This window comes from Hydractinia symbiolongicarpus, chromosome 4 (assembly GCF_029227915.1).
Source record: "Hydractinia symbiolongicarpus strain clone_291-10 chromosome 4, HSymV2.1, whole genome shotgun sequence".
NCBI classification, from domain to species: Eukaryota; Metazoa; Cnidaria; class Hydrozoa; order Anthoathecata; family Hydractiniidae; genus Hydractinia; species Hydractinia symbiolongicarpus.
In genome coordinates this window covers 22,935,200-23,049,685 of record NC_079878.1, presented here as the reverse complement: position 1 = coordinate 23,049,685, position 114,486 = coordinate 22,935,200, and the positions used below count along the sequence as shown (strand labels likewise).

Here is a 114,486-nt window from a genome sequence, read left to right as displayed (position 1 = left end):
TGATATCTTTTCCTTATATAACCTATATTGCTATTGTTTATCCATTTCATTGTTGCTTCCTGCTTGCGATGACGTTTTTTTGTTTGTTGGTTTTTTCTTTTTTTCTTTCTCTTATTAAAAAGTTTTTTCTAAACACTGTTTTGACAAAGTTTCTTTTCTTAGGCCAGATTTCCCTAGCTCGATCCTGCCTCTTATAATATTTCATTTTGCATACAGTTAATATAGCGAACATGATTAACAGTGGACTACAGGTTTTTTATGAAAAGTTTGTTTTGGTGTAAACCTTAGTTCCCTTTTTTTGCTATTATTTCTGTATCAAAGTTCCTGAAATCAATTTATTATATTTTCTTTCCAGAGCATGTTTAAACTTTGGGAGAATTACAAAAATGGTTGTATTTGTGGAGCGATTGATGACACGCTTTTTCATTCAGAAGATTAGTGTTGATTTTTTCGTTTTAACATGAATATTTTACACTTCTAAGCAAAAGTCATCCAGTTAAATTCCAGCATATTTTTAGCACAATTAGGATTAAAAGATCTGAAAATTCAAACTGATGAAAAAATCACCCTAAGTGCTGTTGTTTAAGCTGCCTATTTTAACTTACAGACAGACAACTAGGTGGGGAAAATACTTTAATTGAAAACCGAGAAAAGAAACTTTACAACAATGATAGGATACAATTTTATGCTGTTCTTTGCTTATATTCCATTTATTTTGCGAGAAAAATTTCCAAGATGGTTATATTCGTATGATTTTCTTTTTATCTAATTTTATCTGGAATATTCTTATAGGGTATATTCTTATAAAAAAGCGTGTACATTAACAACATACACAAGTATAAGACTAGTTATAAATAGTAAGAATGATGTTGACTCATTATTTTGTTCTATAGGTAGTCATCATTTTCGGCTTAACGTCCGTTTTCCATGCTAGCTTGGATTGAATGGGGTATATTAAATCTTCCAATCCAATCTGATCTAAAATTATCTTTATTTTGACTTTGTTCTCAGCCTCGACAGTTTCTTAACAGTTTTTTATTTCAGGCAAATTTTAGCTTTAATCTCCTTATAAAGGTGTTCTTTGTAAAAAAGTGTATCGTAGAAGCATTTCTTAAGTACCAAAATAAAGGTTCAACTCTCCGTTATGACTGACATATTTTTAGAAAGACAAAAAAACGGTCAAAAGTAAACATTTTTCATTTACATATATTTTGTATCCACAATCCAAGACAAATATGATGAAATCCGAATGCTTCAGTTAAATCTAAATTGTGGTAACAGGGAATTGAGTAAACCGTATTTTAGAGCTGGCCTACAAATAGGTTAAGCGCATACGTTTTCCCCCATCGTTGTTTCTATGATAACTCATTGCTTGTTTGGGCTAACCGCTGAAAAAAACTCCGCTTTCCAATATCTAAATGACCTTTGCTATCGTGCACACATTACAAAAGAAATTCAAAACAAATGAACATAAAAAACACCGATTCGTAATAATTAATTTTGAATAAAAATTTACCTTTTCAAGTTTTTTTTTTGAAAAAATAAAAAATACATGCACCAGATAAAATTTCAGCTATTATTAACAAAAGGAAAACATGGAAACGAAATATAAAAGAAAATTCCTAAACAAGTCTATTTAGGTAGATTAAAGCAAATCCGAATTTCTTTTTTCTTTGTTCATTCATTTCGCGCTAAAAAATATATATAAACAACCATATTTTTATTTTACAGCATAACAAAAGGGCTCCTTTCGCATGAGCAGACAAATAATGGTGGAACTTGTACGATTAAGTTCGTCTTAATTACTGATTAGACACTCTTAATTTGTTTGGAAATTCTTCTTGTAAATTCTCAAACCCGATCAACTACTTTTCATCTATGTTAAAATAAACTTATTAATTTGATATCAATATTCTCTAAGTAGATATAAGCTCTATCCCTTCCGAAATTATCAATGTTATGCATATACGGAGACAAATCAAACAGGGGGTTGGAACCTAGCATTTTTTTCATTTGGAAATTTATTGTGAATGTTGTAGATTTCATGTTAAGGCGTGTTGTTGCAATGAAATAAAGTAGCGTGATTGGCTGGATTAGGATTATGTGATTCGCTTCGTCGCGTCTATTTATAAAATTCTAACAAAGTATTAATCCAATCAGCGAATCTAAATTTTTTTTCTCGACACGCTAAACTACTTCATGTATTTGGGTAGCCTTTAACGCTTTAATTAAATTACTTTGTTAGCAGGAAATTCTTGATCCTAGAACAGCAAAAGTAAGCAAATGTTTTGCAGTTTTTTAAGAACTTTCAAATTCAAATACGCTTTCCTTGACTCCCATAATAATTTAATTCTGCTTCTAAAAAATTTGCAGAGAATGCCTTGTTTCGTAGATTATTCAACTCTTAAAATATTGCCGAGAGGCGCAATACTTATCATAGCTTCGTATGGGAATCGACATTTTGAATTTTTACACTGGTAAACGAAAGATTTTTTTTTAATTTTATTCTTTATATTTTATTTTTTATTTTTTTGTCAGACAGAAAACAAAAAAATAATCCAAAAACTCGTAGTTATTTTGTATGAAAACATTTAACTGGAAGGAACACCTTTCAGAATCAATAAAACTATCTATTATATACTTCGTCTAGTACAGAAGGTTTTTTATGCATTCTAAAGCATGCAAGTGTCAGAAAGGTTTGTTGGAGTTTGAAATAAGTTTGAAAGCGCGTTTCTAGATAGGAAGAAGTTCTAGAGGAGAGGGTTTTCGTGATAGACAGAGTTAATGACACATATATAAATTATTTTATTTTTTTTTTAAATACTTTGGGGAAACTTTGCATTTGTTAAACCTAAAAGATTTGTTAGGGCCTTCTAAGCAACCCGCTTTTACAAGAAAGTACAAACTGGCGAAGTGAACTTCCCCTGGAATCCTTAAGAAAGAGTATGAATGACGTCATTTGACACAGCCAAAGGTTGCTCTCCATCAGGCGTTCATGGTTGCAGCTCCCAGATCTTACCACCTTGGTATGCTATGCTCAATAAAAATTTTGGTAGCTTTAGAAGTTGCACACAGACATATCTTTCAACAACCCATGAAATTTCGAAAACATTCCAGTGTAATGAAGATGAAATATACTAAGCGCGTCGCCCAAACATACACTTTGCAGTGTTTGCTGACAAATTGTCTTTTATTCAGCATAAATACGACATAAGGAAATCAAAACTAACTTCGTTCTACCTAGAAAACTCTACAACTGAGTGGCTATTTTAAAATAGTTGTGGAACAGGATTTTAGACTAAAAATTTAAGATGAATATTAATATAGGGCATTTTAAAAGAGTTGTAAAGAACCTTAAAACTGACAATGACGTAACTCAATTATTTTAAACATGTCTTAGTTTGATTTTATATTTTTACGTTTTTAACAAATTATGCAATCTGTAAAGAGCTCAACTAATGACGTGGTTTAACGACGGGACGATTTGCGTCTTCTACTTGGTCTAGCCAATGTATTTTTAACCTATATTCTTATTTTAACGGCGATATATAGTTCTATTCATGATAATAATATACATCTAGGTCAACTATTTTCCCTTTGACAAAATATTTTAGAGTCCTAAATAATCAAAGGCAGAATTTCAGAATGAATCTTAAAAATAATTTCAAATAAAATGGTTAAATTCATTCATTGTAACCTCATGTATAGACAAAATGGAATCACACATTGATTTTTGTGATGACAACACAAAGAAATGACCATATGAATACTGGTAAAAATTTGGAAAGATTACTTCCAGAAAAATGCAAGGATCTAGTATATTTTTGCAGATTTAATACTTTACCGAAACAAAAAATCTTTCCAAATCTTTTATTGCATCTACATAGTCAAAAATTGATTATGACTTCTTAATGTTAGATTGTTAATTTAGTGGCTAGGTTGGTTCAACACTACTTTTTTTAGTTCTACTTGGCTAAAATCTGTCGCAGAATAGATTTGTTCATCGTTTTATTTGCAAGACAATCACTAAGTTAGATTATCTCAAATTGCTTTATAAATCCAATGATGGAAATATGCAAAAAAAATCCTTGCTAACATTTTTAGCAGTAACATTAGGAAAGTTGTACTTCTGAGAGAAGGATACCTGTCTGTTTTATCTCCTGTTTGTGTGGTTGATGTGAGCCTTTGTGGTAGCTTGGTCTACCATATTTGTTGTTGTTTGTATATTTTATATTGGTATGTTATATCCAAGAGAAAAATACGCGTGAGATTCTAACACGCGGACGACTGTAACGAAGATAAAACAAAATTTGTAGCCACCAAGACTTTATTGTTCGCCCTGTTCACAGTGATATAACGGCTGAAATCATTAAACCAAAATTAAGCAATTGTACTAACCCAGGAATTTGCCAGAACATCCGAAGGTAGTTTTATTTTATTTTTAATTATGAAAACACACACTATAAAAAACAAATGGAAAATGATGAGGATTAACGACACGGTACAATAGAAAACATCCATTTTTTATTGATGTTTGCAATATCAACTGATATCAAAATTGATAATTTTTGATAAACTACTACCGAACGCGAAATGTAGGAAGAATACCATAAGTCCTTTTTAACATCAAGAAATACTCTTGCGTAACGTTATAAAATAACCCTGTTTTACCATTGCGAAAATAGGAAAACAATGGCGATTGGAAACAATAGTGGTTGCAAAAATGGTAACTGGACACAGCAATTTGTAGTCCTGTGCTGTCACTGCAGAAACTTATCTGACCTGGAAATTCAAATTCAGTCTCTTTCAGAAAACACGCTGATTCATCCTTAAAAAGTTGTTTACTCATGCTTTGTCTAGCCTAGATATAAGGTGGGAGGGATTTTTGAACACGTTGCCTCTCCATCATCGTCTATAGTGACTAGACAGTTCTGTACCAATTCTATCCAAATTTCTCGTCGTTTTATTGTGCTTATTGTTAGCGCGACCTGAAAAGAATCTATTGACGAAACATACAAAGAACTAACGTGTGCCATGGACTTGAAATGGAGCAGACCAACCCACTTCCCGTCCAGTAAAGAAATCCAGAAATGATAAATGTATAAACACCAAATGTGAATTTAAATCACATGAATTTAAGAAGCATATTGTAACTATAGTTGTCTGAGCTTTCTCCAGATCCAAGCGCGTGCTTGTTATCTGTTTTCTATCTCCATCTATAAGATGACTGTCTGCAATGCTCTTCCTTATCAAAAGCTGATCTATCACCTATAGCGACAATGCAATCTGACTGGTGCAAGTCTGTATTGACACACCTTGAATATTATATCAACCTGGTAAAACATGTAATCCCGAATAATTCGTTTTAGAAATAGGAATTAAATTTCAGTCTGAATGAGGATAAGGAGGTTTTCTCAAACACGCGTTACTGATAGTGAATGATGAGATGTCAATCAAATAACCTGTCAATCAAAGCATTAATGTTAACTTCTTTAGTACACCCCCGCTGTTACTTTCTTAAGCAAAGATAATGAAGCGCAATGCGGCTTTCTTTAATGCGCTATGGATAATGTCACAAACCTGACAAAAACTGACGAAATTTAATTGCAATTACAGAGGATTTTGATGTGTGTAATGCTATAAAAGTGCTGATTGTCCATCGCTCTCGTTTGGAATCTCATCCCTGTGAAAAAGAAAAAGGTTGTGTCTCTCGAATATTGCTATTTTACCTTCGTGATTACAATCTTGGAAAAAAATTTTTTTTGAGATAACGACAGTTTATTTGGCATTTTTTGAATGTGATCTAAAGCGTCAAATGGTCAATACTTCGCAGCTGGCAGGTTAACAAACGTTGTACACACTTAGAGCAAGTAAACAGCGTGTAAGATATACTTATTTCTAGCACGCCTGCACAACGAAATAATCCATGCTGCGGCCCACGAAGACCTTAAATATCAGGGCGGTAATAATTATGCTGATGTCAGCAACAATTAGCACATGTAAAGAGTTTTGATCTAATCAAAAAAATCTAAGTCCTGAGTATCCTCTTAACGTTGACAAGTAAGCTTTAACATGTCCAAAAGGGGCGAATTTAATAAAGGAACACCTATAGTCTTGTGGGGATAAACTTTGGAATTCACCTTAACACATTTTGACTAGGATTGTAAATGGCAGTTCTCACTAAAATAATTTATGTGGTGTTTTCACTTCGATGTTCGTTATTGTTTTTGTTTCGTGTATTTCGCTAGTGCTGCGTTTTGTATTACGATCAATTATGATTGCGTTGTACATGCCAGCTGAATCAATAATATCGTGTCTAAATGCTTCTCATTGTGAACTTTTGTTGATTGTTATTAATGTGATTAATAAGTTTTCTATTAATCTGTAATCACCAGGAGGTATGATCTCACTTTCAAAACTTAATTAAGAGTACGGAAGTAACTTTTATTTGCGCGATTAAACATTAAGGACCTGTGTATAGCTGTCAGGAAGTTGAAGGCGACAGTATGTTTATCTCTCGTCAATCTCCTATTTTTTTATCGGGACCTTTCATTTGTAAATCTGTTTGCAATAAAAGATCAAAGCTGATCGGTCATACTATTACATAAATTGACATATTAATACATCATGCTATGTGAAACCATAGGTAGCGAAATCTGCAGGGGTGCAGCTCACAGCAGGTTGGATTAGGATGTGAAATTGATAGGAGGCAGATAATAAAGCATTATATTATCTCCCTTTTGCTAGCACTTCTAAAACTAAATGTTCTTAACATTTAACAGTTACAATCATTTGGTAGTGCTGTTCATGTATTTAGATTCTGCATTCCATTAGGAGATGATAGAAGTAAAATTTAGCATGTTGTTGCTGCAAATTTAGTAGTTAAACCATGCAGACGTTTTGGGCTTTTGTACCACATTCATATTAATTGCTTGGGTAATTTGAAACTGAAACTGTAAATATATTTATTTTTAATTAGAAATTCAAAAATTTGATATTCAGAGGCAATACACTCTGTAAATTCTAACTAATAATATTTTCTTAGGGACCCAGAATGGTTCTTATTGTTACGTTGCCTATTAACTTCATTTCGTTCAACTTTCAATATGATCGTATTTGAGTTGACCTGTGAACTGATTGAATTTTGTTTTTAAATTTCGTCATTGCTTAAAATTTAGACCAGCAATAGACTCATGTTATAAGAAAATAAAGTCGTGTTAACTAATTCATGAAAAATGGTCTGCAGCCATGTATTCATAGGTCATGTTGATATTACCCCGGAGGATAGGTATTACATGAAAATTGATGTCGTCGTCAGTGGTGTTTTTGTCGGGATCTTTTATGTGGTCGTCGTTGCTGTTGTTGTCGTCTTTAATGGCGTTGTTTTCGCCGTTGCTGTTGACGTTTTCAGTGATTTTCCTCTCACTTTTATCATTGCCTTTTTTCTCTTTTACATTCTATTAAGCGCCCTGTTTAAGATGTAAAAGGTACATCTTAAAGGAAGAAAGCGGGGGCGCTTTTTTCAGCGGGGCGCACAATCAAAAATTTATGGAAAATTCAACCATCTTATCTGCTGTCAAATTTAAAGCTGCTAGATTTCTTTGCGCATTGGTTTTTATAATTCAACTTTTTTAGATACAAAAGTGCTTTCGGAAATCGGAACACTTCAGAAAAAACCTTTTTTATTTCAATTTCTTTAAATAGGTTTAAAAAAGCTATATACATAAAAAAGGAAACCAGAAAAACTTTTACACGCAATGTGAGTCCAAGTTTGCTGCATTTTGTTGGCACTAAATAAATGTTAACTGGAAACTGCGATATAACTTTTTTATCAGCAGACCGGAATTTGAGTCTAAGCTACCACTAACTACCAAACAGTGAGGCTGAAAATTCCTTAAAAAGTTAGGCAACGGTGGCTTAAACCTGGGTAATCTAATAAGTCAGGTACCGCATGAAACTTTTTTTTAGAGTTCCGCGAGGACAAATCATTGTGAATGAAGGCTCTAGATTTTCATAAAACGTATTAAAATTGAATAACATCAGTGCAATCGAGCAGTTTTTAAGGGAGCGTGTAATGTTGCTTTTAAAGTTTTTCTTTAAAACAAACACCTTTTTAAATAAATCATTAGGAGACTATAGGTGTTGCCGCACTACCAGCAGTCTACAATACATTTGTTTAAAATAATGAATTTTTTTTCTGATAAAAACATAACAGTGCACAAATTTAAATTTCGAGCTGAAATCTTGCAAAAATTGAATAATACGCTTAGTACCTTTAAGGCTGGAATTTTGCCTTCAGCTACTTACGCTGTTTTGAAAGAAATGGAGTTGCTTATATACACTTTTTTTGTAGTGCAGAAAAACTCGTGCAGTATTTTTGTTATATTTTTGAGTTATTGTTATTAGTAAAATCTCACAATTGTGTTATCGGTAAAACAAAGAGACCAAAAAATTGCAAAAAATATATTTCTGTACAGACGAGAAGATAACAACAGGTATAAATTGAGCATGACAAATAATACTTTATAAGCTTTCGTTCTATTCTTTGTGAAAACATAAAACGAATACCGCTTTCACACTCAAAACGATTTTCTTTTCCTCCCAACTTGTACAATTTGTTTCATGTATTTATCTCTATTTTGTTTCCTGAGATCTGTTCTGTTGTTTACACCCAGCAGGAAAACAGAACGCGCATTCAATTATATATCAACTATTCGAATTAATCTATACAAACTTTTCTAAATGGGACAATAGCGTTAATGTAATGAACACTCGACATAATTGGATCAAAGGTTTTTTGTATCGTTACAAATATATATAATTCTTTGACTATTCCACTTGTGCCGACATTTCTAAGAACATCGACAAATCCGGGTGTTCATATAGTCTAGCAGTAAATTCTCCTCAGCAAAAATTCTATTACAATAAGCGACCTGCATAAGAGTTTTATGAGACCAATTTATAAAGTTTCTCAAACTAAAATTTTGAATTTTTGTGTTGATTGTAATGCCTTGCTTATCCAGGTATAGCTATTGCTTGTCTTAGATTCTTCGAGTTAACCTGTGCAGGCTTACAATGTAATTAACTAGCTGGATTTGTAAATCGCAAAATTGCATGCTTTGCAAGTTTAAAATACTCTGGAGATCCCGAATATGTTTAAAAATAAATGGCTAAGGAAATCCAGTTTTTTATTTTGCGTGTTCACACGCAATTTTGATTTTGACTTGCTTTTTTCGCATCGGTCACATATTAGAGAAAGGAAATAAATCCTGGGGACGAGATCACTTCTATTGTTATTTGTTTAATACGCTTGTTGATTTGGAATTGGATGAGCGAGTTTGTGATTTTCTTACATTAGCAGAACTTGAGTGCACATTAGACTTGTGGTTTCCAGCTATAGCTTTTACGACATCACTAATAACATTTGTTTACTTATTTATTTGCAACATGTTGCATATCTTCATCATGCACTGTTGCATTTGCCCTTTCGTGGTTTCCACGACAACAGTTATAGGACCTAAAAGGATCCCAACTTTGTCCCAGGGCTCTTTTTCATCTTAATATCAAAAAGTGAAAAAAGAGACCTGGGGATAAAGTTCAGGAGGATCCTCCTAGGTAGAACAGAATACAAATATGTCTTATGCTGGAGGAATATTTTAGGAATTTAAAGTGCCTGATAGTATTTAGTGCATTCGTTACGTCGGACTTTTACGTGACTACAAAGCTGTTATATTGCAGAAATTTTCTCAAGGGTTAGTGTTTCGTGTCAGCCATAAAAATTTTGGCGCAGTCTTTAAGCTTCGTGTAACAGTCATAAAAAACTGTATGTATTATACATCGTGCTTGTTGAGCCGTATTTTCTGTGTTATATTGCATTCCCTGCACTGAAATTGAATGCCCGTTGTATAGAACTGTGTTTTTGATGTTTGGAGACTTGATGGCTTATAAAAATTTCTAAAACTGAATCGACCACGAGGCAGGGAGGAGGATGCACGTGAAAAATATCTATTAGCAAATTCAAACCTCCAAACTCTGATATATATTTTAAATATTTTTCCTGTTCAATATTATAGGAATGATAGTTGCAGTAAAACGGTCACCTTTCTGTAAAATAGACAGTTTGATTTGACAATTCTTAAAGAAACTCTCTCGGTGCATAAAGATAATTTTTCCAATTCAGTAACTTCTTTCCTAGCATTTTTTTTTAAGCAGGTGTAATTATTTTTAATCCAGTCAATGACCTCTGTACAGAGAACCTGCATAAAACGGCCTATAATAAATACGGGAAATTTTCAGATTAAACCTCTCCAAGCGGACACCTCTCTGAAGTGTCCGCTTTAGTGATATTTCCACTGTAGTTAATAATTTTATACCAGTATAATGAAATTTTAAATTATATATTTATTTAAAAAATAATTAATGAGAAACTTTTAATTTATGATTTACTTTTTTATTTATTATTTTAATGTTTTTTTGATGCTTATCCCAGCTCAAAAAAAATCAAGAAAAAAACTAGAAACGAATTGGATTAATCGAGTTAGTTGTTTCTAAGATGCTAGATACCGTTTCCATGTCAACATAAAATAAACTTTTCAAAATAATAAAAAAACTTAAAAGCCGGTAAGCCGAATAAAATTTGGAGTGCAAACAATCAGTTTTACTTCCAAGAATTTTTTGTGACTATCGTAAAAACGGACAGTTAACTAAAGGTTAAGAAAAGATTCAGGAAAGAAAGAGAGTTGAAAAGCTTGTGTCTTCATTTTTAAACCATAAAAAATCTTTAAATAGTTGCTGAATGCGTAACTGTTTTGCAACCTCGTTCACAGGGGATGTTGCTTTTTTGACTGTTAGTTACCCGTCAATTATACGCTTTGACTCTGGGGACGAGGGTGACTGTTTTGTTGCAGAAGACCTTGTATCCCTTTTAAAATGTGACGAACCTTTTTTTTTCTGAAATTTATGTTGATAAAATTTATAATTAAAATTGAAATAGAATTGAGTAAGTTTATAAGCGTAATTCGGGATGCGCAGTTTTATTGAAATGTCACATCAAAATTTTCGCGAAATTGGGAAACACTCACACAAAAAATTTCAATCAACAATTTCCGATTTTCCAAAAGAATTCTTCCTGTTTTGTATACACATATTTCTGATGTTTTGAATTCAAGGCTAAATCATTAAAAGAAATTCCGTTAAATCTACTTGTCAATTGGTTTGCGGAGAATTTTCTCACAAATCGGGAGAATACATCAAAGGTTTATCTTAACCTCGTTCCTAGCACCTGTCGTCTCGCCGTCCGTCCTGATATAAAAAAGATACAACAAACACTGGGTACGAGGTTGTGTTTATCTCTCACACCTACTGATGGCGATGCAGATCAAAACATTTTTTTTTGATATTTCTGTGTTGGTAGACTTTAACTTCAGCACACAAAAAATTTGGTATTTTTAAATTTTTGTCAAATTACCGAGTCCTTCACCTTTATCTTTAGTTGTTCCTTGTTTTTGGTATATACTTATCTTTATAAGAACATTTTTTTGTAAGGCTAAAATTTTTATTAATTTTTTTCCTTTCTCCAAAATAATATCCATGATGGATAAATTATTTTAAAGCGAAAATTTTTGCGAATTTGCGAGGCTTGTATTTGGTCACAAAATTTGAAACGTGTTGTTATATAAATAAATAAAAAAATGCTCGAAATTGGAGAACAGAAAATAAGAACATATTCAGGCTGAACAAGGGAACAAAATAAAGACATCTCAAACCAAATTTCCTGGTTCTTGTAAAAAAATACAAGTTGCTCAAAATGTATGTGCCGGAACACATTTAAAAAAATAAGTCATTATCTAAAAATAAATCTTACAAATCTCTTGTAGTATCAAATTCTTAAAAACATAACTTCTGAAGAGATTACGGAGTATTGAAAGATTTGTCAAATGACCAAATGTGATCCAGACGGAAATCAACTTCATACGTTGACAGGTTTACTATGATAGCCTCAGTTGGCGCTACGTTTTGACATTGTACGACAACCTACTACCCAGGTTATATGGTCACAAATCCTCGGATTAACACTAAGTGAGAAACACAGTTTAAAGTCGCGTGCGGAGTTTAGATTTTTTCTTTTGACTCATCTTTTTATCTACTATCATGAAACACATTTATGATCATGCCTGTTTTACAAAATATCGAATTTTAAATTCCAATAACACTTTTCCATTTTGTTGCATTAAAATGTTTATAAAATTTTGTGATTGTTAATATAAAAGTGATTTCTTGCGTTGCGGAATATATCAGATAAACCAAAATACTTATGCAGTAGGGGATATGGGGTATGAGGTATCATTCTCTTGACCCTTGCGCGTAATAGTGCTGTTCTGTAACACAGCGACGAAATAAAAAAAAAGAAGCAAGCATTTTAGTGAATGGAAATTTTAACACTTTTGACACCAATTCTTGTCCCTAGGATCACCCTGCGCCGTTACTACAGTGTTAATGAAAAAGACAAAATGCTCTAGGAACGACGTTGCTTTGGAGCTCTTTTATATCTGATTGAAGTTCTAAGCTTTTGTGCACATTACGAATGATGTGTCTACCAAAAGTATTCAAAAAAACGTTTCGGTTATCGTTAAAAATATCATTTCTTTTGTGACGTTTACTGTTCATGTTTTAAAGCGCAGAAAATAGAATGACATTTTGATTGAAATACCATGCTCGTTCCTCTTTTACACCAGGGGGTAAAGTAATAATAAAAGAAGAAGAAAATGATAAAAAAGAACATTTTAAACGACTTTTTTTGTTATAAGGCCAAACAACGCTCTAAAGGCTCTGGCTGGGTATATCTAGAACATCCAAATTTTTGTTTTGTTTTGTTTTGATATCTGTGCTAACCGGTGTGACAGGCAAGGGGTAAGGCCAGCCATCAGGTTGTTGCGCGCCGTCTTTGATATACGATGAAGTATCGGCATACATTCATCTCGGCCCGGGATCTGTTTACATCTCAATGGTGCTATTCTTTATAACTGATAAAAAGTATTTACGTCGAGCTGGAAAACCATCTACAATATTTTGAGTTCTTCCCCCTAGTTCACTACGAGACTACCATCGATTACTTTCTACGGTTAAACCTCTTAAAGCTATCACATTGCCTCGTTTACCCATAACCTGTTTACGCTGTTTTAATTGGATTAAATTCAAACTTTACAAGCTCATGTCCTATTTTGATTGGATAAATGTTTTTGATATATTGTTACATTTCGATGCAATGTTAGCGCGTTTATTTGAAGTAAGTCTGTTATTCAAGTTATATGCGCGACTTTCACAAGTTCCGATATGGGTTATGCCGTTCCAATTTAATTTTATAAATAATTTCCCTTTTTTCTAAAATAATATGAAAAACAAAACAAAACAGACGAAAACATTATATGGCCCGACATTAACAAATTATGCTTTATGGTGTAGATTTGACATCTCCACAATAACGCTATTTAAAAAATTACAATAGAACAAAAGAAAACACTACAGAGGAAGTGTAGAATTCCCGACACGAATTTTCTGGCTATATAAGAACTCATCTCCCTCTTATAAACCAAGCCATATTTACATGGGTAATACTGTATGATAAGTCTCTTGTTACATGGTTAATACTGTATGGTAAGTCTCTTGTTACATTTTGTTTTTTTTATTGATTTTAGTTAAACGATATTAACACAGTAAAACTGGAGGATTTCTAGAAATTTTCAATATTCACTTATTTTTATGTTTTGAAAACAAGATGCTTGATGTTGATCCAAATTTTTTTAATCATTTTTTCTTAACCTTTTGCCAGAATAATTTTTCAGCTAGGTTTGTGCCATGACAGAATTTTTTTATCGTTCGTAAGTAAATTGTGCCAATAAAAATGGATTTTACAATTTTAACTTCTTTTTATCTATATCTTTTTCGTTACCTGCCTAAGCCAACAGCTAGTTTTTAATTATTTTAAATAATTCCTAATTTACTTTTATTATTTTTTTTTTGCGAAGCGACTACGTTATTGCTCTGTACGCTACAAGATCCTTCCCAACACCAATTGATTTCTTCTTAGCGATTCAAAAGCAGAAAGGCATACCCTGGACGTCAAATTGACGGTTTAGTTTTACTTTTTGACTAAAATTCAAGATCGAGGCTAGTAGCTGCCATGCTTGACAAGTCTACAGTAACGGTAATATGAAGCAGGGGGGATGGAGTTTTCTCAACATATTTTGTAGGGGGCTGTAGTTTCAAAAGGCTTATATCCTTGTCTCTTTTTATTATATTTTACTAAAATTTTAAAAGGTTGCTAATAAAATGATTTAAAAATTTTAAATGTTTATCCGGTTAATATATCAATAGGGTAGAAATAATAGCGCAGGAAAAGTTATGAAATGTAATATTCCTCACAATCAATGATCCAAGCTAATTAACGTCGCCCTGAAATTTACCTCAACGGTCAACATAACTTCTTAATATAGCTAAGTTGCAATAGGTAGTTTTATTTTTACATTTTTAACATTCGGAATTGTATTTAAAGGCAATCGACAGTTTTAACCTGTAAAGATTGCCATCTTACCTGCTCATGTGTTGTGTGAATAAACTCCAATAAAAATGTCATCCACCAAAGCGAATTTTTATTTCTTATGAATAATATATGAACATAAATTAACAACATCAAAAAAAAATATTTCCAGAAAAGTTTTTTTTAACTAGTAAAGTTTAGTGGAATTTTTAGCAAGCAGGCAAAACCTAGAACAGAACCATATCGATGTGTGAGGAATCAGGTCAAATTTGAGATAAATTATCTGCGTAGATTTTAAAGTATTTATTCAAGTATGACGAAATGTTTTCACATGACGCATGTGTTCCTCTCTTTTTTTCAAAATCACATCTCATAACCATTTATACACATGAACACAAAATTTCACTTGAGCGCTGGCAAAAGTGTTCAAATAATTAAACCACACTACTGCTTTCATTGAGTCGAGTACCAACATCGATTTTTCGAGTGCAGGTACTAATATTTTCTAAATCAATATTTTGAGTAGCAACAACAGTGTCAAGTTTGTCAACAAATCCACCTCTTGAGCGATGGAACACCACTTGAAATTTTCACTTTGATGTGGTCCCTTTGTTAAACCATACTTGAAGTGCAAACACGACATTCAACTGCTTGATATGTGTCTCACAAAGTCGTTATTGTTATAACTGTTGCAGCCTATTCATACTGAAGTTGTTAGTGAGTACATTGGTTAATCATCTCTTCATCTCCTAATATGCACCGCAGTGATGTTGCTAGAGCATAAACAACTATGTCGATGACACCCTACACAAGCAGCTACATAGCTTGTGTCTATACTAAATGTTACCGCGAATGACTTTTTTGCAATATTTGTTGTTCTTGTTATTGTTGATTTTGAATCTGGTGCGATCCTTCCCCCTTATAAGTCTAATTTTATAGAGAATGTCAATTATGCAGTGTTTTAGTTAAGAATGCTACTTTGACCCACAGCTTGCATGTATGTGTTTGATGCGTCAGTTTTAAGGTCATTCTTGGGTGGCATGGCAGGGTTGTAGGGGAGGCATTTTGAGGTTTTAATCTCCTAGGTGAGGTAAAAAAGAATCTTCTACACAAGTCTCTTCCACATCGACCATTATTTACAAAGTCCATGAAGAGGAAGGGTGCCCTCCCTGGACCCCTAGGTAGCTAGGTCCCACATCCATGTTTTCTTAGAAGCTATCTTCTTCCTATCACCCTAATATGAAACAGTCGAGTAAAAATAAACAAAATTTTTATCAAACAAATTAAGTGTTATGTCTCAAAAAAAAATAATTTCCTCTTTCACAATATCTATACCTCCTTTTAATTTATTTTATTCTTAAAATTATTATAAAGGGCATTCCCTACAAAAAAACATCGGCTTCCATTTCTCTACTGCCTTTAACAAGCATCCCTTCTGGAGATTAGTCCTGCGCTATTACATGTTGAATACCAGACATGCGATTTTAATTAGTTCAAAAATTCATGTTAATTGGATTTTTTATTTATTCTATTCCAACGTCACGTCAATCGCTAATTACGTTATTGACGTCAGCCAATGTGTATTGCTTTCTGCTAATTAACTGTCCTGAGTAAGCTAAGACCGAATCAGCACGCAAATCAGACATGTATCGATGTTCGATGCATGGACATGCTACCATTTTTTTTAATTTTATTGATTTATTTTGTTTATCTGTTGCGTTTTACTTGCATTAAAACTATGTGGTTCTTAGCAAAATAATAACCTTACTCTGCTTAAATCCATTTTTATAGACAATCAAAGCTCGAACGCCCACGCTAAGAAAGCCCATTCCAAAGAACGTCCACTTGCTTAAACTTTTAAGTAAAAACTTAAAAAGAGCTTAGAAACCACCTCCTGTGGTAGGATAAACTCCCTGCCTTTTAAACCTTTTAGAATTTTAATTTTTCAATTTCCTTTACTTCTTTTGCCAATAAAAAAGATGGTGAAAGTGTGCATTTTTTAGTAGTATGGATAAAGGTAGGGTAGGTACATATTCTTAAGGTACACCTTCTTAACGTACATCTTCTTAGAACACGTTTTTTTAATAAGAACCTGTAAGACCTGACTTGAAGCTGTCTGTTCTTATTTCTCGAGTCTTTTGCAGCTTGAGTTGTTCTTATTTTATTCTTAATAGTAAGATTTGAATTCAGGCTTATTCTGTACTTATTTATGGAATTTTTTTTTTCTTCGAACTTCATGTGTTTCTTAGAAAATAGGTATATTTTTATTGCTACGTGAGATGGAAATTGCGTTCATGAGAAATTGAGCGAGAGAAAAGAAGACATCACAATCAATCGTTAGCTTTAGGGAGTGCATCGGAAAAGAATCTAAAATCTGGATTGTTCTTATTTTATGGTAACATTTACACTTAAACATAAAGTACATGAACCACATAAAAGTCCCTTAAAGACTCGGCCACCAGCAAAAGGGGGAAGAGTGGTTAATATGTCTGCGGGTCGATTTATAAAGTTTCTTAACTTGTAGGTTTTATATAGATTTTTTCCAAAAAATATCAGGATGATGACGTATTCATTTTCTTTCATATCAAAATGCTAAAATCAGAATATCTCAGGACAAAAAACATAGCTACATCTTCGTATTGTGTCTACTTTTAGAGAATTTGCATTAACTTTTTTAAAATTATTTAAATTAAGAATACTATTTCTTGGGTCGTCAATTAGTAATTCCCCGTCAAAAAATGTTTCTACTGGCAACAACAAACGTATTCAACCAGTTATGTTAATCATATAATCTTTTGCAAAACAAAATTTCATGACCACACCCCTCGACCCCTCACCTTCTCAGCCCAACACTTAGAACATTACAAATGTCCTGTAAGTTTTCCCACAAGGTGTGTTTTCATGTGAAATTCACATGAATGTCCATGTTAATTTGATGCTAACTACTCAACTATTGTCAGACAAACTAATCCTTTGTAAACAAATAAACAAACAAACACGCCATGAGTAATTCTCATCATTGTGGTCGAAAAATAAGATTAGTGCCCATACCTCCATGATTTTTTTCTTTTACTAAAATTTTTGAAAGTATAGTGACGCTGAATTTTGTCCTTGCTTTAGATTTTGTACTATCCTTCTATAAATATATGTCCATATATATGTCTATTTAAATTTTTGTCAGCTTTTATTTTCCGTATTAGCTTTACATATACACGTCCCAAACTTGCATGTGTAAAAATGCGTCCGAATACACGCCCATGCTCAAATAAACGCCCAGTAAAAAATCATTGATGGTGTACAAGCAACGCTTAGGGCAGATACTTTTTTCAGTGTTTATTAGCTTTGTCTTATAAAGAGACATGAAGACTATGTAAATTTTCTCTATAAACAAATATTTGCACAAGGGAGGCGAACAGAAGTGCTCGTAAAAATGAATTTACTCTGTGTTTTTCCAACATTACCAAAAAAGCGAATTCCAAATTGTATTTGTTTACGTCTTTTGTTTGTTTATTGTTTGTTTCATAAATGAAATGGTTGAATTAAAATTATAATTAGTTTTTCGTCCGTTTCATTAATTAATTAGTTCATTCATTCATTTATTTATTGATCGAACTGAACATATTTGTAAATGCGTGTTTGTTTTTTGATTGACAAAAGCTCTTTGCAATGAAATTCAATTTGCACGATGTAGTTCTTAACTTAGTTCGATGCTCTTGCTAACATAAAATATGAGTGACTAAATAAATGTGTGAACAAGTATAAAATACTGACCAGACTGGAATTTTTTTTTTATAGCAAGCATTTTTGTCGCCAGCCACTTGAGATAGTTTGTGTATATTAACGGTGCTGTAGGATGTGGCTAGATAATGTAACAAACGCTATGTGCCAGTGTTATCAAAACAATACAAAAACATAAATCGACTCATTGTAAATAAACTTTATATTATTTTCTCATGTTGTGAAAGCAGCAGCAAGACGAGGAAGGTAAAAAATTTAACTCGTTCTAATCCGCTTTGGTGAAAGATGTCTTTTTTGAAAATTAAGCTGTATGCATAACGTTTTTTCTTTTTTTAAGACTTTCCTTCAATACAGATTATTTTTTTCAACTTCCTACAGTTCTATTTTTTTTTGCCATGTTGTAATTTGCGAGTGTGGTGTGCTAGTTTTTTTTTTTGTTAGTATGGGTAGGGTTTATGGAATGATGCTAAACTGCACGTGTATAGAGAGCCTTGCTAATTCTTTGGTGCTAATATGCAGCATGTATTTGTAAAGCTCCTAAGATATTAAGTTGAATAGTTAAAGGTATTGTAGTGATTCAGGACCGGCGAAATCGGCGACCAAGAGGATAGGTATCCTTCCTTCTTTGCCTAAAACGATTTTTGAACGACAAAAACAACGACGATAATCGAAGATCTGGGACCTTTTTTTGAACTTCTTACACCAACTTCAAGAATGGTTCGCTGTGATTTCCAGATTTTTATATTGGGAGAGTGAATTGTGTATATTTAGCCTATGACCAATAGTCGTTTTGTATGTCTTTTATGACTGTTTTAATACTTGGAAAGGTGCATATTAGATAAGTTTTTAAGCCATTTTGCAACATCAGATTATGCTGCGAAAAACGTGGGAACTATAAATCGAATGGGTGGAAACCTTAGGGATAAATTATTTCGTCTTTTTTTTTCATTCTTTTCAACAAAAATAGAAAAAAACTAATTGGACTGATTGGACGGAGATAAAGTTTATGTTTGAAATTTCGTAATACTTTTCAGTGTTCGGTTTATTAACGTTTTATGATATTTCGAGCTTTGGAGACGTTCATTCAAGCGTTAAAGAAAAGACATAGAAAAGGCCAGACATTTTGAATTAAGCTAAATATAAATATAAAGGAAGCTTTAGGAATGTTAGCAGAAAAGACTTTAATTATGCCTAAAAAATAGTTTATTTTCTAGTTGAATGTGATTATTTATTATGGATAATAATAAACTGAATAATTTACAAGCTTATAGAAATTTGCTTTCTTTGACTTCTTTTCATTCTCATTTTCAGATATTTTCTTCAAATCAATCGACACGTGTAAAGTTTATCATTTAAGAAGCTACCCACACAGAGGTCAACAAATTAAATCAAAATGGCGAGAAATTACTCCACTGAGTTTTCCAACATGGGTTGGCCTTCACCTTATAATGGAATGTCACCCTACTCACCGATGCCTGCTAACTCTGTTGGCTTTCCTTATCATCCCAGCGTGAATCTTCATTATCCATTAGCACCAAGCTGCGGTAAGAAAAAAATTAATTTTTAAAAATATTTCTCTCTGACGAGATTATATATTTTTGTATAGTTTTTTTTATATATATACATAAACTAATTTAAATATCCCCACGAAATGTTTTTTTTTTAAGTAAAATGAAAGTGTTATCGATTTATAATTAGTCAGGTAACGCACGATAGGATAAAACGTAATAGCTGGCTATACAGATACTCAGCCTAATGGAAGGCCATGGTACTTTAAAAAATTATTTTTAGAAAAGCTTTCTTTTTACGCAGATGAACATTTCTTTTTGTGAAACAATTTTGTAAAAAATATAAACTGAAAGTTGCAAACACATAAGAACAACTTTAAAACAATTTACACTTTGGTATATATTTTTAAGACCCTTACAAATGTGATACAGGCTGAAAGAAAAAATTGTTCTGTTGGAAAACATGATAAAAATATAAGAACAGAATGTTTTGAGCAGTTGGAAAAATTAACAGCATTTAAGGGTCAAGTTACAGTTTTTGGATCTTGTAATAGAGTGCAATCGACTGCCAAAAAAATTAGTGATATCCTTTTACAAATAAATAAATTAATTATTTTCTCTGCATAAGCCTCAGCCAGGGATTAGGGATCATGCAGCAACCAAAGTAAATAAGTAAATAAGTAAATCAGCTTAAAGTTAAGACCGTTATACTTTTTCTTCAAACTTTTTTTCTATAACAATACACGGATATAACTTCAACAAGAGGAAGATACTTTGTTTTCTCTCGGATTTTGATTCAGTCAGTCTGACACTTTATGAGTTCCGTGTGCCGTAATATTTTACTCTTTGTTATTGTTGTTGTTATTGTTGTTGTTTTTTGATGCTGCTATCGCAAGATTTAGTTTTTAAAGTATTTTGCTGGTAAAATCAAACATTATATTAAACAAATCGTGACCTTTTTTGTCAAGATTTTTAAATACAAAATTACGTACCAAAAGTATACTCTTATCCTTCTCTGTTCCTACTACAGAATTTCGAGATGTTTTCAAGAGGTTAACTGTACTTCACAACCGACACGACCACAAATATAAACAAACAATTTTTTCCCATTTCATGTTTTTGCATGCGTAACCAAATATGGTAGCCGAGACGTTCTAAATGGAATATATTACTGACTTCAGCGATAAAAATTCTCTTCCGCTACTATACTTTGAGAAAAAATTTTCTTTCATAAAATGCATAATTTAACTTCAACGGTTTCACTTGAGAAAAAAGTAGAGGAAAAGTAGATAACCATCATATAACTATTTTGATCAAAAAATAATTTAGGGAACCGAAATTTTAAAATTTTTATATGGGTGTTATGGTAATAAATTTCAGGATTTCCTCCCTGCCTCCCTATCAACCTAGGCAGGAGGGAATGAGTGGGTGGAGTAGGGGGAGGGGGTTGTCAAAGACGGTTAATATGAGGGAGACTTGTGGAGAAAATGCCTTTTTACTTAATCCATAAGACTAAGATTTTTTCCCTTTTTTACTTTTCAGTACTGTTCTATTTCTCAATTTATTGTGTGTAGGATTTCCACGTAAACAAAGACGTGAAAGAACAACATTCACAAAATCTCAGTTAGAAATATTGGAAGATTTATTCTCTAAGACGCACTACCCCGATATATTTATGAGAGAAGAAGCTGCTAGGAAGATAAATTTGCCGGAATCGAGAGTGCAGGTAAGGAAAGAAAATTTAATATATGTTAATTCTCGAAAAAATTATCATAACATCGATTTAAAGCTCAAAAGATTAATCCGAACGACAAAGAAACAGGTCTAATTTGATTGGTTACTCGCTAAATATTTCTTTGTTTTGATCAATTTTTCTTGAACTTGAAAAGGTGAAAAATAAAGTTTCCTAAATTAAATTTCCAGTGAAAAAATTGTTGAAGTGGTAATTAATCCAACTTCATGTTTAAAGATAAACCGTCAAGCATTGTTAATTATGCTAATTATATTGATAATGTTAATTATGCATAAAATGACACGTTTGTGAACTTAGTCATTATAACTCACTGTTTGATTTTTTTGTTGTTTTAAAGAAGTTATGGAATGCTGTGGCTTGGAGAAAATAAACAAATAAATAAACAAATACAGTCATGAAATTACATGACACGAAGTACTGGGTTTGCCCTATCGTAAAAATCCGCCTAATAACACTACTGAAAAAAAATCATCTTTATAAATAGATGGTAGCCATAAGTAATTGCGATTTTTATGACAGAATTTTTCCCTGTTCTTTTGCAGTCATAAACTGTATTTTTTTCTCTCTAGGTATGGTTTAAAAATAGACGGGCAAAACACAGACAAAAGGCCAAGCAAGATAAAGACAAAACAATAAAAAAAGTTCCCACGAATTCAACGTCTAGCGAAAGCGAGATAAAAGCAGACACTGCATCTCCGACGCCATCATTAAGTCCAAAACCAAAAACAGTTCCTTCACCGAGAAGTCCGACTTATAGATCTAACATATCTCCTGTAACAACATCATCGAATATTAACTCCATATGGAGTCCTGCAAAAAACCCGGCTTGTCAGCAGCAAAGGAACTATAATACGTCGCCTATACTGAGTCCGTGCGCTGGTGGAGGTAGTATGTCCTACAACACCCCAAGTTATTTATCTCCACAATCCAATTACATTCGATCGAATCATGAATATCCCGCATATATGAACATGGGTGGTATAACATCCGTGGGCGGTCATGCTACGCACTCATCAGGCGAGATTATCGAATTTCCAACAGAATACCATTCTCCATCTAATACCGGGCCGTGGGGATATGCGACCATGTAGTAAGGGCCGTTTATATATATAACGCGGGCCGTCTACGCCCAATATTTGAATAACACATATCAGATTGGATTGACTGTGATAACGTTTTGATCAGGCCTGTCAGTTTCGAATTTATTAGAGGATAGAAATGTTCTTGTTCTATGCGTGGAAAAAGATTTGCTTTGAATGAAAGTTTTTGAGAAACAAACAAGCGAAGTGTTGCTCAAAACATCACAATCTAACGTGTCAACTATATATGAAGTTTTGTTGATGTATATATATATAGATTAGCGCGTTTTGTTTAAAATTGTATATTTTCCCCTTGTATTTTTATTTACCAGAATTACAAACATATTCATAACTTCCAGACTTATTTTCAAAATGTTATTCACCTCGTGACAGGAAAGATCGATTGGTTTTCTAAAATCTCTTTTTGCACCAAATTACTTTTAGAATTCGTGAAGTTTAAATACAGTTAGCAAAATGAAACAAACCGACCTCGTTCCCAGGGATTTTTGTCTCTCATCAGCGCTGCGCTTTTTCGTCTGATATGCACAACGAAACAAGGTCCTGTGATCGAAGTTGGAACTAATCTTCTTTATTCAACTACTCATTTTTTTCGCTTGTGGTCGTTTCTTTTATCGCTTACAATAACTACCAAACATCATATGGTCATATTGGTGCGATCGTTGATGAACAAAATAAACGCATTCCACAAAACTTTTTTGACAAAAAAAATTATAAATAAGGAAAAAATAAGTCTAAATTTTAAATTTAAACAATTTAAAAACAAATCAGACCGAAAAGCCTCAAAAAATAAGAACAGCGAGATTTTAATAATTCTTAAAGACCTGCATTTTAATTACCTTTAATAAAACTAAACCAACCATTATTTTTTAGGCTACTATTTTACCAAAGTAAACGCCCCAACATGATGTAACATCTATTTATACATATATTACGCAACAGTAAAAAATCTTCTAAAAAATTACATTAGCTGTATTTTTTTTCCTCGCAGATTTTTTTTACCTAAAATTAACAGCACAGTGCTTAATTATGTTTCTTAAATCTTTATTCTGATGGGTTTAGAAGTTATTATTCCCGCTGAGAGCAAAAAATTACAAAACTACAATTTGGCGGGCGGGTAATGGAAAGCTGGCTTAGTTGTTATCCTTTTTTATTAGTAAACCAATGTGCTCAAATTGCATTAACTCATTTTCACTAAGTAATACTCCTGTAAACAAAAGTACATATTGATTTGAGAAAAATTATGGTTTCAAGTTTGTATTATTTTTTCGTAAAAAATTGAAGAACGTCAATTCCTAAAATCCCCTAATTAACCTAAAAGTTTGACCTAAAATATTGATTCCTTTGAAAATCCTTCTTTTCATAAAAATAGTTAGTTTTGTTATTCCGTTTTATAACAAAAAATTGAGCATGTGATCATCTCCAACAGGAATGATAAATTATATTCACATAGTTACTACAATGAAAAAAATTAACAGCCTCTCTGGAATTATTTTTTTATTTCTTTCTAAAATTTTGACCAAACCTCCTAAAAATATGAAATAGTTTTCATATGTTTTTATATGAAATTTGACCCCAAAACCTTCTAACTTTTTCTAAACTTTGATGTTTAAAATCTAAGGCTTCCCTGTAAATGACCACATCAAATTTTTTTCTACGTATATACACCATGATTCACTCCAATTGATATAGCGTTGTGAAATATTTGTACGATGGAAAGGGCGTTGGCTGCACTCATGTTCGTCAACATGATTGTTATCATGGCTCAAAAATGTCAACGAAAATTTTTTTCCTATTTGTTCATTTGATGACACCAACTTTTTTGTTTCGTGATTTGTTTGATATCATAAAAAACATATTACTTGCGAACTCACTTGTCTCCAGACCTCTTTAAGACACAGAGATTTGGGGCGAGAATTTCTAATATACTTTTCAACGTAACGTACAGTTGGCTATCATACGGTGAATTGGCCGCATTTTCAGTCCTGATATCAAAATCCATGTGAATATACATAAATTGTCCAACCGAGCAACTTTTTGAAACACCGAATACCTGGGCTTATATCCCGGGAAAGTTCTTCTTGGGTGGACTTAAAGCGGAATGGATATTGTATTAGAACCAAAATGTAGCTATTTTCTTAGCTTTTTCTTAAACCTAAAAACAATAAAATATAATCAAGTTAAAGTTAAAACTCCTAATATATTTCCTTTGCAAATGGCATTTCATAGTCTTTCAGCCCTTCAATATCCAGACCTTAATTTTTACTCTCATCTAAATGTACGAGTAATTCCACTTATCAGTTTTCCTTGAACATCATGCTAGGCGAGCTTAAAACCAGGATGGATTTTGCATTCTATCCAAAGTGGGCCTATATATCGCCGGGCCTTTTTATTTAAATCAGACTTAACAAAAAGGAGTGCTTGAGAACGGAAGAACTTGGAATTTATTTATTTTATTAACATTGGCAATTATATCAGATTTCAATCAAGGAGCACTTGTGGTATGTTCGGTACAGTCAAACAACGATACATCATTACCAATCTAGCTTCTATCTTTAAAAATTTTCATTGTACAATCATTAAAATTTTTTGTTATTATAAAACTTATTCTCCCGGTCGAATTGTCACGTGGTACATTATTCGAGTGAGGAGAAAACACGTTCTTTCCACGGTCAGACTCGTACAAGAAGCTTCAATTAAACAAGAACGATAAATATCTTAATTAAAAACAACAAATTAATTGAAAAATTCCCCAAATCTGATTTATGAAGAGCTGGCCACTTGAACGACGTGTTTTCCCTGAAGCCATAATGGCTACTCTAAACAATACTGACCTGTGATTGGTTAAAAAGTATCACGTGATATTTGCCGACCAGGAGAATATCACAACGAATCTTCTAAAAACAACCACAACACAGGCTCATGCCGGTGTTGTTATGGAAACAATGTTATTGCTAAATAATTTTAGTCCTTGACAATTTTTTCTTATATAAAAACACTCAATCAATAACAATATCTTCTTGGCGTTTAGCTAGTATCTAAATATTTTAAACCAAAATAAATAAACCAATCAAACCATATGTGCAAATATATACAAAAAAATTTACAAATATTCTACTGTACATACTTGTCTAAAAAAATAAGAAAAAAAATGAAAGTCAAAAATAAAGATCTTGAAACAAATAAATAAAATACACATAATTTCTCTTCAATCATATTAGTCTGTTAATCAATGTACCATTCCACTCACTTGATTTTGCCTCCTTCACCTTGTTGGGGAATGGGGCATAGTTAAATCAAGTATCCACGACGACGAGTTGTCAAGTACCTGGAAAAAAACAGCGATCAATATTTCAGTGACTAATATTATGAGAATCGCCACACAACAAAAGAAAAATCTCAAACGAACAAAAAAACAACAACCAGTAGAACTAACCTGTTGGTAACGGTCATTTAATTCTTCTACAATGCCTTGTCTCATTACACCAGTCGGCGATGTCTGTTGGTAGACAGTATTTAAAGATTCCAACAAGTCAAAATTTTGTTTGATTTCACTATTTAGTTCTTTGAGAAGTGCGACTTGTCGTTCAATAGTTTCTTCGCAAGCGTACGGTTGCAATGAGATCATTTTCACTTCCACATCTGTTAGCCAATTCTCAACTGTACTTTCAATTTCTTCGAATGACAATCTTGGTTTTTCGTCTAATATTTTTGAATTATGATACGCACGAGTGATTGCATTAAAGCGCGCTTTAATGTCTTCTGTATTTTGTGATATGCTACATGAGTCCACACATGATTTAGATTTGGTAAGATGGCTGGCCGATTTTAAGATTCTTTCCAATGCTTTCGTGGCAGTTTCCAATTCTTCATCGAAATTCTGGAAAAGATAAAGCATAACATTAACGATCTAATACCAGACGCGGTTCTTTATATGACTTCAGGATTCATGGTCCAAATTATTTATTTTAGATGGATATAATTGAATGTCTATTTGGTTTCGTGTTACAAAAATATTGACGGCCTATCAGACAAGAAGTTGCCTGTCCACATTCTCCAGTTGTCTGGTTACATTGATGCTAATTTAACTCAGTAAAGCGTAAAAAACAAACAAATATGGCTGTTACCTATTTTTTTTTATATATTTCATATCTCAACTACCGTTTTTCTGTCACCTTCTGGTTTACTTTCTTAGTGTTCAAACGCTGATACAAAAACGCGTGTCATAAATTTTCAAATATTCATAAAATCCACAACAGACATAATTATTATTTTAACACTTCAAAGTAACATCGGAGGGCGTTCCACCTCCCCTAGCAAACATTCTTTTTTCTTTTCTTTTTAATCTCAGATAATCTTTGAATGCGACTCAAAATAAAGTGGGAACCAAAACAAACAAATAAACAAACGTTACCCTGGTAACTGCAGAAAAGAATGTTTTATTAGAGTTGCAAATTTTCTCATTCATCTCAAGCCACGTATCTAGAAGTCGTAGGTCGTTCTTCCACTCCTTATAGATGGCGATTCTATTCTCAATGTAGGCTTTAAACATGCGACTTTTGTTTTGTGTCTCGGTCCATCTCGTTTTAAAAGCTTCACTGGAGTCCAAGAGTTTTGTTAGATCGTCTACAAACGGACAAGCATCGGGAGATTGTTGTACAATACTGCAAAGTTCCGACACAGACACGAAGTCTTGGTCTCGATTATTAAACTCAATGATCAATACCTGAATAATTCAAATAAAAAAGGATATAATAATGAAAAAAAAAATTATCCAGCTATACTTATGGAAATGCGTTAAGGTTTATTTTTTCATCGAACAAAGCATAAACGCTTGCCGACATTAAAAGAGACACTTATCTCCACCATACTTATGATGCAAATTCACACACAGGAAATTTTTTTCGCACTTAACGTGACGTAAAGGACGTTACTTTCGCGTTCGTGAATCGAGTGTTAATTGTTTCTCTCCCAATTAACATCTTACGTGAACCGCTTTGCGTCTACTTTAAGTGCCCGATGATGCGTGAAGTATTTCTTAAAACGTCGACACGTGGGATATGTCATAATAAAGTTCACTGAGAACACTCCAGTTTTTTTATTCACATTAACTTTCATAAACAAATCATCAATTATGTCAACAAAACTAACACATCAAGCTTCACTAATCCTCGCATATCGGGCTGCACAAACCCATGAACCTTGGGCATCACATGTCCTCAACTCTCGGTCTTCACGAATCCTTAACCCTCAGGGGTTACAAATCCTCAACCTTGGCCGTCATTAGATCCACAACCCTTGAATTAACGTGGTTATGGGGTCAAACTTTCGGAGAAAACAATAATGTAAGTTTAAAACCCATTCAATATTTTAGGAGCCGTTGACAAAATTTTAGGAAATGAACAGTTGATAAAAATCAAGCTCTTCCAAACATGAACACACCGAATAATTTTTTTGTTTTCAAAACGTGATAATAAAAAATAATACTAAGAGAAAAATTAGGACAAAGAATTTTAAGAAATTTTAGTGTGATTCGCGCAAGTGAGGGTTTGTTTTCGAATAGACTCTGGGTGAGCAAACTTAGAACATGTATCCATAATAGCGCACCACTAAAGAGAAATGTAAGAAAAATTCTTGTGTTGCCACGAGAAGTACTCGCAACAGCCAACTTTAAATATCGTCTCCTATGTTGTTTGCAGCAAGATCAATTTGTTCTTTCGTAATAGCGCAGTGCATTGATCAAACGCCCTCTTCGAATCTCCCCTTACTATTCATACAAGCGTTCGTGTTAGCTAAAAAAATCAATAAAGCTACACCCCTAAACTAAGCACCCAGGGTAAAATCTTAAAAATATAACAAGCGCCAGGGCGTCTTATCGATTTACCACGGTAATAACGTTAAATTTCTAGTTAGAAGCCAATTTAATAGCATAAGATTCATGAATAAATGAATTCATACTAAATCCCATTAAAATGCGAAACAGCATCAATTTTCTTACCTCAAGGTTTTGTACAGCCAACACCATCTCATTTACACTACATGATTCTAATCTCACTTGCTTAAGTCTTTCACTTGCATTGTTTAACCAAGAAGTAAGCTGCTTTAACATTTCTTCTAACAATTTCAACAAGAAAAGCGTCTCCTCAGCTTTTTTGTAAGTCATTCCAAGTTTGTCACATAATATTCTCCAGCGGTAATTCACAGCTTTCAATTCTTCGCGTACATGATCACCATACGTAGCGGATGTGCCGTGACTAAGTATCTCCACAGCCATACTTTTTAATTCGTTTCTTATCGTGTCGTAACGCTTCATATCGTTTCCGTAAATCTATCATTAAAACACGTCATAAAAGAGATATGGTCCATTAAACACAAAACAAAAAAATGAAACCGACAACCATTGGACAATACGTGTAGAAATTATAAAATGCTTCATTAAACACAAAGACAAAAGGAATAATACAAGGCGGGAAAGTTAACTAAAATGAAATGGACAGTCTATTCATGGACAGATATCATTCAAATTGGGGGTATTTCTAGTGAGGCAATTAGATTTCAAGTAACGCGCGTACGAATTTGTGACATGCCCGAAACGTATGTCACCAGCGAATAAGAAAACAAGTCTTTTCGTCTTGTCTTAAGAATGCTGTAAAAAACGAACTTTGACATTACCTGTCGAATTCTTTCCTTTTGTTTTTCTGGACTTGATATCATTTTGTCTGAAAACAGCGAGGTTTCAATACCACTTAACCACGTGGTCAAAATGTTCATCTTATGTGAAAACCTTTGTATTAATTCCATTAATTGAGACAACGCTTGCGTTCTGTCTTTTAATTCATCGTTCACACCACTCCATAATTGGGACAACGCTAATAACTGATGTTGCAACAACATTTGCTCGTCATGTGCACTCACACGAGATAAATATGCAACATGTGATTTCACATTCTGAAGTGTGGTACGGCGAGCGTCAAATTCAAGAAAGATGTTCTAAGAGACAACAGGAGGGAAGTGAATACATGTAGATACGACAAAAAGGGACACCTAAGTGCTACATTTAACGTTACTTTAAGGAAAGAAAGGGCATAAAAAATCTTGAAAAGCAAAACGTTTTTCTGCTGAACATTTTATTTACGATGCACGAGAGTTCAATCGCGCAAAATGTTCCAATTTAAAATAGTCGCTAAAAAATTTGCTGCTGTAACACAAAACCATAAAATTTAATGAAACTAAATCAAAAATTTTGTAGAATTTTTTAAGTTTTTCCGCAAATTGCAATTATTTTGCGGTAAAGTTAAACCGCAGAAGTTAATCTCGCGAAAAGTTTCTTCCCTTAAAGTAAGAAGCTCTTGGCTGTTTTTTATTGACAATGTAAATTTTAGATAAGCCCTGAAAATAATTGTTATGATAAAAAAAACTAACCTGAAACTGAAGCAATTTCTTCTCCAGTCCTCCTTCAGAGGATTGGTACAAAGGTTGTTTTACTTGCACTTCAACATCTCGTAGCCACGACATCATATCCTTCATGGCGTCTGTATAATCCGCCCAACGATATAAAATGTTTTTTAAGTGATCCAAGTTCTTTACAGCCATGACTTCTATTTCTGTCCAAGATACTTCGACGTCAATCACAACCTTCTGAATCTTGTCCGAAGAAGAATGTCTGCCCTTTATTAATGTGTTTGAAAACCTTTGCAAAAATTAAATCATGTTAATACTGACAATAACGGAAAAAAAACTACAATGAAACGAAATAGCAAATCAACTTCTAGCGTTATATTACAAGCTTTGAATTTACAGAGGTCCAATTAACAGCAAACATTTAAATACCCACCTACCTAAAAATACCTAACTATCTTAAATCAACATACCTTACCATCAAGAAACAACTATTTTACATCAATAATAGTTCAAAACAGGGTTATTAATTTCGTCGCATGATTTAAAAAAGTTAGGTTAAAATATGATTTAAGGCTGAATATAATAAACAAACAAAACGAAGAAGAATACCATAATTTGAGTGAAGCATCGTTTTAGCGTCTCCACACTAGAGTATTTGATCTTTTCGTCCAGATTTTTTAGTTTTCTTTCCATATCTTTAATCCAGTCAACCAGTTTTGTCGAGAGCTTATCAAATTTATCCAAGTCAGTTCTGTTGATGTTTTGCTGTTGTTTAAACAAGGTCATAACTCGAGACCATCCTGTTTCCAGTTTTGACATATTACTTTCCACTTGCGTAGCAACATCATTTGTTACGTGTTTATCACGAATTATCTTTTCGGACAACAATTTCAATTCGTCAAGTCCATTTCTGATTTGATCTTCCTCATCCTAAAAGATGGCAAACATGACTATTTAGAGGTGTACTTTATGGTACAAATTTCGTGAGTCTAACCAAACTGAAATTTAGCGGGTACTAATTTTTGCGGATGATAGTTTGTAAAATATTTCGTGGGTATTAATTTTCGCGAAATGGTAAATTTTTTTATTTAGTAGAAAGAACAAAATTAAATTGATCTGCAGAAACACGTTTTAAATAAGCAAACGAGATGCTTTAGGCTTAAGGCTTAGAGCAATCACTAAGCCACTGGGCAGGCTACAAATTTTGAAAGTTAAGCAACTGAGGTTTAAATCTGGGTAATCTAACCAGTAACCTTATAAAAGAGTTCTTTAAAAGAATTTTTGATGTCTTGTTCTGATAAATAATAACATCAAAGTGCAAAGCTAAAACCTTGCAAAATTGAAATATGACTCATAGCAACTTCTTATCAACTTGGAGGCTGGAATTAAAGGGGCATTTATTGGTATAATTTGCTCTTTTTAAAAAGTACGCTACTTTACCGAGCCACCTTTTACCCTAGTTCTCTCGTCAAAAAGGGTAATCTACTTTTAGAGAGGAGAGGATACATAATTTTGTATAAGATTAATAAATTGTATATATATTAACGCAGAAGAAAAGAACAAGACGAAGTTAAGAGCAGAATTTTAAACTTAGTAAGAAACTCACAACCCTAAACATAATATTTCTAGAAATAGCTAAACAACATTAGTTAGCCAATACTTTGTGAAAGTTTTACTTTGGTACGGGTGTAGGCCAAGTACGCAACGTCCACACCCTTCTTTCCACTAATATATATTCGGGGTTGTAGCTTAATGTTTATCAAGAGAAGTAGGTAGGTACCTGCTTTAAAACATTGTTTGCATCTCCATATGTCTCTTCTTTTAAAATCTCGCAAGATACACGAATCTTATTGTTCAAATCCAGTGCAGAATCATTAAAAATATCGACATCCTTTATCAACAAATCGACTTCTCTTATATTTTGGTGTGACATTGAAACTAAAACTTCCAGTTGATTCATCAAACCACTCAGCATAGTAAATTCTGCTTCGTTAGAGTTGGAAATTATATCATTGAAGCGAACTTGAAGACTTTCAGTTTTCTCTAAGGTATCCTATGGAAGAAGAAATTGAAGGATACTATTAAAAAAGACTTTTTGTTAGCACGTAGAAAAATTCACAAGAATTTGCCCGTTTTACATATTTCCTGCATCGATATTTAGTCTATTCTTGTTTAACTGTCACCATAAGTGAATGAAAAGCTGGACGAGGGAGGGGGAGGGTGGTTCAAAATAAAGCTGTGCGCAATCATTTTGAACCAAAAAAATATTCTATATTTATAATCTGCTGCGCCAGATGATTTATAATCGTGGTCTACACGAAATGTCGCACGACCTCGTAATTTTCGCAATTCTCAAATGTCGCAGAATTGTTTTTTTCGTGATTGCAACATATGAGATAATGTTGTACGTTTAAATTATAAACATAAATGAAATAAAAAAGTAAAAAATAAAAAAAACATTATATGACGAGAATATGAATGGAAGAAACTCCCACCTTGAGGTAATCTCGCTTGTCCTGTATTGATGTAAACTGACTTGTTTCTTCTTCATCTGCCACCTTTTTTAACCACATCTCTGTGGTTTCAAACAATGATTTATAACTTGCTTTCTTGCCTTTTGATGCAATAAGCCTGAAAGAGAAAAAATACATCAATCGAATTCGTCCAACCTACACAAAATAAGAAAGAAACGCAACCTAGACGCACCACGGAAATAAATAAACGTACCTATCGTAGAGATGATTAATTTGCTCTTTTAATGATTCATATCTCTCCTTTAATTCTTCAAGTTTCACCCTTACTAAGGTGTCCTTGTAAAATAATAATCTGCTCTTGCTCGAAAGAAGTGAAGCCATGCTATCAGAAAACGTCACGAACACAGGCAAATCGTCTCTCAGTTTCTACGATAAAAGAATGATAAGGTCAAATACTAAAACTTACGAAACTAACAAATACTTAGGAATTGACCTTAAAATGGATTAACAACAGCTGTCTTAAAAGATTTTTTCTGTTTAGCCGTGTTTTTCTCTGTTTACCTAAAGGCATGTTAGTGCAAATTACAAAGAAGGCCTTTACCGCATAGTTCTAATTTCCCAAAAAGTGCTTGATAAAGTTGAATAAGGTTAAAATAGTCATTACAAACCTTGCATTTGTTGATCAGATTAAGAGAATCCTCCGAACAAGCATCTTTAACTTGTAGTGCTAACTGACTGTACTCCATTTCTTTGCCATGTAACCAGGCCTTTAACTCGTTATAGTCCTCGTCAAACTGCGCCACTGATGTAGAAAGTGTTTCCACTTCTTCTTGTTTCTTCGTTACTGTTAACGTTAGTTTGGAAAACTTTTTACTTAAATCATGCGTGATTTCAAGCCATGGTAAAGCTACAGAGACCAAGCACTCGTCTCCTGTCAATGTATTGATTAGCTCGTATAGCTTTTCCAGATGTTCGGTCTTGTACGGTATTTCTTTTTGGTAAGCCTAAAAAAGAAAAACTCAGCATAATTCATTTTGGATAATCTATTGTTAATTAATACTAAGAAAACCAGAATATTTTCTTGTATAGTTTTCGCGAAAATAAGCAGAATTTAGTTATGCAGTATGTGTAAGAACAGGTCAACAACTTAAACTATATAGAAAACAAGCAGTTTGTAAAAAGACTGTTGATGAAAATTTCGAATTCCCTTAAATAAGCACGCCTTATATTTACAGACATGGAGGTAAATAAAAATTTGGGCAGAAACAATGTTAGAACAAAACCTAGTGAAAAATAAGTTTCGAAATGAAGAATAATAAACTTCCTGTGAATAATGCGACATTTCCACCACTAAGGAAAAAGGCATCGTCAAATTGATTAAATTTTTTGTATGAATGAGAACAAAAAGAAGATAATTTAGCCAATCAGGTTTTAATATTATTACGCTTTCGTTAGGACAATTCAACGCAACTTACTTTCATGGTATTGTTAATATGTACCAGGTTTTCACGTGTCAAAGAAACATCCAAACATTCATTTACAGTCTCCTGACATGTGAGCGCATAATCCTGTAAATAGTCCAATTCATTCTCAATATCCCTGTACGCATCATAACCTCGCAGTCTACTTTCCAAGCTGGAGAGATTCTTCTTCGTTCGATCCATGTGAGTTCGCAAAGATTTTGATTGTTCGATAACATTGATGTTTGAAGTGATGGTATCTAGTGATAAAGCTTCAGTTCCCTGCTTGATATTTTTGACCACTTCATCAAGACTTGACAACGCATTGGATGAAATCTACAAAAAAAATATGAGCATGTGTCCTGCGTTGACATGACAATTTTTTTCGTAGACATTCGCAACCACTTTTGTGACTCTTAATTTAATTACATTTATTTTCTTTGATCCACACTAACTGTTTTTTCTCAAAATATTTTTAGAATGAAAAAAAAACACATGAAGAGAACTTTTCTTGAAATTTATATAATTACTGGTCACTTTACTATAGGCACAGGTCACTTTACTGGAAACAAAAAATACTAATTTGCGGAATAAAATTTTATGGTTGGAGAAACAAACTAAATTGACTTTTATGCAAAGTTAAACCTTCCTAGTGTCATGACAAAATGTAACGGTGTTAAAAATAAGGCAAATTCACTAAATTAAATTTAGCAAAAAAAAATATCGCGAAACTTTAAAATGCATTTCCCGCAAAAGTTTATATTATCTTTGAAGGGTGACCCACCTTTATTTTGTTTTGACAACTCTCAACATCCTCCAAACTGTTCAACTTCACACATCTACTCAAAGCAGTATCTATTTCATTGAGTTGATCTTCACTGTCTTCAATCATCAGTTCCATCTCCTTCACTTTTAATTCCACTGCTTGCAACACACGTACTCTCTCTGGTAGATTCTTCACAAGCCAGCTAAAACTGCTGTACAGCATGGCTAAGCTACGTTGAAATTCATGATTATTGTACCATTTGACATCATCAGCATGTTGTAGTAAGACTTGCAAAGTTGACTGGTGCTTGCCCAGCTTGTTTAACATTGTCTAAAAAAATCAAATTCACATTTGAATCCATGTTTTAATTTAAGTTTACATTGCTTTAAATATCATGTCATTCCCCGACTGCCAGCACCTTATACTATCAGGAATTCAATTTTTGCACACATTTAAAAGCTTAGAGATAAGTTACTGAGAACATATTTTAAGTAACTTATTTCTGAAAATTTTCTTCAAAGAGACAACACACTGCAATGTACATATTCACTTATATAAAATCCAAATCTGTGCGCACACAGTAGTGTATAAACAAAACACAACAAACTTACTAGCAGAGACTCGATTTGTTTAGCTAGCTCATCAACATTAAAAATTGTTGTGTTTGTACATTCTTCCAACAATACTTCACCACCACTCACAACCACAGAAATAACATTCATCATATCACATATATTACTCCATTCAACCTGCGTGTTTAAATTGCTCAAATGCTTCTTACGATCATAAACCGCACTTTTTAGCTCTTGCCATAAATTCTTAATGTTGGTCATTTGCAGTTCGATACTTTTACATGGACTGTTATTGACAAGTTGTAAAATAGTTTCCCTGATGGCTTCTAATCTCTCCTTTTGATGGTGTTTCTGTGACAACTGCTCCTCAATAGTTTCAATAAAATGCTGTTCCATTTTAACTGAATCGATGTTGCAATGTTCTAAGTTAGCATGGATAGATATTAAAGTCATCGACAACCATTGCTCTAATTTTTCAGAAGCGATTCTAAATTCCTTCCATACTGAAGAAATTTCCTCGAGATGACATCGAGATGTTTTCAACTTTTTCTGCAGTTGTAACCAAGAGTTTTCAAGAAGCTCCACGAAAGCTTGTACATCTGCATTGCTAGCAATGAGCAACAGTTTACGCGCATCAGTTAAGATGTCATTTCTGTACTTAGTTTTATCTGAGAACCGTTTCTCCGCATCAGCTAATTTCATTTGCTTCAAGAGTATTTTTTCTAGTTCGTCTTCCTCTTTCTCCATCACGGAGGGTAAAATCCGATTGTTCATTTTGTCCAACCAGCTAAGTATGTGCACCTTTCTGCTTTGCAAAGAAACAAGAAGCAAGTGTACACGTGTTAGAGACTGTAGTTGAGACATGATGTTATTGTAGAGTGTTTCGCTAGCCTCCATCACTGTGTTGAATTCCTCGCTAACATCGTTTGATTGGACGTTTAGGCGCTGGTAAAGAAATTTGATTGGCAGCTGTCCAGCTTTGATATTTTGACCAACGCTCTGAATCAGAAAATAAAACAATTTTAAAACCTACGAGAGAAGTTGTTGCATGTATTGAATTCGACTTATCAACATATTTCAAAACACTTTTTCAAAATACAGTACCGCAATGCTTAGAATAAACGCGCTTATTACTTTTTTTTCATTTTTAGATCTATTGGTCCAGGGAGTTGTAATTTTCTTTTTTCAATGGAAAACACATCTTTTCAAATAATATCTACTTCAGCATCGTCAATATCAATATCGTCGTCGTCAATTGTATCAAAAGTTGTTGCAACATCATTATCTTTCTTATTGCGAATGTGTTTTTATATGAAAATTCTTATTAAGCATTTGCGCTAAATTTGGGTGAAAATTTAACAATTGCATTGTTTTAAATAACGCCCTTCTCAAGGAGAGGGGCGCTTATTACAGAAGGCGTTTACCGAAAATGGGGCGTTTGTGTTTTGCTGTGAATACGACAAGAAAGTATTTAAAATTAACTAACCTGCAAAATTGAAAGATGTTTGTTTACTACATCACCTGATGTTGGTATTCCACCTGCTGATCGCTCGTTAAAATCATTTTCCTCCTCATTGACATACGTACAAAATTTTTGAAGTTCTTCACGGAAAAAGCTTTGTTTATTCAAAGGTAATTTGTAGGCTACTTTGGTTGGTTTCACTTTCTTTAATATGCGCGGAGTGACAGGTGAAGTATTCATTTCGTCTTCATTATCATCACTACTATCCGAGCTAGAAAAGCTTTCTTCTGTCAGTGAATCAAATTTAGTAGCGGCTTCTCTTTGAAGATCATACAACGCCCGCCATACTTCTTCTATGTCATTCCTGTCTTCATCAACAGTGAGTAACGAGAGAAGTTTCACCGTTTTGTAATTTATACACAATCCCTGTGAAAAAAAATACAAAAAAATATTGCGAGAGGTAAAACAATGTTTTTTATAAGCAATTGAAATTCCAAAATGAGACTTAAGGAAGCTTATAAAAATACTTTTTTCAGGCTCAAAGTAAGCTTAGGTTATGCTTAAGGGCAACAAGATTTATTGGAATATGCTAATGAAATACATGATCAGGCTCAAAATATGCTTATTTGAAAAATAATATTGCATTTAAATTTTGAACATCAGTAATAGCAACTGAAATGTCACTACATACTGGTTAATTAATACATTAAGAATAAAAAGAAAAACTGCTCACGAAACAAAACCAAAAACATCACAACGTTCTCTTAGGCTTCAGATAACATTTAGTTATACTTAAAAAATGACAAAAACCAAGGAAGTTTAAAGAGACCTCCTTAATTTAACAAACCCTGATCATGTTATTACAAGTATTATAAAATCCTTATTTATTTGACAGATTTTTGTGAACTAAAGCAAACAACTACAAAAACTAAAGAATTTCAAATCTTTACCCGAAGATGGGCTATTACAGCTTGTTCGCTCTGCTCATTTCGCCTTTCAACCAGCGATACCAGTTGCGAAGCTTTAACAATTTCTTTCTTTAGACTTTCCAGCCACGCTGATATCTCATGTGTTGCAACACCGTCGTTCTCCGGCATCTCAGCAAACACCTTCGCTACTTTGCACCATTTTTTACTAACATGAACCACCTTGTCAGTTATATACTTCCATAGAAGCATGATACCGTCCTGCTGTTCTATGAGAGAGGAATTAACATCAGCCAGGTTTGACCACGCGTCTTCTAGAGACTTTAGTTGAGTGAGATGTAAACATACTTCGACAGCGATATCCTGAAAAAGAAGAAGTTAAATGATGAATATAAGATATGAACTGAACATAGGTACAGCAGATGCATGAAACATTTCAACAAGAAAGAAAAAAGATTCCATATAGCAATGACATACAGGGACATCAAAATACGTGGATGCTGAAAAGAGGACACCTGTGCACACTTTTCTATGGTAGTTTGATGTTTACGTTTGTACATACCTTGTTTGCGCAAATTTTCACGCGTATTTATTTTCGCGCAATACCAAAATAAACGTATTTCGCGCGCATTAATTTTCGTAGAAGTTAAAATTTTCCTATAAAATACAGATACGTCTGTTCCCCAATCATCTTTATTTCTTGAAAAAGTAGATTTTTGCGTGTAGTAATTTTCGGGCAAAAAATTTGCGACAATTTCGCAAAAATGCGGAAAAATTAGTACGAACAAGTTATATAATAAAAAACGGAAGGATCACTAAAGCAAATTCCTCAGATATCTACATGTCAATATACCTCTGTAGCAAACAATCTTGTTTTGATGATATCCAAACTAATGCAAGACGGGATTGGTCGTGACAAACTGGTATCACATGACGACAGCCAATCAAACAAGTCTGAAAACAATATCTGATACTTAAGATGGGATTGTTGCTGAGAGTTTCTCAACGTCATCTGTTCCTCGTCACTGTCTGGACTGCGTGGTCTTACTGGTGAAAAAACAGGTGAGATTGTTCGTTCGTTCATATCAATGATAAGAGAAGAATCCCAAGCTGGTGTGGTTTCACCAAGTGCTTTTTGTTGAAGATAGTCCCAGTTGGTGTTCATAATACGAAGTTTTTCTTGAACTTTCGATGTGATCTCATCGTTTGCATCCTCTTGTATTTGCTGACCCAGCATATTAAGGGAGTCGATTTGCGATTGTTGTGAGCCAAGTTGGGAGAGAAGGCCCTATAAAGAAGTAAAAAATACGCACAAAGACTAAAAAAAGAACTACATCTTTATTTTCTTCCATGGAAGGTGTCGAATCAAATTAATATGCAAATTCAAACATTTAAAATTACAAGTAATTATTTAATACGTCATAAATATGCAACGCGTCATTAATATGGATAATCACGCATCTTAGGGAAGGTTTTTTACACACAAGAGAAACATACCATCTTGTCAAAAAGCTTTGTATCGTGAACGGTTTCCTTCTGATTGTCTTGTCTAACCAATTCAGTGATTTCTACCATGGACTCCATACAACCTTGAATTTTATCCATAAACTGCTCCAATCCTATATTCATAGAATGGTGATAACTCTCACTTGGAGATGCTTGCGTAGACAATGTTTCGTCCAGTTTCCCAGACATAGGACTTCTCATGTCATTTCCTGTAGAATCAATATCGACTTCTAAAGCATTTATCAATCCCTGCTGTGTTTTTGTCACAGATGTCAACGTACTGTCATCAACATGCTGCTGTTGTTGTGCTGAAGGTTCTTGAGATAAATCTGGTTTAACGAGAACGTAGTCGCTGTATGATGTTGTCGAGTCTCTCTGAAGCAAACATTGATCAATCTCCACCGTTGAAGCATCGTTCTTCTTCTTTGGCTCCTCATTAGGCTCTTTTTGTGATGAAAAATCAATTTTTGTTAAATCGTGAGAAAACGTTACCTTTTCTGGATTTTCAACCCGTTTCGCAACAACAGGTGTCGATGAACGAGGCAGTACAGCATAACTTGCTAAAGCATTACTTTCAAAATTCAATTCAGAGGTATTCATAGAAGAAGAATTAATAAGTCCTTCTTCACAGACTTTATGCGACGAAGATTGGTTTGGCAGGAGTGCAGCATACAACTTGTCTGCTGTTTCTTTAAATGCAATATCCTTGACTCTTTGATCTTCTGCTACAGTTAATTCAGAAAATAAACTAGGTCTTTCGGATCCAGATACACTATTTTCCATCGAGGATTCCGGAGTGCGTAATAAAGGGAAATTATCAACCAGCTTATATCCTGGCGATGACACGGTTTCTGTCACATAGTCTTTTGTAGTTTTTAACAGGCAGTCGCTCTCAGCATTTAGAAGTTTTGGATAGTCACCATCAAGTAGATCTCTTTTTGCCACACTTATATCAAATGAATTTGAAGAAGTATCAAAGTTTTGTTGTAGTGTTTCTGCTTCATGTTGTTGGAAGGCATTCTCTTGTTTTTCTACGCTCTTGTTATTATCCTGCGTCATCTCATTTAGATCGGTAGGTTGTCGAACTTCAGTTTTATTTAAATTAACCTGAGTTGGATACTGCTCCTTGTCTATTTCTGTTGGAAGCTTAGAATTTATTTTTACCTCTTCAACAGAAGCTTGATCGGTTAAGGCGACTGTTTCGTCACTGTTTAATTCTTCAAGGTTAGATAGTGATATATCAAGTTCAAGAGAAGATGTAGACAGTCTTGTTTCAATGTACTCACACTCAGTTACTCTTGATTTATTACTGTAATCGGGATTGTCAAATACAATAGGTGATATCGTTACTTTCAAAGTTTCAAGGGCAAGACGTTGCACAGTCGAATCTCCGTCAACCTGCTCTATTTTTAAAGGTATCTTTTCTGCGAAATTGTGCAACGGATCATTTGCTAGGACGTCATCTGAGAAAGTGGAATCAATCAATTCAGCTGGTATCAGCTCCACATTCAATACGCGTGCTCGGGACACATCTTTAATATCAACCGAAGCCCAATCAGACGCAATAACATCGTCGTCTTTCTGTTCATTAGAAGTATCACCATCTGTTACGTCCACTTTAGATGCAGACAAGTTAGATATCAAAATAACATCACCAGATCTGGAAAGTGGTAAAATAATTTCTTCGTCATCAGGAGTATTCACAACATACCTTTCATCGCCACTGACGATTGCAGACATCCACTTCGAAATCTCATTATCAGATGCTGCCATGACTTGTTCTTGTTTTGGAATATTTTTGTCTATTGGAACGCTGGGCTTAATCTGGTTGACATAAAGCTGTTTTTGCTGATTTTCACCATGTGCTTCCACTATTGTCTTAGCGGCCAGGTGTGAAACACAGTCATCATCTATATCTAAGTGGCCAGTGTGTGTATTATTATGGATTGAAGCAGCCCAGTTTTCGACGAACTGTCTACGACTAAGGTTGGGTGAATTGTATGGGTTTTGTGCTTCAGGTCTGGTGTTATCATTGGTTGGAAACTGCGCTGTAGCATCACTGTCACTGTTTTTCACACCTTGATTGTGAATATCGTCAACAAGGGTGCTGTTTGACTGCTCCTCGTCATCCCGTTCAAATGGAATAACATTTCCTTGGTGAATATCACCCCGAAGATTTAATTTATGATAGCTCTTATCTTCTGCATCTGCCGAATACACTCCACTTGATTCCGAAATGATAGATGCGACAGATGACACACGACCTTCTGATTCGTTATTTTCTGTGTTTAACAACTCCCTAGACAAACTTAAGGCTTTAAGTAAAGGCGTAGGCTTTTTAATTTCTACTTTAGACTCTATAATAGCGTGTTCTACAGGTGCCAAAACAGCAGAGGTTTGATTTACTTCAATGGGGAAACTCTCCTTTCCATCTGGTTTTAAAGAAGTTGATGCTTCTGATTCATCTAAAGTAAACTCTTCTAAATCTATTATTGCAAGGTCACATTCAACTGGTTTCAGTTTAAATTCCCTGATATTATCTTCAGCCACAAGTTCTTTCTGCTCGTTACTTTCATCAATATTGATTCTCTGTTCTGAAGGTATTGTCGTTGTAGGTGAAAACTTCAAAACCTTCTCGATAGCATCTAGTGCTAATGGACGCAACACAGACAAGGTGGTCTGCTGCACATGTGTAGACGGAAAGAGGACATCCTCGGATTCAGATAACAACGGGCTCTCTGTTATTTCTTCATCGTCAACGTTGTTTTTCTCTATACTTTCTGGAATAAAGTTACGTTTAAAAACTTTCATAGCAAAATTATCTAGATTAAGTCTGTTGACAAAAATTGTTTTCTGTACATGATCAGGTAATGTGTGGTAGGAACTAACTCCAACAAGATGGTCCAAGCGTTGTTGTCTTTGCTCAATATCACCAGAAGTTAGCTATAAAGAGAGAAAAATAGTTATTACATATATCTATTGTAGCGTCTTATCATTTTTTTAACCAATACACGACTGATCTAGGAGAATCTCATAGTACCACCACTAAGAGTAACAAACATTAAAAAACAGTGAGTTTTTGAAAGTCTTTGGGGTAGAAATATGAATCCTTTTAAAATGGAACTGAATAATACAAAAATCTTCTAAACTATAAAGCATATATCACAAAGCTTAATTCCTAAAAAGCCTTTCCGTTTTGTATTTTTATTTCTGTTCAAAAAATATGTTTGGAAAGAAAAGAAATCAATTCTAAATAGTTGAATAAGTACGCCACAGCGTAAAAATTATTTTAACTAAAAAACAGCGCCCAGACACTTTCTGCGACCTACACAAAACGTTTTACTCGAAGATTTTAAAATCACACCTTCCCAATAGATTCTAGATTATACAATTCTTGTACATCACTATCAAGTTTCTGCACGGCCTTGATAAACGCTTCTTTAGTCAGTAACAAATTCTCCTCCACATTTTCTAAATCTCTCTTCAACTTTTTATACAAACTCCACACATGACAAGCTTTTGAAGTAACTTCATCATTGCTAACATAATCACTTAAAGCTTCTGCTGTCGTATAACTTTTCTCTGCATCCAAAGTGTACTGTTCAATCACATCTTTTAATTCCTTAAATAACAACAAAGCACATATATGAAGTAAACAAACTGTTCATATGCAAACATCACCAAACAGAACATAGTAACATATGACATTAAAATACCTCGTACGTAACGTTTATACATATAACCTAAAATTTACCTTTATAGAATCTAAATCTTTCTCCTCAACGGTTTTAAGATTTTGATAAACTTTAAAAGCTTTCTGCAACTCTTTGTAAGTTATTTCTGCAAGGGTTGTGCCAGTCAAACAGCTTGCTACAGTCTCTGTGATTCTTTCTGAAAAACGATCAAAAACGTCTAGATAAGTGTCCTGTACTTTATCTAGTTGGTCGAGTATAGCCTGATGTCCGTCCTGTTGCAAGTGCTCCATTAATATTGCTTGTTGCGTATCAATGGTTTCAATGGCTGTTATTATTCTGTCTTTCACCTAAAATAAGAACAGTATGTTAAACCGTAAAACCTTCAAACTAACTCATTTTTACCATTGTTTAATATTAAAAAAATGTAAATGTTAAAAATTAATTGAAACTTTTTTTACGAAAGACCAAGGGAATATTCTACGTAAAATGAAGCCGTTTTGTTCAAAGAAGTCAAGAAATTACACTTTGATTTCCTACATATTAAAAGATACTAGAAAAAATGCCAATGGACCGTTCTGTTCTTCAGAAAAATTGAAAGTGTGGCTAGCTATATGTATATAAAGGCAAGCTTCACAATAATGAAAATAATATAATAGACTACCATGAAAGCGGAGCGTTTTTACTTGTGATAAGATAAATACTTACCTCAATCAGCTCCTTCAACTTGTCCTTATTCTTTACAACGTCAACAAAATCTTCAATCAGCTCATTGAAATGCGCTTTTACTTGAACAAACGTATGAAACTCATTCTGAGCTTGCAAAAGTCTTTGCTTTTTCTCATTCAGTACGCTCTTCACCTTTTGAAGTTGTTTATTATAGTTGTTGTGAAACTTGGTTTTCTTGTCATGCAGAGTTTGATGCATGAATAATAATTGTGATTCTAGATTCTAAAATAAATAAATAGCGAATAAATTATAAGTATTTTATTTCAATCTTCGTAGGTTAGTGGTGTCACATTAGCTAAAACATTTGAAATTTGTACCGCAGGGATTAATTTTTTCACAAATTTGGTACAATTCACAAGGGAACATTTAACTTTAAAAGAAATCTGAGAATACAACAAAAGCTGTTAGGATGGCACAACCTCTTTAAAGAAATCCAAAATATAAACTAAATCTCAAGAATACTAGATTGAACAGAACTCAATTATTAGATTTAATGTTGTTTGTATTTTAAGTAATATTCAACTGAGAGTCATCTTAATTTTAAAATTTGCTTTTGTGTTCCAAATTCTTAAACAATGTCTTACTGCAGTAAATATCTAGCCGTATTAAGGTTAAATTCAAATTTATACATTATTAATTAGAATTTTAACGAATTAAAATTTCTTTACATCCTAAAAATTTGATCCATTAATTTATCTCGTGTTACGTCTTAGTCAGTAAGGGTCTCAACGAAACACTGCTTCTTGATCCAAAAGAAATTTGCTGAAACTCAAACTAACAGAGTTCTTTCGAACTTGTGTAACACTTCTTGTTCTTTGGAAAAGTATTGAATCTACTTAGTTTAAAGAATTAAGGATGTGTAATTTATTTTGTTTAAGAAAAAGTGGAAGTTACGCTTAACATTTTTTCTAATAGAAAATTAGTTTAGTAATTAAAAAAAATATATATATATATATTCTTACTTTAAGCTGTTGTAATTTAGCATTTATATCTTCATCACCGATAACGCTACTATCAATAACACAAACTGATTGATAAATATGATCCATTTCCTCTATGGTTGCATGAAAATTCTGTTCTATGTGTTTGGAAGACGTTTGAGAAGATGCAACAATTGGTTCTTCTTTAACTATTTCTATAGGAAAAACTTTTTCATGATCTTTTTCATCTTCATTACTTGTTTGTTCAGTTTTTACTTTCAATGATTCCTGTTCATTTTGTTGAACAACCTGGTCCCCAGAATGCAGTACCGGCTCAAATTCTAACACTTTTCCGCAGTTAAAATCAGGATCAAACAATGAAGAATCATTTGCATTGACGTTGCGAGAACTTTCAATACTGGCTGGTTGAAACGAGGATTCATCTATTTCGCTATTCTTATCAGATGTGTTAACATTAGATAATTCTTGTTGGGATTCCGCATCTCCTATATCTTTTTTTGTAGCTAATGCAGCGACATGTTCTTGCACTGTGCGTATCATATTTTCCACATCATCTTCAACTTCACGCACTTCCTGCCTGAACTTGCCGTCAGCATCACCAGATAAGATATCCATTGATTCAGCTTTTACAAATCGTAATTTATCTTTCATATCCTGAAACAAATTAATACTAATAAAAATATCTAAGTATTAAAAGAACTTAAGAATCTATACAAGGAGAAGAAGAATCCGACGCTTGATCTTACTCAGTTTTTGGTTGAATATAAGTCATGAAAACATGATACAGTAACGCCGTAGGTAGTTAATAATAAGGGATGGTAGGACAAAGCTTACCTGCAAAGCAACCAGATCTTGCTTGAAATTAATCAAATCACTTTGAATATTCACAGATGAGCAATTCTTCATATCTTTACTGTTAACTTTCTGTTTCATCTCCTCCAACGTTGTTGTTATTTCATTTATTTTACCATAAGACTCGTGCTGTTTGTTTACTGAGTAGAATTCGTGTGTATTTGCTTGTTGCAAGATTGCTGTTATATCGTTGTTGAGATCTTCAATTATTTGAGAATATTGGTCAAAACACATTGACGGGTGTTGATGAAGAGATGATTGTAGTTTTAAAAGCTTTTCGTGCTTTGTCTAAAATAAAAGCATGTTGTAAAATGAAAGATTAAAATTAGAACATTCTGTTAATTAAAAAAAGACAACACATAGAGATTGCAATTGGGCAAAAATTAAAACAATATAGCACTTAGAATTAAAGAATTATTAAGTGGATAATGATCAGTTTTAATGTTGTACTGTGAAATACAACGCCGGAGGTTAAAAGTACAGACCGAGCTTACGAGATTAGTACTGATATGCCAGACGCGCTGAGGGCGGTATAAAAAGGACGGGCGAACACGTGGATTTTTACACGGATTTACCGACTATTTACCGTTATTTAACGGTAGATTTACCGTTTTTTAAAATTGTTATTTCCAAGCGACTAAGGAAGAAAAAGCACATGTTGGATAGTGGTATTTTTAGGAAACAAGTTTATTCGATTCTAAAAGTACAAAAAACTTGTTTATGGTTGGTTTTTGGTGAGCGACTTTTCTATTTTCTTTTGTGCTATGAAAACCTATTATTTATTCGTGTTCGTTTTATGGTACTTTTCCAATAATGGCTTAAATCAGTTAGCACGTTATTAATGGAGCGGAAACCAATTAAATCATCGCATTTTTATACTAGTCTATTTTTTGTAACAGTAAGGTAATAATAGCATATAATGTAGAAAATGTTACATGTTTTTTTATACAAACTTTTGACATTGCTCCATTGTTCATTACCATAAAATACATCGTCTTTCTTAAGTAAGCATTGTGACAATATTATAAAAAATTCAATCAAAAGTTAGCAAGAAGAATACCTTAAGGTTTGTGATGTTATCTTCCAACTGTCCAATACTAGCACATCTGTTTTGTTCTGTCAACGTCATTGCTTCACGAATGCTATCCAAAGCAATACTCCCTTGTTCTATAGACTGCTTCAGCTCTGTTTCATCTTTGATCAGTTCTTCATTCTTAAAATGTAAACTATCAAGGGAAATTTTAGCCTGTCTAAATTCTTCCTTCAGCTTCATCAGTTCAATGTATTCAGAATCTTTCTTTTTTGTGACTGCAGTGTCAACAACTTGATTGTCTTGGTTACTGCTGCTGACATATGGTTCTAGTATCTAAAAAGAAAGGAACATGATATATACAGCACATGCAGTGGACACAAGGTTTAAAAATACTACAACGCATCTATGTAACATTTTGCAGTTGTAAGTTTAGCAAGAACGTTTATGAGAAATATATAAAATTTATTGCATTCTGCCAATTACTAAAATTTCATGTTTGAATAATTTGATCAGCTGCAATGATTTAATTAATATGCAAAACAATTATAACAACTGATAATAAAAATGTAATGTTACCTTCTCTTCGGAGGGGGTATCCACCTGAACTTTCATTGCATCAATCTTTTCAAAGAAAGTGCCCATAAGGTTTTCAATCTCTTGCAATTTTTCTTCTGCGTCGGATTTATCTAATTCATACTGAATATCTGAAGCAGTACTAATGTTAAGGCTATCACTTGAGTCCTCCTCTTCTCTAATGGATATCTTGCTTGGTATTTGTGTTATTGACTCTGAACTGATTGCACCTTTAAACTCCAGCTCTTGTGTTTTGGTAAAGTCAGTTCCAGAATCATCTTTTTGTTTTCCACATTCATCATCAAGATGAACGTCAACGCTTAACTCTTCAACAATCAGTTCGTTACTTAAATGTTCCATATTTCCTTCATCAAACTTCAGTTTTCCTTTTATATCAAACTTTGTTAGATTTACATCAGCATTTTCCAACTGAACGTTCTTCTCTTTATAATTAGTGGCTGGAACAGGATCCCTTTTACCTGCAACATCAAAAAGTTCAAGATCAATCAACGCCAAATCAGTTTCTGGTAATCTTATTTGCTGTGCTTCATTTTCCAAAATATGCAAAATAGTTTTGTCAGATGACAAAAACAAAGTAGACGCTTCTTCTTCTTCTTTTTCTTCTTCTTCTTCTTCGTTAGAGCTCATCTTCCTGTCTTTAAATGAATTAGCATCATCATTATTATCATCTTCCATAGGCTTTATATTCTTCCCAATTTCCTCATCCGTAATAGGATTACTTTCAAGCGTATCTAAGTCAATTAGTTTAACGTCCTTTTCTAGAATTTTATATTCCAACAACACTTCATCAACAACATCGTGTCCAAAATATATTTCGCTAGAATTTTTTTCCAAATTGAGTGAGTTTGAATGATTACTACCTGCGACCGTCATTTCCGGGGATGTAACTTCATTTAATATTGAATTAAATCCACTGTTTCTCTTCTGGCAAGTTTCTGTTTTACTGCCAGGTATTTTTTCTTCAATGAGAGGTACACAAAAAAGATCTTCTAACATTATTACTGGCCTATACAATCCTTTTAACGAAGCCGTATTAGATAAATCACTTCTTTCAAATTCGTTAGGTTGAGTTGAATGTAATTCTTTACCTTGAGATACCTGTGTTGTTTCAAATGTATTAGGTTCTGATGTAGTCTGTATAATATCCCCAAGCAGTTTTAACTGCTCCAAAGCAGCACTGGTCGAGTCCTGTTCATGTTCTAGAGTAACTGAAAGAGTAAATGGTTCGTCCAATTCGTCAAAACTCATTGATCTTGCAGTGGATGGAGAACTAGTCTCAAATGAATCCGTGTAGTCAAGGTCAACAAACTGTTTTTGATCATATAAGATGGTACTGCTATGTTTTTCTCCTGCATGAACGCTAATGGCATCTTTCAATATTTCAGATCCTGCTACAACTTCATCTTTTTCACCTTGGCATGAATCAATGTACTCTTTACTTAAGGGATCTGGCATCTCATTATTTACCTCGTTAATGTCAGAAACATTGACCGGCTGCCACGACTGTTCATTTTCATAAAAGCTTACAGAACTTTTACTAGATGATAAACTATCTTCAAAAGAATCTGTGTAATCAAGATCAATAACACATTTGGCATTAGAAGTTTCTGTCTTTTTCTGAGTAGTCTTCTCCCCCTCCTCTACTAGCTCGAGAGGTGAATATGACTGGCGTCTAATAAGGTCTGGTGTAATAGAATGCAAGTAAAGAGGATTATCATTAGATTTAATTGTGCTATCATTTATATGTTCATATTGTAAGAAAGACGTGTTTTCATTTGCCATCCCTTCCTCATCTTTAAACCATTTTAAACTGAAACTAACAACTTGATCAGGTGGTACTTCCTCTGAAGGCACCTCTTCAAGAGGCTCGCCAAAAGAAAATTGGCTATTTACAGAAATTTCATCTGCAAAGGAATTATGTGGATAATCTGTGGTCTTCGTACTTTCATTTGGGCTAGAAATGCTATTGGATGGCAATGAATCTCCATCAGTAGTCGCTATTTCCATTTGGTCAGCAAGGTCTCCATGTAGCTGACTTCTTGGATGTTGAAGTGGAGAATTATATTGTTTCTTAACTTCTTCAATAACTGGAGAAATGTCAGTAATTTTAACTGGTTGATTAAGTAGGTTGCTCAGATTAATGACATCATATGGCTTTTCATGTATTTTACCATCAGTTTTATTAGGAACATCTTTTATTTCTTCTTCAAGTTCTACACATGTTTCTTTATCTTTATTTGTGTTGATTGCGTTTTTAGCTACTGATAGATCTTCAAGTCTGGGTTCAGTTGAAACAGGGTTATGCTGTTGAAAATCGACAACTGCCTCACATATTACATTATTATTACTTTCTACTAATGATTCATCTTGCTTTCTCTTTAAAAGTTCACACGCTTCATGTAGCTCCTTCTCCAGTTGTATAACAGGATCCTCATTTTTACTCAATTCTTCCTCATAAGAATCTAATGTTCCTATTAAGTTTTCTATGTAACGTTGCGATTCGTTAATCTGTTGGTATAAATTTTTCATATCTGTAACAGCTAATAATTTGTCTTTTTCGATAGGATTGAATACATCCAAAAGGCTGCTCAAAGTGCGTGTGTATTTCCCAATTAAACCCAAGTTATGACTTAACTGTTTTTTAACAAACTTTAACTCTGCAATATCATATGGCGTTAATGGAAGATTCGTTTCTAGTTGCTTAATTTCTAAAGAAACGTCGCTGATATCTCTTTCGTTGAAACTTTTAATGGAATCTTCCAAGGAACTCAACGTTTCTTTCTTCAAGCCATAATTATTTAGATATTCTTCTACTTTGACAGGCAACAAAGCTAAGTCATGTTCTATAGATTTTTGTTGGTGCTCTGTTAAGTTTTCTTTCAACATCTTCATTTCATTCAAAACACATTGTGTTCTTTCAGATAGTTTTTTAATTTCTGCAAAAATGTTGGTAACGTTTTGTAAAATATCATGTAGAGATTGAGCACTGAAACAATCTACAAACTTCTCCTCGATTTCATGCAGGTTAATGTACATTTCTTCTATATCCATTGTAATTTCATCTATGTGCTGCGAGGTTTTCATTTTTTCATCTAACATTTTCAGCAAATGTACTTCACATTCAGTTATTCGTTCTTGAACAGATGTTACATTCACCTCAAGGCTATCATACACATTATGTTCATCTGAATCGTTAACAGCGAGTATTTTATATGAATTATTAATCACTTCAATTGCTCTATTTTTAATTTCTTTGAAGTCCTTTGCAGCTTCTTCAATTAAATTTAATTCTCCATTAATGTTTTCACAAATATTTATGTCTTTTTCTAAATGGGTGAATAGTTCACTTATTTCAGCCTCTATTAAGGAAAGTTGATCTTCAATTATTACAATTTCATTCAGCGTAGAACTTTTATTAGCTTGCATCATGTTTTGTAAGCTCGTATCAAGCATCTTTGCACTTTCACTTAAGTCCAGTAAAATGTTCAACATTCTATCTTTATCTCTTTTAAACATAGCGGCAGCATCAGCATTTGATTCAACAATCTCAATCTGGTGCAACAGCTTTCTTAATTTTCTTTGAGTATCACATATAACATCATTACTGTTCATCGAATCAGCCAATACATTGTAAACATTCTTTAAATTTTTTATGTCCATATCAAAGTTTTCAGCTCTCTTAACTTTTGTTGCTATTTCATCAATTGCACATTTCTGTTGTTTTATCAGATCTTCACATTCCCTTGCTAGAGAAAGCTGGTCTGGTTTGGCAACATCATTCTTGATCTTCAGTAAATTCACATCCCACTGAACAATCTCATGATTTAACTCAATGAGAAGAGGTGATAGACTATCAGGAATTTCTGTGCCATTCAGTATGTCCTCTATAAATTTCATTCTTTCTTTGAGTTGACTTAACGTGGCAGCAAGTGAGAGGTCTATATTCTGTTTCTTCTTATTTTGGCTTTCTATACTTAAAGAGTTTTGTTTTAAAGTTTCCTTTATGTCTTGCAAAACACGTATTTTTTCTTGCATTTTTACTGAGTAAGTGCTCCATTCAACAGGTGGAATACCACTGTGTAACTCCTCTAAACTTTCTGTAAGTTTCTCGAAATCCAATTCTAATTTAAGAAAGGTATCAAAATGTTTATCAATTGGATCAAAATTGCTGCTCACTTCCTTCTGCAGTTCATCAACACATCTGAAGGAAATTTCTAGCATTGAGATATATTCATCTCTTAAAGCAAGTCTTTTTAACAATTCTTCTTTGACGGTCTTAAACATATGAAGTATGTCAGTATAATTTTCATCTAGCTGCATGCAAATCTCATTTGCGTTAGTTTTCTCTTCATATGGTAAGCTAGATTCCATTTTGCTATACAAACTTTTTAATTGTCCAATATAGACTTTTTGTTCAATAAAATCACTTTCCAATGCGTTACTTTCATCCAACCAATTTTCTATTAAAGGTACGTTTTGATTTTTACTAACTACTGCCTTTTGGCAAATGCGCAACCAACTTTTAATGTAATTTTGATTTGTATGAAACATACTCAACTCTTTTGATAACAAATCATACTTATTTTCCTCATTATTCAAAATTTTTTCGCAGTTCTCCAGAGTATCTGCACAAGTATTTGCCACTGCATTTAATGTATGTGAGTCTGTTGTAGGCAGCCTATTTACAAGATCTGCTACCTGTATTTTTTTAGTATCAAATTTCTTTTTAAATTGTTTAATATTCTCTCTGCATGTAGCAAGGTAGTTTTCAGCTTCTTGCATAGAATTAATCTCACCCTTTGATTGTAAAATTTTGCTCACATTGAACTGTAGGTCTTCTATATCATTTTTTACAAACAAAAAGCTGCTTTGTAATATTTCAAGGTCTTTTAAAGATGTTTTTACAACAGCTTGAGTAACATGTAGCTTATTTATGATATCTTGTGCATATTGATCAATAGTATTGTCATTTTCATCTATGAAATAAGTTACTTCATCGCTAAGATGTTGTAGATCAATGTTTTGCTGCTGCAATCCACATTTCGTAATTTCAATTGATTCACCATCTTTCAGTGTGGGAGGTATGGCGTTTTCCAAGTATGTTTCAACCCCTTTAAGTTTTAAGGTGAAGCTATCATCCGTTTGTATTGGATCCTCTGTTTTCATTGTGTTTATCTTTGATGCAGTAACTTCCAGCAATTTTTCCATTTCTTCACAATCCTGGGCAGGTAGTTCATGCTTTATACCACCGTAATTAGTAATTAAAATGGCATATTCATCTGACAATGTGGATATCTCAGAATCAAAGTCCACATTACTTTGCAAACCTTGACAGCTTTCTGACAAGGCATCAACCTTTCCATCCAATTGCAATAACAAAGATTTTGAATTATCTAAAAGATTTTTTAACTCTTTCAAATGATTCATTCTCTCCCTTAGATAAATCCACAACTCTTTAACATTTTCTTGAAATGCTTCTATGCGTAATTTTTCTTTCTTTGCATCTTTAAAATCCTCACTACCTGCACTGGAAAGTTCTTCAATAGATCCCAGTTTCCTAAAGATGTTACCTAATGCAATAACTGCTTGTTCAATTTTAACAAGCAAGTCTTCATTGCATGAAATCTGATCAACCAATTTCTTCATTTCACTTTCTGTTGCTCGATGTTTAATATTGTTAAATTCTTCAAACCAGTTGTCTAATTTTTGATTAATTTCACCAGAGAAATTGTGATGTGTTGAATATTCTTTAAAGTCTTCTACAATATTTTTTAGTAATAACTCAAATTGATCTTTAGATTCCTTTAACTCAATAACATCCTCTTGAGGAAGCGTCATTGCTGCAGTTTTTATCTCAGGCTTTTTAATTTTCCAAGCTTCTGCCAACTTGTGATATTCTTGCATTAACTTCTTCACTTCATCTTCAACATTTATCTTATTTTCTGGTTTGACTTCTTGCAACCGGTCTTGTATATTTTCAATGGAAGCTGTGAACTTTGCAATGAGATGAGAAATTGATTTCTTGCTCTTATTTAGCGAATCTACGTATATTTCTTCCTTTTCTAGCTGACCAATAACCCCGTTTAGTTCTTCATTAAGTTCGATTTCCATTTCTTTAAACTCCTCATTAAGACATGTTGGAAGATCTTCACCAATTGCATCCCTATTACTTTTTAATCTAGCTAAATCCTGTCCATATAAATTCAATTTACTTTTATCACAATTTAACTGCCTTTTTATATCGTATAAGGACGCTTTCATGGTTTGTGCCACGTTACTTTCCCTAAATAAAGTCAACTGTTGTGCTAACTTGCTTAATTCCTCTTCATAATCTGCCAAAAGAATCTTCAGCTTCTGAAAATCAAAACTACGCCTGTTGATGTCCTCACCAGCATCATTTAAGCAGTTCTGTAGTGAATAAATTTCATCGCGTAACTCGTGTCTTTCTTCAACAGATAACTGGTCTTGAAGAGAAAGCACAAGTAATTCACATGTCATTAAATCTTTATGTGCTCTGTTCACTTCAAGTTTTGCAAGAGCATCCATAATACTGTCAATACTGTCATATTCCTTCCAGCTATCTTCTAATTTTTCGAACTCGTTAAGGGTTGATACAGCACCTTCCAATAAACTTATTATAGTATCTCTGGTGTCTTCAACTGTGTTAGTGTACTCATTCGATGTTTCTGTTTTATCAATTTCATCACATCCATTATCTGGTGTTTTAGTTTCCTCTATAACATTCTTTTTAATGCTGTGATCATTCTTAGCCTTAGCAACGGTGATTAATTCTACATTATCTTTAAATACATTAGCTTCAGAATCAACAATACCCTTGATCTTAGCTTTCGGAACATCTAGCTCCACCTCAACATCAGCCTCTTCGCCTTCTTTTACTTTAGCTTTATCTACCATAGATTCCAGAACAACAAGTTCTTCTAAATTAACATCTGCAGCAACAACTTTAGCTTCAGGAGCAACATTTTCCTCGACTTTTGATTTAGTAACTTGTTTTAGTACTTCTACTTTCGATTCAGCTTCTTTTTCTTTAACCTCCCTATCATAAGGTTCTTTTTCTTCAGTTTCTGCAACAACAAGCTCTGTCGCTGCAACTTCAGTAGTACCAGCTCCATCTTTTTTAGCTGCAGGAACAACAATTTCTTCCACTTTAGATTCAGCAACATCAAATTCTTGCACCTCAGCAATATTGGTATCCACATCTTGACATATAGGAACAGCGGTTTCTTCAACCATTGCTTCAGAAATATTAGCTTCAGAAACACTTTCTTGAGCCACAGCTTTAGCTCTATTCATCTTAGCTCCATCCATCATAAGTTCCGCAACACTAGGTACTTCCACATTTCCAGCACTATCTTTTTCTATTTTAGCTTCTAGAATAACTGATTCTTCTACTTTTGATTCAGTAACTTCGTTGCAATAAGGCAATTCTCCTTTGGTTTCTGCAACATCAGCCTCTTCAACCCTACCATGAGACGAACTAACTTCTTTTGTTTTAGATTTAGAATTAACAATTTCTTTTAAATTACCTGCATTAGTTTCCTGTGCAACATTTTCTTCCACTTTAGCCTCAGGTTCACCAACTTCTGTTGCACTAACTTTAAAGACAATAGCTTTTTCTATCTTAGTTTTAGGAATGACAGTTCCAACTATATCAGATCCAGCTTCATCTGCCATTCCTGCTTTACTGTATGCAACATCAGCTTCTGTTTTAGCTTTAACATCACCAGCTTTTCTCACGTTGGCTTTAACATTGTCATCCTCTTCTGCTTCAGGCTCAGCAACATAAGCATCTTGTAACTCAGCTTCATCAAGATTAACTTTTTCTATGTCAACTTTACCATCATCTTGTTCTATTATAACCTGATCAACACGGGCTGTTTCCTCTTTGGCTTCCCCCTCTACAGGCTCATTTCCATGATGTCTAACTTTAACAGCTTCTTCTACCTTACCTCTAGCAACAACAATTTCTTCAAATTTAGATTCAGCAAAATCAGCTTCTTGTACTTTAGCTTCAGCAATATGAATTTCTAAATCTTTAGATTCAGAAATGGCGGAACTTTCTACCTTAACTTCAGGCACATTAGACTTCGAAACAAGAACTTCTTCCACCATAACTTTAGGAACATGAGCTAAATCCATTTTAAGTTTCTCAACTTTAACTTTAGCTATGTCAGTTTCATCCAACTTAGCTTCTGCAACAACAGGATCTGCACCAGCTTTTGCAGCTACGTTTTTTTCTATTTTAGCGTCAGGGAAAACAGTTTCTTCTACTTTTGCTTCATCAACTTCAGCTTCTTTTTCTTTAGCTCTACTATCGTGACGGTATTCTGCTTTAGATTCTGCAACAGTAGTTTCTTCCACAGTACCATTAATGGTACCAGCTTCTTTTGCTTCAGATGTAAAAACAACGTATTCTACGCTATGCTTAGCAACACCAGCTTCGTCTACCTTACCTTTAGCTGCACCAACTTCTGTTTTAGATTCTATCTTAGCTTCAGAAACAATAGCGTTTTCAACATTTTCTCTTGGAACAATAGTTTTTTCCTTATTAGAGTTAGAATCAATGGATTCGTTTATTGTAGCATCAGGAATTTCTTCCTTAGATTCAGCAACATCAGTTTCTTTCAGTTTAGCTTCAACTTTAATATTTTCATCCATTTTAGCTCCTGCTTTATCAACTTTTTCTTCCTTAGATTCAGAAATAACAATTTCTTTCACCTTAGCCGTAGTAACATCACATGTCTCCACATGAGATTCAATTTCATCTGGTTTCACTAACTCAGCTCCTGAAACATTAAGTTCTTCTACTTTAGCTTCAGTATCATTACTTTCTTTTACTTTGGCTTCGGGAACAGCTTTTTCTAACGTTTTATTTTGATAATCATGAGCAACTGTTTCATAAATGGCTGAGTTTTCCACAATATCCGAAACAGCTTTATCCTTCAATTTTTTAGAGAACGTTAGTGTTTCAAACGTTTCCCCCTTGTTCAAATTACTACTAACATTCTTCTGAATTTGTTCAATTAGATCCTTTTCAAGAATTGAATCTTTCAAATCTTCTTCATCAGCGGTTTCTTCATCCTCGTTTTTATCTTCTTTTATTGGAGGTTCTTCAGTATTAGAGTCATTGCTAAAAAGTCCATCACTTAGCAAACTTGCAGAATGTGATTTTCTTATTGGACTTGAAGTTTCAATAGGCTCCTCTGCAATGTCTAAGAGCATGGCTTCTTGGGAAAATGTTAAAGTTTCTTCAGAAATCTCCTGGCTGTTTTGTGAAATGTTGTAACCTTTTCTGTCATAATGCTTCTGCCAGACGCATTCTAAAGTTTTGTACATATTTGAAATGTCTTCAGTTATTTTAACCCGTTCTTTTTCTTGATCTACACTTAAAAACAAGGAAGCTGCTATTTCTAAATCAGCTAGAGAACTTTTGGTTACCTGGATAAGTTGCTTATGTGGTACCTCACCTGATTTACTTGTTTTTACTAAGAAATCAATGCGATTTTGTAGGGCTATGCAATCTACTTCATATGTTTTCTTTAACTGCATTTTATTCTCTAAAAAGGCTAATTGACTTTTGAGAGTACTGGTAAAGTCTACATACTTCTCATGAAACATAGTAAATTGTCTTGATAGCTGGTCCTGATCAATTAATGGCAAAGAAAAAGATATACCACCTTCCTCGAGAATTTTAGCAACCTCATCATCAGCAGAATTTATCTGCTTCAACAAAACATTTACTGATTCAATTCGTTCTTCTAGTCCCATATCACCAGGTTGAAAGTATTTTTCTTCAATAGATGCAATGAGTTCAAAGGCATTTTCCAACTTAGCAACATAGGAGGTCTTTCTTTTGATTTTCTGTTGTAGAAACTCTTCAGTTTGAGGAATAAGAGAATCCAACTTTTGACTGTACTTTAGAGCTTCAACTAAATTTTCTGTTGGCATTTCACATAAAGGATCGTTTTGACAGGACGCAACAATGTTATCCAGTTGCAGTTTATCTTTCTTGATATCTTTAAATTGCCACAACTGTTCATCCAATGGAAACTCGTCAAAATGCGTGAGATCTTTTTCAATGTTAGCATACTCCTGAACACATGCACAAAGTTTGTTTTTAAGTTCTTCAATTAGAACACTATTATGTTGATCAGAATCAGTAGTTTTAATTTCGGAAGGTAATGATTCGTAAACATCTTCAGTGGGTTGTACATTTAAATCAACAATTTCTGGACTTTGAAGATCATCTTCAAAGATTATCTCGATGTTCATATCTTCAACAACAGGTTGCTTGTCACATTTCTTTATATTCACATTGATATCGTTCCCTAATGGCATCATCTTAACAGATGTAGCTTCAACAGGTTCACATATTACAGGTGAAATGATTCTATTTGTTAGTATTGTTTTTCCAAATCTTTTCACACATGGTTTCTTTAACAGTACAACTTCCTTAATAGTTAACATTTCTGAATTTGAACTTTCACATTTATCTGCCAGAATTTCTGGTTCTTCATACATTACTGGTTCTTCAGTTGAAATGAATACCTTTGTTTGCCGATCTTCCCCAACAGCTAAAAGTTCTAGGACATTTTTTTGATCTACATTTTCATATGCTTCATCTAATATTTCATTATCAGTGTTGATATCTGTTGATATTTTTGCCAAATCTTTATCATTGTGTAACACTTGGCTACCATATTGATCAGCTTTGAGATTCTCAATAACAGGAAGACAGTTCTGAGTATCACCGTTATCATCATCATTTGGTGATTCTTCTAGAAGTTCCTCCCCTAAAGTAGAAACGTCTTCATTTATTTGGTATGACAAAAATCCATTGTTTTCTTGGGCATTTTGTTCAAGATCTACTGAACATTTATGACTGTCACCAACAAGATTGTTAGATTGATTAAAATCATTTATCATAGCTTTTAGTTGTTTATATTCATTGCTGCATTTTTCCTTTCTTTCACTGATTTCTTTGAAATCTTCCGCAAGAAGTTTATCACATTGTAAAAGTTCCAAGTTTTGCATTTTTGAAGATGTTTCATTTAAAGCACAGATCAAACCCTCTAACATCTCTTCATATCTAGCACCTTCAAAGTGTTTAAGTCTATAAAACGTTGTTGCTAAAGTTGAAATATCTGTGTCTATATTTTCACAAGCTTCTAATATCTTCTTTTTTTGGTCATCAGCAAGTTCACAATGTTTACATTCTTCTTCAATGCAGTCAATTACATCTCTGATACGATTGTTCGAATTGGCAAGCATTGTTTCCAATTGTGTCTTGTCATGATGTGGAAGATGCTCCATATTTGAAATATTACAAGAATTCAGTTGCGTCAAACAATTACCAATATCTTCAGACAGAGAACTTAAAAGTTCCCTCTTTGCAGTCGCCTGTTGAAACATTAGGATACTCGACATTTCAGATTCCAATTTTGCAACATTATCATTGGTCCTGTTTATAACCTTCTCCAAATCAAATTTCTCATCTTGGACATGATTCAAAACTTCAGCTTTAGCATCAATAGCATTTTTGAGTTCTGCATGAGATTGTTTAACTGTACTGATTAATTCACTGATTTTGAATTTCTGTTTCGGTTCTAAATCTTCATCAAAATGATGAAAGTCATCACATAACAATTTCAATATATTTTCATGTTTTTCCAACATGGTGGAAAAACCATCATTTTCAATGATTGCATCTTCCAGTGATTTTGGTGCAGAAATTACTTGGTCATATAGATCATTGACAACAACATTATGCTTCATCAAACCAGTGTAAATTCTGCCATACCTTTCATCAAGACTTTCTTTTTCACACATCTCTTCAATCACCTTATGGATTTTAACTAATAGTTCGGCACAACATTCTTCATTCTGTTTTTGTTTATTCTTAATATTCCGTAACTCTTCTTTATTCAAACTTATACTTAAAAAAGTACAATCGTAACATGCTGGCATAGATGTATTCACCCCTTCAACAACATCTTTTAAGATAAGTACCTTATCATGACGAATATCTTCATTAATCTGAGTATCTATTTCTGTTAATGAGGAGCTCACAGAGTGAAGGTGCCTTAAAACATCATCATACATTTTTGTTGTTTTTGTGAAAATGTTGTAGTTGTTCATGTTTTCTTGATTTATCTTGTTCGTTCTTGCCTCTGTTGTTGACAGATAGCTCGATAACTCTTCACCCTTCTTACCCAACAAAACTCGTAGTTGCTCTTCCAGCTCAACCAGGTTGGTCACTTTCCTTTTGATATCGTAAAATAAGATTCCAGTTTGTGTAAATAAAGCTTTCTTTTCTTTAGATGTCATCTGATGACTATACTTAAGTAAATAATCTTCAAATGTTTCAATTCTCACATCAATTTCTTTCTGCAAATTGTAAATCTCATCTACGAAATTTAAAGCTTTTTTAAATAAATTCAACTGACCTACAAGACTATCTTGTACAGTGTAAATTAAACTTTTGGTTGACTCTATCTTCATTACCACTTCATTTGTCATTCCAGGATTTTGACTTTCAAGTTGAAATACTTGCCTCAAGTAATCTGACATTTGCTCACAACATTCGGTCATTTGTGAAATAACGTACTCAAAATCTGAACTTGCTTTATCAATATAATTTTCAATTACTAGAGACTTAATGTAAATATTTTCAGCTTCACAAACCTTGTCCGAAATCATAGCAAGGTGAGATAAACTGTTCTTATGTTGTTCCAGTGTTTGATGATTCCTCAAAATAGTGTTCCTCGCTTTTTCAAACCTCTCATATGCATAAATCACTTCAGATGCTTCAAGTTCAGGAAGTTCCTTCTTAAGTATTTCCATCAGATCTTGAAGATGTGATATTTCATCTTTGTCAAACAAATAACTGTTATGGTCACCATCTGAATCATCGTCTTGGATTTGTTCATTGTACTTGTCAAGCTGTGAGTGCAAATCCTTAATCATCTGTAAAATGTCACAATATCTGACATACAAATCACATAGCTCTTTTTGCTTCTGAATAACTTCATTTTCATTGGCTTCCCAAAACAATTCAAATTCAATAACTTCATTCTCTGTAATTTCTTGTAGGTTTCTAAGATAAGGAAAAACAACTTTTCGTTTCTCTTCAATACTAGCACATACTTTATTAACCTCCTTAACTTGCTCTCCCAGCATCAAATTCCTCATTGGTATTGCAAGAACGTCTTTATTTGCAGCCTTTAGAAATTCCACAAATTTATCAATAACAGTAGTAAAGACGTCTTCAGGGTTTTGTATGGATTCTGTTGTTTCCTTGTCAACTTGTATTCTGAATTTGTTTAACTTAGCTTGAAGGTTTGCATGTCCTTTTAATAAATTTGTTAATTCAACACTATGATTTTCATATTCTGTATTATCCATCCGAGAGCTAAACTTGTCAAACATATCAGACAAGGCATTGGCTACTTTTTTTAAATCTCCTAACTTATCAGTTGCCACATTAATAACATCAATGTCTTGTTTAGAAATAAAATTTGTCGAAATTTTACTAATCTCCTTACTAAGCACAGTGGTATTATAAATGCAATCCTGAAGTGTCGTCGTAAAGGTAGCCAAACCTTCCATATTCACTTTACTTTTACATACTTGACCTTCTAAAAGAGAGCTAAGTTTTTCCATAAGATTTGCACCTTCTTTTAGCATTGTAACCAGATTTTCTTTGTCATTGCTGGGTAAAGTGTTAATTATGTGGTTGGATTTAGTTTCTGCTTCCTTTAATTGTTGACGACTTTCTTTAAAGCTTTTTTGGATGTCTACTACATTTAGTTTTGTTTTGTTATTATTCGCTTGCAAAATGGAAATCATATCTTGCACTGAATTATTTATACCCTTGACATTTTGCAAAACATCATTTAGTTTTGTAATAAGATTAGTTATTTTCATATCTTTCTCTATGATGGAATCTTCCAACTTATGTGTTTCATTTATACCACTTTCCAGGCAACCTTGTAATGTTTCCTTCTCTTTGGTCGGTAATCGATCAATATTTTGTTTTGCATGCGCAACTATCTCACCAAGCTTATCACGATGACTTATTAGGGCATTGGATGATGTGCGCAAAACAATTTTTGATGTTTGTAAACAATCTGACAATGCAAATTCTTTACGTAAATATTCCTCTGTGGTGCACAGTTCGATTAGATATTTTTCAATTGAATGTGCACATTCCTTAACAAATAACAAGTCAGAAGAAAACTTTTTCAGAGAGGCTTTCAAAGAAGTAATACGTGGTTGAAGAAGTGGAAGTGTTAACAGCAGTCTGTCTTTTATCGAATTGGTTAAATGTGGATAAAATGATTCATCTAATTCATCTAAACTGGTCAGGGATAATTCCAATTCGGCTTGTAATTTTACCAAACTGTTTATCTTTTCCTCAACCATCTTCAAATGCTCTTCTAAATTGTCCACTTGTTCTTCATTTTTTAATAAAATTTCAACTCCTTGTAGTCGTTTTTCAGTAGCAACAATCAATTTGACATTCTCTAAGTTACTTTTTTGTTCATAGTAAATTGTTTCTATTTCGGTAATACACTCTGTCAACTCATTGTAATCCTCAAGTGGAAGTTCATCTTCAATGAGAGATTTCTCCTGGGCAACCTTAATAATGGCATGATTTAAATCATCCAATGTGTTTTCATTACGACAAAGTATCTTAATGATGTGCTCAGTGTCAGGGTTATCAATCTCAAAAACGTATTCTTCTATACCTATAACTTCATTGCGGTGTTGTTCACATTGCTCTTGTATTTTATTCTTTTTTACTAATGTTGACAAAAGAGCATCTTTTTTCTGTAAGACTGTGTCATGTTTATTTACAATTGTTTCTTTGAGCTCAGCTACATCAGCAACAGTATTTTCATCATTGTTGTTACACTGTCTGTTTAAAATATCATCTGCTGTTGCCTGTAAAGCCTCTAAGTCTTCTATTTGAGAGCATAATATATCCACTTGGTCTTTCAGAGAAACCGATGCAAAACCTTTCATGATTGCATCTTGTTCATTAAACTTGACCCTACATATGTCAATAAAGCTTGGCTTCTGGCACATTACTGTTGTTGTTACTACAGGTAATATTACTGCTACATCTTCTTCCTTGTTTGACATATGTGGTACTGCACTGTCTATGTTATCTTGCAAATTAAAATAAGCTGTTTTTACAATGGATAATTTCTTTGGAGCTAAACCACATTTTTCAGCTATGACTATTTCTTTGTCTTCAGCATGCTTCACCAGTTGCATCCACTCTTCTCCAATTTGGTTAAGTTGCATTTCAAAAGATTTCTTTCTTTCATGTGATGACATATTGCAACTAATGGATTTTCCAACAAGAACAAGATTATCAAAATCTGAGGCCTTTTTCTCAATTGCGTCAATAAGACTGTGGTGTTTTTTATACATTTCTTCTATATCCGTTTGACTTGAAAGATCAGATAATAAATATTCACTGGTTAAATTCATCCAGTTGACAAATTTTTCCACCTCCTCGTAATATTTTTCTTCTTCATCCATGGCCCTTTCAAAATGTTCATCTTGCATCACTGAAGTCTTGCGAACTTGGCCCCAAAGTAGTCTTAAATTAGCCAACTTTGATAAAAAAATTTCCTCACTGAAATCTTTGAGGGTGTTGATTTGTTTCATAATATTTTCTATAATGCTTTCACGTTGCTCTAACTCTTTTTGGTAGCTTTCCTTCACTTTCATTTGTCCAATCATCTCATCTTCATCAGCTATCGACATCATATCAATTGAAAAAACGTCTTGTGCTTTTCCAATCCATTCTATTTGCTCATTCACTGTACGTTCTAAATTTTGTAATTTTTCCTTGTTTACAGTAAGCGTGCTCATATGGTTACTCAATTGGTTCACCACTGAAGAGTAGGTCATTAATGTGTTGTTAATATTTTCTTGATATGTAGTTTTTTCTTTAACTTCCTGTGGGAAGTCGTATAAATTTTTTGAATGTACTTCAAGCTTCTCTTTCACTAAAAACAATTCTTGCAGAAGAGAATTAATATCATCTATTTTTGAATTTAATGGAATGTTAACAGGTACATGAAGCATGTCTGCTGCTTTTTTTAGCAGAACAGAAAACAAGTTCATGTCTTCTTCTATCAGTTGTAGATTCTCTTTCTGGAAATTGACAGTTTGTATTCTTTCACTAAGCAGAACATAAATTTCATCCTTTAACTTCTTTACACAAATTCCAATTTCAGTGTATTGAGCTTCCTGCAAAAGTGTATCGATTGATGTTACCTTTTCACCAAACTCTGTTTTTAAATGCTAAGAAATAAAACAAAGGTATTATAATAAAAATTAAATCAGCTGAAGTCTATTTATGTATCTCTTCAGCATTAACTTTCAAGTTTAACTGTTCAAACTATAAGAAAATTAGTTGTAACGATGTCTGTGACTAGAGGTTATGTGTAAAACAATGGTACATTGAACTTTGTAGCTAGTGATTAAGTACAACAACTATTTCTTTAAAGAATAACTTTATTCAATAACTTTTTAAAATTAGCAAAAATAACAGTTAAAAGTTTTATCTTGATTCATATGCAAATATTTATGGCCCTGCTAAGACAATTTATTTTGTCCGACAAATCAATAAAATAAAACGTAAGATGCACAAAGTCAAAAAATAAATCTGTAGATAGCTAAAAATTATTATTGTTTCATATGGTTACCTGGTAAACTTCACACAATTCATCTAACGTCTTGCAATTCTCATAAATATCAGGAGATTTTACCATATTTAAAAATTCAGTCAGCCAATTCTGTGAGCCTTGTAAATTCTCTGTAATGTCAGCATTTGTAACTATTCTTTTATTGACTTCCATTTTTTTACTGTTAATAACCTTTCTACATCCCTCTTTGTGTTCTTTATGCTGAGCAAGCAAGTTCATTTTTACTTCTGGATTAATGCTTGCTAATTCATCAGCATTTAGAAAGTTAGATGATATCAACTCCAATTCTTTATCTTTTTCCTACGATGACAAGGCACATTTAAAAAAAAGAAACAGTAAACCCATACAATAAACAAACCAAGAAACAAGGCAACAAACAGAACATAATAACATACAAACAAACAAGCAATAAATATTGAGAACATGCATAAAATTCACACCTCAAGTATATCAAGGAGATCTCCAAGTTGGTCCTCATTGTTTACTTTATCAATTTCAATCAATTTCAAAACACCCTCACATTCTTTTTTGCAAGCTTCAAACAATGAAAGTGCTTTATGTAATTCTCTATTCTTTGTAGATTCGTTTGATAAACTTTGAAAAATATACTCGCACTTTTCCTTCACTGTATTCACTTTGGATATAACCTGATATTTTGAAGCCTCACTCAGATAGCTGTACAAATTTACAAGGTTATCTTCCAATTCTGATATATTTACCAACAGTCCTTGCATATTGTCGCTGCTAACCTATTAGGCAATTAGTAAATTCTACTTTATTGTGTGAGGTAAGAGTTAGGTTGTAAAAATAAAATATTGTTACATGACAAAGTAAGTATGGCTTTTATTAGTTTAAAGATAATTAATTCTGATATATATACAAACAAATCTCGGTATTGGTTACGGGAAATAGCAAAGCATGGTTTTCCTTTGTTACGTGGTGTCATTGGTAAAGAGTGACCCAATGACATAAAGTTTTAGAATTTACGTACAGGGCCCTTTCGTTACACTCGTAAGCGCAAGAAATCCACACATAAAATTTGCTACTTATTACAAAAATACCACTGGTTTTGTTTACAAAAGAGAACAGCCTTGATGTTGTTTGATGTTGTTCTTACAGGTAGCTTAGCTACCCTATAGTTAGATTTAGGATTAAACTAGCATTTATTACTTAATACTCAGTAAAAGGTCAAGTTTGAATATTAAACTTTTTTGCTATTGTCAAAACTTGAAGAGGAAAATTACATCACATTTTTTAAAATTATACTACACATATTTGAGAACACCTGCAGGAAAATTCATTGTTCATCAAGTTACCCCATATGGCTAATATGGAAGATTTCTTCATAAAAACATCAGAAACTTTTTTCATGTGGATTACTTTTACATTAACAAGATAAACTTTTGCGATTTTGTCATTCATTAGTTTTCAAACATCTCGCTGGAAATTTTAAGGTTTTAAACCCATGTCCCACAGAAACTTTTTCGTCCTTATCCTAATGTTAATACATAAGCTATGCAACAACTTTTGCAGGAAAATAAAAACACATAAGGAGAAAAAGGTTGTTATTAAAATATTATAAATTAATTTCAAACCGATTAGTCCCTGCAGCCATTTTGGTGTCAGCGGTATGAAAAACTATACTAAGTAAAAGTCCTATTACTTCAGTAAAAATGAAAATAATGACTTGAAACTTAGTATTACATGTTTTTAGACCACTTGGATTTTTTTTACTACTATCATAGTTTCTGAGTTCTTGAATTTATCCATTTTTGGAGACGCCGATAAACTGTTTTTGACAGCATATCAATTGTGACAAGCCATGTGTGCAGAAAACATTCAAAGTGATTCTCAGGATTAAAAATAATTCAAACAGATAAAATATGTCCCAAGTTTAGGACCAAATACCTTATCCACTTCAGAGAAAGTGGGAATGTGCTAAATACATAATCTAAATTTTATGCTGCATAAATACAAAGTGGTTAGAAAGTTATTTTTTTGTCTATTTGGATTAGCAGAAGTAACAATAGGCTTTATCTTTATCATAAGTCCTATGAATGTTGGTTTATGAAAAAGATATTATACCTTTAATGGTATAAGCGCTCCACTGGATTTGTAACACATTACACTAAGTGTCCTCCGTGTTAAACAGTTTACGCTTTACTAAGTCTTAACCTGGAGACTTTAGGTCTTCCCTCTTCAAGCGAATTTTACTTCTGGCTATACTTTCCCAAAATTTGTTATTTCATAAAAGAAACCAGAAAATTTACAAAATTATTTATGAAAAATAGGTTCCCGTTCGATAAAAGAAACCTGAGTATATACAGAACTTTATTTATAAAATATAGGTTTCAGTTTGTCGTGAAAATATGTTTACCAACATGCAATGTCTTGCATACCTAACTAGCTATATACTCAACTCTTGACTGTTCACTGTTATGGGAGGTCCAAATAACTAGCTAGCTATTTTTATTTAAAATGACAGAATGCCTTGAAAAATCTTTTGTGCAGCTAGCTACATAAAAATAATACATTTAGCTCTTGTACTTTATTACTTAAAAATTTAATAACAAATGTGCCCTGGAGTGCTGGCATGGTACTGGCTAGGTAGCTTAAAATCACAAAATAAATATTATCCAGATGTGACCATCCCTCATCATCAGACATCAGAAAGGCGTTTCTGTTCTTTACTTCTCATTGCGGGGTACTCAAATTCTTGGAAATCCAATGAAAAAAAATTACTTAAGAATTCCTCTTCTTTCTCTTGCACTACTCATGGCATTTCTTTGCATGTCTTAAGTTCTAAACCACCATCCCTTAGCTTCCAAACGCGTGTCGGTCACAAGTTTCAGCGCTAGCCAAAATTATGCACAATGTCGAGGAACCCTGGGTAATTTTGTAAAAATGTGGTTCTGCCTTATGATTTTCAGATATTTGCTACTGATATCAGCATATTTTAGCACTTGAGTGCCACACCTCCGTATATATAGGAGTTAATTATCTTTAAATGAAAGGAAAATGTTATATTCTTTTAATTTACACTTGTTGGAATTCAGTAAAAACACATTGTCTACAACAAACTTCTTTAGTATACAAATCCTTGCTAGCTTCACCACGCCATGATCATGTACAAAGTGTTTTTTATATATGACACCAGAAAAGAATGATCACTGTGTGTGAAAGCCCTGAAAATTTGTATAATAAATAAATGCCATGTTTAAATCGATTTAAAAAATTAAATGGAAAATATTACATAAACCAAAATAAGTGACAAACTTACCTTAATTTTGTGCAAGAAACCATCAACAACATCAGTATCATATGATTGAGGTGCACATAAGCATTCATCAAGTACATCATTTTCTTGCCCCATTGCCATGACATAACTATCCAATTTCTGATCTAATGAAGCAATCTCTTCTTTCACATAGTGCAAATCTTTGTCTTTTAGTGCAAGTTTTGATAGCAAGTTTTCATAAAATGTTTTTATAAATTCATATGATGAATGTAAAGTAGCCTCTGGACTGGTAAAGGTAATCAATTCTTCTCTTAATACATTCAGCTGGATAATGCGAGCATCTTTATTCTTTACGCTATGACACATTGCCTGAAAGACATTTATATACCTTATATAAATCTTTCCCAACAAATTTGCAAAAACATTATGAGAATTGAAGGCTTGTAATAAGCTTACTATTTTTTGAAAAACACTACACGCTTTCAGAATGAATGTCAACAATGTGAAAATAAAACGAGATTAATGGTAAACATATTAATCTTGTATTTAAAGAAATAAAATCTTCTAAATGAAAAGAATTTCTTTGTTTGCTGTGTTTTCTCATTAAAACTCAAAATATCGAAGCAAATATTTAATACAAACTGGATCGAACAATGAAAGAACTTATTTATATGTCAATGTCAATATATATACTAATTATTTAAAATTTAGGATCTTTAAATAAATCATTGGATTTGTAACATTGTCTGACAGAATTTGCAAAATAATATTATTTCTAAGCACTGATGATCTTTTTGAGGATGCAGATACATAAGAAGTAGTAATGTCTTGTGGTCCCTACCTTCACACACAACTTTAGATAAGATAAGATTTATTTTTATTATTTTGATATTTGTTATTTAATTATTTAATAAATTTAATCTTCAGTTTCGTCAAATATTGAATCATTTAAAATTATGTATTTGATTACACCCTTGATCTTCTGGTAACAGCAATTATAAAGAAATTTACCTGACAACGGGCGATTGCGTTTTCAATGTTTTCATGGTCAATTTTATCCTGATCATCCTGCTCCAAAATATTTTGCATATCCACCAGAATGCTCTTTAGACTACAATAACTCTGATTGAACTCTATCCATTTACTTACATTACCATCAATTAAACTGCGTGTATCTTCAACTTCAGTACAAAAGGCGGCCCACTCTTGCTCATAAGTACATAACACATTTTCAATATCAAGCTAGAATTTAAAGACAAAAACATAATGTCTTTTAATTTGATTATTAGCAGTTAAAAATTAACTGTGAGCTGTAGATCAACCTTTGTGCATCATACATAACCTCATTAATTCATGTCAGTACTTTAACTTAGATTCATTGAAGTTTAGGTCAGTAACTATTTGCCAACATAACAAAAATCGAATTGATACAACAATTAATATCATGGTTTTCACAAAAGTAAAGCATAATCATCTACGCAAAAAAATTCTGAAATGTTTACTGTTACATTGATAAAGCATCTATTAAAAATCCATTATTTACTTCCACCTTAAAAACTTGAGGAGAAATTATTATAAAAATGTAACATAATTTATGAATAATTAATTTCAAATTACACCAGAAAAAATTAAAATTAATTGCATGCACTCGTAAGATACCTTGAACTGGCCCTGCACTCCTTGTAACAATTCCTCGCCTCTTTCATACACTTTACTGATTAAATTGTCGTTGCTTTCCATGTCATCCAACAAACCCTAAAAGACCACCCAGAGATGTTGTGATTACATTTCAGTAAAATTTTTAGTTCAAATTACTAAATACAGCATTTCAAGCAACAATTACCTGTGTGGATTCTAAACGGTCACTCATGTTCTCAACAGTTTCAGATGTTTGTTTGCATTTAGTTAATTCGTTTTTAGCCAATAGGAACCACTCCATCCATTCCTCTTTAGCTTCATCAAAACTTTCAACACAAGCAACAAAAGCTTCCTGCGTTTGTATAGAATCATTTAACTTCTCCAAGAGATTATTAACTTGTACGTTTGGATCTAAATCTGCTACTTTCTCAACCTGTATGTGTCCTAGTTTCTTATCAATTTCCTAAATAACAAACATTAGAGAGAAAATTCAAAAGTTAAAAGCAAAGAGGATTAAGAATCGTTTCTGGTACTAAATCTTGAACAAACAAACTTAGCCTTCCTACCTATCTAACACTGCAAATTCTTACCTTCAATTTTGACAATTTCATTGTACTTTCTGCAACAGTATCCTCCTGATGATAACATAATTCATCTATTTGAGTGTTTATATCGTTAAGTGTACCTTCTTCATTAAGTATTGTGTCTGGTTGATCATAGCACTCAACTTGAATGATAGGAATGATTTCATTCTGATTATCATCACTATTCAAACCAGGACCGGCCATTTCATTTATTTCCTGACTCTTATGATCAAGCGGTTTTCCAAATTTCTGATTTTCTTCCAGTAATCTTTTTAACGAATCCATAAAAGTCAAAGGAGATTGATTCTCCATACTGGCAGAACTGCAGTCAATAATTTCAATTTTTTTAATTGGAATTTTAAACGTTTCTCCAATTTCTTTTAAATCATTTTGCATTTGTTGTAATGGTTTTGCTAAGATATCGTTTGATATGACATTTCCATGAGTGCTAAACACTTCCTTTGCCACATCATTGCAATCTTCCAGCAACTTTATTTTGGTATTGAATTCTTTCTAGAAGAGTGAAAAATTAACTATGTATTAGTTTCCAATGTTAATTTTAACCATTATGCCTTATAAGGGAAAAGCAAATTTGGCAACAGTGATCACTGACTTTCTAATTCAAATGTTATTATGTCAGCAAAGAATTACCAACATTCTATATTATTTGCCATGCCTGCTTTGGTAACATGTTGGAAATTGGGGTGGCAATTGTTGAATGCCCACAAGAATTAGAAAGGTTGGTTTTTGATAAATCACTTTCTTTCTAATATATTAAATGATGAAATACAAGTGTCAGAAAGTCAAACAACAATAAATTTTCAGTTTATTGTTAAGAAGTTAAGAATTTATTTGTTTTTTTATCTATTTCGAATTTTTCCATCACACAAAGAACTGTCAGTTTTCTGTCACATAAATTTCTGTCACATAATTTACTTTTTGAAAGAAATTGTTACTCCATGTCATTTCTTATAGTAAATCAACAACACGGATAAAAATCATCAACAACAATAACCTTTATTCTGAAGAACTCTTAAAAATTAAACTGTGAGCAACAAAATCTTCCGAAAATAATAACAACATAGCAGTGTTATGTTAAAAGTAAATTCAAATTTTTATGTGTCGCCACAGTATCTGGTCCAGTGTTAAATGCGACAAAAGTAGAGCTCTTACTTGAATACATTCCCTTTGTTTGTTAGTTATGTTTTCATTATGTAACCCTTTGATATCATTCATCCATTGCTGACATTCGGTATGAGATTCTTTTACCGAATTCATCTTGTCCGCTACAATATTTAAAGCACTGCCAGCTTCTTTGACAATCATTATTTGATTCGAAACATTTGTTTTAAACTCCTTAGACTCTTCGAAGTCATCTTTATCAGTTATTATAGCTTGTAGATCATTAAGTTGTTCCACGATAGCCTAAAAGGTAGATGACATAGGTAATATTTGACCAAAATGCTTCTTAAGTAGGTGCACTGTAACTGTTGTTATATGCCAAGTTTCTATGATGCTTATAGAGCCATAGGTACTTATGTTATCAAGCTACTGCTTAACTATACCTGACCCTCTTTGCACAAAGACCTCAAAGTGCAAAGTAAATACTTTATGTGTTATTTCTAATAACATTTCCAAGAAATAAGACGTGAAGACGTACGCTAGATATCTTTGAGACTTGATTAATTATCTTTGATGAGAAACTACAGCCATTTGGTTAACACTTTCAAAATCATGACATAACATTTTACTTTTGATCAGGTCATTTTGTAACAATTAGCAATTAGCGAAAAATTAACAATGTTTATAACACAACTTTTTCCATCAATATCAATAGCATAAATTAATTCCGTTTTGACAAAAAAAAATTTCTTTTTTTAAAAATAAATAAGAATTTTCCTTTATCTTTCAGTAACGTTTTACCTTCGAATAAACAAAGAAACATTTAAATACTCTACTTCATACCTCGCACTCTTTTGTCGCATCTTTAATGTCTTTAAGTGATGCGAAATGGTTAAAACTTGACAATACTTTTGATGCTTTCATAACATCCTTCAGTTTCTTTTTTCGATCAATAAACTTCTTCCATTTATTGATCAAGGAAGAGTAGTATGCGTGGCGCTCATTCACTAGAAGTTCAAGATTTTCAAATCTTTTTGTTACATCTTTCAGAAAACCCTCTTCTTTGTCTTCATCCTCAAGAAGATCATCTGCACTCTGAATTAAAGTCTCTATGTCTTGTTTGTGTATTTCAATTCTTTCAAGTAGTTCCTAGGTTAGGACAATTTTTAAATAATAATTCAGTAATATTTTTAAAAAAACACAAAAATTCTAATGCAGTTTTTTGTTGGAATCATTCTAATAATGGTTCATAATAATCAAAATAAGTTTCAAACCAACATTCAAATTACCAGAAAAAAAAAATTCAATGTTACCAATTATTGTCCAGCTTATTTACGCAGCCACATCATTTTGTACAAAAGAAACTTTTGTGAGTGAAAAAATTTAGATACACTACCTTTGTTTTTTTCATGTCTATGACTATGTGGCTTTAAATTCTCTGGACAAGAGAATACTACTTTAATACAGAATTTCTAGTCAACACTCCTGCGGTATTGTAATTTCAGGTACTATCCTTGGTATATTTGAACCTTGAGCCCAATCCTATGTATATTATGCAGAACAATAGTTGAGAAAAATATATACAAAAACACAAATTTAAAAAATTCACTGACTTTGTACTTGTTTACATTTTCCATAACCTCTTCAAAGCTTGCATCAGAATTATTCTTTTGTGCGTCTTCCTCTTTTTTCTTCATCCAACGAACAATCCGTTTCTTTGACCTTGAAAAATCCCACCACTTCTTAGCGATCTCTTCATTCTTTGCTCGACTAATCTGAATATCAGCCATAACGTTATTCCACTCTTTGTTCAACTGAGAAATTTTATCTTCAAATGGAACGTTTTCATGAATTTCATCTTCTTCGTTTGATGTAGTAGGCACACATGCAGCATCAGGTGAAGTGAGAGATTGAACTTTTTCTTGGAGATGTTTAAGAAGAACCTGAAGAATTTAAATCATTGTTTATATTTAGTGATCTAATAATACACAAAAAAACACATGCATGCCTCTTATGTGATTAAGTATGTGATGATGTGCAAATTCTCACCTTCGCCTTTTTATTTTGTTCTTTCATTTTGTTCTGAACAGATTGTGGAATATCTCCTTCTAATTTTTGCTCAATAGTCTCCAAGTATTTCACAATTTCTTCTGATGATTGAGTGTAGTGTTGTGATAAGGCAAGCAGTTGATATTGTTCTGATGCAAGCTTTGTAAGTTTATACCAAGTATCTAATAAAAAAATACCAAAAATTAGATGATTTGAATGTATTTATTGAAAAGACGAAAAATATATAAATAAATTCTTTCCATATAGTAGTTAGCTTTTTGCATGCATTTCTTTACTGCTAATTTTTACCTGTAATAAAAGTAAGCTTTCTCGTCAGTTCTGTGTTGTCATAAGTAGAACCAAGACGATTACCACTTGTTCTCACAACATCTTCAAACTGGAAATAATGTGCGTCTAAATCTACTTGCAGTTCCTACAAAATATCAAAATTTAAAAGAAATCAATTTCCCTGGAGTAAATTTGACAGGCTAACAAAGCATGGTATAATCCAGCCTTCTTAGCAGTTGTTAAACAGCTATTTCCCAATTTAAATTTATCCTGAAATTCCAATTCACTAGAAAAGCTAACTATGTTTACTCTAAAAAATGAAACTTTTTTATAGAAATTATGAAGAAAAAAGATTTCATTACCTTGATCAAATTCCCATTTGGGATTTAACAATTTGCAAAGGCTAGATAAGGAACAAAGTACAAAAAGAAACTATTTTGAGTGTAAGAAGATAGGTTGATAATTACATACATATATGCTCAGAGAGTTTACAAGTGTATGCAATGCTGAAACTTAGTGACAGTTTACCTTATTTGTACTAATTTTCTTGCATAGTAATGTTGTGCATACTAATTTTCTTGCAAAGCAATGTTGTGCATACTAATTTTCTTGCATAGTAATGTTGTGCATACTAATTTTCTGGCACAGTAATGATGTACATACTAATTTTCTTGCAAAGTAATGTTGTGCACACTAATTTTCTTGCAAAGCAATGTTGTGCATACTAATTTTCTTGCAAAGCAATGTTGGGCATACTAATTTTCTTGCAGAGTAATGTTGTGCATACTAATTTTCATGCATAGTAATGTTGTGCATACTAATTTTCTTGCAAAGCAATTTGTGCATACTAATTTTCTTGCACAGTAATGTTGTGAATACTAATTTTCATGCATAGTAATGTTGTGCATACTAATTTTCTTGCACAGTAATGTTGTGAATACTAATTTTCTTGCAAAGTAATGTTGTGCATACTAATTTTCTTGCACATTAATGTTGTGCATACTAATTTTCTTGCACAGTAATGTTGTGAATACTAATTTTCATGCAAAGTAATGTTGTGCATACTAATTTTCTTGCAAAGTAATGTTGTGAATACTAATTTTCATGCAAAGCAATGTTGTGCATACTAATTTTCTGGCACAGTAATGATGTACATACTAATTTTCTTGCACATTAATGTTGTGCATACTAATTTTCTTGCCCATTAATGTTGTGCATACTAATTTTCATGCAAAGTAATGTTGTGCATACTAATTTTCTTGCAAAGTAATGTTGTGCATACTAATTTTCTTGCACAGTAATGTTGTGAATACTAATTTTCTTGCAAAGTAATGTTGTGCATACTAATTTTCTTGCACATTAATGTTGTGCGTACTAATTTTCTTGAACAGTAATGTTGTGCATACTAATTTTCATGCATAGTAATGTTGTGCATACTAATTTTCTTGCAAAGCAATGTTGTGCATACTAATTTTCTTGCACAGTAATGTTGTGCATACTAATTTTCATGCATAGTAATGTTGTGAATACTAATTTTCTTGCAAAGCCATGTTGTGCATACTAATTTTCATGCATAGTAATGTTGTGCATACTAATTTTCTTGCATCGTAATGTTGTACATACTATTTTTCTTGCAAAGTAATTTTGTGCATACTAATTTTCATGCATTCGTGAAGAAACCTTTGTTATAGTTTAATATTTGGTACAGAATTTACATGCAAAAAGTTCTGCACGAAACTTATTATGCATCAAAATAATGCTTTTTTAAGAAACAAAAAACATTCATATTTTGTCCAAAACTTTGAAGTTGTCGAAAATATATATTTTTTTTACTTCGCAAAAATGAAGATGCGTAGAGTTAGACATGACACCTTGTTTTGATTTCATTGTTGTTGCTGTAACCATCTAGTAAACATTTTTTTACATTTTTTTAGAAAAACCTTTCTTCATTTTTTCTTTACCTACAAGCTGTTTAGGATAAGTAATCAACTTGTTGGAATCTTCGGTGTCTTAATGCATTTCTTAAACAAAAAATGTTAAAATATTATCAAAATAAGTGATAAAAGTAATCCTGGGCATTTATAGTTACCTCCACAAGTTTCAACTGTTTAGAAATTTCTTCAGTTGTTATAGCCTTGGGTAGATGTGATATTGTATCTCTATCTCTTAAATACTCCTCCATCCTTTCCAATTTGTCAATAAACTCTTTCCAATGTTTAATATCAACACTTATTTGGTGTAACATTTGTGGAAACTCATTCTCCAGTGTGGTTAACTTTACTTTCATTCCTTCAATTTTTTTTCCAAATGAATTGGGCAAGTGAAAGATGCTTTTGGATTTGATTTCAAAGTTTAGTGCATTAGACTGCAACGACATAAGAAGGTCTCTTTTTGATGAACAATCAGATATACATGTCTAAAGAATATAAATTAATTTTACTATTAAAAGTTTGACTATTGAAAGAGGAATCCTTTTAAACTTAATATTAATTTTTGCAAAGACCTACTTTCACCAAAAAATATTTCATACAGACTTAATTTTTCAAAAATAGCGAAAAAATTATAAAATTTAATCTGGCATAATTAATCTTATTAGGTGTTAATTTTTAACAAAAAAAAAGAATATCAAAATGCTACATATAAAAGTTTTAATACAAATTTTAAATAAATAACACGTAAATATTTTTTCAACTGAAGTCATGTAAAAATAGAAAAGTCTCACCTTCACCTCTTGTTCTAGTTTGCTTAACGCACCAAGATCTTTTTCAAAATAATGGTCTTTGAAATCAACCAAGACACCTTGACAACTTTCAAACCAAGCATTCAGATTATCACACTTCAAATTTATGTCGACAAAATTACTCAAGACAGACTTATGTTCTTTACAAAGGAAGGAAACACTTTCTGTGACGCTTTTGGATTTGTTGTCAATATCTTTTAATTCGTTTTTTATTTCTGTACGAGAAGCAAACTTAAATTTTAGGGGCAGCTGGGAACCCTTCCATATTAGATCTTCTAAATTAGCTTTCTTTTGAGCACAATCTGCAGCCATAGTCTAAATTAATTTATATGAAAAAGATGTAGTCATGTTGAAACGTAACGTATCTCACCAAAGGTAAATGTACAATGGTGAAAAATTCACGCATCGCAATATTTTAGGTTTGCCTAACTTGGAAATATCCAAATATTTCCACAGAAGTTAAATAATAAAGCAACGTCGTAATAAGAAAATATATTTTTAAGTCACGCCGTTATGGATAAAATGTCAATAAAACATATTTTATATAAACTCACTTCCAGAAAAAGTTACTCTACAACAAACTTACCTCAAAAGTTTTAATCCTTTCATTTAATCCATTACTGTTCTCGCATTTTTTCACATTTAACTTGTTATCTACTTCATCATACCACAGGTGGGTTGCTTTTAATTTATCTTTATAACTGTACCACATAGACAACATTGTTTGAGATGTTTTTTCTTTTAATTTACTGCGTTGGTAAAGTTTATCCCAACGCTCGTTTAATTTACACACCTGGTTTTTTAAATCCATTGCACGTTTTTCATGTCGACTATCAGTCAACTCATTGCAAATACTGTTTATTGTTTCAAGTTCACTATGTTGAGTAACCACTTCATTTGTTATGTTCTAAAAAGTACCAGAGAGTGTACAATATAAAATAAATAAAAATGAAAAACTTAAAGCTCAAATTGTAAAGCTTTATAAAACTAAAAAATTAAATTTATGGAAAGTCATAGCTGCACTCCTTTTTCTAAAAATAATACAACATAACAAGTAAGACGCATAAAATACAGCATGTAGATATATATACCTGCAACTTAAGGGGCGTGTCAAGTTGTATATCAGCAGAAGAGGTTTCATCCAAGCGTGCTTCCACATTTGAAATCCATGTCTCAAACTCTTCTTGTGCCTTTGTAAATTTATTCCATCGTTGCAGACTGCCATTAAGTTCGATTAATTGATGGTTTAAATCCTCAGATAGTGATCTTTTTAATACATCAATGCTCTCCAGTTTTGATGATACATTTAATGAACCAGAAGAGCTTAATTTTTCCTGCAAATCTTCACCAAGAAGAAACATATCTTCAATTTGATCAGCATCAATTTCAAGTTTAGAAATTAATTTCTTAAAAAAAAAGAAACAAATAATAAAAGATGAACATTAGTCTTGCAGTCATGAACTCTCAGGCTGTCATCTTACAATATTGGGCTTAAAAATAAGGTTTCAAACATCTCTTTTACAGGTTTTGCTAATTTAGCGATTGATTTCAAAGATTTCTACCACTCTAGTGCTATGCTTTGTCCCCTTTTTCTAATTCACCTTTTTTTAAATTGTAGTGAATATTTTCACTTGGGTTGTCCACTGCATTACGTGAACTACTTTCCATTTTAGAAGTTATTAAAAATATAGTAATAACATACATCTATCTCTAGACACGTTTCGATCTCAAAAGAACCACAATTTTTAAAATAAAAATTTGAAAAATAGTTTTTTCTTAAAAATGTATCACAAGCTCAGTAACTATTGATAGAGTGGTCATGGATTTATTCCATTCTGTTACTTCCGTAGTGTGTTAAAAGTATATGATATTATCAGGAACAAAATTAGATTTCTTTATAAATACCTTGTGTTTTTCAATTTCATCTTCAATAGACTCTTCACCAAAAAGTACTTTCGACTTTGAATTTAAAAACTCTACTTCACTTTCTGCTAGTTTACCTATCATACCTTGAAGTTCAAACGAGAAACACAACATCTGCTCCTTGCACGTTTCATAGTCCTGACGTTTCTCTGTGATCTTATTTTCTAGTCGAGTCCATAGCTCTATTAGTTTCATCACACTCTCTTCAAATAATTTAGGTGGTGTAGATGTTTTTGCTAAAAGCAACTTGCCTGTTTTGATTGTGTCTGTAACATTAGGTGCATGATTTGTGATTTGGATTGATAAAGTCTTAAATAAAAAATACATTATAAAAGAAATGTTAAAAGAAATTAGGAATTCAGCAACTGCCTGCTGAGACAAAAGAACAATGATAACTGAAGCTAACAACTTTAATATTACATAATTTATGCTAATGGTATGCAAACATTTCTTGCTCTTTATTAAAAAAAAATCTTATATTAGAAAAAGGTACGTGGGTTTTGGATTAAGAATAAACTTTAAAAGTCCAAAATTGCTTGATAAAAGACAAAAGTTGAATACACCTACATTATAACCCAACATTTTTTAAAAATATACAATATGAAAAAGGATTTTTGTGCAATTATTACCTGTGAAGATTACATCTTGTCAATTTTTTTTGAAATAATAAAATCCCTCTGTTTTTTCTGTTTCAGGGTGACCCACAAATCGAAAAGTGTATACAAAATGCCAATCTTATGTTACAAAGGGAAGGGGGTTAAACAGTCTTGTGTAGTTAGGCAATGAACATACAGCTAAAGGTAAAGAGTATTACACACCAGAAATTGTTTTTCAGTGTCCAAATGTGTGATTTTTAGATCTTCCATCAAAAAAAATAAACTTGTGCACATGTGATATTGATTTTACATGTGCACTTAAAACCTTAAAACAGCTGTGTGAGTGTGATCACACAAGCTACACAAGCTAGAACGACAAGACTAGAATATCAAAGAATTTAATTCAGTTGACACTAAAATACTTCATACTGTGACATTGATTTTTATGGAACATAGAAACACACGCTTCACAGGAGCGCGTGTCCAGGTGCTGGTAATTTTAGAGATAAATAAAATAATAAATATTACATCTTTTTGTATTAGAACTTTAGAAATCAACAATTTGTTAAAAACAATATTAATGTTTAAAAACCGTTTTAAACTGTATAAAGTTGAATTTTATCTTTTAATAGAAACAAAGTACAAAATTACCAACTCTAACTGTTCCATTCTAATACTCTTATACTGTGATAAAATCTTTGATCCAAAATTTTCCCCACTTGAGAAACTTATATTGTCAAGATTTGAAATGAGTGCTCAAAAACAATTCTGTAAAAGCTTTTTCAGTTTGACTGATCATTTTGGTTTCAATGTACACTAAAACAGACGCCACACTGACCTCTAATTTATCAATCTGAATTTGGACATCATCTTCAGTCTCAACCTCGACTTCAATGTCACACAAAACAAGCATCTCTTTCACCCATGCTATTGTTTCTAAAACATGTGATAAATACTTGAAGCATTCATCAATAGATGTTAAATTCTTCAACAATACATCAATGTTTTCGTTTGCATTATGGAATCGTAATTTAGTGCTTTCTAAGTCAGCTTTAAGTTCTGAAATGTTCCAATTTTGAGTCAATTCTTTATAACATTGTTCCAGATGTGGTATGGTGTCACTGTGTTGAGCCTTTTCAACCATTATCTCCTGTAACATGTAGAAGTAATAATAACATAACAAAACAAGTAGATTAAATGTAAATCATTAATGAATAATAAATTCAAAAAAATCTTAACCATTACCTTAAAACAATCATGTGCTTCATGGAACAAGTCATAACTTTCTGCACGGTTCATGGAAGTCAAAATATCTTCAGCCATATCCAACCACTCAACTATAGGCTCCAGTCCCTCATAAGTTTCATTCTCCTTTGTCAGGTCTGGTTGAATTTGTTCCTCAAAATATGCTATTTCTGTTTCAAGATCTGGCCATTTCGCATTACAGAGATTGCTGATCTTATTTTCAAGTTCAGGAGATAAAGCTCCGAGAGACTCCAAAGCATTCCCAGCATCCTCCAGTTGATGACAAATTCGAACACCATATTTGAATAACATTGAGGTTTGAAGATTCTAAATCAACATTTTACCATAGCTCAATAATACATATGCAAAATGTTAAAATGAAAACGTGTACAATATAGAAAAGGATACTTACATAAAGTTTTTCCATTAAGTCATGTGGACTACAATTTTTTTTGTAAATACTTTCTGCAATACTCGCAACATCTCTGTGGATGTACTCTATGTTGTGTTCGAGTTGTGAAGCCAATGTTTCTATAACACTTTTAGTACGTGTGATGAGCTCATCTTTTTTCACATTAATTTGATTGATCTCTCTGTTAACAACTATCTCTAGTTTGTCATAATACAGGGAAGGATGGAAAGATGCTAGAACTTTTCCAGACAATTCAAATACAGATTCTAATAAATTGGAGAAATTGTTGTTGGTGGTGGAATTCCATGATGGCTAAAAAATTAAAAGAACTAAAATTATGTTTCAAGAAAAACCAGAACAAAAACAATAAGATCTACACAAAACCTTTTGACGATCAGACTGATTCGAAAAACACAAGGTGGCCACATAATTTTATCTTTTTTGAAATAGGGTTTAGAGCATGCTGAAATTTGATCTTGACTGAAAGTTTAGGATTCTGTATTAAAGTGTAACAGACTACAATAGGTCATAAGGCATACATCTGTAATAGATAACACTGAAAATTATACTGTAAATTTTATAGTTGTGTACCTGGTTTGTATCCAAAAATGCTTCATTCAGTACATTTAAAGCGTTGTTAAACAAGTCTAAAGTTTCTTTATTTTCTTTAATATACACTAAACAATTGTTGACATCTTGCTCTAAATCATCAAATAATTGTCTTAAGTTTTTAACTGTGCTGTACATTATTTCTTTGTTAAAAAACAAGATATCATTGCTGACGATTTTGTTAACAATATCCTCAATATCTCTTATCTTTGAATCATGTTTTTGCAAGGTGCTGTGAAGATCTTCCAGTTTTTCGGCAGATAGCATAAATTCTACGGTAGAGTCAAAGTCTGACAAATATTCTTTCATTAAATCTTTGTTTCTCAAAACCCAAACTTTTTCTGGTTCTACAATCTGGTCCATCTTTTTCCAATCAGTCAACAGTTTTTTGCAATCTTTCACTACAGGTTGGTAGATGCAAATTTGTTCGTTTATATCACTAACAAGCATAGACAACTTCTCTGCATAACCTTGCATGTTGTTAGTGTTTGAAGAGTGTAAGGCACCTTCCAAAAGCTGAATATGATGTTGAACGTCGAGCAGATATCTGTATGTTTCCTAAGTTGGAAGAACATTAATTAAATACAAAATTAAAAGAATCTGTACTAGTCGTTGGTATACTTTTGTGTTGCATGCTATAATAATTTTGGGCATACATTAATTCCAAATTTGCAGCCTCAAATAGTAGTGTAGAAATAAATACTCGTTATTTAGGTATTACAAAAATTAACTTGACATAACTTTATAGCTATAATATTTAAAGGTATATAGGCCCGTGGAAAAATACACTTAGGCAAAAAAACAATAAAAAATAGGTTGTTTTAGATTTTTTGCCGACGTCTGAAGCACATATACAAAAAAAAAATGGTAAAAATTGGTTAATTCGATGCCTGTAATAAGTAGAGGTTGGAACACTGATCAAAATAATGTGTAAAATCGTTTTCTTTTGGCAAATGCCTAAAAAGATATAATGGTTTTAAAATTTTGCTGACGCCAGCAAAGACCTGCGAAAAGACAAAATTTAAATACCCCTTGCCTTCATCTAATAGATCTTGGAACACTGGTCAAGAAAATGTATAGGTTGATGTACCTCTGACAAATGGTTGCAGAGATATTGGGGTTTAATAAAGGTTTTTTTGATGATATTATCAATCCGTTCATTCCGAAACATATTCGAGGACCCAGCTTGGAGAAACTTGTCCAAATTGGTCCCAGATGGTCCCTAGTTACCCACACAGTAAAAAAAACCCTGACGTCACCACCTTGTTTCAAGTTATTTGGCCTCAAACTTTTGAGTGCATTGTAATCCCTTTTTTAATTTAAAGTAAGATATTGACAGTAAAGTAGTGATATTGATGTTGTAACGTCAGAAAATTTAACATTTGAGACATGCATTTTTCCACGACTTCAAAGAAAATGAACACATCCACTATGACTGTCACTTACACTTCATATTATTATATAAGATAAGTGAAATAAAAAGCTAAAAATGATTTCTTTTCTAGCACAGTTACTTAAGAAATGTTTAACCAGTGGTGTAAGCAATAAAAATAAAAAGTTTTAATTGACTAATAAGTCCCCAGTGCTCAAATATGTGCACATCTTAAATGCTTTTAAGATTTATGAAGCATGCAGGGTGATTTACAGTACCACAGTACTACTATTTACCTCAATCTTTAGGGATCCAGCCTCCATTTCATCATAATTTAAAGCATTTCTTTTCATAGAGTAAATACGCTTTGCTTCATCAACACATATATATCCAGAATTAATAATTCTGTCCAAGTGACTATCAAATAGCATATCATTCTCTTCCTCCTCCAGCTCCTTCACATAATTAGATAGAAACTCAAAGCGTGTTCTTAATGAAGCAAGAATCCATTTGTTTTCAACTACCTTAGGCTTACACAGAATTTTGCATAGTTTATTGATAAGTCTTTCCAACTCTTCCAAATAACTTTCGTTTTTAGTAAGATCATCAAGAAAACTCTAAAAATGAAAGATAAGTTGAAAGTGTGTTGTAAACTTAATAGTTGGATTGTGTAAATATCAAGTCTATAACTGTCTGTCTGGAATTGGTTACACAAAGGATATGATGCTTATGCACATTTTAGTTGATCTTTCTTGAATATTTTTAAACTGTAGCGGTTAAAATGCAACCTAAAGTTTAAAAAACTTTAAAAAGAAGGCTATATAAATTTAATATATGCAATGGTAGTAACATTTATGTAAATAACTATAAATTAATTTTGTGATTCTAACAAATTTTATAACTGTGCTTTAGAAATTGGTTGATTAATATATTACAAATAAATTTTAATTTTTTTATTGCGTAATCTAAATTATAACTAGATTTGTGTAATAAATCTGTTGTTAGATAATGAAGTAACTAATGTTGACAAGTAAATATTCGTTTGAATGGTGGAGATAAGTGAAACATTTTAACTCTTTGTTTTCATTATAATACATTCACTTTGCACCAAAATTAAATTTTTGGTCATAAAAAAGTTTTAGCTTGTTTAATTTGTTAACTCGTTCACAACTTCACTTTTAATTCAACATAAAATCCAGTAGAATAGTAGAAAATATCAATAAAATTCGTAATTCCACATTTTTAAAGATCACTCTGTTATTCTGCATTTTGCACATGTTTTAAGGTCCTATTTGCACACTTCAATTTTGGATCTAAACATGAATTTCGAATCATTGATAAAATAGAAATTTGAATTATCTATAAAGTGATAATCGACCAGCCATATAAGAAAAATAAAAAAATCCTTATCTTGAAAATTTTTTAGCAAGTAACGCTTGGTTAATTAACTTACCTGGGAGCAAGTTTCTTTGCCAAGTTTGAATTCAGCAATATTCAACCAACCTGTTACATTATCAGTGATGGATTTAAATTGTGTCAACAATATCACTGAATCTTTCAAATCATTTAAATGGTTGTTTAGCTTCTCCATACATGCAACTGCAGCTGGCTTGAGTTCTTGTAAAACATTTTCATATTCACACATGTCGCTTACTGTCTTAATTTTTTTTAGCGATGTTAATGCTCTTTCTAATCTTAAGAAGCGTGCATCAAACCGTTCTAGAAACTTCTTTTTAATAAACCATTTCTAAATAAAAAAACACACATTTAGTAAACGGAAAGACTATTGTTTAATTAAAGATTAATATTCACTCAAACTAATAAATCTTGACATACCTCCAATTTCTGTATAGAAAACTCAATTTCATTCTCTGACGAAAATTTGAACTGACAATTTTCAATTTTGCGATTTGCTGTCTGCAAGAGATGATCAACTCTCTCATTGTAATGCAAGAATAGCAACTTTGAAAAGGCTGAGCTCAGCTCTGTTTCCAGGTTTTCCAGTGCAGAAGTAACATATTGAAGCTTTTCTTTGATATTTTCTGAGGAAGAGTTTTTTGCATGTGCTTTTGTTGCATCTAACATTGACGGCAATGTTCCCAGAAATGACTAAACAGAAATATATAATCACTGAGTAGAGTAACAAAATCCAGATTCTATGATCAAGCTACACACATTTCTACATCGTCTTTTCAAGTAAGGCTGGTACCAAACCATGGAGACATTCTTACTTAAGAAAAACACCATTAAGTTTGGCTTGTGAAAACTATTTGTACTGCAGATTCTTGAAAACATCAGTCATTTAATATGACCACAGGACCGGCTTGCTGGAGGCTGAGACTTAGATTCGATGTCGAGAATGCTCCACAGTTTTATCATTCAAGTTATTGCAAATGTACATATTGTTTGTACTTTCGTAACGTAAAAAACACTATCCTGTTTAAACAAGTATGAAAATCTACAATTATTAATTAGGATTTTTTTTATCACACTACCAAATGAATTAGCTCAATATTACCTTGATTGACATCATTTGGTTTTTAAAGTTGTTTTTGTAACAGATTGATAACAAGAACATTTCACATTCAACAATCCACTTAAGCAGACTCTTCAGATCAGAATCAACCGAGCATTTGAGTCCTGCATCTTGCAAAATCTCACTTAAATACAATATCTTTTGCTTTGCATTTTTCCACTGTGACGTTAATATTGCATGTTTGGAAGCCCCATGTAAAGACTCAATCAACTGTCCCTGGTCTGTCATGATGTCTTGTAGTAAAACATAATCCTATGAGAAATTAAAAGAGTTTCTGAGGTTAACTATTATGGTACACTATATTTCATGCATTTAACTAGACATTTCATTAGATAAACAAAAGCTGGAAAAAGATTTATTTAATTCTTTCTTAAAATATACAGGGATCGAAATAAGAAAAAAGAAATTCTCAAACAATAAAAATTATTATTACTATTACTAAGAAGAATTCACTGGACATTTTCAATGGAATCATAAAAAACGTTTGTGCCCAGAATAGTAAAAAAATTCAAAAAAAAACACGCAAGAAAAGAGTTTAAATTGTCAATTGTCACCAAACATTACAAAGGCTATTAAAAATGACAAAAAAACAACATTCACTGCAAGAATTATTTTACCCATCAATGATGGGTAAAATAATTCTTAAATATTTGGAGTTCTAACATAATTTTTCAGTTCTCAAAGGTAACGTATCCTACTTTGATTCATCATCAGCATCAAAAAATGTCTGCCTGACAATTAATTTCTATCCCTGGTATATACAGATACAAATTTTCTAAACAAGTAATTTAGGGAAAAAAAATTGCAGACTTAGAAGATTTTTTATCTTCCTGGTAGAAAATAAATAAGTTGGAATTAGTTGCAAAATAAGCAAATTTTAATGTGATCATCATTTGATCCAAGACATTATTATGCGGCAAAAACAAAAATATTATGCTTATCATAATAGTAAATGTTTGGGAAGGAAAAATTACTTAAATTAATAACAGAGAATTCCATAAAATGGGGTTACTAATAATAGGGTGCTACTTTTGGCTGAATGGTATGTTGTTTACTGTCAAACTTCCTGTAAAATGATCACTTTCAGCAACAATTGTATTTTTGTCAAAAACAGCCACAACACAGTCAGTGATCATAAATTTTAAAACAAATAAGGCAACAAAGCCATTTTAAAACAGCTAGATCAGCCATCAACATACACATTCCAAGTACGTTTCATGATGGAGTGTCGGTATGTTTTTATATATAAAGAAGAACACATCAAGTACTGTTGTTTAAGTTTTCTAGTTTTAATTTTGCTCAAGAGTTGTTTCCTGCAGGTCACGTAATTATATTTCATAACATATAAAGCTTGCATGTGTGATGGTTTGTTACTTAACATTACAAGCAAAGGATAAACTAAATTTCTTCCAATATTTATTGTATATGCACTGCTGACGTCAGTAAAACATTTAAAAAAACTTTTTTCCATTGTCATTCTGCCCTAACTGTATTTTTCCATGGGCCTTATCAACTAATTAAAAATATTTAGAACACTATTTTGAGAAGAAAGTGTTTGATAAAAAAAGGTAAAAAATTAATGAAATACCTGACCATATTTTTTAAATATACCAGAATTTACAAAGACAAAACAGAGTGTTGAAATGCCACTTTACTAACCAAAATTATGGCCTGTCTATCTACATCGGAATGACCATTCATGTAACTGCAAATGTTTTCAATATGTTTATTGAGAATACTTCCAGTTGGTGATAACCAAATATGGATGCTTTCAGGAGTCCAAACCCATTTGTTACTTGACAACTGTGTGTTTTTTTCTTTCCAATAACCATCATCAAGTGAATCATCCGTTGAAGTACTGTCTGATGAAAGTAAATTTCTGGAAAATAAAAAAAGAAAGATAAATAACATTATTTTAGCATCCAATTCTGATATTTTTAAAATTTTTGATACTTTGTTCTATAAATGCTATGTTTACACATACATGACAATATAAAGTATCTGGAAGCAGTTAGTGATCCATTCAAGTAGGTGTTTAAACCTGTTTACAATTTTTTGAAAAATAGTGATTTTTTTGACCATGTTTTGAAATGACAAAACAGTAATTGCTCCACAGCTCAGAGGATGCGAAAATTCTGCTTTGACAGATGCAAGCATGGGTGAGGAAGGTGAAAATGTGCTAGTTGCAGTTTCTGCAATGTCTCCTTTATGTAACCTTTAACATAATGGCCTGCAAAGGTTTAGAAAATCGAAAGAGGCCATGCTAAGGTCAGCGAGAATTATCAGAATTGGCAGTTTCAAATCTAACTAAATAACCCAAGATTCTGAGTCCTAAATGTTTATCTTAATAATTATTTTACTTTTGTTACTATAGTACCCTAGTAAAATACTGTGGAGGTGTCATCATAGTGAACTGCTTTGTATAGCGGAAAAGCTATCTAACAATCCACAGGAAACAATCTCACAATATAGACTTCGGACTTGTCAAACTTCACTTGTCAATGTTCACAATGGACTCACAATGGACTTCATTGTGGAATTGACAATTGAAGTTTGACAAGTTCAAGTGCATGGGTCTAATATAAAAAAGTTTGTAAATCATTGCTGCTGGCGTGATTATTCCAACAATTTTTTAGCTTAAAAAAACATTAGGTTGTTGTCACTATAAGTCTGATGGCTGATTATTAGTGCATTTGTATAATTCTTATAAAATAACAAGTGTTACTGGATTTTTGCCATTCACACTAAAATAGAAAGATTGCTGCTCCTTGAATAAAAACACTTAATAAAACTTACAAATGGTTGTTCTGTTGCAATGATGGTAAAAGTAAGGATATGTAGGTCATAATAGACTTTTCATCAGGTGTTGATGCCAAAAAGTCTAAAAAATTAAACAATTTCACACTGTTTTTATTTTCAGTCCTTAGTAACTAAAGAAAATTTTTGAAGTCATCTTTTTTCTTACAATTTTGTTGAAATCTCACTAAGATATAACAAAATCAAGTTAAAGGCATGTTCTTATCCAAAAAAAACACACTGCAAACTTTGCCTGGTCAAATGTAAAACATGCTGTTTTTATCTTATTTAAGTTTTTTCCGCTTAACATTGTGTTAAGTAGTTCCCCTAGTAATTGTTTTGTTAATACAACATTGGTTTAAAAAAAATATTTCAATTTTTTCCTTTCCAAATTTGCAAACCTGCAAAACAAGTTGGTATTGGAAAGAATGTTTTATCCAAAATGTTTTAAAAAAAATCGCATCCTATGCCAACTAAATCAGTCAATTTTTCTGGTATCAATTTTTCAATTTTACACCATGGTTTAAAGAGAGTAACAATTTTATATTCAATATATATATATTTGATTGTTAGATATTTAATTGACCTTGCTCTAGACAAAGTACAATGTTAGGGCATATATGTATATGCTTAATTCTGTAACAAAATGTAAGTTCATTGATTGATAAATTTGTGGGTGCAAATTGCAGTCTGAATATGTCAACTTAGCTTTTTTCCACAAAAAATGGCACTGTTCATCGATCATGGCATTTCTTTCATAAATGCAATTCTTTTATCTAAAAATTCTGTGCTACAATACTGAACAGTATTGTATCATTCAGCTAATGTCTGACATACCTTAGTTCAACTTTGCTTAGCCTGTAAAACAGTGCTTACAACAGCACAAGCCACTGAAGTTCAGGAAACACAAAATTAGTGCAAAATAATAAAAACAGAAGTCTTTACCATCTACTGATACAAAATTGGGCACACCGAGGACACCTTCTGCTATAGTCAAAACATTTGATATTTTTACTGCAGGTTCTTCGTCAGATGCTGCATCATAATGACTTAACAGTTCTGGTCTAAATGTAAAATATAAACACAATTGCACATGCAGAGCATTTATTTATATTGTAATAACTATAAACATTATGCATACCTATAATGAGAAACAAGAAAACTTAATAGTTTTCCATTTTGCCAACTTCTGCCGAAATCTTTAAAATCATCATGGCTGATTCTAAAAAAAATAATACCCTTTCGTAACTGTCATGACTTAAAGCTTGTTTTTCTCAAAGTTGTTTACGACTCACAATGTGTTGCTCCTAAAGATTTCCTCACAATTTTGCATCAATTTTTGCTTTAAATCTTTCTTCTTTTTAATTCCCTTTTTTTGTGTTACGTTTTGCTGAATAGGTTCATTCTGAATTTCTTCTCTTACAGCTCCATCTACCTCCTGATAAAAAAGGAAGGGAAAAGGAAACTTTTAACTTGTTTATTAATTTTTCCTAATGCACAGACAACTTGTTTAATTTACCATATAAAACGAACATTAACAAAAGTACTATAAAAAAACTTCTTTGCATTTCACTACAGAAGGTGCTGCTAAATATTAGTTGAAAAAAATGATATATATAATTTCCTGACAAAATTAATATTTTCTGTCAGCAATAGCCAACATGAGTTACCATAAAATACAATTTCAACATCAAACAAAACATAGAACAAATTATATTTACCTGAAAATGGTTTATTAAAGCCCAAAGAAGAGCCAGAGTAATAGTTGGATTGCCATCTACAATTGCATCTGCATGTATGTTGACAAGTTTGACCTATACAAGAAATTTTTAAAACAAATATAAAGATATAACATGAACAGTTGAACTTATTTGTTTAATATACATACAATCTCAGAAGTAAACAACACAAGGACTTACTTTTCGCAAGCGAAGGTATTTAACAACGGTGTTAATGTTATTCAACTGGTGAATTCGCTTCTTACCCTTCTCCAATAACTAAAACAAAAATAAATTAAATAAATTAAAATTATTTTCATAGTGATCTACCAGGTAAAAATACATGTATCCGTTTCCATGAAAAGCGTGTATCGAAAAAAAGAAAACTGACACTGTTAATAAATGATATAGTTTTTTTGATTACGACTTTCTTTTAAAAGTTGCTGAATGGCATAAAAGGGAAAAGATCAAAACCTAGCCTTTTTTCTGGCAATGAGAATAACATTTTGAATAAATGTAAGCCTATCTAAAGATACAATGGTAGCATTGTAAAATTTTCATTTGATAAAACTTGCAAAGCAACTATTAAATCCTTTTAAAGCTTTAATTTCCTGAATTTTTCAGTAGCTGTTCTATTGTTGCACACAATATTTTCAACATTCTGAAAATAAGTGACAAAGTAACAGTAGTTGTCTCTCATATTGATAAGCTAAATCAAGGACTTAATTTTGCCAGAAAATGTTTAGTAATTTCTAACCCAAAACATTCAGAGTAACAATTTTTCCTTAATGTGTTGTAATTTGAATACCAATGATTTTATATTAGTAAAAACTTTTTTAATTATTTGAAGGAAACGTTTTTTTTTGGTATCTATATAATAATACGCTTGTGTGAGTGACGATGTGAGTCCACAACACGCAAAGTACGGGTCACTTTCTTACAACGTGGCGTTACGCTAAAATTTACTAAGTTAAAAAAAACGCAAATCAGGGGGTTACTATTTTTAAACATTTAATTCTCTTTTCTTATTAATTTTAAAAATAAAACTCTTTTTTTATTTTATAAAAACTAATTTTTATTTTATTCCTAAATGTTTTTATATGGTTTTTTGTTTTAAAAGCCCAGTTGGTGGTTATAGATAATTAAATAACTTAATTTTATATATTTTTGGGTCACAAGGATAGTATTCGTCAAGAAAGTTAAGAGCTTTTTTTTGTAAGAATATAATCTAAAGAATGGGTCAGAATATTGATTGTTTGTTCTGATATAAAAATTTGTATCATGCACAATATTAATTAGAAGTTTACTTTTTTATTGCGTATATATCTCACAAACTGAAACTTTTTCTCTCCAAAGCAATAGGCAACACCAGGGAAGTTAAGAATATGAAGGCTGATAAGAAAAAAAACACTATTCTTATAAAATACAGTGGGGAATATCGTAAAGAAGAATTTATACAAAATGTTAAAAGTAATTTTTTCCGTTGTTACTGTTTTTAACACCACAAAGTGGTTGATGTTGTTACAATAAACCCTAATGTAAACAAAGTTAAATCAATGTTTACATCTGTTACGTTACCGTTTGAAATATATTTGATTCTTAAATTCGAAAACACTGCATTGTTATCATGCACGGCACGTTTGCGTAATGCTGTATGCAATAGACTAAATAGCTAATTTGGTATGATGCATTAGAAACTGCACGTTGTGGAAATTTTGCAATAACCTTTTTTGTGTGACTTATCGATTTTTTGTGTCGTATACTATTTTCCCTGGTGTACTTCTGGCATGGTAGAGCAAGAGCAAGTATATAGTTTTAGCAGATTTAGCTTTTTACATAACCATTATTAGACACTTTTGATTGTGTTGGACCTTCTGCATTTTTATTTTAATTTATTTTCATTTTGTTGTTGGACCTGCTTATACTATTTTTACATGTTTTGTTTCAGCGGGTATAAGTATAATAATGGGCTTTTCTTCTCTTTTTTTTTTTTTTTATTGCTGCACATGCTTATTTTTTGGACGTTTTGTTTCAGCGGTTATAGATATAGAATATTGCAAATTGTGACTTTTAAGAATTCAAATTACTGTGTTCTATGTTTTTTTTTGCACCCATCATATGGTCTCGATGAGAGATTTAGTGGATTCAGTGGATTCTTCTACGGTACTTCGGCTAGTAGATATATATTTCCTCGACCACTAATGAGTCACCATGGCAACAGGTGCAACACCATGCCAAAATATTTTTGATATTATGTTGTTATTTATTGGCGGTTTTAAGCAATGTGTAATTTACTAGTGACATAATTACTAAGTAATTTTTCTTATTTTGAGAAAAAAGGCAAAAAATTTCTTTGATTACCTGGACTAGACTTTCTGAGAAGCACTTTTCAACTTTGGCTTAATTTGGCTACATTTTTGCTATTTACTTTTAGTTTTGACAATGTTATGTCATGATTTATTTTTAAAAATGGACATAGGCTTTTTTATATAAAAATAAGGACTTTTTATTCTATTGAGCTTGTAGTTTTAAAGGCCTAAGGATCCATGACACTTGCTTGAATATTGGACTTGGTCTTTTTAAAATAATATTCATTTAATCAATTTTAAGGTTGAGGGTGATTGTTTAATTTTTTTTGCCTCAACAACTGGGGGAGGGGATAAGTGGCACAAGGTGGATTTAGAAAGATGCTATATATAATCACATTTTAATGTGGTAAAAAAACATAAATTTTTTATACAATCTCATCTTTAGAAAAATAATGTGTTATTATCTAGCATTTTAATAGTTATGGAATTGATTGAGCACATCCTATCTAGGAAAATTTTGGCATCCATGACTCTGCAGACTATGTCAAATAGTCCTGTTCAAGCCTATTTCTTAAGTACATCACCTCATGTTCACATGATGTTGCACACAACAAGATTCTAGTTACTACATCATAAAATCCCTTGGATGACCTGGGTAGTGGCTAATGGTAACACAAACAAAACTAGATAGAAAAAAATAATTTGCAATATAATTTGTTTAGATTTCTTTGGTGGATAGTAATTTATTTTTTTCCTTATACAATTACAAGCTAATTCAGATACTTTTGTCTTGAATAACTTGTTTAAATTCCCAGGCTTTATGAATCTCAATTCAATTTTACAAAGATTAAAATAATTAACATGGCAAGTTAAAATATCTCTCAAAATGATTATAGACTTGCTACAAATATTTAATTTTTATTTTCTCTGTGATGGTTCAATGTTATGTGGGACTGTCACTTTATTACTGATTAATAATTATATAACCTGTTTTTGACCAGTGAGAACTTCAATAAGCTTCACAAGTTTAATGCCATCACGTAAATCTTCAAACAGTTTCCCCACGTGTAGTGGTGGGTCAAGCTAAATAAAAAACATCCTTGAAGTCTAGACAATTGCACAAAAATGTAAATTGATACAAACCATTTTGTTATGACAACAAATGCATACAGATTATCAGCAAACTAATACTTTCTATTACAAAAAATTCAAGATGTCTGCTATCTTTACCCTCTTACAAGTTATTTGGCCTTAAAGTGCATTACAATACCTTTACCAATTAAAGGTTATTGACAATAAACTAAAGTGATAATGACAAACTTTTGTAAATAAAAAACAGCTTTTAGGTGATGTTTTATAGGCTTTGTTAAACAAAATTGTAAATAATTTGATCCACTTTGCAAAAGTCAAAAACAGACACAAGTAGTGTATTTATTATATACACTAGCAATTAATGCGTGAAAAATATCACTTAGGCAAACAAAAAATAGAAAAGATAATTGATTTTAAATATTTTGATGACATCAAAATTATTTTTGGATAATGCAGATCTATTGATGTTATGTTATCAGGTTGCAATCCAGCATTCTAAACCATTTTATGCAAGTTGTAAAGGAAATTACAATAATATCTAAGACCACCTTGCTGAAATTCCATTTGGGATTTAGCAGCCCTTGCTTTAAATTTGTGGGTTACACCCTGGTTATTGACTTCATAACATTTAATTTGTAATTAGCATTTTTTTCAGCAACTTTAAACAAAAATGAGTACATTCACTGTCTGTCACAGACCTGACAAACCAACTGTGGTGGGGTATAAAAAAAATACTATATAATACCTTAGAAAGATGAAAGTTAATCCAACCAGTAAATACTTTTTGTTGTGTTTTTTTCTGGTTATCTGATAGAAAAACAACATTATTAGCCATTAACATTAGCCATTAACTTTAATTTTAACTGATTTATAACGCAACATTATAAATTTATGGGCCTGAGGATACATTGACAGAAATATCAGAACCTTAACCATAAATCTTCTAATAAATGCCTGGGGAGTTAAAAGGAGCGTGTTTGAGAAAGGGATGTGTTAAAAAAAGAGAAGTACCTATATAAAATTAAAAATTTTTATTTTGAAGTTTTGTTCATCTCAAATAACGACTTTTACAAAATCGTCATAAATTATTTTTGCATTTCGCAAATATCAACTTTTGCAGGAATCAATTTAAGAACGCCAATAATCAAAAGGCTTTTATCACGAATGTCAAATTTCAAAAATTAATTGAAAATTTTTTGTGTGTTTATACACTTCCAAATTACATCAAATTTGCAAGTTTCTGCTCACAGAAATTTCTGCACTTAAAGTATATAATCAAACATTTATTAATTTAGCAATAAAATACTCATAATGGTTAATTTTAGTAAATTTTAGTAAATTTGTATTATTCCAAGACAATATTGAAGTTGCTTAGTAAAGAATTGACAGTATTTTTGAATATCTTTTTTTCAATGAATATCTTAAAAATTCTTTCTATTTTTGTGACTGGATTAAACAGAGAATGTTTCTGTGAAGATAAATTACAATAGTTTGTAAGTCTGATACATAATTCTGTTAAGGGATTACAGTTTAAGGATTTTTAAGTCTCTATAATAATAGCCATATAGTCAATATGGTATTTTAGTGAAATAATCGGTGACCCGTGGAAAAATCCACAGGTTCGTCCGTCCTTTTTATATCGCATTGCGTGCGTCTTGCTACTTGCGGTACCATTTTGTGTGACAGACAGGTGCATACGGGTATTATAATATAGATTTTTTACCCCGAATAGCCTATTTATTAGTACTGCTTTCAATGAAGGTTCTGTGAAAGGGATCCTAGCGTATACAAAGCTCTTGAGCTACAAAAGCCTTGGCTGAATCACTACATTGTGCTCAGGGTGTATTCATTAGCAATTCAAGGGATATGTATGATGATGTCTGATGACCAGAATACACAGAAGGGTGAACCTGTGTTTTTTCCACGGGTTGTATAACACTTGCTATAATTGCGTAACACCAAATTTTCAACTTCAATTAAAGCAACTGTTTGTAAGTTTTTGCTTGATTGGTAATTTTAATAAAAAATCCTTACCTGAGAGTTTCTTTATTATTCCCTTTACTTTTGTATCAGCTTCTTCCTTTTGTAAATTTTGATTTCTGCTGACATTAGAGTAACCGCTATGAAATATTTTTTCTGAAGATCTGGTTACCTGTCTTGACTTTTCAGCTTGGGTTACCCTTTTCATATCATTAGATGATACTTTCAGTTCAGATTTTGATTTCCGTCTGTCTAAGTTTGAAGATTTTTTTCTTATAGCAGAAACAGTTAAAAGAGTATCTGTAGAGCCCGTTTTCCTGATCGATCCTTTTGGAGTTTGGGTGGAAATTTTTCTGTTAGATGGCTGCATTGCAGATTTCGATTTCTTTGTGGTAGAGGAAGACTTGGGTTTCACTTTTGTTGCAGATTTTAAGCATTCAGTTGATATAGCTTTTCGTACAGAAGGAGGTTTGTTTGGAACATTAAGAATATTCTCCACAGATGCTGATTTACTTTTAGACACACTTCGATAATCATTTTTATTGTCATTTATTTCTCTATCTTTGTCTGTACATCCAGACGTAGCATTTGTATCGTGTTTGACAGGGTTTTGCTCTTCATCATAAACTTCTGATCTCCTTCTCAGATTTTTACCCCTGGCAGTTTCTGTGACATCTTCTTTTCCAACTAATTTTCCTTTCTTTGAATGTCCACTTACTGATACTCTTACATGTTTTTCCATATTCGACATGTGAAAGAAATTCAGCTGAAACTACTTTCTTTTTAGAGGTAGCTATAAAACATAATTCAGAAAATTGAATAAAAACCAAAGTTATGTTTTAATTCACTAGAGTTAATTGTGTTGCAGGTGCATCCACTCTTATGAAAACGTGTTTTGCTAGTAGCAAGCTAGGTAACAAATTTTGAACTATAGCTAAATTCCAAATAAATTGTTAAATACGTAGCTAGCTAGCTATAGCTATCAGAAAAAAGATAGCTATAGCTAGCTAGATATATAGCTAACTATAGCCTATTTTAAAAAACAGATATACTTTTTAACTAGCTAGCTTCCCTCGTTCTATTTTTCACAAATGTTTACCTCAAAATGTCATTTTTACAGCCGCTTTTAAAAAGTATTGCTCTTATTCTGTATACAAAACGATAGCGTCTCAATACCTTGGCAACGAAAGTATGTTTTACGTGTGCATGATAAAATAGCTTTTCATAAGCTTCTTTGCCTGTGTTTTATATTTTAACATACATTATGTACCACAGGATATTTCTAAAACGAATAATTTCTAAAAGAGTTGTAAATTTTAAGTTAAACTCATTAGCAATGCTGACTTTTCTATTAATAAACAGCTGTCTCATTTCTCGTGTTGTTTATTATTCCATGCGCATCTGTTTTTAATATCAACTTTGCCGCCATTTACAATGGGTCTAAGGCGCTCCTCCCCGCCCGATTGGAAAATGAACCCACGCTGTACCCCTTTCCCGCCCACCTAACGAAATGACGACCAGATCGCGCTTTAACTTTTTTTATATATATTTTGGCTATGGCATAAACCGGCCAGTAAAAACTTTTACAATGAAACATTTAATTTAACTGGAGACGTTATGCGTGGAAAGATAACAATACATCGAAAAGGTTTATGAACAAGAAACAAACAAAAATACATAATATCGAATATGAATGCAATATCGCGCTTTACTTAGGGGGGAGCAGCCTCGTTCCCACGACCTCTTTTCGCTTTTTTGATGTCGGGGACGGCGCGAAGAAGAAGGCCCTGGTCCCCACCGGTCGGACTTGCAATATGATTGGTAGCCTCACTTTTACTAATTATGCTTAAAATTTGTAAACATTCCGCGAGTGAGACAAGTCGCCTGTATCATCAAGTCATGGGTGGTGCGCACATTTTGGAAAAGAAACTTGGATGGAAAATAAAATAAAAAGAAGAAGCGTTTTTTCATTCTAAAAATATAAAATAAAATGTTATAATTGGGTTTTCTAGAGAAAGAAATAGAGATATTTATGTAGCTAGCTATTTACTGGAAAAATAATGGTTTGTTGTTGATGTAGTTTTGTAACCATACCTATTATACATCATATATATACACTATATGTAGTAAGCTCAGCACTAGCTAGCAGTAAAAATAGTTTGCCAATGTAGGTCTTGTGATTAGCTAGATGATAGTAGATCTATAAAATAATTAAGAGTAATTTTACGGGATATAGTAGATTTTGTGTACTCTGCAAGGTGTAAGTGAATCCTTTTTAAATTGGTAATCCCAAAAATTTAATACAGAATGAGCAAAGAAAATAACAAGGTAAAGTATATAAATAAATACTTCTTAAAAATGCAGAAAAAAATTTTCTTACATTTTTGGTCCAAACTACACCAAAGAAGTTATATGTACGAAAAGAATACGATGAATATCATTGCAGAAATAATAAAAGATTTAATACTGCTTGATCTATTTAACTGCATTAACCATAGAAAAAACACTATTAATTATTACATATTAACTATGCATTAACGGATGAAAACATCACAGTTTCCCTAATGTTAAAAGATCGCCCTTGATTTATTTAAATATAGCTGATTTTCATTTATGGATAAAAAAGCACAAGCAACTCATTTCCTTTGTTTAATATAAATATACCATCAGCTGACAAAATTTTATTGTGAATGAAATTGCAGATTTCACCAACTTTGTCATCAATGGCATATATATATTATGTTTTTTACTAACCCATTTTAGGTGCATATTTGTCTATTAAAGCATATAATTCGTTAGAACACCTTTCATTCCAAATACCAAACATAGAAAGGAAGTCTGATTCACAAGAAATGAATGCGAATTCTCTCAGGATTTCATTTACAATGTTAGTGTTAATTTTAATGTGGAAAGAAATCATCACGCTTTTATCAGAATTGATATCTTCAACCGTTTACGCCGTCCCCAATATCAAAAAAGTCCAAAGAGGTCCTGGGGACGAGATTGACGGGGGAGATATATATACAAAGTTTTTGAGGCTGTTTTCTCTTCAACATAAATTTTAGATAAAAAGAAATTGCTCGAATTATCACAATTGATACACGAGTCTTTCTTTTGTTGTAACGCAACCTCGTTCCCAGGGCATTTTGCCTTGTTGATAAGTTGATAGTTGGCCACTGCGTAATAACGGCTCAGGGGCCACAAGACCCTGGGGACGAGGTTGGTTATAACGCTCCTATTAAGAATTGGAAAATGGAAGTAATCTGTTATGTTATGAATTAACATTTTTTTCTATAGACTATGGAATTAAAAAGGCTCTGATCATGATGCGAAGTGAAATAATTCTTTTATGAAATATTTTGAAATGAAAAGTTACAATCATTCACATACTTTATCGGCAAAAATAAAACGACGGGAAAAATATTAGTCGGCAAAAATAAAACGACGGGAAAAATATTACTCTAGCCAAAATTTTTTGTTTAGTTGTTTTTTTTACCGATAAGGTATGTTTTAAGTAGGGTTACACTGGCAATAACATACTAAATTTTCGTGCCGCGAGACTAATTATTTCTTCAGAAAATGCGAAATATTCATAATGCTCATGGTCGAAGGCTTCACTCTGTTTACTTTCTTTTTTCAACACAGAAAATAAACGTACAACTTAAACCGTGAAAGGTGTATTGCAAAAGTAGTATTACTTTCTCTAACTTTTCGGAAAGATCAGCCATTTGAAGAATTCACCCCTTTTAATTTAGTGTCTTTTTTTACGGACTAAAATTTTGCTTGTTGGCAACCTACTTACTAGGTTGACTTAAGAAAACAAACAAAATTATGTTTGCCGATTTTTTTAAATTTTACGAGCTTAAAGTACTTGGGAGGAAAACTTGCCAAATAAATAGGCGTAAAAAGGACCTTCACAGGAAGTTAGATAAAAAAAATATGTACTCAAAAATGGTATATTTTACAATGTCTATTTCTAACACCTGTCCGCACGAACATTTTAAAAAAAACGGACAATTATAGACAAGAGGGGAAAAGGGGTAGAAATTGGCAAAATTGAGCGGACACATTCTCGACCCCAGAGCTCTTTGAGATAAACTTAAGGTTTTAATCTCAAAGAGCTCTGGGGCGGACATTCTTTATTCAGCCTGCCACAAAGTTAGAATAAAGAAACATCCTATCAACACTCTGTCTGCCTTAATTTTTAAAATACTTAATTGTTGTAAAGCAATTATTATCTATAAACAACTTAATAAGTTATCACGACTCTGCATGTGATATTGCTCAAAATTCTGAAAGAAATTTAACGTAGAATACGCATTTGTCAATATGTTGAAGACATCGCACGCCAGTTTACAAAACTTTTGTGTAGACATTTGTGACCCGTACAAGCTTTCAAAAAGGTTTATTGTAAACAAATGTAAAGAGGTGAGATATAACCGACAAACAAGTGTTATTGTTAAAATTTTTATATGATAATCAATTAACCTTATCAAAATCATCGCGAAATTTTAGATCATACTTCTCTGAATTTGGGAATAAACAGGATAGCTAGGTAGTGATCTTTTCCTTAGTTTGTGATAATCCATCAGATGCGAAAAATGTGATAAAGTTCATCATTGTTTTTTAAGTTACACACCATTTGAATACTACTCACACAAATGATGTTTCTAAAGGCGAAATTATAAAATTTGAACTTAATTTTAGTAAATCCAGAGAGGTCCAATTTGAAAGTTTTTCTTTCTTGATTGACAGCCCAAACCATTGTGACGCCTCCTTAGATACTAAGACTGTTCAGCCAACTTCCATATTTAAAATAACTCGGCCTGTTTTTGTCAAGTATAACTATAAACAAAAATAGCTGGGATCTTTTGCTTTTCTTGGAATAGGCAACAGAATCAGTTGGCAGCCGGTAGGTAGAAGTTGCAAGAGTTTTACTTTGGCAGGGGTGTAGACCAAGTGAACGATGTCCAAAAGTGTACTTTTCACAATGTTCGCTTTACGGCCTAAAAAGGTGCAAAGAATCAGGAAACAGGGGCGTTTTAACGTCCAAATAAACGCGGAAGAATGAAAAACCCTTTTCGTCAGTTTTGTATGAAGGACTTCCAAAAAAACTTTTCGGTCGCAAATTTGGATCTTAATGAATTAGCTCATTGGAAGTTAGGAAATTGCTTTCCGAAGGGAAGAGAGAATTACTCAGAGAATATCAGGAAACAAAGCTAAATTGATGCTAAAAGTAAAATCTATCTATTCCTCAACATCCATACAACTATTCGTAACATCTTTATCCGATGCATCTTCCTCTTCCTCTTCTTCAGGGAGAGCCTCCATAGCAACCTCATCTTCGAGCGGACATTTTACTAACAATTCATTAATGTGCTGCAACATATCTTCATCCTCGCAACCTGATATTTCGAACAGCTCCAGCGCCTTCTCCAAGTAAAACCTCGGGTTGTCGCTCGAGTCCATTAAAGATTTAGCCAGACCCAGGTAATACCATATCCGAACATCATCTTCGTTTTCTTCGATGAGCTGATCGACAATTGATGACACCTTATCATAACACTCAATTTCAAGAAGAATTTTGATCAAGTTTATCCTAGTTTCATACGCCATGTGTTCTGGTATACTATCCTCATTAGAATCGGTAGTCCTTTTCCACAACTCAAAAGCTTTTTCTCCACTAGACTTGGCAGACTCTAGATCGTTCGAACTTAATAAAAAATTACACATTACTGTATAGGCTTCTAGATTGTCTTGATCAGCTTCAAGAGCTTGTTTGCAGTAAGTTTCGCATTGTTTTTCTGCTCCATCGTTCATGCAACAATCTGTCATGAAAATTTCAGCCAAAGAACAGTAAACACTAGATACATCTCTCTGCGTCAGGGAGGTTTGAAGAATTGAACTGTCAGTAGTAAGGTTGTTATCATTGTATTCAATGACTTCCTTCATTATTTTTAAAGCAGTTTCATAATAGCCCACAGCTTCCATTCCTTGTGAAATCTGACCAAGGTATAAATACTTGACATGGCCTTTGTCTTTTTCCAATTCAATCGCCTTACGATAATACATTTTCGCATTCTCTAAATCACCTATCTCCGCACACACGTTGCCGCATGTTTCCACGATACGCAAATTGTCCGGCTCTATACCAAGTGCCTTCTGGCAAAACTTCAATGCAAGTTCATAATCAAAATTCTCCATATAAATAGAAACTCTATCCAGTAAATCATCCACAGTATATTTCTGATTGTTAGTTCCATCTTCAGTTTCGTTTTTGACTGCTTCGTCTGAACAGTTTTCTTTTTCTACCGACTGAGTCGTCTTTGCTTCTCCTCGTTTTTTCCTCTTTCCCATATTTTAGTAAACTTAACGGTTTCGCAGTTCAAAATAAAATATTTCAGTGACTCTGCAAGAACAAGAAAACATAACGGGAAAAAAGAATAATGATTAGTGGATTCAATAAACAGTTTTGTGGAAAGAATCGGGATGAGATTAATATCATCTTCCACGTATTACTGCCAAAAACAAATGAAACGGATTGGTCTTCAAATTAAAATTAAATAAAAAAACTTTAAGCATTTTAAGAAGAAAAAAAAAAACAAGAAAAAATCCTTGATGTATTAAAATAAACTGCACATTTGCAGTCCCTGGAATTAAATCAACATGATTATTTAATAAAGATAAAAACAAATCGGGAACAATCCTAGAAATTCACAGAGTTCAACAGCCATCTTGACAAAAGAAGATGAATTAGATCCTCGCACTTTATATTTCGTTGTTTAGCTACATAAATAATAAATAAAATAAAATTCCACGAAATTGTGAAAGTCATGTTCTTCAGCTAATAAAATATCTTGAAAAAAATTCCAAAACCTTAAAAAAGTAATAGTGAAGATGGTGATAAATTCCAAATTTCCAAAAAAATCATCTTTGAGATTAAAGGTTTTACAGAATAACATTTCAAGAAACTTAAAAAAAAAATCGTGGCATGGAGAACAACGCTTAAAGGGCATTTACCGCAAGGAAACGAAGCACACCACATATTAGAGGAAAAGTATATTTCACACAAAAAATAGCTGTGAAAAAATATAGCTAAGATAGCTTATCTATCTGTGGAATTAATTCCTTGTACATTAAGTTTCACCGAATATACTTGGGTCGTTCAACTGTAAAGAGCAGGCTATTTTCCTAAACGTGTTCACGCTCCATGCATCTGGACCATTAGGTGAAGACGAAGCGCTGCTACTGCTACCTACGCTAAAAAAGAACAAGTTAGAAAATATACACTAAGAAGCACCGAATATAAAAAGAAATTTCTTATCCACGGTTTAACATAGAATATAAACCAGACAAACAAGTTTCAATAGCGCACCTAATAGCCACTGGAATATTCATAATGACGACGATATCAGTAACATATTGCGGCAAGCGATATAAAACCATATGGATGTGCACCAAATTTTTAGCGTTCTTCTAAAAAACAAAAAAGTTGTATATCAGTAACTACCACAACACTCGTGTCGAGCGTTAGTTTGCGATTTACATATAATGCTGACCGTCTCGTTGAACTTTGATACCATCTGTCTACCAGATAAAAGCCAAGCATCTTGACATCTGAAAAGAATATCTTTTATTAAAAATAAAAACATATGATAACCTAATTGTAGCATAAACAGGGTATAGCGGGTGTAAAACTCTTATTCCTCGGTTGACGTAAAAATCGGATTAAATTCGAAAGTTTGAACAAAAAAAAACCATTTCAATATGGCGAAGGAGAAGTGACCGAAATACTCTTGTTCATACGCAAAGTATATATTTTGCTTATAAAAACTAGCTTAAAAATATACTATGTTTTTACGGTTTTCACAGAACAGCAGCATATTTCGGCAACATTTGAGTACTTTTTTAAAAGATATTTTCAGAAATTTAGAACATGTGTATGTTGAATATTAGTATGTACGTACGCTACCCCTATATCTTTTAAAGACGTTTGTTATCGCATCTTAGCTTAATGAGATTGAGCATATCGATGATCAAGAACGCTTTAATGGAAACCTGGCTTACTTATTTAAGTAAGACTTACGAATCCAGAGTTATATCATCCTTAGAAAGTGCCTCGATGTGAAGAACCTAAAAAAGGAGAAGTTACTTTGAGCTTAGTGTCCAGTTATTTCTACAATTGTTCTTTTAAATATTCAAACATGTGAAAAAAAACTATTTATCAATGCCCCTAAACCTCGTTTTCACCATGTGCATCGTTGGACGAAGCCAAATCTTCAAAATGGTATCTATAACAAACAAAATAAATACAAGGTAAAATGAAGATGAAAAAGGCAAAATGAAAAATGGCTTTTTAACAGCAACTTATAGGACTTTCGAGGATAGCACAAGATTTGCAGTTGAAGTTTCTTACTTTAAAAACGCAATGATTTTCCCCTTCCTTCCTTCCCCCTCCCCCCCCCCCCCCTAAAAAAAAAACAAATCAAATAGTGATCACACTTAATCAATGCAATGTCACTGTTGATAACTTTCAGGGCGTACAAGGTTTTACTTCCAGGAAAACCCAGGAAATTTTAAGACAACCCAAGGTTTTCTAGATTAAAAAATCCAAAATTTTCTTTCCAAAATTTCCAGGAACATGATCACCATGATTAAAGGAGCACTGGGATTATAACTTCTAGAATATTTGTTGAAATTGTGTACATTAAAAATATAATTGGAATTGCATTACAAATAAATATCATAAAATCTAAAAATAATACTGAAATTCACGGATACCAAAACGGCGAGAAATTAAAACTATTCTTCATAAAAGATAGATTACCTTGCAGCATTCTCACCAGTCACACTTGATTGAAATTCGAGAATGTCTACCATTATACTTTGGTCAGTGGATTGATGACAAAACACTTCTTGATTGTCTGGTACATCGCGAATAACACTAAAACACGACTAATTTGGTTAAAAAATATACTAGAGGAAGAGGTATCTAAAAACATAAAGACCAAGTTTAACTAATTCAAATTTAATCTACAAACAGTAGAGTGGTTATTCAGGTTTGCTGGATAACGAAACTATAAGAAATAGGCCATGGCTTAAACAGTGCGTCTCTGATCAGTAAAGCAAAAATATTTTATTGATAATTTCACCATATTGAAAGTTGTTGCTTTCACATGCAAACAAAACAAAAACAACCAAAACAATAACCATACAATATCATTGTAAACAAAGAAACAAAGGCTTTTCAAAAAAACTTTGCTTACCTCATATCCTGTGCATTTCTGGGTAAAAAGCAACTAAACGCCCCTCCAAACAACTCCTTTGTTTTTCCACCTTCATTGCTATCAATTTCCATTACACTACATCTAGTAGACATCACAGGTAAAGTTTTAAAGACATAAAAATATTGACAATATGATTCAAGACTCATTAATCGCATGTCAATAAGTAGGATGAAAAAACACAAACAACAACCCTCCTGAGGAAGATCAATCCGTATCACAAGCTATCCAACTTGCCATAACTTAGAAAATAGTTTTGTTCCAAGATAGCCTTACTACAGCAAATGCTCATTCTGTTTGATGAGCATGTAGAAAATTACATAATGTAAATACATTAATAGAAAAAGCTTTGTGTGAGTGAGAATTACATTATACTTAGCACATATCCTCTAAAGATTAACAAAATTCCTGACCAAATAAAATTTCGTTATTTTTCTTCATATTTATTCCCTTTTTTATAACCCGATAAAACGAACAGTGTAATATTTACTAGAGAGAGTTTTTTTCTCTTAGAGCCACTTATCCTACCTATACAAATTACAAAGACAGAACAACATTTCCATTCAAAACCAGAACCACTGGTTGCCGTATATTCCATATAATGAATATATACATTCAACATCTCAAAGACATTATGCAAATTATATTTATATACAATTGTGATTTTTTTCTTCTTTTATTCAACAATAACACATCCCATAGTAAATATATACTTACAAAAAAATGCATAACATTAAATATGCATCCTAAAGACATACCTAAATAAATTCCTGCCATGCAGCAGAATATTTACACTTCGAATTTTGAGTTTATATAAAAAAATCTGTACAATAGGATCAACTTAAAAAGACTTTTAAGAATAAAAAAAGTAGGAAATAATATTTAAGGATTATAAAAAAGTTGACACAACAGTTTAAACAAAGACTGCTCTGGGTGAAAATCTTTGTAATCATTCTCAACACACATGAATTTAAAAATTTTAAAATCAAGTTGTAAAATGCCAAACCACAAAATGTGCCAATAAAAAAAAGAAAAAAAGAAGAACAACATAAATCTTCCACAGCATAAAAATGTAAAAAGGTCGCTTCGTTAAATATTAGTCCTAAAGTGTCAGGTTGCTCTTTGTCCAAACCGTCAGAATAATATATACATGCATATAAATAACGAGCTGATATAAATAAAAAGTTTCATTTTATCGTACAAATAATAAATGAAGTAAAGAGAGTACATATTTATAGATAATTGTATCACAAATATAAAAGCAATCTATGTATTGGGAACAAATGGAAAGGGTTACGCACAAAGAAAACAAGTACACCATTTCTTACAAATATTCATAAACTTCACTTATAAGCACATTGGATAAAGAAATTTTTTTTTCCATTGAGAAAGTATTGTCTACTGAGAATATACGACACAAGAACTCTGACATTTGATATAGGTAATCAAAAGTCCAATAGTTACGATGAAAGACTTTTTAGGTGTAAAAGTGTAAGGAAACAATGTGCATATAATATTAAAACACTTGGTTTTTTAAAATGCTTACTAAGCATATTTGAGATAAAGCACAATATCTTGAGAAGACACTAAGACAAATATACAAAACGTAAGATACATAAAAAATTATTTGGTTTTCAAAAAACTTGATACATAAACAAGGACTTTTACATGCAATCAAATTACCAATTCCATAGACCTCATACACGTTTTTATATATAAGACACATAATTTTAAGAAACATGAGGCTGACAAAGTAGGTACTTCTAACTTCTGAAATATTTAGAAAATCGAAAAAGGAAATTTATAATGTGAGAGAACTTTTCACCCTATAAAACAAAGCTCTGTAAATTTTTGGGAAAACTACTTGAAAGTCAAGGGACAACAAGACCAAAAAAGGTTTATTATAAAAACATGGTGCATACATTGCTGCGCGAATTACAAAAGCAAACGAAAAACTTATCATCACAAAAGAGCATAAACAGTTCTATTTTCTATTAAGAATATTTGCTAATAATAACTATGCATCTTATATAATAAAAACTTTTTCTATCTTTTACTTTATCTTTAACCTGAAGATAATCTTTTAAAATGAAACAAATTTAGAACTTTTAACCAAAAGAAATGCAAAAAATCATTTTTGGGTTGAAAAGCAATATTTTTAATAAAGAGAAATAATGTGCAATTTCTTCAGATAAGTCGACAAAAAGAACTGATCACATAATAGCCTCCCAATCAAAAGTGTCTTCCTCATCCTCTAATATAGTGGTACCTGTATGATACATCTGCGCCTGTACCGGAGGGTGATTTAACATATGGCTGGCATTCACTCGCTTGTTCCCGTTTTGCATCATCGGTGGGCAGGCTGCATAATTCGGACTAGAACCTAATATATTATTTACATTCGGACTTGTGGTAAGGACATTCATATTAGGACTTGGTCCTCTTTGCAGCATCGAGCTTGACCCCAGTACAACACTGGGAACATTCATGTTAGGGCTTGCTGACGTCATGTTTATTTTGCTGTACATATTTCGCTGCAAGATATTATTTAAGGAATTACTATCAAGGAGAGGAGAATTTCTCGAGTGATTTATACTGCCAGATGGACTATGATCAGCGTTTTGCATCAGCGGGCTTTGATGTGGAGGCACTGGACTTCCATAGGGACTATGATGGGGGCTTGCTGTACCAGAGAAACCACCCGGAGCATGTGATGGTTGTAACAATTCTGGTTTAAGCTCAACATCATCTTCCAGGTCATCAAATGTCCCTTGCAGTTTCAAATATTGTGTATATGATTCTTCAAGCTGATCTATGTCATTTTGATCAAGACCCTCGATTTCTTGTAAGTTATCAATCAAACTGTAAAACTGGTCTGGCATTATATTTCCCCAATCCCCCGAAGACATACTGCTCATTAATGTTTCCATAGTTTGCAAAACTTCTTTCTCGGACATAGATTTAGATGGTTCTGTTATTGTGGAAGGAGCTAAGTCTTGCTGTGATGTATTCAGGTTTGTGGATTGCAGTGATAAAATATTACCTGCAAAACAATTTTAAACAGTTAATATATATGTCAAATTAGAATACACAAATCCTTTAAACAAGGCACAACTCTCTGGAGACTTGAAAAAAGTGAAACTGTCTAAGAATTAAAACTAGAGGCCAAAATTCTAGTTATAAAAGGATGCACAATAAATTTCTTTCAAAGAAAGACACAAATTAAATTTACAAAAAATTAAACATATTATCCCTATGTCAGGTGACTGAAACAGGATCAATTTTTCTTGTCAAAATATGTTTTCCTGACAGTACCTCATAACCAAATTTTATTATTTTTTTCAAATTTAATAACCTTTTTTGCATTTTTTCGTGATACTTCTTCAAAAGTAGGTAATTCCTAAATTTTTTCAAACAAAAAAATAAGAGTGCATACTGTTGGCACTGTTGCTACTTGCATTGGATGACCCCATATTATTGCTTGATGAAGGGTTGGCTTGGTTAAAAACAGATTTATACAAACTTCTAAATGATGCAGATAAGTCTTCTAAATCCAAATGTTCTGCAAATACTTTGTTATCTAAAGGGTTCTGACGAGTCGTTTCTCGCTGACCATTTGTCTGACTAATAAAAATTTTTGGATTGTCACTTGAGTTATGACTGCTTGAGTTATAATCTGATGAAGTATTAGAATCATAGGAACGGTTAAGTAGCTGTGGTGAAGGTGGTGACTGCATTGTCGGAGATGTTCTTCCTGGAGAAGTCCGTCCTGGAGAATGTGATCTTACATCACGATATGGTGATAGTTGCTGAATAAAAAAAAAATTACATTCAGCATAGTTGTTGATGCATTTTTTAACAACTCAAATCTGTGTTTTCAGCCTATTCTTTTTTATCTACCCTTTTATTTACCTTATTTATACAAATTTTGGAAGAAAACATGGAAAATTCAGTCCACATGTATACATTTTTTTTGCCATTGCAAAATTTAATCCAGACCAAATTTAATTTAATTTATCCCTTTTGTTGCCAAATTTAGAAGTTTAAGTTTGTTTTGGGCTAATACATCTCAAAAAAAGGTTTTTTGTAATGTTTCTCAATAAAAGTTCTGTTCTATTTTTCAGTTTTTAGGTAGAACACTTCAAAATTTGCATGTATGTGCTAAACTAAATCCACACTGAAAAAATCAAATTTCCCAATTGCCAGTTGTCAAATAAATCTGTCCGAAAATTTATATAAAGAAAGGTATCAGGTGCCAGATGAGTTATAAATTGACAAATATCGAAAAAGTGAATTTAAGAAGCCTGCCAATTGCTTTACAGTGAAAAGTTATAACACTCTTGGTTGCTGATTATATGGTTTTCTAAGCCAACTAGAGTATTTGTAATGCAAATGCTTTAAATTACCATACACATAAGAAAGAGCAAAGGCTATAGGGTGGGCAAAATCACAAAGACCAGAACGTTTTCTTATCACATAAGAGAAGGAATAAAGGAAAATAATTTTCCACGAAAAACAATATAAAAAGCAATCAAGTACTCTGTGGAAATTAAAGTTTATATTGGTAAAATTTCTCTTATTTTATATAGCTGTTGAACACACTTTTGAAATAGCCTCTGATTCCCAACTGAAACTACAAATAATAACCCTACCCTTTCACGATCACTTTTTCTTCTAACCCTTGGCTGTCTTGCATGAAAAGGCTCCTCCTGTTGTGGATTGGGATCAATGGCCCAGTAAGAACCCTGAAAAAAAACAATCAATAAAAAACCTATGCATAAAACATGATTTCAATATCAAAGCTCCTTTAAATAGTGCTTCTATGAATTTACAAACATTGAAGATTACATGAGAAAGTATATCTTTGTAGTTGTCTGTTAAGAAGTTTACGCAAACATGTACAACATTTTGGCTTGAGTTAAGAAATTTTCATACTACTCTAGAAGATCTTTAAAATTAATATTTCAACATTGTATGTGAATCACATACACAAACTATTGGCATGTACAATCCACCACAGCCCTATCTGAAATTTTACAAAAGGGTCTAGTATACACAAAAAATTGCAAGAAGATTGTTTTTTAGTTTTTTGTCAAACAAACTATGAATCTTAAAGTTGTCAATATTTTATACAGGTCCAGACGTGTTAGGGCAAACAAAAAAATTGTTAAAAAATGGCCTAGTTATATTCAGGCCTTGCAATGAATGATGCACTCACACATACACCATATTTGTTTAGCACATGCAGCAAAACACATAAAATAACTCTCCTATCGTGTGCAAAGTATTTTTGAAAATAATAAAGCAACAATGTATAATGAAGTTCTGAAAGCTATCTTTAAAATATAGCCATTCTCCACCATCTTAATAATACAACAATGAGGTTCATTCCCTGGTTATAGGCAATCTATGAAAAATTAATTAAATATGATGCTAAACGATGTGGAGGAATAAAAAACAAAGAACAAAGTTTCAGAAACCCCCACTTAGAAACTTTTTAACTATACTTTTGATAAGATTTTTAATTAATCTACACACATATCTGGATTTGTATAAACTCAGGTTAATATGATCACTGTCCAGGAAAATTCATCTTTAGTGGGATGATCTTTCAGGAGTTCAGGTCCTTTTCGACTTTATATTTAAACTTTTATTTTTGTACCTTTGTTTAGTTTTTCTTAACAAAACTGTTATTAAGATTTGTTAGGTAAAAAGGGGCTGAGTTAAATTAATGAAAATGCGTGATTCAGAGGGTGCAAATGCTTTGTGTTCAGGTAATATCTGGCTCATTTAGGAGCAAGCATCCAGTTTTGACTTTGTCACATTTGCTTTTGTGAAATAGATTTTTTTCACTCTTGCACTCCTACAGCAATGATTTTAATTTACACAATGAACAGTGAAGTACGAAAAAGAATACAAACAAGGGGACATATGATAGAGAACATGTAAATAAAATGAATCCAAAAACTAAAAACAAATGTCTCTTTGTGCAAATTATTAATGAAACATTTGGTAAAAAATGAGACATTTAAAATATTATAATAGCGTTTTTGTTTAGTTCCGACTGTTTTCCAGGTCTCCCCAATAGGTTCCCCCACTTTCCTTTTAAATCACAGGTCCCCCATGACATATGCTATTTCACAAATTAGCCCTTTCCCAAAACAGTGTGTTCACATGTCAACACACAAAAATTTTTTTTTTAGATTTCATGGAATTTTGACGTCATTATGTTGCACAGGGGTGCGCTGGTTATATGAAAGAGCCAAGCAAAAGGGTTTTACAGCCACAATACCAGCATTTTTGTTTTTAGTGACTTAATTCCGAATGGAGCAACAGATCCAATGCCCACACTTAAAATTTTACCAACCTTGTTGATATATGCAAAAAATTTCCCAATGAGTACCCTAATAAAAGTTTGCTCATTTTGCAGACAAGCAAGGTAATGACATCACAAATACTTTGATGTTTGTTGCTTTACACAGGAGCTCTTATTAAGATGCTGATCAGATTTGCATGTAAGTAGCTTGTTTAACCGTAATACTCTATTACGGTTGCAAATCAAGTGAAACAGATAATAATAATGATATAAATGATTTTAGATTACGTTGTTTTAATGTGAGAGGTAAGCTTTAAAGTTTTTTTCCTTTTTTCTAACATTCTTTGTTTTTATTTAGTTAACAAAAATACTGCAATAGTAACAAAAGAATCATAAAAATAGTATGACAGTATGTCCCAATAATAATCACTCTTTCACAAGTGGTAAAATTCCTATTTTTAGAACTTGAAAGTAGAATTGAAATTGTGAAAAAGTGAAAGTGACAAATAATGTGCTAAATATATATTTTTTTTAAATATTTAAGCAATGACCTAATCTAGTCTGGAAAATATTAAATTAGGGCAACATATTGAATTTTCTTTTGTTAACACCTGCAGGGAAGTCGACTAAAAAATTTATCACATTATAAACACATACAATAGGTGACAGAAGTCTTTCCAATATGCACAGTCAAATATGTTACCTTGCCGGGATCTTCTTTGGTCCGTGGTACTTTCACAAAACAACGGTTTAACGATAAATTATGTCGGATGGAATTCTAAACAAAGATGTGCAGTTATTTTAAAAATCATCCTGGTGTCATAGAAGAACCATAAAAGATTTTGCTCTGATTTTAAAGCAGATGGACAATGTGAAAGAATGGAGTTGGCGTATTAGGACTAAAAGGCGTAATACAAAAATATTGCTTCTTATTCCCATCAACCCTGGTAAAACAAGCAATATACATCATTATATAAATATTTAAAAACTATATTTCAATTTAAAATATTTATAACTATGTGGATTAAATTTCTATATATATATATAAATATATAGGAAGTCATTAATTATGCGCATTTTATAGTCACACAAAAAAGAACCTTAGCAAACAATAAGGATAAATTTTTGAGCAAATGTAACTTTGAATGTTACCAAAGGTTGAATTTTTGAGCCTAAAATCTTTGTGTAGTATTTGATTACAGAAATAAAATGGGAAAACGAAATGACATCAAATGACATTAAAAGGAAAATCTTCATTGGGAATTCTAAAATTAGGTTGTTATTATATACAATATTTCAATTACTGCCCTCAGCATAGGCTTGTATCTAATACAGGTTGTAAAAATAATCAAAATGCGTCTGTACCTTTTTGGGAAAGAGAGAAAACTTTTTTCGAATAATTCAATAATGAAATTGTGCTGTGTTGCTTTTAAACCCACAAATCACATTGCTGTGATTATATACACTTAAGATTTCTTCTACCAAAAAACTTTCAGTCACAATAGAGAAGTTTAAAAAACAGACCCACACCTTCCTTGGTCAACACAGAGTTTAGTAAAAAAGTCTTTTTAGAACTGCATATGTGTGAAACAATATTCCAGACCAAAAGATATCTAAAGGCTGAAATACACTATCATTTTTCAATGATTAATTTTCAATGATACATTCTAATGACATTACAAATGACAAATTTTGGCGCAAATACACTATCATTAAAAACATGAAACTTGAGCATATTTTCTTAGCAACATGAACTCTGAAGAAGAAATAGCAGCTGCTGTTGTTGTGTATATGTTATTAAAAAAGAGAGCCGAACGTAGGAAAAGAAAGCAAATAAATGTATCGGTGAAATAGGCGAACTAAACTAAGCATCTACAATATTCTCATGTATGAACTGTGCGTGGAAGAAATTGCAGAGCATACGCGATTTTTAAGAATGCCGCCAAATATTTTTGATGACCTCCTTAATCTTAAAGAAGCACATTTATGAAACCCAATTCCTGCTAAAAGGCTGGCTTCTCCAAATCTTAATAAAATTTTCAGTCGCTTCTTGTGTCTCTATTCTCGGGTGAATTATCTTGTTCAAATCTTTGTTTTCATAAATGTTTACGACTAAACCTTATCACGTGCAGCAAGCACGTGTGCGGAAACAATGCATTCGATTTAAAACAATAGAAAAAAAGGTCATTGAAAAAGATGTAAATGTTGCCAAAGTGCTAACAATTGGTAAAAAGAATTTTGACATGGACATTATTTAATTTGGAACTAACTTGATTGAACTAATTTTCTCATCATGTTACACTGTTGCTTGTGTGAAGGTGTACAAAAAATGAAAAAAATAAATTGTTCACTTCAGACAAAAAAGTTTGCTGACATAATGCAAGCGTTAAATAAATTGATTTGGAAATGCTTATATTTGTAGAGCTTTTTGTTTATATGAAAACTTAATCATAAAACTATGTGTTTCCTCAACCTCAAGTGATACAACATGACATTTCAAAGTTAATATGGGCATCTCAAAATATATTAGGAAACGGTGGCAAATTTTTGAAGTTCATTTACACAAAAATTAGCTATATAAACAATTTATATACTAGGTTTATGCAATTAGCACAGTAGACTTAGGGCTTACTATATTAGGTTATCTGGTTAGATGCAAACATGAGTGACTATTGGTGACTTGGTGGGGGTGTTGTAGATATAGCTAAACTACCTTCCAGCCGTTGCTTGATTCATTGTAAAATGGGAAATTCTCAGATATCCATTGGTATATTTCAGAAAGAGTAGTTTTCCCTTTGGGAGCAGCATTAATAGCAAATGTGATAAGATTAGCATAGCTGTAAGGTGGTTTTGACTTGCCAAATTTCATTGACGACGGGTCATATGTAGCATTTGCATCAAATTGCCCACAAGGTACACGCTGGGCAGAATACTTATTAGCTTGGGGATTGCCAGGTGTCGCGTTTCCTGTCAAGGCTCCACCAACTGACAGTTGAGGAAGCCAGTCCATTGCTGTCAAACTGGAATTGAGCTTCGCCATTTTCCCTTCTGTCATCTGTTTGAACCTGAGTTTCTTTCCGTCCCTGGCCAACCATCGAGTTATTACAAGCTTGGCTCGTGAAAATAGAGTGGCGATCATATGATGGAGATTCCTATCTCTGTGATACTTTGCCACGGCTAATAAAATTTTTGTAAGGGGGAGCAAACAAGGAAAATAATGTTTTTATTAATAAATTTATGTAAAAAAAATTGTAATATTATTATTACTTTGAATTCTTTAGATAAAATAACGGAATAAATTATATATCTATAGTTTGTAAGCCCAAATACTATTATAAATTTGACTTTATTTAAGAAGGACTGCGACCAAGCAGTTTTAACATTAATTTCAGGCCGATAAATGCAAGCATGGCGATAGCCGATATTTATGTTCGTGTTCCGTAACACTGAAACACACAAATTTGATAGTTGCAAGCTCTCTTTCTCTTCACACGATTTTGTTTTTGTCTTTCCTTGAAGATTTTTCAAAAGATCTTCGCTATATGGGACACTGCTAACCAAATTCTCCAGTTTTCTCTTTTTTTCTTAGCCAGCGACGCGTGATTTTTTGTTCACAATTTAGCTAGCTATAGCAGTTTACAGGTGTAAGACACTGTGCCAAGGGGCACATTTTTAACAAAATGCGAAGGCCCTACTAATGACCCTATATTTTTCCTAATTCTAAGTAAAATAAGATGTGCTTACATTTTGGGTGGTAGGCTCATGGAGTAGGGACAGTATCGTTATCTATTTGCACGGCATAACATTTCAATATGTTTTAGTATACTCAGGCTTTTTCAGAAGAAACTATAAAACTCTGTAACGCAGCATCGCAATAATAAAAAAGAATAAACTAACAAATATAGCAGCAGCAACGCAGCTATGTACGCAGCTTTGCATTGCTCACTATTTCTAGATTACCATACAGTTGGTCAGTTAAACTGAAGTAAAATATCAACAAACTTACCAAGTTGGTTTGTTACACTAAACATTTCGCAATATAACAACTTCGCTTTCATGATTCTTTAGTTTAGCCTCGTACTGATAGTGTATACATTCGTAATGACAAATTTTTTATTCTTCAAATAGTTTTCTTATTCATTTAATATTTTTAGTTATTAAAAAACATTTATATAATGTTATATAATGTTTTTTTAAACTGGTTTAATTTTATAAACAAAGCTTTTGCTCAGATCCCTCTTAACTATTTAAAACCATTTTCAACTATTTTTTTGAGTAGCTGCGTTGCTGCGTAGCTGAGCATCTACGTTGCCTTATTACTGAGTAGCTGCGTTGCTGAGTAGCTGCGTAGCTGAGCATCTACGTTGCTGTATTGCTGAGTAGCTGCGTAGCTGAGCATCTACGTTGCTGTATTGCTGAGTAGATGCGCTGCTGCGTAGCTGAGCATCTACGTTGCTGTATTGCTGAGTAGCTGCGTTGCTGAGTAGCTGCGTAGCTGAGCATCTACATTGCTGTATTGCTGAGTAGCTGCGTAGCTGAGCATCTACGTTGCTGTATTGCTGAGTAGGTGTGTTGTTGCGTTGCTGAGTTACATAGTTTTAATTTTTTTACGGGGGTATTCTATAGTTGCTCCTAAGTATTGAGTTTTAAAAATCAACCTATAAAATCCATTTTGTACCATGTGATGGCAGCCCTTTGGTGACTCGTCAGACAAAACGCCCACCACATTTCCAGTCTGGTTGGACATGTCCGTTTCGAACTTTTGTCGGACAAAACATCTGATATATTTCCGTCTTAAACAGACACTTTTAAATCTCAGAATTATTGAATAGTTCTGGTCCTTTTAATCCC

General features: G+C 32.5%; 5 protein-coding genes across 8 annotated transcripts; 1 reads left to right on the top strand and 4 right to left on the bottom strand.

The window, feature by feature from the left end:
- Window positions 1-17,007: 17,007 nt before the first annotated feature.
- On the top strand, window positions 17,008-23,054 carry LOC130641901 (homeobox protein OTX-like). The gene is made up of 4 exons (XM_057448916.1): window positions 17,008-18,520; window positions 19,586-19,818; window positions 21,357-21,508; window positions 22,105-23,054. Exons 2-4 carry the CDS (start codon window positions 19,668-19,670, stop codon window positions 22,624-22,626), a joined length of 825 nt encoding a protein of 274 aa, XP_057304899.1. The 5' UTR covers window positions 17,008-18,520; window positions 19,586-19,667; the 3' UTR covers window positions 22,627-23,054.
- A 7,052-nt stretch (window positions 23,055-30,106) lies between these two features.
- Window positions 30,107-95,584, bottom strand: LOC130641897 (nesprin-1-like). 3 transcript variants are annotated; one of them, XM_057448910.1, is made up of 56 exons: window positions 95,212-95,584; window positions 94,090-94,828; window positions 92,801-92,862; window positions 91,951-92,046; window positions 88,856-88,933; window positions 88,658-88,750; window positions 88,232-88,374; window positions 88,078-88,158; window positions 87,882-88,000; window positions 86,937-87,021; window positions 85,800-86,019; window positions 84,123-84,392; window positions 83,441-83,713; window positions 83,058-83,351; window positions 81,901-82,221; window positions 80,215-80,790; window positions 79,624-79,935; window positions 79,212-79,538; window positions 78,805-79,116; window positions 77,353-77,679; window positions 76,539-76,853; window positions 76,034-76,354; window positions 75,430-75,762; window positions 74,797-75,123; window positions 72,729-72,852; window positions 72,420-72,601; window positions 71,984-72,313; window positions 71,214-71,519; window positions 70,422-70,673; window positions 69,255-69,761; window positions 68,870-69,127; window positions 68,686-68,781; window positions 68,038-68,268; window positions 67,069-67,395; window positions 64,229-64,537; window positions 63,789-64,088; window positions 47,023-63,384; window positions 46,474-46,779; window positions 45,396-45,701; window positions 44,583-45,215; window positions 43,600-43,842; window positions 42,954-43,241; window positions 42,564-42,821; window positions 39,191-42,142; window positions 38,547-38,981; window positions 37,718-38,056; window positions 36,792-37,193; window positions 35,345-36,304; window positions 34,752-35,063; window positions 33,983-34,303; window positions 33,176-33,511; window positions 32,761-32,933; window positions 32,529-32,664; window positions 31,814-32,086; window positions 30,643-30,963; window positions 30,107-30,322 (listed from the first exon to the last, which is right to left on the bottom strand). In XM_057448910.1, exons 2-56 carry the CDS (start codon window positions 94,784-94,786, stop codon window positions 30,257-30,259), a joined length of 34,626 nt encoding a protein of 11,541 aa, XP_057304893.1. In that variant the 5' UTR covers window positions 94,787-94,828; window positions 95,212-95,584; the 3' UTR covers window positions 30,107-30,256. The 3 variants fall into 3 exon arrangements, with proteins under 3 accessions (XP_057304893.1, XP_057304894.1, XP_057304895.1); XM_057448911.1 differs by lacking the exon at window positions 95,212-95,584 and having other exon boundaries at window positions 94,090-94,981; XM_057448912.1 differs by lacking the exons at window positions 86,937-87,021; window positions 87,882-88,000; window positions 88,078-88,158; ... (5 more) ...; window positions 94,090-94,828; window positions 95,212-95,584 and having other exon boundaries at window positions 85,729-85,842.
- A 3,675-nt stretch (window positions 95,585-99,259) lies between these two features.
- LOC130641900 (uncharacterized) lies at window positions 99,260-100,945 on the bottom strand. Its single transcript, XM_057448915.1, has one exon. The coding sequence runs from the start codon at window positions 100,390-100,392 to the stop codon at window positions 99,283-99,285; it is 1,110 nt and encodes a 369-aa protein (XP_057304898.1). The 5' UTR covers window positions 100,393-100,945; the 3' UTR covers window positions 99,260-99,282.
- A 136-nt stretch (window positions 100,946-101,081) lies between these two features.
- Window positions 101,082-108,876, bottom strand: LOC130641902 (ran guanine nucleotide release factor-like). 2 transcript variants are annotated; one of them, XM_057448917.1, is made up of 8 exons: window positions 108,873-108,876; window positions 103,302-103,405; window positions 102,863-102,979; window positions 102,275-102,326; window positions 102,122-102,168; window positions 101,595-101,652; window positions 101,411-101,511; window positions 101,082-101,295 (listed from the first exon to the last, which is right to left on the bottom strand). In XM_057448917.1, the coding sequence occupies exons 2-8, from the start codon at window positions 103,391-103,393 to the stop codon at window positions 101,172-101,174; spliced, it is 591 nt and encodes a 196-aa protein (XP_057304900.1). In that variant the 5' UTR covers window positions 103,394-103,405; window positions 108,873-108,876; the 3' UTR covers window positions 101,082-101,171. The 2 variants fall into 2 exon arrangements, with proteins under 2 accessions (XP_057304900.1, XP_057304901.1); XM_057448918.1 differs by having other exon boundaries at window positions 101,082-101,290.
- Window positions 103,876-112,852, bottom strand: LOC130641899 (forkhead box protein J3-like). Its single transcript, XM_057448914.1, has 5 exons — window positions 112,349-112,852; window positions 110,339-110,413; window positions 107,972-108,064; window positions 106,756-107,128; window positions 103,876-106,362 (listed from the first exon to the last, which is right to left on the bottom strand). Exons 1-5 carry the CDS (start codon window positions 112,772-112,774, stop codon window positions 105,533-105,535), a joined length of 1,797 nt encoding a protein of 598 aa, XP_057304897.1. The 5' UTR covers window positions 112,775-112,852; the 3' UTR covers window positions 103,876-105,532.
- Window positions 112,853-114,486: the final 1,634 nt, after the last annotated feature.

Bases quoted from the DNA above. Each gene is read 5' to 3' on its own strand.
- LOC130641897 (XM_057448910.1), bottom strand. From the start codon at position 94,786: ATGTCGAATATGGAAAAACATGTAAGAGTATCAGTAAGTGGACATTCA. The intron at 88,375-88,657 runs GTAAATATAATT...CTTTTTTATCAG, and splicing joins CTTTAATAAACCATTTTCAG to GAGGTAGATGGAGCTGTAAG. The intron at 38,057-38,546 runs GTATATTGACAT...CTTCTTTTTCAG, and splicing joins CAAGATTGTTTGCTACAGAG to GATATCGCTGTCGAAGTATG.
- LOC130641899 (XM_057448914.1), bottom strand. From the start codon at position 112,774: ATGATCGCCACTCTATTTTCACGAGCCAAGCTTGTAATAACTCGATGG. The intron at 110,414-112,348 runs GTAGTTTAGCTA...ATCTTTGTTTAG, and splicing joins AATCAAGCAACGGCTGGAAG to AATTCCATCCGACATAATTT. The intron at 107,129-107,971 runs GTAGGGTTATTA...TTTTTTATTCAG, and splicing joins GAAAAAGTGATCGTGAAAGG to CAACTATCACCATATCGTGA.
- LOC130641900 (XM_057448915.1), bottom strand. From the start codon at position 100,392: ATGGGAAAGAGGAAAAAACGAGGAGAAGCAAAGACGACTCAGTCGGTA.
- LOC130641901 (XM_057448916.1), top strand. From the start codon at position 19,668: ATGGCGAGAAATTACTCCACTGAGTTTTCCAACATGGGTTGGCCTTCA. The intron at 19,819-21,356 runs GTAAGAAAAAAA...TATTGTGTGTAG, and splicing joins TCCATTAGCACCAAGCTGCG to GATTTCCACGTAAACAAAGA. The intron at 21,509-22,104 runs GTAAGGAAAGAA...TTTTCTCTCTAG, and splicing joins TGCCGGAATCGAGAGTGCAG to GTATGGTTTAAAAATAGACG.
- LOC130641902 (XM_057448917.1), bottom strand. From the start codon at position 103,393: ATGGAAATTGATAGCAATGAAGGTGGAAAAACAAAGGAGTTGTTTGGA. The intron at 102,327-102,862 runs GTAATCTATCTT...TGTTTGTTATAG, and splicing joins ACTGGTGAGAATGCTGCAAG to ATACCATTTTGAAGATTTGG. The intron at 101,296-101,410 runs GTGCGCTATTGA...GTTCTTTTTTAG, and splicing joins AATATTCCAGTGGCTATTAG to CGTAGGTAGCAGTAGCAGCG.